This window comes from Hyaena hyaena, unplaced genomic scaffold, assembly GCF_003009895.1.
Source record: "Hyaena hyaena isolate Hyena2069 unplaced genomic scaffold, ASM300989v1 scaffold_546, whole genome shotgun sequence".
NCBI lineage: Eukaryota > Metazoa > Chordata > Mammalia > Carnivora > Hyaenidae > Hyaena > Hyaena hyaena.
Window position 1 is genome coordinate 267,269 of NW_024081179.1, and position 137,820 is coordinate 405,088.

The window sequence follows — 137,820 nt, forward strand, 5'->3', positions numbered from 1 at the left end:
GCGGCTTGTACTGCCTGGAAGTCCTGGGCCCCCTGGCCGCCCTGTCAAGGGGTGATTGGAGGTTTCCACTTGTCTTCCGGAACTGCTGGTAGTTAAGGGAGTGCCCCACTCTACATTTCTTTTTTTAAATGAATGTGTTTATTTCTGAGAGAGAGACAGCGTGTGAGCAGGGGAGGGTCAGAGGAAGACACAGAATCTGAAGTAGGCTCGAGGCTCTGAGCCCGACACGGGGCTTGAACCCACGAACTGTGAGATCATGACCTGAGCCGTAGTCGGATGCTTAACTGACTGAGCCCCAGGCGCCCCAGGGAGTGCGCTACTCTAACGGTCCACACGGCGTGGAGACTGTCAGGAAGCGACGTGCCTGTCTGTACGCACTTCAGGGTGGAGTGGGGGACAGGGCCATCCCTGAGCCTGTGCCGGCACGAGGGTCTTCTCCCAGAGGGAGCGTGGCCAAGGGCCCTTCGGCATGGCAGCCCGAGGCCCTTCCAGAGGACGCACTTCCTGTGCCCCTCACGGCCCAAATTACCAGACTCCACAGTCTACACGTACCGTCCGTCCCGGCCCGAGGACACCGAGGGAAAGAGGTGAGCCCTTCCTGACGTGTGCCGCAGGCGGGGTCAGCCGAGGAGGGGGCCAGTGCCAGCCCCGGACCTGGAGGGTGGCTTCAGAGACGCTCTCCCGCTCTCCTTGTGTCCCGGGGGACCTGCCCCCTACTCTGCCCGCTCCGGCTCTGCGCCCGTGCGCCTTCCCGCGGCAGAGGCTCCCGGAAGCCCTCCGGGCCTGCCATGGCCAGGGTGGGCCGCTCACGCAGATGGAGCTGCTTCTCCACTGCCGTCCACGCAGCCTGCTTGTCCTGGGCTCCAGGGTCTGGGCTGGCCGGCTGCCCCGGCGCCTGGAGCCGGAGAGCCCGGTCCTCAGTAAGACTGCCCAGCCCAGGACGCAGCGCGCAGAGGCCACGTCCAGCTCCTCTCCCGGCTGCGGGGGCGGGGGGCCTGCTGGCGCAAAGCGCGAGGAGCTGGGGTGCCTCCGATCCTGAGGGGGGTGCGGGTGGGGGGCCAGGACAGAGGCCCTGGCCAGCAGGTGGCAGCACAGACTGCCCACAGGGCTGTGGGGCCGGCTCTCAGGTGCCACCCCCACTCCCCCCGCCCTGGAGCAGCCTCCAGCCCGCCCACCGTGCTGGGAGACCCGTCAGGGGCTGCAGCCCGCCCTCCCGCCCAGGGCCAAGGGCTGGGCCACCTGCGGGGCCTGGAGGGGAGGGGCTCCAAAGGGGCCCCAGGGCTTTCTGAAAGGGACTGGAGGACCTGGCCGGGCTGGAAAGGGCTGGAAATAGCGAGAGGAGGGTACTGTGTGCCCTGCCCGAGGCTGTGGGGAAGGGAAGCTGAGGAGAGAGGTTATTTAGGAGACCGCGTAGGTGCTGAGGCGGCGGGGGAGAGGTGGCCGGGACCCTGACCAGAATAGGAACGGGGCAGGACGGGGAGGCACTTTCTGAGCTCTGCCCACCCTCCCTTCACAGCATCCACACCTCCCCCACACTGCAGGCAGGCGAGCAAAGCGCCAGGCTGCACCTCCCCCCTGGCCCCCCCAAATGCCCTGAGATGCTCGGCTGGGGCTCTGCCACCCTAGCTCCTCCCCCTCCTCGTCCCTCCCCCACCGGCCCATCCCCGGGCTGCAGGGAAGCCAAGCAGACAGGGTGGCCAGGAGGGGTTCATGAACTGGGCACAGCACGGGGACTGCCTCCTGACCTTGTCCCTTCTTAGAGAAAGTGAAGCAGAAAGGGAAGGTGCAAGATTGAGGCCCTCAGATCCTGGCTCCTGGGTCCCAGAACAGCCACGGGAAGGGGGAGCCACTACTCGGGAGACTCGTGGCAGGCCGAAACCCTACTTTATTCCAGCATCAGCAACATCTTAGCCATCACAAAAATAAACTCTACCAAGGGCGACGGAAGTCTCTACAGCGAGGCTAAGGGCTCAGCCGCCAAGTGGCGGACATCAGGGTGCGTGGTGGGCACTGCCCGGGCAATAAGTTAGGAAGCAGCGGGGCTGGTGGTGGCGGCAGGCGCAGGCCGGGGCTTCACTTCTGGGCAGGTACGAGGTCATCAATGGCCTGGCCCTGCTCCAGCCGCTGCTCCATCTCGATGAGCAGCTTCACGCCGTCCACCACCATCTGTACCAGCTCCACCTCGGAGAAGCCCAGGCGGTCTGCGTTGGACACATCGAAGACCCCACCCACAGCAGCCGTGTCCACACCACCTGGGGAGACCAGCAGGTCAGCAGGAGTAGGGTGGGGGGCTGCCCCAGGGGGAGGAGACCACTTGCAGCCCCTGCCCCACTCACCTGTGCCCCGTTTCTGAAGCCGCAGCCGCTTGAGCACCTCTGGGAACTTCTCGTGCTTGCCCAGGTGGGGCAGCTTGATGTGCACACCTGCCCGCAGCCCTGTGCCCAGATTGGACGGGCAGGTGAGGATGTAGCCCAGGTGAGGGTTCCACATGAATTCGTAATTCTTAGACTTGAAGAGCGTTTCAATCTAGAGGTGAAGAAGGTGAGAGAGGGTTGGCCTGGCGGAGAGACACCCCCAAGGCACCCGCTGGGGGACCCTTGGACCCGAGAGTCGCCCGGGGCTCCCAGGGGGACTGACAGGGCACCCATATCCTGGCCTGAGCTCTGGGGCTTGGCCCTATGCCCTCCCTGGCCCCAAACCCCACTCATGCCAGCCCGGTATGGGGGTGGTCAGGCCTGACCTGGGTGAGGCCATTGCAGAAGCGAGTGAACACCTCCTTCATGTTGCCCCCCTTCTGCATGGAGATGACCCGAAGGTGGTCTTCCTCGTTGATCCACACCAGGAAGGTCTTATTGTCATTGTGCCTGGGGGAGGGGCACAGTCAAGCCTCCTCCTTGGACTACAGTCTCAGACCACATCCAGAAAAAACTCTTAAGGGGTCCCCAGACCCCAGGAACTTTCCAAGTCCCTGAGGTGCTTGATCCGGCTGGACCCAGAAGCTTGGGCTTCTGCCAGGACCACAGTCAGGGGGTAGCCAGGGAGGCCAAGACACCTCAGAGAGAGTACAAAAAGCCTGGAGCTGTGCCCCAGCCTCCAGCCAGTCCTGTGCGGCTGGCCCCCCTCCCCAGGAGGTAGGGGGCAAGAGGATCCCCGTATCTGGGCGCTGAAGCCTCCCTACGAACATAGTGGAGGCAGGAGCCGTGAGCCTTCCCCCACCCTCCCCCCGACTCCCACTCGGAAGTGTCTGCGTCACCCAGCACCTGGCAGAGTCCCCGCGGGGAAGGGGGTGAGAAAGGAGAAAACAAGAAGCTCCAGCTCCCAAGAGGAGGGTGGAGGACAGGAGTCAAAGCGACCCATCGCCCACCTTTAAGATCCCGCGAGGCCTTGGCCTCTACCAGCTGGAGTCCCCTGATGTACCTGCGCGGTCAAGGTCACCTGCGAGGAGGCCCAGGAAGCACCAAACCTGTTCCAGGAGCTCGGCCCCTCCCTCTTCCTTCCTCCTCGGGCTGGCCTTGGCTCGGGAAGGGCCGAGGGGAGGAGGGGACGGGGCGTGGGGGGGCCCGCGGGAGGAGTCAGGGGCACGCACCAGATGCCGCGGGCGTCGGGCCAGTCGCGGGCCATGCCGGAGGCCAGCAGCAGGGGCGACACGGGCTTGTCGAAGAGGAAGTGGTCGTCGATGAGTTGTTGCTGCTCCGCCTCGGTCATGCTCTTGAGCGCGTAGTACCGGCCGGCCAGGTCGCCGTCCAGGCTCGACAGGGCTGCGGAGGGGCGCGCTCAGGACACACGGGGGCCGCTGTGTGGGAGCCCCGGCCGGGCAGGCCCCCTCGGGGCCCCAGGCCGCCGTAGGAGCTGGGCCTCCGCCCCCCGCCCCCCCCCCCCGAGAAACTGGACCTGGCACGCAGATAGGAGGGCGGCAGCGGCGGCTCGGGTGACTGGGGTGACTGGTAAACAAGCCGCACGCGGACGGAGGCGCGACCCCCTACCTTCCACGGCGAGCTTCTCGATGGCGCGGCGCTCCCCGCGGCTGCAGTGCGGGGGGAGGCAGAAGCCGCGGATGCTGCGACCCGTGCGCACCCGCGAGCTCAGCACGTAGTTGGGGTCCAGGTCGTCGCCTCCCTGCGGGCGGAGCAGGGGTGAGCGCCGCGGGACGCCGCCCTAGCCCGCCCCGCCACCCGGGGCCGCCTCGCACCTGCAGGTTGTCAGGATTGAGGTCGGTCTTGTGCTCGTCGCCGGGCTTGTAGCCTCCGTGCCGGTCCTCGATGATGGGGTCGAAGAGCTCCTTGAACACGTCGTAGGATTCCTCGTCGCCTGCCACGCAGCCCACGGTCATGATATAGGGGTGGCCTGGGGGGGGGGGCGCGGAATGGGGACAGTGACGTCACTGCCAGGCCTGACCGAGCGGCTCAGGACCCTGCGGCTACGCTCGGGAAGGGGGGCGCCCGAACCCAGGCCCGAGAGGGGATCGGGGAGGGGCGCTGGGACCGAGCCCCGCGGGCCTGTCTTGCAGATAAGGCGCCGGCACCCTGACCCCGGGACCGAGGTGCGCGTACCCGGGTTATCCACGCCGGTCTGGATGACGTCGTCCAGTGTGAAGCCGCTCGGCGTGCACTTAGCGCGCAGCTCCGCGTACAGCTCGGGGGTCAGCACCTTGGCCATGTGGTTGTTGTGGCCGCTGAGGTCGGGGAACTCGTCCTCGGCCGGGAAGCGCAGCTTCAGCGCGTTGTGGCTGTTGGAGAAGGGCATGGCGGCGGCGGGCGGCAGGCTGCGGGGAGACTCGGGGGTCAGCGGGGGCCCGGCGCACCGGGCCCCCCAGGGACCTGCAGACCCCTCAGGGCCTCGTGGCCGCTGCTCCTGGTCATCCTAGGATGCGCCGCCAAGGTCAGAGGGCTCCTCAGCGCGCGGCGGGGGTGCGGGGGGGGAGGGGGACTCCCTCCCGGCCTAGGACCCCAGGCCCGGCGGCGCGCGCTCCAAGCGGCGGACCCCGGCGTGCATGACTTTGCTGCCCACGAGCTCTGTCCGCGCGCAGCGCCCCCACCCCGGCGCCCGGGCGGCCGCCCCCGGCCCTCGGGCCCACTCACCGGGCAGCCGGGCGGGGCAGGGGCACTCGGTCCGACAGCGGCTCCGGGCGCGGCGCAGAAGAACGGCGGCGGCTCCGCGCTCCCGCGGCTCTTAAGGGGCGCGACGCGGGCCGCCCATTGGCCGCTATTTATAGCCCATTCATTCCATTGGCCCGCGCCGCGGGGTGGTGCCGTCGCTTTGTCCGCCACTCTCGGCCCCCGACAACCCCCCCCCCCGCGCCAGGCCGCCCACCCCCGCTATCCCTTTGCTGGGACCCCGCGCAGCCCGCCCATCTGGCCCGGCTCCCGCCCAAGACCCCGCCGCCGAAACCTCAGGCCCCTGNGCGGCGGACCCCGGCGTGCATGACTTTGCTGCCCACCCCCGCTATCCCTTTGCTGGGACCCCGCGCAGCCCGCCCATCTGGCCCGGCTCCCGCCCAAGACCCCGCCGCCGAAACCTCAGGCCCCTGGACGTTCTGGTGTTCTCTCCCGCGCTGCCTCGGGGCGGGAAACTGAGGCAGCAGGGCCACTGGGCCCTTGACGCTTGGGCTCATCTGCAGCCCTGCTCCTACTCTCCCTGGTCCCGACAGTCACCGAGGTCACGATGAGGGTACGGGCGTGACCGGCCCAGGCTCCCGCAGCAGGCACTGACCCCTCCACCCACCCCGCCCCGCCCCACCCCCGCCGTCCGAGCGGGCCCGGAGCCACCGACCTTCCTCAAGGTGCCCGCAGGCATCTCCCAGGCGATCTCGGTGCAGAGCTGAGGCGCGCGGGAGGCGCAGTCTGGCTGCGGCCCAGGGGGGTGGCACCCGCGGTGCCTTGACCTTCGAAAGTCCCCCGGCGCCAGGGGACCCAAGCCGGAGACCCCCGAGCCCAGCCCTTCCTGGTAGATGAGAGAACAATGTGGCCCTGGGAGGCTGCTGGGGAGTGCGCAGGCCCAGAGCCTCCAGACCCCGGCCTGGGCCCTTTCCACAGGGGACAAGTTCCTCTCACCGCCCCACCCCCAAAGGCAGTCCCCAGAGACTCTCAGCAAAGATGGGAGGAAACACTAACAAACAATAAGCATGTGTGAGATTTAAAAAACACCGACTCACTAAAAATCAGAATCAGAATCGTGCAAATTAAAACAAGGACTCTCCCTTCCACTGCCCCCAAAACACCCAGATGGCAAAATTGTAAAAGACTGACACCAGCCAGTGTTGGCCATGGTTGGAACGTGAAGACGTCACTCACTGCCTGCAACTGTGAGCTACCACATCCTTTCTGAAAAGTAATTTGGCAGTTATCTATTAAAATTAAAAATGTTTATACTCCATGACCCAGCAATCCCACTTCTAGGAATCCAGCCTTTGGAAAGGACGGCCTCATCTCTCTGCAGACATACGCAGTCGGGGAAACAAACACACAAATGAACTCGAGCCCATCACCTGGGGACTGGCCAGGGGTAGGAAGGCACATCCCAGCATGGAGTGTTACCCAGCTATTTTAAAAAAACGACTTAGACCCCTAGTCACTGAGCCACCAGCAAGGACTCAGCAGCCTCCCCCTCAGCCCCTGCACCTCTTGAAGAGCCACCTGCCTTCTCCCATGAGAGCCTTCCACAGGCCATTTTCATCGAGGAAAAGAGATCCTATCCCATGTCCGATATGCAGAACCTCCACTCTTCTGAACCCTTCCGATGTGACTTAAGAGTGATGATTTTGGGGCGCCTGGGTGGCTCAGTCAGTTAAGCATCGACTTCGGCTCAGGTCATCATCTCATGGTTCGTGGGTTTGAGCCCCGCGTCGGGCTCTGTGCTGACAGCTCAGAACCTGGAGCCTGCTTCAGATTCTGTATCTCCCTCTCCCTCTGACCCTCCCCTGCTCATGCTGTCTCTCTCTCTCTCTCTCTCTCAGAAATAAATAAAAAACATTAAAAACTTTAAAAAAAAGAGTGATGATCTTCCTGCTGACACTGAGGATCTTACCCATATATGAACATAACAGAGAAACGTCAGGAAGACCCTTACTACTATCCAAGGGGTCACTGATGAGTACAATAAAAAGAAACTAATAAGACGTTTAAGAAGAAACCTGCCTGCAATGGTGATGTAATTGAGGACCCAGAATATGGAGAAGTAATTCAGCCGCAGGGTGACCATGGCGAGAACATACACTAGTTCCCCATAGAGACAGAGGCGAAGAAGGACGAGCTGGAGTTGCGCAGTTGGTTTTCTTTTTATTATTATCTCCACTTTTTTTCTTAAGTAATCTCTTCCCACAACTTGAGGTTCGAACTCAGGATCCGATCCCGAGATCAAGAGCCGCGTCCTCCACCGACTAAGCCAGCCAGGCGCCCCAGTTTCATGGGTTTTAAGTGCTTTTGATTCACTGAAGCTTAAGTGAGGATTTCCTTGCAAGGAGTAGAATTTCCCTTCTGTCTCTTGCCACAAATTTAAAAACCCCACAGCTTGTATAATGTAAGCGTTTGGGGTCTGCTTATAATTTGAATAGTGCAATTCCTTCATGCGATAAAATGAAAAGAGAGAAAACAAAGGTAATCGGAGCTTGTGTGTTAAGGGACGCAGTGCATCGTTTTGTGGATAAAGCAAGAGAGCAGGGAAAACCCTTATCTGTGTGTATTTAACAAAAGCCCTCCAGGACCGCACAGTGAGCTCTGGGGACCGCAAGGTGAACATCACGCTGCTGCTGGCAGGCTGGCCGCGAGTGACCGGCCGCGTGAACGAAATCACATCAGGGGAGGGGAGGGGATGGGGGCTGCTGGCGGTGGGGGCAGGGCAGCGGCGGAGCAAGGAATTCCAGGGGATTCGGTCCCTCTGAGGAATGGGCGCCGGAGCAAAGAGGCAAAGGGTGAGGAGTCCCTTCACCTCCGCCTGTTTGTGCAGCAAAGGGTGTACGGGAGCGTCTCTAGCTGTCCCTGCGGTTACCACACACGGGACTTCAGTCTCTTCCCTCGCTCACCTTGGCGTGCTTTGACCTGTTCCCAGTCAGCATTTTCTCAGACCCATAAAACAAGGTAAAAACGCAAATGGGCAGGACCGGCCAGGCAGCAGGTGTCCCTTAAGCCTGGGATTCCTGCACCCTGTGCCCCTGAAGCCCCTTCCTCCAAGTTCAGAAATAATCTGCAGTTGCTTTTTCCACCTCCCCCCTCCCCCTCCCCCCCCCCCAAAAAGCCTGATGGGCTCAAGTTTCTGTTTCTGGAAACCTGAAGGCAGACTTGGCTTTCAGACACGGGGTGAGGGGCGCTCAGAACTTCCTCTTTGTCTTCAGCCTCTGCAGCTTCTCAAAAGATACTCCCCCCATCCCCCCACCCTCAGGCCACCAAGAGCCAGGCCTGCTGGGTAGGAGAGAAGGGTCCTGCTCCTCTCTCCCTCCAAAAGCAAGGCCCAAACTGGAGAAGTGAGGTCCAGAGGTTTGGGGCCGCTTTGCTCAAGGTCAGGCCCTGGTGATACTCCAGCTCGAGGCTCCAGAAATCCCCAGCCTCTGAGATGGGTGTTTTATCCATTATGCAGATAAGCAAAGGAAGATGAGAAGGCGGATGGCAGAAGAGACAGGTCAGAGGTCCAGCAACCCCTCGATGGTTCTGGAGTGCCCGGCCCTGAGCTGACTTAACCTGGGGCCCATCTTGGGGACCCCCCAGGGCAGGCCAAGCCCAGGCTGCACTAGACTGACAACATGGGTGGTCGACAGCTGCGACGGGGGAAAGGGGGGGGGGCCTTCAAGGCCTTTAGACACAAATGTCAGGGGATGCCTCCTACCAGGGGCTGCTTGGGAGCCTGTGTGGTCCCAGAGCAGAGGAGCAAGGGGTGGGGAGACCTGGAGGGTGCCAGTCTCACCTCACCAAGAATAACATTGCCCCAGTGGCCTGGCCATTGTCTGTGAACCCTCCGTTTCCCCCAGGGCCCAAGAAGCCGGTTTGGCAGCGTCTGGGCAAGAAGCTGGGTGACATCACCCAATGAGTTTATGGTCCAGGTTCCTCAGAAATCACACCTGGTTGCACATTAACTAGCGCCTCTAGAGGGGGAGGGGCGCTTTCAATGGAGTCCCCAGCTTTTCATCCAGGAACTCAGCCTGCCCAGTGGGGGTGCAGCATCAGGCCCGCAGAGGCAGGCCAAGTGGGAGGGCCTTGCAGGGGACCAGAGGTCATTCTCAGAGTCTGTGCTCAAAACGCAGTCAGGGTGGGCATTGCTTCCTCCCGGCACCCTGTCCCTGAGCCCCTGGGTCGGGAGAGGGCTAGGGGCCGCTTTGCGGTCACAGAGCCCTGGACTCTGGGGTAGGAGCCTGGGCTAGTCCGAGAGAGGGGGACGCAGGGCATCTGACCCAGGTGCAGCCTTCCCCGGTGCGCATCTTCAGCTTCTCTCTTCCCGCCAGGGGGCCTGGGACCCTTCTCTCCAGGATCTTTTTCCTGCCCGTTCCCACCGTTCTTCAAATCTGCCTTTGGTTCTCTGAAGTCAGGATTTCTGGCTCTAAATCCCAGGCCCACTTTGGCCGCACTGGCTACGTGACCTCAGGCAATTATCCCGCCTCTCCGAGTGGGAGCTTCCCCATCCATTAAGGGGTCCCCACCCTGAGAGGACTGTGGAGAGAGTTGAACACGAGGACACTTACCTGAGCTTCTACAGAGCCAGTTCTTGGTAAGGGGTTCTCAATACACAAACTCTGCGCTGGGCAAGGTGCCCACCTGACCTGACCTGAGTAATCAGCTGGAGCTTGGGGGAGGCAGTGCTTAAGGAAGCGGGCAGAGGGCTGGGGCAGCCCTGGACGGAGCAGACGGGCGACTCTGGGCAGGCTTCCTGGAGGAGAGTGCACTGGAGGAGCCAGCCAGCCAGTCACAGACAGAGACGCAAGTGGGAAGTTGGGACCACAGGAAACCACTGCCCAGTCACCGAGTCCTAATTTAGGCTCTTAGTAGACGCCCAGCGTCAGCTCCATATTGCAGCTGAGAGGCTGGGGAAGAGGAGCCCTCAGCAGTGGAAAGTTGAATCTCCCAGTGGAGCAATTAGGGGGTGATTCAGGCAGGAGCAGCACGAGAGCGAAGCAGAGTGACCCGGAAGGCAGGCTGTCAAGCTGTAGATGGGGCCCGCTTGTCTCTGCATTAGGGGAAGAGGCAGCAAGGCCATGAGGAGCCAGCCCCGGAGCTGGTGGCCAGAGTGATGGCCCAAGAGGAGCAACAGCCCACAGAGAATGGCTGGCCACCTAAGTCCCCTGACCTGCTTACCCCTGAGCGGTTCCCGGACCCAGGCCCAGCCAGGGCAGAGGCATGGTGAGGGGAGCTGAGGCTAGGCACGGGGTTTCCATCCTGGACTCTGCGGGGCCCATGGCAAGGGCCACAGACCCCTGGCAGTCCTGGCCCCAGAAAAGGGAGAGTTCAGGGTGCCCCACAGGCCGGCTGGGCTGTGGCCTGGGGTCACTGCTGGCGGGCCTCGGTTTAGGGCCCAGGCTAAGCCGAAGGTGGGCGGGAGGGTCCCTATCAGGACAAGCCCAGGGTGCTGAGAGCTGAGTGCTGGAGGGAGGCGTTCCTTACCCTTTGTCCCTGCCCCGCCCCCACACTCTCCCTACAGAGAAACTGGCTCTGAATCAGTCCTGCTGCGACAGAACAGGGCTGCCGCTTCCCTTTTTTTGCCCGTGTTCCTGCTGCCCTTCCCCCAGTGCGCCTGCTCAGGCTGCTCACCTGGTCCTCAGCACCCCCAGCGTTAGCCCGGTTCACGCAGCTCTCATTCTGCCCTGGGTCCCGGGAGGGGACCGCCCCGCCTGCCTCCCCGAGGTGGAGAATGTGCCCCCGCAAGGGACGCAAGGCCTGGCCTAAGACCACTTCTGCAGACCCTTGGGGCCAGAGCCTTCCGGGACGACCCTGCGATCTGCAATTCCATTTTCTGGAATTCATCCTGGGGCCCGCTGGGAGGTGTTCCCAGAGTGGTTTGCTGGGACCACACGGCCCACGGAGAGTGTCCCCGTCGGGCGTGGGCAGCTAGCAAAGGGCCAGCCTTTCCGGGGACTCCAGGGCTGTCCAAAAGAGTGCGTTACGAGGCCCTGCCCTGGTCCCCGCCCACAGCAGCCCGACCCAGGGGACACTGGAACTTCTCGTTTGTCCTTTGCATGAGCTTGCATAAACAGCGAAGTCGCAGCGGCTAGAAACCGCCCCGGAGGCGCGCTCCGCAGGCGGGAGGGGCTGCCCGCGGGTCCCGGCATCCCGCGCGCGAGGGGCGGGGCGCCGTGACGCCATCCGCGGGCGCCGCGCCGGAGCCGGAAGTGCGGGGGCAGCCGTCGCGGAGCCACGTGCAGAGCGTCCTGTGGCGGCAGCCCGCCAAGCCTGGCGGGTGAGACTCGGTGCGGACCCCCCCCCGCCCTGTGCCGGCCCGTCCTGCCGCACCCCAACCTCTCCTGGGGGGCCCTTACCTCTTCTGCATCCCCCTTGCCGCCCGTCCGCCTGGAAGCCCGCTTTGGGGGAAAGTGGGGGGGGAGGGGTTCCGCGGAATGAAGCGTGGCCTGGAGGTGATAGCTCAGACCACTGACCGCCGCCCCGCTGGCGGCCGGTCCCTCCTCTCACACCTGGAGAATGAGAGCTGTGTCCCGGGGAAGGGTGATGAGAGGGTTTGGGCCCTAGTGGGAAATCGGGGGCCCGTCGTTTTCCATTGCCCCGCTTCAGTTTCTCCATCTGTGATTTGGGCTGATGACTTCTGATCATGACCTAGACCAAGAAAGGCTTAACGTGTCAGGCCAGGGTGGTCGCCCTGTTGGACAGAGCTAAGGACTGAGCCAGCTCCCCCCCCCCCCCAACCTCACCGTTAGGGATCTGGGCCTCACCGTCCTCCCCTCAGGTCCCAGGTGCACCCTCTTGGCACCTATGCGTGCTCATGCCCACACACGTTCTCCCAGGTCTCAGGCACCTGCCAGATAGCAACACCATGAGCTTCGTGGCCTATGAGGAGCTGATCAAAGAGGGTGACACGGCCATCCTGTCGCTGGGCCATGGTGCCATGGTGGCAGTGCGTGTGCAGCGGGGGGCACAGACCCAGACCCGGCATGGAGTCCTGCGGCACTCAGTAGACCTCATCGGCCGCCCCTTCGGCTCCAAGGTGACCTGTGGCCGAGGCGGCTGGGTGTATGTGCTCCACCCGACGCCTGAGCTCTGGACACTGAACCTGCCACACCGCACCCAGATCCTCTACTCCACCGACATTGCTCTGCTCACGATGATGCTGGAGCTTCGGCCTGGCTCTGTGGTCTGTGAATCCGGTGAGTTCTTTGGGCCGCCTCAATCCTAATTCTGAAAGATTGACTGGAAGGTGGAAGTCAGACCCAGCATCCGGACAGCCTCCAGCCTGCCCTGCCTGGAAGACAGGCATGGGTGCTCAGCTTCAGTTTGACCAAGATGGTTTTGGGGGGCTGACTGCAGGGAGTGAGGGCAGAAGCGGGGGCACTGGCTAGGAGGCTGGTGCTGTAATCTGAATGAGAGCTGCTGGCACTGGACCAGCGATTCCCCCCAGAGGAGCTGGTGTTCAGGGAGAGTCCTGACGGCCAGTCGCTGCCCCGGTGCTGCCAGGAGGGCAGAGAGTGGCTGGCCCGCAGTCCCTGACCACCTGGTCCCCGGGGCCGAGAGTTTCCCCTTCCTGTAGGGAGGGCTGGGCTACTCTGAGGTGCTCGTTTTAGGTGGGGAGTCTGTCTCAAGCTCATCTTCGGCCCGCACCACTGTCACTGAGCCCAGGGCCTCAGGCCGTTCCCGGCGCTTACACACACATGCACATGCACGCATACAGGTGCTGGGGCCACCTGGGGTAGAGATTGAAGCATACAGCCTGGCCAAACACAGCCCAGGCCCGACGCACCTAGATTTCCAGCATGTTCCTCACGGGCTGCGCAGCTGGGCTCCGAAGTCACGAGGAGTTCCCAGCACCACTGTTCCCAAGCCTGAGGCCGCCTTCTCCCTCTCGTGCCTCTTTCTCCATGTGGACAGTTGGCCAGCCAGATACTCTGAAAAGGGGAGAGTCAGGTGCGGAACCTGGGCTGTGGGCCAGAGGGTTAGTGGGGGCAGGCAGAGGCCAGCTGCTCGGCCACAGGGCACGTGGGGGCCCTCCAGCCCGCTTTGTCCCCTGCTGCTCTCCCTGCAGTGGGCATGCTTTGGGCTCTGACAGGCCAGCTGCCCTCCGGGACCTGCGTGTACAGCCGTGGACAAGACAGGCCGGGTTGCCCCTTCCCCGAGGTGACAGTAAGCCCAGTGGTACTGTTTCAACCCTGTGGTCACTGTGAGGCTAGTAAAACAGGGCTGTGTGTTTTGAGGGTGACTCCAGGGGGGCCTCTACCTCGGTGGGCCCGGGAAGGCCTCTGGCACGGGGACATTCAGCTGGAGATGAGGAGGAGGAGGTCACGCCAAGGGTGAGCCATGCAGAGGCCCGGAGTGAGGGCCCAGCAAGGAGACCAGGGTGGCGGGAGCAGGAAACGAGGTCGGGAGGAAACAGGGCGCAGCTCGGAGGGCGCTCGGCTCTCACTGTGCCCGCGTGGAGGGCAGAAAGCAGGGGCTGACTGAGCTGAAGAGAATCCCATCTGGTGGTAGTTACACGGAGCCAGGAGGGAGGGCCCAGGCGGTGCAGTGGGGGGGGGGGGGGGGGGGGCAGGAGCTACTGGTGGAGAGAGGGGCGTCCGGGCACCCCTGCGACGTGTGGTCGCGCTGTGGGTGTTGCTGGCCGGGCAGGAGCTTGGAGCGGGTCCAGCGTTGTCCGTGTTAACACCGAGCGCCGGACGGGTATTGAGGGGAGGTGGCGCTGGGGAACGTGCATGGAGACTGGCGCCTGAAACCGTGGGGCAGGGAGGTTGCGGAGGGGACGTGGCCCCGGCTGGGCTCGGCCAGGCCGAGGGGCAGCGCTGAAGGGGGCTGGGGAGTGGCCAGTGCGGGCGGAAGAGAACGGGTGGGCAGCGACGTGGAGGGAAGACTGGGGCCCTGTGGCAAGTTGGCTGCGGTGTCTTGGTGCCGCGAGGCCAGGCAAAGGGGGGGCGGAAGCTACCGGACTCGGCTCCGCATGGGGGTCGTGGGTGAGGCGCACCCTGTGGGGGGTGTGGGGCGGGGACAGGGTTTGCTCCAGTGCTGGGATTGGACAGGGCTGCCGCCCTGCCACTCAGACCCACTGCAGACCCCAGAATACACCCCAGCCCCTCGCGTCCCCAGCCAGCCCCAGTGCAGACTCTGTGACGAAACCCGGGCAGCTGGGACATCAGGGGCAGTTCGGAGTGGTGCCCACCGCCCACTAGTGATGCTCACCAGCATCGTCTGACCCGTGGGCCCCGTGTGGGTCTTTCCAGAGTAAGGGTGGGCTTGTTTCTTAAGCGTCCCTGGCAGTCCTGCCTGACATCCGTCCCATCCTGCCAGGCACTGGCAGCGGCTCCGTGTCCCACGCCATCATCCGTACCATCGCGCCCACGGGCCACCTGCACACGGTGGAGTTCCACCAGCAGCGGGCAGAGAAGGCTCGCGAGGAGTTCCGGGAGCATCGAGTGGGCCGCTGGGTGACCGTGCGCAACCAGGACGTGTGCCGCAGCGGCTTCGGCGTGAGCCACGTGGCTGATGCCGTCTTCCTGGACATCCCGTCTCCCTGGGAGGCGGTGGGCCATGCCTGGGACGCCCTCAAGGTTGAAGGTACGTGGGGGGTTCTGGTGTGGGCCTGGGGCCTGAGCTCCGGGGCCTGGCCTTGGGTGTGGGTCATCTGAAGCCCAGGGAGGCCAGGGCCCCTTTTGACCTGAAGGTGGGGTGGGTCGGGCTGGCTGAAGACGCGGGAGGTGGGGAGGACTGGGCTCCAGCCGAGCCCGGCCTTGTCCCGCGGCAGCTCCATCTTTGAGAGAGGTGGCACCTATGCCACAGGGCACTTCAGAGGTCAGCTTCTGACCCCAGCTCTTGCCTGAAGAGTCTCCTCGCCTCCCCCCCCTCCCGCCCCCACTCTCCCAGCCACAAGCCAGCGAACCGGCCCCTTTTAGGGAAGATGCTAGATGTGGAGGCGGGAAGGAGGCGGGAAGGTTGGCTCTGAGCCAGGGAGGCGCTGGTGAGGCCCTGGGTTTTTCCCTTTTCTGGAGAAGGAGCCAGCCCAGGCGGCCATGGCCCTTTCCCTCCCTGCTGAGCAGAGCAAGGACGGAGGGGGGGTAGCGAGCCCAGGGGCCCCCAGGGGAAGGGCTGTTCCTCCGAAAGACAGGTGCCAAGGCACGCCTCAAACAGCAAGGCGGCAGTGGGTCCCAGTGGGTCCCCTGCAGTGTCCCTTGTCTGCCAAGGTGGCCTGGGGCTCGGGAGGAGCTGAGCCAGCTTCCCGCCTTCCACCCCTTCAGCTTGCCCCCAGACCCTGCAGTCTCAGAGAGGTCAGAGCCAGCTGCCCAGTCTTGGCCAGGTCCACGTGGTCACACTCCTGGGCCTTCCCCCTGGCGCTGGGGCTCCTCCTGGTGCCTAGCCGGGGGGAGCTGCACCGTCCAGGGACCCCACTCCCTGTGCCCCTCCAAGCCCCTCCCTTGGGCTCCCCCTGTGTCTGCTCGCTTTGGTCCCAGAGGGTCCCGGCTTACTCGTGGGCCTTGCATTTTCCGGTGGCTTGTCTGCCTGCTCTGTAAGCCCGACCCCGGGCAAGTGCGGCCCCCAGGCTCCCTGGGACTCAGGCCGCCCGGAAGGCTCTGGCCCCCGTTCCAGCGGGCCCTGTCCCCTCAGCTTAGGGGCCAGGCCACTTCTTGGGGATGACGCTGTGTCCTCTAGGTTGGCATCAAACTGCTCGTGCTACCTCCAAACCCACACCTTCCAGAAGACCCACGTGAGGGTTCCTGGGTGTGGCCCGGTGACCAGGCCTCAGGGATATTCGAGGACTTGCCTGGCCACATCCCTTCCCCCGCCTTGCATTCCCCGCACCCTCCTTGCTAGGACCGGGACGTGGGCTGGACGCAGGCCAGGCAGAGGGACGCTGAGGGTGGGCCCCGGTGGGGGGGTGGCAGGAAGGGGCTGTCAGCTCCCGCCTGCACTGTCATCCTTGGCCGCCAGGCTCTGCTCAGAGTAGGCGCCTGCTGTTCCCCAGAGCGGGTGACAGCCTCTAATTTCCTGTGACAGCAGCAGCCCCCGCCCTCCGGCGAGCCCCTTCCCCCACTGCAACCACCGTGCTGTGTGGTGAGTGCCGTTCTGGGCAAGGCACTCGGTGGCCATGCCCAGGCTCTGCCCCGACCCTCAGCTTCCCTGGAGAAGGCCTGCCACAGGCCACACAAAATAAGGGTGGCGGGCTTGGCCTAAGTGGCCCCTTCCACGTGGCTCCAGGAGAGCCCCTCCTCCGCCCTGCCCCTCAGCTCTGCTTGGCGGAGGGCCTGGCAGCCTCAGACCCCAGGATGGTGGCTGGGTACCCACAGGCCGGGCCCTCGGGCCGCTGGCTCCTGTGCCCTCCTGCCCCCTGACTGCACGTCTGGCTTCCCGCAGGTGGGCGCTTCTGCTCCTTCTCGCCGTGCATCGAGCAAGTGCAGCGCACGTGCCAGGCGCTGGCGGCCCGCGGCTTCTCGGAGCTGAGCACCATGGAGGTGCTGCCCCAGGTGTACACGGTCCGCACCGTGAGCCTGCCTGCGCCTGACCTGGGGGCCGACCCGGGCCCCGATGCTGGCCCCTTCCGCAGTGGCACGCCCATGAAGGAGGCTGTGGGCCACACCGGCTACCTGACCTTTGCCACCAAGGCCCCGGGCTAGTGGGCCGCCTTGGAGCCCAGGCAGAGCAGTGCAGCTCAGCCAGAGGCCACCTTATATGGTCAGCGGGTTCTGCTGGGCCTGTGTTTACAAACGCGGTGGGGCGGGGCCGGGCCCCCGGGGGGCCGGCTGCGGCGGGGGCAGGCCGGCTCCAGGCCAGCGGGTCCTCTGGGGAGGAAGGCCGCCGGCCCGGGTCACCGCTGGGCTCCGCTCCCCCATGCTGCCGCTGCTCTTTGTTGCCGCAGGAAGTCTCCACCGTCGCGGGCTCTTCTGGGTGTTGAGGCCAAGTGGTGACCCCTTGCCAGGCGGCCCCGAGCTGGCAGGGAGGCGGGGGAGCAAGGACCCCGAGAAGAAGGCCCAGGGGCCTGCTGCTCCCTCGGTGCGCGGCCTGGCCCGGCCTGTTGGGCGCTACACAGGCCAAGTGGCGGTGTCCCACATCCCCTCCTGTTGGAGACACGGGGGAGGGGAGCAGGGGGCAAGGGCAGCCCCGCCTCCCTGCCTCGATTCTCCCACCGCCCGGAAGTGCCTCCTGTGGCCCCCGTCCAGCCAAAGCCCCTGGTGTGTCAAGAAGTGCGAACACAGCATCCCAGCCGGGAGCCTGGGGCGGACGAAGTGGCTTCCGGTGGTCCGGCCAGGCCCCCTCAGCCGTCTGCACCCTGGCTTCCATCCCTGGAGCTACTTGTGGGTGCCCAGCCCTCATGGGAGCCAGAGGTCCTGGGGGCGCATCCAGGGTGGGGGGCAGCCCTCCAGGGCGGGTCTGCCCTCCGCCTCTGCTGTTGTCAGGAGCCTCAGTTTCCCCACTTTGGACCCAGGGTGCTGTGCTGGCAGGGGGCAGGAGGCCGGCTCCTGACCTCGCTGGCAGAGAAATAAACATCGTTGCCCCTGCCCTGCACCCGGTCTGATTGGTGCTGCTCGAGCCAGACCCTCGTTCCCAACACCAGCCTCTAGGCTGGACCTCCCCACACACAGTGCTGCTCCTTCCTCTCCCTGTCCCAGGGCGGGCGTCTGGACAGGGCCTCTGGACTCCAGGACAACGGCCTGGGACATGATGGACAAAGGGGCGAGAGTGTGTGTGTGTGTGTCCGTCCGTCCGTCCGTCCGTGCCTGTCCATCCATCCCAGAGCACTGGACCCTCCCTTCCCAGCCCGGCCGGCCCTTGCATTCATAGCATGGACTATCTCTTCTCCTTCCTGAAGGGTCTGGAGCTCAAGAAAGAACCCCCCAGGCCTGTGAGTCCATGGGAAGGTGCCAGGGGACGTGGGCCTATTGGGGGGCTGGTCTCTGGGGGAAGCATCGCCGGGCGGGGCTCCCTTTCCCTCCCAACCTCCTGGCAGGGCCTGAGCCCCATCAGATTTCCTCAGCGGCCCTGGGACCACCATCCTGGCCTTCTGCCTCCCAGGACCTGGCCTGACCTCTGAGCGGATGCTTAGCCTTGGGGACAGAGGAGGACCAGTGCCTTCAGGAGGCCTGCGGGGTGTCCGCGGCATGGCAGGGCCCGCCGGTCGTGCTGCACTTCCAGACGGGGCTGAGGATGGCTGTCCAGACCACGGCCCCGGTTTGTCCCTGGGCCTGGGGCTGCCAGAGGATCGGGGTCAGGAGACTTGCACCGCCCCCCCCCCCCCAAAGATGCGCCTGGCACAGGGCAGCTCTTGGGTCTGGGTGGCCCTCCGGCCTCTCATCTGTGCCTCCAGTTACCAGCCTCGCCCCAGGTAGCCCTCTGGGCCCAATGCAGCCTCAGCCTGGAGGCCTGTGTGGCCCTGAGCCCCCGGCGGACTCCAGCGCACCCTCTAAGACCCCACTCAAATGTGTCTCTGTGCCATCCACCCCTGGTTTCATCATTCTCTGTCCTGTCTCCCAGCCTCGGGTCCCCTGCAGGCAAGGGAGCCAAAGGCAAGTGGTGCCCCGATTCTGCAGAAGGGGAGCCCGAAGTCCAGAGGCAGGGCTAGGGCCCATGGTGAGTGACTGGTCAGCAGGTTGGTGACAGTCATCTCTGCGAGTCAGCAGCATGGGGCTGGTCACAGGGCAAGGATTCATGGGGACACTTCCCGCCCAGTCCCAGACACTCACTCTGATCCTCAGTTTTTCCTGGAAATTACTGTGCCCGCCCTGCCCCCACCCAAGGCACCAAGATGTCACTGGTCTAGCGCCTCCCCTGCTGCCCTCCCCCCACCCCGTCCGAGTCCCCGAACACCTGGAGAGCCTGGCCTACTTGCCCGGAGTGTGACAGTCCAGGACCCTCCCCTTCCCCCCAGGAAGCCCCCTGGGCCTTGCCCTCCTCAGCCCTGGTGTGCTGCCCACGCCTGGCTAAGCTTCACCCTCGCCTGCCTCTGAGGGGCGCCCCCCCTCCACCAGGAGCCCCCCGCTGGTGCGGGCTGGGGGCCCAGGGTGGGATTTTGGATGGGCAGTGGGTGGCATGATGGATGCCATGCTGCTGCGGTCCACACCTGCCCCACTCACCCCTGCTGTGCAGATCTGCTGCCCACCCCCCCAGCCCTGTCAGCCTCCATTACCTGTCTTCCTGGGGACACAGGCCCCCTGTCTCTCCCCACCTAGCTCGCTGCACAGGTAGAGAAACTGAGGCCCAGAGGAAATAAGACCCACTGGGGTCCAGGCCTCCGCTTTGCCTGCCAGCTGGGGACTCCTAGACACTCTCCGGCTCAGTGTGGTTCCCTGGGTTGTAACCACAGAGGCCAAAGCGGAGAGAGATTTCCACTGGAATCCTGGAAGGCCCCTCAGAAGAGGTGACCGCTGCGCAAGGTCAGGAAGGGCTGGTACAGGGGCGCCTGGGTGGCTCAGTCGGTTAAGCATCCGACGTCAGCTCAGGTCATGATCTCACGGTTTGTGGGTTCGAGCCCCGCATTGAGCTCTGTGCTGACGGCTCAGAGCCTGGAGCCTGCTTCAGATTCTGTGTCTCCCTCTCTCTCTCTCTGACCCTCCCCTGCTCATGCTGTCTCTCTCTCTCTCTCAAAATTAAATAAAATATTTTAAAAAAAGAAAAAAGGAAGAGCTGGTAGAAACGGGAAGAGTTCCTTCCAGGTGGGGGTGTACAGGCCTCCGAGGGTAGAGGGGCCCGTGGGCAGCCTCACGAGCTGGAGAGGGCAGGGTCCCTACCTCCCCCGAGACTGGTAGCCGCCTGCCCTGTTTGCAAGCCGCCGTGAGCACTGGCTGGCCGCCCGGACACAGCACCCCCTTCTGCCCAGAGGCTGTGGGCTCACAGGCCAGCCTGGGGGCGTCCTTGCCTCTGGGTGGGGCCTCAGGTAAGAGGCCTGCTGGGGGGTCTTGGCCCCTGATGCCCCAGGAGGTTGATCGTGCCCAATCCTCAGAGCTCTGCCCTGGCCAGCCTCACGGGGTGCTGGGGCCTGCAAGTGCCAGCCAAGCCCTTGCTGTGCGCCACGCCCTTTTGGCGCCAGGGACCCAGACATTCAGGGCGGCCCAGCCCCCGAGGGGCCCCTGGGAGCCACGCACAGGCGGTGTGGGTGAGAGCCCCGTGGTGGAAGCAAAGCATGGGAAGGGGGTTAAACCCTGGGCGGCGCGGGGGCAGGGCCGGCGGTCGGGGTGGTCGGGGAGGTGGCCCCTGCAGTCGCGGAGACCAGGAATTTGGACTTGATTCTTAGGGAGGCCCAGACTCCAGTGCGCCCTGCAGCGGGAGGCCCAGGGGTGCCCTCTGCCCCACCTGCTTCACATCCTCCGTCTGGGCCCCGTGGTGACAAGTCCCTTCCCTCCTGGCAGAGAGGAGGACACTGTGCCTGCGTGGGGGTGGGGGTGGGGAGGAGCTGCATTGAGATTAAAATACCAAGTTGGCGTTTGCCCAGTCGGTGATCATACAACTTTTTGGATTTAAGTTAGAGGGGTTTCTTGGGGTTTGTTTAATAATCTTTACACCCATCGTGGGGCTCAAACCCCTGACCCCAAGATCAAGAGTCACACGTTCTTCCGGCTGAGCCCTCCAGGCACCCGGAGTATCTGTGACTGTCCTCACTGGTGGGAGCCGCTGCCGCCACCACCTCCAGGAAGCCGTCGCTCTGTGTCTCAGATCCCAATGCCAGAATCTTGGGGCCACTTCTGGGCCCATCTGAGAATGTCCTCTGGTGTTTGAGGTCCTTGAAGAGCTTTTCGCTTCAGGGGCACTTGACTAGTATCTCTGGATAACGGGAGAGAAGATGTGACACAGAGACTTCTCTGGAACACAGCACTTCCTCCCACTGTGCTCAGCGTTGTCTAATGACGGCAGGCCGGGGGCAGAGGGCACTTTGGGTGACCTCCATGGCTTTTGAGGTGTGTGCACAGGTCGGTCGGCTGACACGCAGTCATGCTAACAACTCCCCCCCCCCGCCCCTTCCCCCCAATAACCTCCGAGGCTGCCAGCAGCAGCCCCATCTGCAGCTGCTCTTGGCCTCTCCCGGGGCCAGGCCTGTGCACGCGCGAGGCCAGCTCGGGCGCGGGCCTGCCCTCGTGCAGGGGGGCCCTGCGGTTTGGGTGGAGGGGCCGCGGGGCCGGGCGGGGCTGGGACTGCGGCCTCGCCTGCCCTCCCGCTCGCGCCCCTCGGAGGGAGGAGGGCGTTTCAAAGTCAGGCTGCCTCGGGAGCAGCGGCGTCGGCGGAAGGGAATAGCTCGGCTCCCACCAGGCTGAGAATAGCTCAGAATTGGGTCATGCTCACCGAGAGCTCCGGTCGCAGCCTCCAGCCTTTGACAGTAATCAGCTTTCTCCCTGACATCTGTCCCTTCAAAGGGGGTCGGCCGGGTGCGGGCACATTTTTAGAAGAAGCAGAGGGCCCGGGCGTGGAGGAGAGTCTTTTAATGGGTTGGCCCTACATCCCCTCCCTCTGCCTGCACTCACCCCGCCAGGCGGCCCACCTCCATCCTCCACCCCACCCCCACCTCCGCTGTCCCCACCTCTCCGCCCACCAGCTGCCCTCCTGCCGGCGCTCTGGCCAACCTTGCGACCTCACCCCTTACCTCCTGAATCCCCTTCTGACTCCCTCTGGGGCCCTCCTTCCTGCTGTGGACAAGAAAGGCAGGGGTGGGGAGGACCCTGGGGGCTCATCCCTCTCCAAGCCCTCACGCCCTGGGGTCCCTCTCCTCAGCAGCCCCCTACCCGCCCCACTTGAGCCCAACATGGTACACAGCCCTTTCACCCCTGAGTCCTCCCCACACGCCCACGAATCCTCCGTGCGCCGGCCGCCGAGCACTTAGCACAGGGGGACCCTCTGGCCTCAGCCCTCCAGTCCCTCACGGCCGAGCGAGTGAGCGTGGACCCGAGGTCCAGCACCCCAGTGGGAGACAGAAATCACTGTGTCCTGGGACAGGAGGTGGACGGGCCGCCTGGACTCCAGCATTTCGGGAGATGCTTGAGTGGGCTTTACTTTGACGTGACCCAAAGGTCAGCAGCCCCTCCTGACTTCCTGTCTCTCTAGCAAACTCAGGACGTATCCTCCCTAGAATGAGTTCTGCCACGCCGCCCTCCCCCAGAAGGCAGAAGTGACCCTCCACGGCCAGGCTTCGGTCCTTTCTGCTGGCCTGGCTGTCTTTACAAACCCGGGAGGCAGATCCCTGAGGCAAAACATTCCTAAGCTTGGGCCGCAGGTGTGTCCCTGAAAATATCCCCGGAGCTGAGGCCCTGGGGCCGGCCCCTGGCCCAGCTGTGTCAGCATCGCCTGGGGGCGCAGTGGAAATGCAAGGTCCTGGCTCCACCCGGGCCTGCGGAATTTGGAATCTGGGGGTGCCGGGCTCCCTGATCACTGCCAGAGGAGCCGGCATCTCTCCAACGGTTTCTTCCTTTTATTTCTTAAAACAAGTGAACAAACACATCTCGATGTCTTCAGCAGCACAGTCAAGTCCGCAGAGGCTTCCAGCACCTAGACCTCACTCTTCCAGGCCTCGCCGGTGTCAGTTAGAGCTTAATTTTGCCTCCGCCTGCTCGGAATGTTTGTGCCGAGTCCCGGATCGCCCTGTGGGATCGCTGCGTCTCCAGAGGCTCCGTCTGGCAGGCGCCCTGGGCTCCCCGAGCGCCGCCGCACGAGCTGGGGGAGGCGGTGCACACGGACCCCTTCAAGCCCTGACCTGAACAAGCCAGAGGCTTTATTTTACAAAATGAGACATTTGGGAAATGTGGAGCCTGAGTATGTATTTTGTGGGTTTAAGGAATGACACCTCGCTTAGGTGTGCTGCTGGTACTGGGAGATGGCAGGGCGGCTGGAACGCGCCTCGGGCGCCCTGGGTGGCAGGGTGGGGGCCGGTGGAGGGGAAGCCCCATACTCCTTGGACATGGAAGGCTTTGCATTTTCTTATATTTATTTTTGAGGGAGAGACAGAGCACGAACGGGGGAGGGGCAGAGCGAGGGAGACAGAATCTGAAGCAGCCCCAGGCTCTGAGCTGTCAGCACCTACTGTGAGATCATGACCTGAGCTGGAGCCGAGGTCAGATGTTTAACTGACTGCGCCACCCAAGCTCCCCCCCTTTTTTTTTTTAAGTTTGTGTTTGTTTGTTTGTTTGTTTAGAGAGAGAGAGAGAGAGAACCTACTGTGAGATCATGACCTGAGCTGGAGCCGAGGTCAGATGTTTAACTGACTGCGCCACCCAAGCTCCCCCCCTTTTTTTTTTTAAGTTTGTGTTTGTTTGTTTGTTTGTTTAGAGAGAGAGAGAGAGAGAGAGAGAGAGAGGGAATCCCAAGCAGGCTCCATGCTTTCAGCCCTGAGCCCTGTGTAGGGCTCCCATCTCACCCTGGGATCATGACCTGAGCCAAAAAGAAGAGTTGGATGCTCAACCGACTGAGACACCCAGGTGCCCTTGACATTTTTCATAATACATATTTTAAAAGGAAAAAGTGCCCCAGGTTGTGTCCACCATTTCATTGCTCTAGACTCTCTGGGCAGCAGGAAGGAGTCCCTGGTGCCCCAGACGTACTCCCCTCCCAGGGCCACCAGGCTCCTCTTACGTCAGGCCCTGGTGTTTCTCTAGGGTTTCCAGCATTGGGGCTGGGGGCAGTGGGTCGCGTGCGGTGGGGCAGGTGGCCCGTCCCTCGCAGGGCGACCGTGAGCCATCCAGTCTGCTCCTCGCTCGCAGCATGGATCCAAGGGCCACAGACCCAGGAGCGGGCTTGCTGTGGTGGAGGGTGGGCCTCCGGAGTGGCCCCAGCACAGAGGGTGGGAGGGGGGCCCCTTCCTGCCCCGGAGGAGGAGGAGGCCCTGCCGCACCGCCCCCAACTCCAGCCCCCAACTCCAGACGACCACCCTGGTCCCTCAGCCCCGCCCCCACTCCACTGCTGCCAACACGCCTTGTCCCACAGAAAATATTTTCTTATACCACGGAAAACAGTGTAGAAACCCATTTTTATTGAAGTGTAATTGACATGCAGTGGATGATGCCTACTAATTGTCCCGAACCAGGAATCCTGTGTGGCCCCGTGCCCTTTCCCGCCATCTCCCCTGCACGGCCCCAGGCAGCCGTGTTTTCGAGAAAGAGGCGCTAAGTGGGACGGAACCGGGAACGAGGTGAGGAATGAACGTGATTTCGTGATTTCAGAGGCACCAGCACGTGGGGGTCGGTGGCGCCCAGCCGCCCGCGCCAGCAGCCTCAGCCCCACAGGATGCTAGGAGCATGGCATGGCCCGAGGGCTCTGCGCTGCACAGAAGAGGCCTGCGGAGAGGAGACCTGGGCGCCAAGGAATGCAGACTGCAGGCTGGGGGGCGGGGGCGGCAGGGGTGACCCGGCGTGTTGCTAAGCTACGGGCACAATGGACATTCCGGGCACTAGGCAACAGGGCAGGAGCCGTTTCCCAGGGAAGGGTGGGCACTGGAGGCCCAGGCCACCCCATCCCCCAGCTCTGTGCCCCCCCACCTCAGGACTTGAAGGTGCGCTGGCTGTCCGGGCCCTCGGGGTAAAGGGCCTGCCCTGTGCTGGCCCCAGGCGCCCGCCGTGACCCAGGCCCACTGGCTCAGTTTCTACAACTTGGGTTGAGCCACCTTCCCTGCCTGCCACCCCCTCCTGGCCTCTGCCTCCCGGGTCCTGCTTCCTGGCTGGTCCCCCGTAGTCCTGAGGCAGGGATTTCGGGGGTCCTGGGCAGATCTTAAAGGTTTTGGTAGGACCTCGGTCCTCTGCCATCTGCTCTCTGTCCCCAGCCCTCGGGCTTGGCACCCCCACCTTGAGCCCAGCCTGGCCAGGGCTGGCTCTGCCTGCAGCCACTTCTGGCAGGCCCCGGCGGCCATCCCCAGCCTCCAGCCTGGCCTCTGTTTGTCTGGGACAAGTCGAGGGCTTTTGTGTTGCCCTTCAGGCTCCACTTCCTCCCGACGCGGAGAGACTGCTAAGGAGCTCTGGGCCCAAGTGCCACCAGCTGGTCCTGGGGGATGGGGAGGGGACGGGCTCAGCAGGCTGGGGACGGAAGTCCACGTGTCTGGCCCCCACCCCACCGCTCTCACTGAGCTCCTAGGTCAGGCCCCCAGGCCTTGCTCACACAACTCCCCCATCCGGTGCCTTCTGCCCCGTGGGCCGCCCCCTTCTCAGCCTGGAGAGCGTGACTCCCCAGGCCCTCTAGCCCCGCCCTCCCCCCCGCCCCCCCGCACTCTGGGTGTGCACACACAGCAGATACACACACGCACAGGCCAGGCATCACGAGATCCAGGGAGAAGCTGGGTTGGGTTGCTAAGTGCAAGGAGCATTGCCCTGAGCCTCTCCCCGTGACTATGCACCCCCTGGCCAGGGACCGGCTGCCTACCCCCTCCAGGCTGCCTCCTAACACCTCCCTCTCACCTTCCTGCAACCCCTACCCCGAAGGGAGTTTGCCTACCTGCCTGCCTGGGTAGACAGGCTAGACAGAACCCCCCTACTAAGCGGAGACCCCTACAGCTACCCTGGGTCCAGTGATAACTGCTACTGTCACTCATCGGGAGCGAAGAAGGGAAGGGGCCTGCTCTGGGCCCCTCCCCCACTCTGTCAACTTTCCGAGGAAGCCCAGGCCCCGCCTATGCTGAACAGGAGGCAGGGTGGGAGGGGGGCTGGGGTCTCTTCTAGGCTGAGAGCTGGGGACAAAGAGGCAGCTGCCAGCAGGGGGTGGGGGGGGCCTGGCCTGGCCTTTGTGCGCGTCTAGCCCCTCCTGGTGACCTCACTGCCGGCCAGAAAAGGGCCCTTTCTTCCCAAAGGCGGCTGTTGGGAATCCGCCTGGGGACAAAGCCACTGCCAGGCGGGGAACAAGTAAGCGGGTGGCCCCCCTCGCCGCATAAATTAGGGGGCCTGAGGTGGGGGAGGGGATGGCGGCTGCAGCTGGCGCCCAGGGTGGGGGGCTACCCGCTCGCGGTGCAAACACACAGCCGAGCCCAGCCTCCCCCCCACACGGGGTACACGGGGCTGCCCCCTCCAAGGCTCATTCATTCATTCCTCACGTGGTCGCTAGCGCTGGCCTTGGGGACACAGACCACCTGCTGGATGAAAGGACTGGCTGGACGTGTGTGGACAGGGGCTCTGGTCTTGTCCCCAGGGCAGGCGGGGGCTCAGGGTCCAGCAGCTGCCGGGCCCTGAGGGCACAGGCACATGGCGGGCCCCTCGGCCTGGCCAGCTCACCAGGTGGGGTCAGGAAAACATCTGGTTTTAGATGAGTGTCTTATGACACCCACCCCTTGTGGGGCCACGGGCTTCCTGTCCCCAGGGCCCCTGCCGCTCCACAAAGTGTCCTCACAGCCTCATTGCCCTTAGCCCTCAGGGCACTGCCCCAGAGGTGACTCCGGGGAGGTCTGGGTAGCCCAGGGCAGCCAATGGCAGGAGGGACGTGTGGACGGACGTCAAAGACCGGGCTCAGCCAGGGGGTCCCTCAGGCTGCCCCACGAATGCACCAGGAGGCTCCCTGCTTAGCCGCACTGGGCATTGGACCCATAGCTCTGAGGCCACCTGGGCTCCAGGCCAGACGGGCTTCCTGGAGGCAGAGACCATGGGCACGGGTGTGGGGCTGGCCCTTGAAGGTCAGGTTGAGCCAGGAGTCAGGCACAGGTGAACTTAATGTCAGGCCCAGGGGGTCTTCCTCCCCACCTTCCCGCCTGCTGTGAGTGGGGTCTGGGTCACCGCCCTGCTCTGGACAGAGGCTGAGGTGGCTGAGCGAGCGAGGGGCACCTGAGCGAGCGAGGGGCACCGGCGCTCCTGTGGGTCCTGTTCCGTGAGGGGCGTATGGGCGGCTCGGGCTCCGTCCCCAGTGCTCTCAGCTGCCCCCTCCCGCTGAGACACTGCCCTGACTTGGGGAGGCCTTGACCCGAGGTCTTTGGTTGGGGTACAGAGAACCTCGTGGCTGCTGGCAGCACAGAGAGCCCCGAGATTTCGGCAGGGGGGGCTCCAAGGTCTGTCGTAGCCACCGACCCCACAGCCCAGCAGGGAGGCAGGGAGGGCACTTGTGGGGCTGAGCGCCTACTGGGTGCCGGGCATTTCTGCCCCGCCCCCGCCACACTCGTTCAAGGGACAGGAAACGATCCCCAGGGCCTGGCCCAGCATCCATGGTTGGGCGGGATGCCAGGAGGAGGCCACGGCCTCTAAGGCACTGAGACCCAAAGGCCAGGGAGTGTGGCCCCAGGAGGCCTGAGAGCCCCGCACCCTCTCCTGGAACGGAGAGCCCGCGCGGCGGGGCGGGGGCGGGGTGTAAGTAGGACACCGCTTTGTGCGGCGTTGCCATGGTGCTGCGGCGGGCCTCCTGGGACATTCCCAGGACACCTCGGGCCGCCTCCAGGGCTCCCTCTCCAGCCCAGCCCAGGCCCTGTCCCCCTGGAGGGGCTGCTCCAGTCCCCAGCCCTCTCTGCCCCCAGGCCCCTCGCCCCCCGCTGGCAGCTGGGGGGTCTGTGGCACAGTGTCTCTGTCCCCCCTTGTCACTCACACAGCACACACATGCACTCTCACACACAGCGTGCAGCACACGTGCACACACACAGGCACAGTGTACAGCACACGTGCACACCCGTGGCACACGTGCCCACATGCATACACACGTGCCCACACGCATACACACGTGCATACACGTGCATGCATGGCCTACACAGGTGTGCACACATGTACACAACGCAAACGTGGCATGCACGGATCGTGTGCACACGCATTCACACTCGCACAGCCACACCAAACGCTCACTGGAGCTGCAGGAGCCATGGCCCTGGAGTCCCCAGGAGCACGGCGCTCAGCCCCAGGCAAAGTGGGAGTGGATGTCCATGCAGAACCTCGGCTCCAAGCCCCGCGTGGGCTCCAGGGGCCACGAAGCCCAGAGCTGGCAAGGGGCCTGCCTCACTTCATCCCCTTGATAATGGAGAGGAGAGGAGGGGCTCTGCTGGTCTAGGATTTAGGGGACACACCGTCTAAAGGGAGGACGTGAGCGGCACTGGGTTCCGATGAGGCTGTCGTCCCTGCCCCCCAGGGCTCCCTGCACTTCACAGACAGTGGCCCAGGGACACACTGGTGGACAGCTGCCTTGGCCAAGGCCTCGGGCTATCTCGGGCCCAGTGAGTGCAGAGAGGCCCTGGGGCCCTAGGCAGCCCAGCCTGGCTCCTGTGGTCACCTGATGTCAAAGAGTGGAGTGTGGGCATCAGGGGAGAGAATGGGAGGGGCTTCTGAAACTCTGGGGAGCCCCCCCCCCCCGCTGAGGGGGCAGGGAGCAGGGAAGCTTCCCTGGGGAGGAACCTTGGGCAGCGGCCAGGCGGGAGGGGCTGGTCCCTTTGCTGGAGGAGAGCACCTGGGCCCCCTCTGAGGGTCACGGCTGGGCCCCTGGATCTCCTGCCTCAGTCTCTCCATCTGACAGCACAGGGCTGGCGAGGGGTCCCCAAGCCCCCTGGAGTTTGAGCACATGCTGGCTCCTGGGAAAGGGGACAGCCCCCTTACAACAGGCCCCACTCGATGTTGCCCACACCTCTGCGGTGGCTGTGACCTCCGTGAGCGCTGGTGTCCTTTAGGGGAAGTGTTATTGTCTCTTAGAATCTCAAGGCCTTTGGGAAAGGCTCTGAGCTCTTAGAGAAGTGAGCTCTTCAGTGTCACTGCCCTGCGGTGCCAAGGCGTCAGCCTCTCTGTGCCATAACGCCGTGTGAGGTGTGCTCATGAAAGGCAGGGCTGGGTGCAGGGCCGGGGGTGGCTGCTGAGAGGCCCAGAAAGCCTCCCTGGGCAGGGGCACGAGAGGCGAGGCAGAGGGGGCTTCGTGGAGGGGCTGGGACCAGGGCGCCGGGGCGGGCAGCAGGCCGCGGACATCAGAGTGGAGGCCGGAAGACGGCCCTGTTCCTGGGGCTGGACTGATGGCAAAGAGGCTTCCCTTGGGCTGAGGCCACTGCCACCGTGAGGCTGGCCAGGCTCGAGACTGGGAGTTAAGGCCCCCCACACCCCAGCTGTACCCTGGGGCACCCACCAGGCTCCAGGGGAGCAAATGAGGCTGCCCGGGTGGGTACCATCACCCCACACCCTGCCCCACCAGCTGCCCCTCCAGCTGCTTCCTCGGTGACAGTGACCCTTGCCTGGCACACCATCACCTGTGCTGTCCTCATTGCCGCTGACCCCACAATGCAGTGTGGGGACCCCATCAGCCTGGGCTGGGCCTCGGGGAGCTGCTGGGGGGGAGCCCGGGCCTGGAGAGGGGCGGGGGACAGGGTTCCTTGAGCACTAAGAGCACCCGGTGGGGGGGGCCAGGGTGGCTGAGGACCGGCCTTCCCTTCCCACAGCGGCCTTTCCTGACCCTAAGGCTCCCGACTGCAGCCCAGGCACACCTGTGCGCTGTGGGTCTTCGGGCTCCTTCCGTCTTTCCAGCTTTCCTTGACTTTCTCTACCCCAAAACACAGGCACTGAAGCGGGGCTTGAGGACAGAGGATGGGGTGGGGGTTACCCAGCTCCAGGGAGTGTCTGTCCAAGACCAGGGTGTCATGGAGCCCCAAGGGGCAGGCAGGTCAGCGGGAATTACCCAGGACGGGGGACCAGCCTGCGCGGAGAACCGGACAGACAGTGTGGGCTCCCCTGGCTGCCAGGCGGTGGGGGCTCCACCCTGATGGTGGGGGGCAATGTGAGCTGTCGGTGGGTGGGCCAGTCAGGTATGCCTCAGGATCTGCTCCACGCGGACCCTCCATCGTGGTGCATGGTTGTGGCATGACGGGTCACAGAGCCCCCACAGGCACCAAGTGGGGGCAGAAGCGGCGGCCAGGCCGCGCCGCTGCCACCTGTCTCCCATTGCGAGGGCAGGTGCGCCCGGCGGGGGGCCCAGGAGCGACAGCTGGGCCCCTTGCTCTTGCTGCTCCCTCCACCCTGCAGGGCCCTGCGCCCACGGGGCTGGGTCACGGGTGCCGCCTGGCGGCCGCTGTTATAACAACACACAACCGGCTTCTCAGACCTCCAAGGTCAAGGGGCTGAGTGTTAAGCTCGTGCACGGTGCTGCAGGCCCGGCTCTGGGGAGGGCCAGGGGCGGGGAGGGGGCTGGGAGGGTCTCGTCGGGCCCTCCTTGGCCCCCGGCTTGGCAGGCCCCACACGCAGCGGGGCTCAGGCCTCGAGAGACCCTTGGTGCAGCTGTGGTGGGCTGGGTCTGGGGGAAAGTGCCCGGTCCCGGGGGCCACCTGTACCTGGCCCTCTGTGCCGGGGACCCCCTGATCCAGCAGGCAGTCCTGTCCCCCAAGGCGCCCATAGCGCCCCCCCACAGCCACAGGGTGCCGTGGGTCCCAGCCCTGCAGACTGGCACCTGACCTTCTCCCAGGGGCCGCTACACCTCAAGGCCTGCACACTCTTCCCCAGATCTTGCATGGCCCCTGCCCACGGGGCCACGTTGGTCCTGGGACACCTTCCTTTCCTTCGAGTGGCTGGGTGGGGGGTGAGAGCGGGAAGAGGGGATCTGAATGTCCGGAGAAAGTAGCGCCTGCCCTGCGGGAGCAGCCTGCAGAGAAGGGAGCACGCGGAGGCCTGCAGGGGGTGCCGACACGGGACCTCGGCTGAGAGCCGGCTGCCCAGGCCTCGCGGCCCCAGGCCCCAGGGACGGGCCGACTGTCTCCATCCATCCATTTACCCAACACATGTTTACTGGTTGAGCCTGGTGCTGTTCTAGGTACTGAGGGTGCAGCCAGGAAGAAAACAGTTTCATGTCCTCGGGGTCTGGATGGAGACAGGAGCGACCGGCCACGTGCTGTGGCATCGGGCTGTGTGATTCTCCACTGGGCCAGCGGAGCGGGGCCGTGGCCAGTCTTCTGTTGGCTGTTGGCTCCTGCCTCCCCGGGGGGTTCACCGGGCTGTCTGAGGCGTGGGGTGGCTGCTGAGACGTGCCGAGGACCAGGGAGAGCAGCCCTGAAGCCGATCCCTTCTGCAGTGACGGCCATCAGGGGGTCGCCGATCTGCCTGTGACGGGCACCAGACAGGAGCAATTCCGTTCTCCATCCTCCCCAGGGAAACAGAGGGAGAGAGAGGCAGGTGCCCTGCACCCAGACCGCGCGGATCCTGGTGGGACCCTCCACACCCGTTTCCACCCCCGTGAGCCGTGACGCGGTGGCCCTCTGAGCAGAAGGCTCCGGCCTCTGCCTGACACACTGGGCCTTGGGCACCTTGCTGTCCAGCCCCGGGCCTGGCCGGGAGGAGGACGTGGCCAAGGAGGCCCCGGTGTTCGGGGGGCTTCCTCGTGTGGGCGCCGCCTGCGTCCCTTCGGCTCCTCGCCCAGCCGGGCACCCAGCCAGGGCCCGTCGGTGTGAGGCGGCCCTCTCTCCGCAGGGGCCCTCGTCAGAGGTGCTCCTGACCGTGTCCGAGGAGCGAGGAGGGTGCACGGCGAGCTCCTGACAGAGACACCGGGTCCCGGCTGAGGGGCAGGAGGACCAAGTTCTCGGAATCCTGATGAGCAAAAAGGCAGCTGAGTGTTTTCTTTAAGATTTTATTATTTAAAAAAATTTTAAGTAGGCTCCACACCCAGCATGGGGCTTGAACTGACGACCCTGAACATGAGTCTCGTGCTCTACCGACTGAACCAGACGGGGGCCCAGGCAGCTGATTTTAAAACGTCATGAAGCTTCTTGAGAGCTGAGATTCTCTACTCATTCATGTCTTAGGCGCCAGGAGCTGAGGCCACCACTTCTAGAGGAGTCCCTCCGAAGGACACTTGAGCGCCCGTCACCGCCAGGGCCTGAGGCCGCAAGCGCGGGGAGGCGGCTCGTCGGAAAGGCAGCGTGGGCGGCCCGGCCTGCTGTGGGGGTGACAGGTAAGGCAGAGGCCAGACAGCTGTGGGAGGAAGGGGACAGAAAGAAGCCCCCCAGCTCTGTGGCCCAGGAGGACAAGGCGGGCTGGCGATGGTCACGGGGGAACGGGTGCAGGGAGGGGGCGCAGAGTTCGGAGGATTATTGTGCAAATGGAACCCGCCTGTGCCGTGACCGTGGCGTGAAGACACGACGTGGAGGCGTGGAGGGCTTCTCAGGCTGGAGCCACGGCCGCCCAGCAGCCCAGAAAGGTCTGTGGGTCCGAGGAGGAGTGCTAACTTCACGGAGACAAGTCGGGCGTGTCTTCCCAGTTATCATTCAGTGAAGACACATTAGGACAGAATAAGCCGCAGTTCGGCTCAGATCACGATCTCAAGTTTCGTGGGATGGAGCCCCGAGTCGGGCTCTGCGCTGACAGCATGGACCCTGGTTGGGATTCTCTCTCTCTCTCCCCTTCCCCTCTCAAAATAAACATTTTTTTTTAAATAAATTTTTTTAATAAAAAAATTTTTTCAAAGTTTATTCATTTCTGAGAAAGACAGCACGAGTGGGGGAGGGTCAGAGAGAGACGAGGGAGACACAGAATGGGAAACAGGCTCCAGACTCTGAGCTGTCAGCACAGAGCCCGACGTGGGGCTCAAACCGACAAACCGTGGGATCGTGACCTGAGCCGAGGTCAGACACTTAACTGACCGAGCCACCTGGGTGCCCCTGGAGCACGCAACTCTTGATCTCACAGTTCTGAGTTTGAGCCCCACTGGGTGTAGAAATTAACTTCAAATCTTTTTCCTAAACAAAGGACGCAGGGTTTATCGACATTTGGCACCCAATGCCTGTGCGCTGGCCAGGAGTCAAGGCCTGGTGCCAAGGACCCGTGCTGAGGCTGGGCAGGCGGGCAGAGGTCCTGGGCGCAGGCCTGCGCTCCCAGTGGCCCCACCAGTGGGCCAAGAGCTCCCAGGCTGCGCGCGCAGACACACACACACACACACCCAGACACACACACACACACACACACACACACCCAGACACACACACTCCCAGGCTGCATGCGCAGACACACACACACACACCCAGACACACACACACCCAGGCCACATGCGCAGACACACACACACACACACACACTCCCAGGCCACATGCGCAGACACACACACACACACACACACACGCCGTCCGAAGCCCATGGGTAGGACCCTCCAGACGAACCACCTGCAGCGGGAACCCCGGGTGCCCGCCTCCCGTCAGCCCTGTGACCGGAGGCGGTTCCCTGGGCAGGTGACACGGGACTGTCTGAATCATCTACGAAACAGGAAACCCCGCTTTGCACCAGTTCCAAGGGCTAAACGCGCGCGTAAACGGTCCACACGGGGCGGCGCGCAGAGAAAGGTCCGGTCAGCGATGTTCAGAAATGAAGCGCTTAAATTATAGCAGAAGCAACGATGCCACCATCAGACATCCCGACAGGCTTGTTCCTTCGGGGCCCCTCCCCCCGCCCCCCTGCCGGGCCCACGGTGCCCCCTCAGCACCGCTCTGCTCCTGACGTTCAGGCGTCTACGCCAGAGATGGTCCGACTGGGGAGCCCGGTCCGTCATGGCCTCCGTCCCCTTAGCCACGCTGGGTCCTTTGGGGCAGCGCAGCGTGACAGGTGCGTTCCCACCGTCTGCACAGCATTCAGCGCGTGGTACCAGCTGGACCATGCTCGTCCCGATGTGGTTTACTCCACGCGAGTGTCTGTGTGGCAGAGGATTTACTAAAAATTTCAGATTTCCCCCCAAATGTTTTAACTTGTACAACTTGTTTTGTTTCACTCCTGGGCGCATGACACATCTGTGTGGCTGAGCCGCCGCCTGTGGCGCCGGGACCCCCTGGAAGACACAAGCGGGGAGACAGGAGACGGGAGGCGGGGAAGCTGCCCGGGCCCAGAGCGGGGCGGCAGCCCAGGGGCCACAAGGGCTCACCGGTCACAAGTAGGAGCTCTTGGCTCATGAGGAGGCGGTGAGGCGGGCCTGTCCTACGGGGGTTGGGGGGTGGGCGTCTCCTCACACTTGCCCCCTTTTCTCCAGGTCAGGTCCAGGGCTGGGCGCGTGGGCCCGTGCGGGGGGGGGGGGCATCTCCCCAGGGGGCCGCTCTCCGGTTCCTGCTGGTTACCCAGCAAGTTACCCCTTCGCCTGCCACAGGACCCTGGTCTGTGCTCAGTGCTGGCCACCTTCTTAGGCCACTGCCACCAGACAGGCCCACGGGGCCCGCCCCCCGCCCCATGCCTGGCCTGCGCTGGCGAGACCTTATTCCTTCCCCAAGTCAGGCAGTCAGTGAAGGTGAACACGTCAGAACAGAACTCACACCTCAGACTCACATCCTTTCTCCACCGCAAAGATAAGCTAAGAGATTTTTATTTCATTAATAATTAAGGGTATACTAATATCTCAAAATACTGCATTATTTCAGACGTACGGTTACAATAGTCATACAATGAGAACAGAGGGACGGGGGCCCACATGCTGGAGGAACACATCTGTATCGTACATCAAAACCAATGGCAAATAGTTCGCCAATTATTCTTAGAAAAATACTAGACACTTAAAAGCTGAAAAGCTTTGCTTAAAAATAACCTGTATGTACAGGATGAGCTTAGACCTTCAGAAACCAGATGAAAGCTGGCGAAGTCAAACAAATGCGAAAAAGCGGCCGAGGGCCTCGGCCACGCGGACTCGCGTCCGAAGCGCTGCACACCGAGCCGCTGCAGAAGCGAGCACCCCACTGTCCTGCGTAGACTCACTGCGTTTATTTTCACAACGACTTCATTACAGGTCGGTTGGCTTTAATCTAATCGGGGAAAAGGCCACCCGAAAGCAAAGCGGCCTGCACGGGAGGTAAAGAAAGCAAACATTCCCAGCCAGTTTTTGCATGAACATGGATTAGACCGTTTAATGCAGACCCGAGGCCAAACATTCTTAAAGGGCAGGATTTACTTCCAGTACAGGTTCTCTTCGTGAAGGTCATGAAAATACAATACAGGGTGAGGAGCCCAGTTTACGGTGACATGCGGCAGGCCCGTTAACACACCTCCAGCGAGGACAGAAGAGCTGGACCCCGTGTCACCAGGGTGCCCCGTGGGAAGCGGACGGGCTGGGAGACGGGAACGTCGCGCCTGAACACTCACTCGAGGCCGACCCGGTCGCCCCGGTGCCCACCATGGCCCTCGTGACACATCCGCAAGGCTCCGCGCCAGCCGCCGCCGCCTCTCAGGGCAGTGCCCCCGGCTCAGCGGCCGGCCGGCGCCAAGGCCACGGCAAACCTCGTTTGAAAAGAACAGCACCGGGAGGTCCCCTTCCAAACAACAATGGATACTTCCAAAGGAAATGCTGACGCCGAACTTCCAAATCTGACATTGAAAATGAAGGAGAGCCTGGCACGGGATATGCCTGAAGGGACGGAGCGCCGCCCTCGATCTCCCAGGGGGGTGACTGAGACGGCCCCGGATTTAAAAACTCCGAGATTTTAAGCGCACCCTAAAATTAGGGTGCACAATAGCAATCCTAAAAGGACTTTAATGAACTACCACCAGTGACCCGCACCGGGAACCGCAGTTGCCAGGGGCTGGGTGTGCGGGGGGGGGAGGGGGGGGCTCGAGGCCACAGCCCCGGAAGCCCCTGCGCACGTGCCGTGACCCCACTGTCCACTGCATCTGGAACACTTCTAGCAGGAAAGACACATCAAGGGCTTTTCATTATTGGACAAAGTGAAAATCTGTTTTAGGGCCACACTTTTATCATCTTTAGGTATTTAGGGCTACTCCCTTATCTCTTATTTTTAGCTGCTTACACAGTTAGCAAATTAGTATCTCTGAAAGAAAATCACAGACCACTGTAGGGTCCAAAAGATGCGCTAACAGGATTCTTCTGTGAAAAGCGAGAACAAAAAAGAGTCGTCTGTTTGTTACAGCGCGGGGGCCACACGGTGTCCAGGCCCCTCAGAACTCGGGGAAACCCTTGTGTTCCCACAGACCGGCAGCCCTGAGACCGGATCCTCAGCATTTACAGAAACACGCACGCCCTTCGGCAGGAGGAAAGCTGCTGCCCGCGCGGACGGACCTGACCGGCTCCCCCAGGCCCGAGACAGACCCCCGTGCGCCCGTGACTCAAGCTGAGCAGCACGGCAGGTGCTCTGTCCGGAGCCGCGTCCCAGAGCGCGGGGTCGGAGGACGCTGGGGGCAGCGGGCTTCCCTGGACAGGCCGGAAACGTCTGGTCCCGTGGAGCTCCCGGCGGGTTCTGCTCTCAGACGCTGTATAACAGCATGGGGGGGGAGGGGGAGGGGTTCAAGGAGTCTGTCCCTCACCCGGCCTCGAACACCAGAGGCGGCACGTTCAGACGTGCTCGCTTAGTGTTAGCAGCCGGACGCTGGTCACCCATCTCCGGTTGTCATAACCCCGCTACAGGTAAGGGTGTTTCCTTTTTTTTCTTTCTTCCTTTTCAAAGGTCTCCTACCTTGACTTAAATGTTCCCATCCTTACTACTACAGAAAACTGTGAATTCAGATTGTACGAACAAGGAGAACTTGAAGGGAATTTGGTGCTTGATCCCTTCTCCGATGCAGTCTCAAAGGCTTTTTTTGCTACTAGTTTTCATAATTGTCTTATATTGCACATAAAAATAAGATTTTCCCCTCTAAAGGCGGAGTATGGGGAAAATACAGACGCCGTTTTTCAAACAAAAAATGTTTATGAGAAACCAGAAAACCCGAAAAGAAATGAAAACCCCCCACCCTATTAACTTGGGTTGGACCAATCAGGCCTCAGAAATAAAGGGGGAAAAAAAAAGCCCCTCCTGCCTTATTTAGCATAATAAAACATCCACTGTACTGCTGTTACTTCTACTTAACCAAAAATCTCCCCCCTTCTCATAATTGTTCTAGTACCAGACGAGGCCACGCCTCTGTGTGGGGTCCTGCACAGCCCACTCACGGATCACAAGAGCTGCCCGGTCCACTTTCTGATTTAAACGCCCCCAGAAAACCACACCACAACATACAGATGACGATCCAAATGGAAAAGTTAATGTGCTGTAATGATATTTGTTTTGCAACACCAAAAGCATCAGAGATACCGAATAGAATTTGCTTAAATCACAAATAGTGAGATTGAAATACGCACGCGTCAATCCCATTTCGGCTCCCTGAGCCGAAAGCTCCCTCTGAACACACGGAAGCAGAGAGAAAGCGCGGAGCGGGCCGCGAGCCCTGCGGTTCAGTACTCCCATTCGTCGGACTTCAGGTCGAGGTAGCTGAGGATGTTCTGGGCCAGCTTCACCGCCTGCTTCCTGGCCGCTTTGCACTTCTCTTCTCCCTGCGGGTCCACGGCGTCCAGCGCTAGCAGCTGCTTGGTGAGCAGCTCTTCCAGCCGGATATAGTTCTTGTCGGCTCGGTTGCCGTCGAATGAAAGGACCTCTCCCTGGATCTCGGCCAGGTTCCCCAGGATGCTCCAGACCGCTCTGTGGGGCGGGTGCTCCTCAGCCTCAGACGCCAGCGACGCCCTCTTCTCCAGGGCCTCCTTCAGGTCGATGTGGGTGATGAGGGTCTGCACCTCGATGACCGCCCTTCTCCGCGCCTCCCGGATGCAAGGGTTCTTCTCCAGGCTCACCTCGTCCAGCTGTCCGATGAGGCCCTGCAGTTCCGTTTTGGAGCTCAGGTACAGTTCGGGAGGGCTCTGTGCTTGAAGGAACTCGTTCTTTATTTCTCTCATTCTCTTGAGGGCCTTTTCGATCTTCAGGATGGAATGGTTCTGTCCCAGGTCAAATGCGTACGTGGTGTCCGCTTCCTCTTCCAGATCCAAGTATTTCAGTAACTGGTTGATGTCTTCCACGACCTCGCGGCGGTAGTTCCGGATCTCCGTCCGCCCGCACACGTCCAGGGCGTCCAGGTCCGCGAGCAGCCCCGAGAGCACGCAGGACAGGTGCCTGCACGTCTCGTTACTGCTCACTCCCATCAGAAGCGCAATCAGAGTGCCCCGGGCCTTGTTCACCTCACACATCACAGAGTTAATTTTGGCAACGGAAGGGTGCGCGTCCTCGGAGAGCGGCAGGGAGGGCTGCTTCCTCGTGCAGTCTTCGATGATCTCCTGCACCGCGCAGATTTTGGTTAACGTGTGATACCTTGCTTTGCGCAGGGAGACCTTGCCCCCGGTTTTGACGTGCGTCAGCCTCAGAATGATATCCTGGATGCCTTCCTCGAACTCCTCGGTCACGCAGTTGCCCCCACTGTAAAAGGGCACAATCTTCTCTTTCACCAGGGACTGGGCTTCTTGGAAGATGTTCTGTATTTCGATGCGGTGCGGGTGGTTGGCATTCTGCTCTAACTCCTTGAGAAGACGCTCCGTCTCTTGGGCCGCCCTCTTCCTCGCTTGCTGAATATCTCCTTTTCCTTCAGTATCCACAGAGTCTATTTCAAAAAGTTGTTTTGTTAGAATCCTCTCCAGTTTCTTGTAATTCTTGTCATCTGACAGACCACTGAAGCTGATTACTTGCTGTTCTATGCTTCTGACTTCCTTTTGGATCTCCTGAAGCCTGGTAATAGAGGGGTGTTGATTTCCCATATCCATACTTTTGCTGTGTTCAGTTTTACAAGCACTAAAAAGTGACAAGAATAACACGTCACACAAAGCCTCTACACAATGGTGTCTGTATGTTTATTCTGAGATTCGCACTGAAAAAATATTTTCAAGAAAAAGGGACCGGGGCGCCTGGGCGGCTCAGTCGGTTGAGTGTCCGACTTGGGCTCCGGCCGTGATCTCACGGTTCATGGGTTCAAGCCCTGCGTTGGGCTGTGTGCTGACAGCTCAGAGCCTGGAGCCTCTGTGTCTCCCTCTCTCTGCCCCTCCCTGCTCTTGTGCGCGCGCACTCTCTCTCAAAAATAAAAGAGCATCGATAAAAAGGGCCGTCGCTGCTGTGATCCAAACAGCAGTCATACTCAAGTGCAGAAAGAGTGACTAATCCACCTTCCTGAAAATCACCTACACACAGCAGGGATTAAGACGGGTTACTGCAGTGTGGACTGAGCCGGAGCTCCGGGCCTGTGAATTGTGAGTGTCCTCCACTGTAAGAAGTCTACGTCTTTATACCAACGTAATCAAGTCAAGGGTCAGCTCAGAAACAGCACATATCTCAGGTATTATCGTTGGCAACAGCAGGGCACCTTTGTGGAATGTAAACCACTGGCCTCCTATCTTTTTACCTTCAAACGGTAACAGTGCTATCGAAGCACCCGCCTGGCCAAAGAGCTATGCCTAGTTTCCAGAAAAGGTACTAAGTGAAACAAACACCACTGGATCCCAATCACCACCCACAGTCCCCGCATCTACTGTTCCTGGCCACCCTTCACACACCTGGACCAAGCTACCCTGACTCTCCCTGCACCCTTCCAGCACATCTGGAATCTTCCCTGAAGACGTATAAAATTCCCTGGGGAGGGACAGGCGCCTGGTACCGTGTTCAAAGCACCATCACGTTCCTTCCCCTCCCCCAAACACGTGACAGCCGGGAGAAATTCGAAATTCGTTCATTCGCCTCCCACCAGGGGTCCAGAATGGCTTAACGCATTTCCCCCTGGGCTCCTGGGTCCCCACCGTACGGCTCACTGGGAGACTGGGTCGTCAATTGAAACCGATCCCCTGCGGGTGTCCCGGCCAGGAACACGCCTCCAGAGGCCCAGGAAGGGCGGGCTCCCCGGCTTCTCCCCTCCCGCCCGCGGCCCCCGCTCGCTCTTCCCTGCCAGCACTTTACCCAGAAGAGGTCTGAGCTGGTTTGGTCTTGGCTTCCCGAGAGTGAGGTGGCGAGGTGGAAGGTCAGCCCTTTACGGGGTGCGGCACCGGAGCTGGGCCCCTAGCTGCATCCCTCTCACCCGTGCCGGTTAGGTCTGAACCGGGCGGCCGATGAAGGGGCCGGCGGTGGCGCGGCAGCTACTGGCCGCAGCGGCCGCTCCCGGCGTCTCGCCCAGGCCCCCGACGCGCCCGCCGACCCTGACCTCACAATGGGCCGCGGGGCGAGGGGGCGGCCGCGCTGGGTCGGAGCCGCGCCGCTCCCCCCCCCGCCCCCTCCGGGCGGGAGGCGAGCTGGCCGGCCCGCGCCGGACGCGCGGAGGGCGCGGCGCCGAGGCCCGGCAGGCCGGGCCGGAGCGGGGGTCGCGCCGGCGCAGGGGTCGCCCACGGGCCCGTCAGCCGCCGCGCCGCGCTCACCTGTGCGGTCCGCGCCATCGCGCGTTCAGCCGCCGACGCCCAACGACTCCGCCACTCCCGCTGTCGCCGGTCCACGGCCCCGCCCCGGGCCGATCAGCCCCCGCCCTGGGAAAACGTCCTCCGGGGCCGCGCCGCGCCCGCGACTATCGCCTCGCACGGCAGCCCGCAACTGCCCGCGGCCCGAGAGCGACCGCCGGCCCCCTGCGCCCCTGCAGGGTCCACCCCGCGGCCGGTCCCCCGCGGCCCGTCCACCGCTGGGAAAGCGCACAGTCGGCCGCGCCGCTCCCTTCCGCCGGCTGTGCGACCGTGTCGTAAGGCAGCCCGTGCGCCGGCGCGACTCTGCCGTGCGCCGCGGCAGCCGGGGGACGCGGGCCATGGCCGCCTTGCGGCCCTCCAGGAGCGCCCTGCTCCCTCCGCTCTGCCGCGCCTTCGCTGGCCCCGGCTGTCAGCTGGCTCGCGAGCGAGCTGGGGAGCGCAGGGATGCGGCGCCGAGCCGGGTAAGCGGGATTCCTGCGGAGGGTGGGCCTGGAGGGGCGGCCGCGAGTGGCGACACACCCAGGCCGCGCCCCTCAGGGACACCTGTGGGCCCCGCACTCCTTCGTGCCCGGCCGCGGCGTTGGCCCGGCTCTCCGGGAGCGGGGTCCCCGAGCCCGCCCGGGCCTGGCGCGGAGCAGCGCCGGCGGCCCGGGGGGGGACACGGGCGTGGAGAGTGGGGAGTCTCCTCCCGGCCTCGGGGCCCCACGTGCCCTGCGTCGGCTCCCCCGGGCTCGCTGCCGCGCCGGCGACCGTGGGCAGCCAGAACTTGGGCTAGGTCGCACCGCTGGTTAGCGACGGCGAGTTTGTCACGTACCGGGTTTCTTCTCGAAGACTCTTCCCCGAACAGCTCTGGATGGGCACAGCATGCGTTTGTTTTTGTTTTCGGTCTGTGTTTTGGCTTCGTCAAGATCAGTAGTCGTTTTCTTCAGGCGATGGCACAGGTTATCATCTGTGTGGCACTTTACGATGAACAGGTTTTATTGTTTGGAAGCTGTTTGCATCCGTGCCTGATACCGGTTGAAGGTCCACAGAGGTTGGTACCTGTAGCCACAGCAAAATTACAGTTTTTATCGATTGCACTTCTTTGGGAAAGGATGGTTTTTGGTCAGTGGAGTTCTAGGCCTTGAGTCAACCTGTCACGTGAAAATGTCCCCGAAGCGTGGAATGCTTATAAAATATTTATTTATTTATTATGTCTTATTTATTTCTAGGAGAGAGAGAGAGAGAGAGAGAGAGAGCGTGAGCAGGGGAGGGTCAGAGAGAGAGGGAGTCACAGACTGAAACAGGCTCCAGGCTCTGAGCTGGCAGTCAGCACAGAGCCCGACGCGGGGCTCGAACCAGGAACCGCGAGATCATGACCCGAGCGAAAGTCGGACGCTCAATTGGCTTAGTCGGTTAGGCGTCCGACTTTCGCTTGGGTCATGATCTCGCGGTTCGTGGGGCTCAAGCCCCACGTCGGGCTCTGTGCTGACTGCCAGCTCAGAGCCTGGAGCCTCTTTCGGTCTGTGACTCCCTCTCTCTCTGACCCTCCCCTGCTCACGCTGTCTCTCTCTCTCTCTCCTAGAAATAAAAAAAAAAAAATTCCAAAATGTGCCTGCCTGTAAATTTTCGCTTATTTTAGCCTGCTGCTCGTCAGCCTGCTTTCATGAGTGCAGCGTGGCAGTTCTGCCAAGTTTATAGCTTAAGAGAAGAGGTTAGCAGGCGCTCTGGTTGCCCAGACCCCCGGCCTCCGGCCCAGTTCCTGTCACGGTGGCCACAGCTGGGACTTTCTTTCCTACAAACCCGCTCAGTCTTTGGGCAGCAAGATATTCAACAGGTATCTGGGGGGGCAAACTTAACATCAGCCAGCTGTCCCTGGGATGAGGGCCTACCCTGGCTTATTTGTGAGCTAGGGATGGAGAAAACACCCAAGGGGCACCTGGCTGGCTCAGTCCGTAGAGCATGCGCCCTTTGAATTTGGGGTGGTGAACCCCACATTGAATGAAGAGATTACTTAAAAATAAAATCTCAGGGGCGCCTGGGGGGCTCAGTCGGTTAAGCGTCCGACCAGCTCAGGTCATGATCTCACGTTTGGTGGGTTCGAGCCCCATGTCGGGCTCTGTGCTGACAGCTCCCTCAGAGCCGGAGCCTGTTTCAGATTCTGTGTCTCCCTCTCTCTCTGACCCTCCCCTGCTCATGCTGTCTCTCTCTCTCTCTCTCTCTCAAAAATCAATTTAAAAAAATTAAAATAAATAAATAAAAATAAAATCTTAAAAAAAAAAACACCCAAAAAAGGTTTTCTTTATTGTCACCTAGCCTTTTGTGGAAATCAGTCTAACCTCAGGATGAGACCTTTCTTCCTTTTGTGGCACAAGTGGGGGAGGGGGGTGCAGAGGGGCTGCTCACCTGCTGGGCCGGCTGAACTTGTGAAGGTGTGGATTGCACTGCTGAAAAGTGGAGCAGCTGCTAGGGTCAGGCCTGACCCCAGGCCCCCCCACTCCCCCACAGGGCGGTGCTGCGTTTCTTTAGGATGCGTGCACCCCATTGTGCTCGGTCCTTAAAGGAGCAGTTCTTCCTTCAGGGCGATTTGTGTTTCTCGGGTGTTTGGGCTTCTGTCCCGGTGCTCTGCTTGCTGAGTAAGTGCCTTTCTCTCTCCAGGTTCTTCAATTCCTACTGCACAGAGAGATTGTTGTCTTTCAGACTTTGATTTTAAGTATTAGGTCTTCTTAAAAGTAACAGGTCGTGAACCTTCTGTTTTCTTTATTTACATAGATATGTTTTAGTCCTACATGTCCAGTTCACACGACATATTTTTTATTAAGTTTTAAATTTCAGGGGCGCCTGGGTGGCTTAGTCGGTTAAGCGTCCGACTTTCGCTTAGGTCACGATCTCGCGGTTCGTGGGTTCAAGCCCCGTGTCGGGCTCTGTGCTGACTGCCAGCTCAGAGCCTGGAACATGTTTCAGTCTGTGACTCCCTCTCTCTCTGACCCTCCCCTGCTCGCGCTGTCTCTCTCTCTCTCTCTCTCCTAGAAATAAATAAAACATTAAAAAAAAAAAAAGTCAGCTCTGAATTTAAGTGTTCTCTAGCCACTCTACAGCTGTTTATTCCTTGTCTATGTCGTTTACATTATCAGCTCCTAAACGTCTTTGCACATTTGGAATCACCTGGAAGACTTTATTTTTTTATTTTTATTTAAATTTATTTTAATGTTTTATTCATTGCTGAGAGAAAGAGAGGGAGACAGTGTGAGCAGGGGAGGGTCAGAGAGAGAGAGGGAGACACAGAATCCGAAACAGGTTCCAGGCTCTGAGCTGTCAGCACAGAACCCTATGCGGGGCTCGAACCCACGAACCGTGAGATCATGACCTGAGCCGAAGTCGGACTGGAAGACTTTAAAAACTACTCTCCCCCTCCACCCCCACCCCAGAGATTCTGATGTGATAGGTCTGGGACGTGTCCCAGGTATCTGGATCTTTGATTATTGGTTTGTCTAGTTCCCCCCGCCCAGGTTTATTGGAGTATAACATCAGGATTTTATGGGGAGGGGGGTCTAAAAATGAGCTCCCGCTGGCTACGTCATCTGTCACCTGCATTACTGTTTGCTTGTGGTCCTGAATTTCATCAACACAACACTAGCTCGCATTAGCCAAGCGTTTGCATGTGCTGGTCTGTGGGCTTTGCCTGTTTTCTTTCCTCTTCACGGTTCCGTGAAGTAGGTGCTTATTTTATGGTTGAGAAAACTTAAGCACAAAAAGATGGAAAAACTGCCTGAAGAGCACAGTGCTTGCGCATAACGAATGTCTGCATTATAGTTCCTGTAGCTGCTGGATAGCGACTTACCCGTTTTCTTCTCATAACTTCTGGATCACAAAAACCAAACGGGCCCTCAGCATGAGCGGTAATATTGACAGCTAAACAGTGGAAGCACTGATCCCATATTTTGTTTAGATTTTTATTAAAGAGAATAATTTTCAACAGCCCCTCCCCTCAGATGTAGATTCAGAGTAAACATAAGGAGGAATTTAAATACCGGCTAAATGAGAAACTGGTGAGAGGTCTCATCAGAGGATTTTATTTATTTATTTTTAAGGAACTTTTTTAAAAATTTAGTTTTTAGAGAGAGAGAGAGCACATGCACATGAGCAGGGGAGAGGGGCAGAGAGAGAGAATCTTAAGCAGTCTCCACACTCAGCCCAGAGCCTGATGCAGAGCCCAGCACAGGGCTTGATCCCTGGGATCATGACCTGAGCCAAAATCAAGAATTAGACGCTCAGCTGACTGAGCCACCCAGGCAGCCCTCGTCACAGGGTTTTAAAATAAACATGGATATTTCTAGTATTTAAAAGGCCTTCAATAGGGACGCCTGGGTGGCTCAGTCGGTTAAGCGTCTGACTTCGGCTCAGGTCATGATCTCACGGCTCATGGGTTCGAGCCCCACATTGGGTTCTCTGCTGACAGTTCAGAGCCTGGAGCCTGTTTGAGATTCTGTGTCCCTTTCTCTCTGCCCCTCTCCCACTCATGCTCTGTCTCTCTCTGTCTCAAAAAAAAAAAAAAAAAAAAAACTATTAAAAAAATTTTTAAAGGCTTTCAGTAAATTAGTTGGAAAAAATTAAAACTGGGGCAGAGGACTTGAAAACCACAGCCCAGGGCCCAGAGAGGTAGAGTGACTGGTCTGGTGTTACCCAGCAGAGTCAGGGCTGAAAGGGGCCTTTTTCTCACTCTTAGCCTAGTGTTCTCCTGTCCCCCCACACAGTGTCTTCATGGTGTGAACAGTTACAGCATCTCCCCTTGTTGTGTTCCTGTGGAGAAATACATTCCTTTGTTTTCTGTTTTTGTTATGGGAAATTTTAAAATGCAAAGATGGAAGAGTATAAAGAATTACTGTGTATTCAGTACCCTGCTTCTACAGTTATGCACTTGGGGGTGCTTATTTCATCTTTACCCATCCATTCCCTCCTCCCAGATTATTTTGTGACAAATATCAGATTTCATATTTCATTTGTAGGGCACCTGGGTGGCTCTATCAATTGAGTGTCCGACTTCAGCTCAGGTCATGATCTCATGGTTCGTGGTTTTGGGCCCCGCGTTGGGCTCTGTGCTGACAGCTTGGACCCTGGAGCCTGATTCAGATTCTGTGTCTCCCTCTCTCATTGCCCCTCTCCTGCTCATGCTCTGTCTCTCAAAAATTAAAAAAAAAAAAAAAAAAAAGCAACACATATTTCATTTGTAAATATTTCTGTATGAATTTAAAAAAAAATGTTTTTTTTATGGGGCGCCTGGGTGGCTTAGTCGGTTAAGCGTCCGACTTTCCGACTTTCGCTTAGGTCATGATCTCGCGGTTCGTGGGTTCGAGCCCCGCATCGGGCTCTGTGCTGACTGCCAGCTCAGAGCCTGGAGCCTGTTTCAGTCTGTGACTCCCTCTCTCTCAGACCCTCCCCTGCTCACGCTGTCTCTCTCTCTCTCTCTCCTAGAAATAAATAAAAAAAACATTAAATAAATAAATAAATAAATTTAAAAAAATGTTTTTTGAGAGGGGAGGAGGGGCAGAGAGAGAGAGGGAGAGAGAGAGTCCCAAGCAGGCCCCATGCCCAGCATGGATCCTGACGCAGGGCTCGGTTTCACAACTGTGAGATCATGACCTGAGCCGAAATCGAGAGTTGGACACAGCCAACTAAGCTACCCAGGCTCCCCAAAATTCATACCTTTAAAAAAATTTTTTTAATGTTTATTATATTTTTTGAGAGTTCAAAAATTCCTCTCTTTTAAAATTACGTATGAGGGTGCCTTGGTGGCTCAGTCCATTAAGCGTCCAACTCTTGATTTCAGCTCAGGTCATGATCTCACGGTTCATGGGTTCGAGTGCCACATTGGGCTCTGTGCTGACAGTGATGAGCCTGCTTGGGAGTCTCTGTCCCTCCTCTGCTCATTCCCTCTCTCTCTTTCTCTTCCCCTCTTAAAATAAACTTGAAAAAAAAAAGAAATAAAAGATATGAGCTTTAAAAATATATATAAACAATAAAATATAATTCTAGCAAATGTTCAGTGTTCAGTTTTTTCTTTTTTAGATTTAGTCATCATAGAAACATCATATTTTTTGGGTTTTCTTTTTGCTTTTTTGGTTTTTACAGTTTTCTTGTATCAGGAGGCACATAAGGGCAACAAATTGTGATTTATTGATATTCTTTTAGTTCTTTTTTAATCTATAGGTTTTGACTCCATCTCCTTCCTTTTTTCAAAGTAGTTTATTTGGGAGGAGGGGAAGGGTGTGTCCTTTTCAATTTTCCACAAGCTACATTTTGCTGTTGCTCTCCCAGAGCGTAATTTACAGTTACAGTTCCTCTGATACTGTGTCTCCTGTGAATTGACAGCTGCAGCGTAGAGCCTTGACCACGTTCAGATTTGCCTTTTTTTTTGAGAAGACTACTTTGTTGGGAGACTCTTCCGTCACGATTGGCTGACTTTCTGATTTTAAGCTGACATTTCACTCCCAGCATAAACCTTGTTTAGTCACAATGTGCTGGTCTTTTTACATATTGCTGAACACGGTATGCTGACCTGTCTACATCCGTCTAGAATGGGAGGCTGGGATTCCAACCTGAGGAAGGTAAGACTTTTCAGTTTCCATTTCGGAAGTGTCAGGACTGTAGACCAGGAAACACCCCGCAGAAATGCTGCGTTTTGCCAGCATCTGTTCCTCTCGTCATTGCCCGCCAGTTTCCCCAGTGGCGGGTGTGACACCTTCACTCGGGAGCTTTGTGTCCTGTGCAGGCACTTCCGGGAAGGAGGGGCTAGGGGAAAGTCTTCCATTCTGATTCCTGGCTTCTGGGGTGGGTCCGGGGCAGGAGTGTGAGCCCAGGAGCCTGCTGTACGGGGGGAGGGATGGAGAATGACTCTAGGCCTACGCAGCTGGACGAGGAGAAGCCCACCATGGGGCTGCCTGGCTGTGGCTGCTGGTGTCGAAAGAGAAAAAATGGGAGGGGTGGTTCCCTACCAGCCACAGTGATGAGGAAAGCTCAGTGTGACAAGTGTGACAAGTATGTGCACGCACGGACCTCCCTGTGCCCAGGCTGCTCACCGGCAGCTGGGATGTTCTAGCATGTGCGGGCCGCCCTGTCCTGCACGGAGACAGCCACCCGCTGTGAGGAAGCCATGCCTTACATGCTGATGCTGTGAGAACCATAAATTACGGTAATTATTCTAACCTCAAAGGGAGTCTTCCTTTTACAGAAGGACTTTTTCCTCCCCCAGGCCCCTTCTCCTCCCTTTTAAATAGCAGTTCTTGGATGAACAAAGACAGAACATGTATTTACTGGGGAGCGCAGAAGAGCTAACTCTGCTGCAATTAAGATAGAATCTCTCAAATTATTATGGAAAACTGAGGATGGTGGAAAGAGTTGGTTGACAGAGTTCAGCTGTAAAGCAGGTGATTTAGGTAATAGCGAGGTGATAAACGAGGAAGGGTTACTGCACACTCTTGGTGCCTCTTTTTTTTTTTTTAATGTTTATTTATTTTTGAGAGAGGAAGAGGGGCAGAGCATGAGCAGGGGAGGGGCAGAGAGAGAGGGAGACACAGAATCAAAGCAGCTCCAGGCTGTCAGCACAGAGCTCAGCGCGGGGGCTCAAACTCATGAACCATGAAATCATGGCCTGAGCTGAAGTCAGACGCTCAGCCGACTGAGCCACCCAGGCACTGCTTCCTGGCGCTTCTTTAAGTTTGTTTGGTCATGTGTGGGTAGCTGGGAAAAGCCATGAGTTGTTGGGATGGCTCCTTTATTTTTTTTAACTTTTTAAAAACTTTATTATTTTTTTAATATAGTTAATTGTCTAGTTGGTTTCCATACAACACCCAGTGCTCATCCCAACAAGTGTCCCCCTCCATGCCCATCACCCATTTGCCCCTCTCCCCCCACACCTACCCTCAGTTTGTTCCCTGTATTTAAGAGTCTCTTATGGTTTGCCTCCCTCCCTCTCCTTAACTATTTTTCCCCTCCTTCTCCTCCATGGTCCTCTGTTAAGTTTCTCTTGTTCCACGTATGAGTGAAAACGTATGGTATCTGTCTTTTTTTTTTTTTTTAATATTTTTATTTCTAGGAGAGAGAGACAGCGTGAGCAGGGGAGGGTCAGAGAGAGAGGGAGATACAGACTCTGAAACAGGCTCCAGGCTCTAAGCTGGCAGTCAGCACAGAGCCCGACGCGGGGCTCAAACCCACAAACTGTGAGATCATGACCCGAGCTGAAGCTGGACGCTTAACCGACTGAGCCCCCCAGGCGCCCCATTATCTGTCTTTTTCTGCCTGACTTACTTCACTTAACATAATACCTGACTTACATAATATCCTCGAGTTCCATCCATGTTGCTACACGTGGCCAGATGTCATTCTTTCTCATCGCCATGTAGGATTCCATCGTATAGATAAACCACATCTTCTTGATCCATTCATCAGCTGATGGACACTTAGGCTCTTTCCATGATTTGGCTATTGTGGAGAGTGCTGCTGTGAACATTGGGGTGCATGTGCTCCTTGGGATGTGGCTCCTTTAAAAGCTTCCCGATAAGGCACCTGCAAGAGGAGACTGGGGTGTAGTTCTGGAGCGTGGTGACCTGGTGGGACACGTGGGGATGAAACCTGCCCTTTTGTCCCCTTGTTACTATTCTTCAGCGTCCTCAGTCGGCTTGGGGGAGGGGAAGAGCCCCCATCTTGGGCTGGAGGCCTGTGGGGTGAGCCTGGGCGGGCTGGCTGTTTCCATTCGCTGGGTCCCTGTGTGTGAATCACCTTTAGTTTCTAAGACTAAAGGCTTTGGGGCAGAAATCCAGAAATACTTGTGGAAAAGTGGGTTTTTTTTTTAAGAAGCCTTTTTTGAGAGGAAAAAAAAAAGGAAAATGTAGAGATCATATATTGTTAGAATGATGCATGAAAGGGGCACCTGGGTGGCTCATTTGGTTAAGCTCCGGTCATGATCTCACAGTTCATGAGTTCGTGCCCTGTGTTGGGCTCTGCGCTGTCAGTGAGGGATTCTCTGCCTCTCCCCTGCTCGCTCTCTCCATCTCTCTCAAAATAAATAGATAAATAAGTAAATAGAATGATGGATGCAATATTAAAGATGGACATATTGCAGTCCTCTTTCTGAAAACGATCGTTCAGTCTAGTATCAAGTCAGTATTTGATGACAAGTAGCAGTTTCAGGTCTCAGATAAGCAGCTCAGGTGTCTGTGCCGGCTGGGCCCTGTCGCTGTCACACAGGAAGGAACAATTCAGTCCCCTTTGTGGACTTGCTGGCCCTTCGTCTGGAACTTTCCACCTTGGCTCTGCTTCTTCTGGTCCAGCTTTGCGGGAGAGACACTTCAGAAGTGCCGGACAGAAGCGACATCGAGTCCAAGGACATCTGAGTCTGAGAGGAAGCGGGTGCGGATGGAAGTGGTAGTGAGCACATCGGTGGATGCAGCAGGACACACCGACGTGACCTATGTGCCTGGACTTGTCCCCTGTCCCTTCGGGTCCGCCGGCCAGGAGCTCGGCCCTCCGCCCGCCCACGCGCGCGCCTCCCCGGTCTTCCTCAGGGCACCGCGCAGCCGGGGAACCTGGAAACTGGTCGGGAGCTCGCAGTTACGGACCCTCAAGAACACAGAATGAAGAACACTCTGGACAGCGATGGTGTTTGGCGCGCTCGCAGCTTCTGAGCGTTCTGGCGCCACCTCTGCCGTAATTGCCGTGACTAGCGTGTTAGGTGTCCGTCCACCAAGCAGTGCCTGTAACTTGGGCTTTTTGAAGTTGAAGTGGATTTCTTGCATACACAGAGTGCACAGGAAAGATTAGGACTGGGAAGAACATTCCTCCAGCACGTGCGGTCCTGCCGCCCCAGGCTCGAAGGCTCCTGGGAGATGCAGACCTGTGCGGGTGCCCTGAGGAGCCTCGGGGGCACGTGGAGATGTGCCCTTGAACCCGAGTCTGTGAGGGTGCGGGGGGAGCGTGAGGGTGCGGGGGGAGCGCAGGCAGGCTGAGGAAGGACAGAGGCCTGTCGTTAAAGGAGCCTCCTGTGGGTGGAGGAAAAGGAGAGATTGGGGTGGCGGCGGCCCGGGCTGCCACAGCGCAGGACAGGGATCGAGTGTCACTTGAGGGTGATGAGTAATTGCCCAGGAAGATGCTAAGGGAAGGGGTAGCGCGTTAGGTCAGGGCTGTGGAGAGATTGCTTCTAGAAGGGGTGGGTGTGAGTAGGCAGGGAGGGAGCAGGCCTGAGGCGGTGGCTGCCCTGACTAGCCCATCAGAGACCGGTGGTGGGGACCGAGCCGGGCTGGGGGGAGAGGGGACGGGTTGCTGCAGCCGCCTGAGTCCTTCAGGCCCTGGAGTGGGGGCGCCCGAATTCTGCGAAGCTTATTCCTCCAACTACGGAGAAGGCTTCTCAAAGGACAGTGTGTGACGCTTTAATTTTGATCACTGTGGGTCCTCGCCTCTGCTGCTGTGAGAGTAAGGGATGGAAATGAAAGTGTTGGCAGTGACCGTGAGATAAATTAACTTGAAACAGGTGGAGCGTTTTAATTCCAGCGCCTTCCTGCAGAAGCCTGAAGGGGATAAAAAAGGTCAAGTGTTGCAGGAAGCAGCAGCACCCGCTGACAGACGCTGCCCGGAAAAGGAGGCGGATCGGACGGAGCTCTTAGGGCAAAAACTGCTTACGGAGACCTTTAGAAATGTTTTCTTTAAAAACATTCTCGCTACTTTTCTAACATACCTACACTGTGTTTGCTTGCTTCTAGAAGGCATTATAGGAAACAAACTTTTTCATTATGTTGATAAGTTTGGAAGTTCTTTTTGGTTTCATCTGTTTTCTCATTAATATTTGTAGAAAAACAAAACCATTTTAGGTGCTTAAACCATCGAAGCTGTAGGTCTCTTGAGAGTGGCGCCGGGTAGAGAGTGGCGCGCTCGGCCACTGGTGTGAGGGTGATCGGAGCTGAAGGCACTGGGGAAACAGGCAGACGGGGTGGTCCTCTCCCTTCCCTGCCCAGAGGCCGGAGAGGAAGCTCCTGGAGAAAAGAACCATTCTCACTACCAGGAATAGAAAGAAATGTATAGGAACGAACCTTGATTGGAGTAATTCCTGCCCCCCTCTGGTCTCCCCATATGTTTCCGTTGTTTTCCACAGTTGATGCCCCTCGTCCGGCGTGGTATGTAAGCTCTGGGCTGCCCTGTGGGTCTCCGTTTCCCGGTGGGGCCGTGCCTGCGTGACACCTGGCCTTTCCTCTGTGGCTTAGTCTGCGGTCAGTTCCCTCCCAGTCCAGCTGTAAACCCCAGGGGCTGGGGGTGGGGGGAAGCTTTGCCTTGCCTCTGGTTCAAAACTATAAATGTTTAAACTACTTTTTGACCGCCATTTCCACAAAACATCCCTAATAACTTGGGTAAAGTGGTGTGGAATGTGTTAGGAACCCTTTGAAAAGCAGTAGGGAATTGAGGTGACAGGGTCAGTGCATTTGTGATGGGGTCCAGAGTGGGGAGTGTGTCCTGGTGTGTCCCAGCCAGCACTGACAGCCTGCAGTGAAGAGAGCCGCTTGCTACATTGGTTTCTTAAGTTTTTATTTTATTTATTTTTGAGAGGGAGCGTATGCAGAGAATCCCAAGCAGGCTCACTGCTGGGCTCGGTCTCATGAACCCGTGAGATCATGACCTGAGACAAAATCAAGAATTGGACACCTAACCGACCAAGCCACCCAGGTGCCCCACTGCATTTTCAACAAGTTTGCTAATAAACAGCTGTTACGAAAAATTATATACTGAAATAAATTATATTAACAACAAAGATAATACATATTTAGACTGTTTCACTTCTGTTTATTTTACTATATTTTACAGCTATCTCTGCTTTCAAGGTTATTTACGACTATTATACCTACCTGGTGGGAAAACCATATAATGGGATACCACTTGAAATTGTCCGCAGTGGACTTAATTGCACCATGGAAATTTGCAAATGTGCTGAATGGGGGTTGATTTATTATTTTGTTGATTGCCTTGCCTTAGGGAGGCGAAGGAGAAGATGTTAGTAATACAGGTTAAGTCAACACCTAAGGAGAGGATGTTAGTAATACAGGTTAAGTCAACACCGTTACATGGTGAATAGCCCTAGATTGAGGAAATACTCTTCTTGTATTCGAACGCAGCAAAGAAATCACTCCTGTCATTGACAAATAGGGCTTGTTCATGTTTATTCTGTCCTTAATACCAAGTAGCCTTTGTGTCTGAAGGACACTCACCAGTCACTTGCAGCCAGGGGCTGGCTAGCAATGCCAGGCCGTGGCAGAAGTCTGAGAAAGAGCCACAAAGAGACACCACTTCGTGCCCACAAGAGTGGCCGCGGCGCGGACAGGAAGCCGCAGTGAGAACACTCAGCAGGACACGGACAGCACTTGCTACTGTCAGATGGCTTTGTGGGCTAGTTTAGCCGTTTGAAAAGGTGTGAGGCGGTATCTCATTGAGGGTTTGTATTTCCCAGTGACTTAGGATGGCCAGCAGCTTTTATGTGCTTACTTGACATGCATATGTCTTCTTTGGAGAAAGTTTTCTTTTTTTTTTTTAAACGTTTATTTATTTCTGAGACAGACAGAGAGAGCATGAGCTGGGGAGGGGCAGAGAGAGAGAGAGAGAGGGAGACACAGAATCTGAAACAGGATCCAGGCTCTAAGCTGTCAGCACAGAGCCTGACATGGGGCTCGAACCCACAGACCGTGAGATCATGACCTGAGCCGAAGTCTGATGCTTAACCGACTGAGCCACCCAGGTGCCCCTGGAGAAAGTTTTCTTTGGCTACTTTGCCCATTTTTAAAATGGATCGTCTGTTTTCTTATTATTGAGTTTTGAGAGGTTTTTTTATATATTCTGGGAACAAGTCCTTTTTTGGATTTGCATATATTTTCTCCCAGTCTGTGGTTTATCTTTTTTATTTAATGTATTGTACTTTTGGTGTTGTATCTAAATAATCTTTGCCTAGTCTAAAATTGTGCAAATTTTCTGCTGTCTTACAAGTTTTATAGTTTTAGATTTTATATTCAGGTTTTCGATTCATTTTGAGTTACTTTTGCATACAGCCCAAAGGACAGGTTGAAATGCTGGTTTTGCATTAGGATGTTGAATTATTCCAGTGCTGTTGTTGAACATGGTCCCTATAGTGTTCCCGTTAATATTTATTATAGTTCTTTTAATTTGGATGTTCTTTGTCACATGGCCTTAAAAAGAGGAAGCTTTGAGGGACTTTAATGAATCTACTGTGCATTTTACAGTACGAGGGGTTGCCTAGTTTATGCTCACCCTGTGCATTTTGTTGAAGGTCTCAGGATTCCAGCCTCCAAGAAAATCTTGCCATGATTGGATAGGACCCCCAGACAAACATTCAAACCTTCGACCTGTTCACTTTTATGTCCCCGAAAATGAATCACCATTGGAACAAAAGCTACGAAAATTAAGACAAGAAACGCAAGAATGGAACCAGCAGTTTTGGGCAAACCAGAATTTGACATTTTGTCGGGTAAGCTTAGATTTGAGGTGTGAATGAGAAAGAAGTACCACAAATGGCCACTTGGGGGTGCTAAATCCTCAGTATTTGCCTTTCTTCTACTCAGTCCAGACTTGGTCTCTCCCTCTCCCTCCCTCCCTTCTCTCTCTCATATGTGAATTTATGTATGCATACAGTTTTTATTTAAGTTTATTTATTTTGAGAGAGAGAGAGAAACCAAAACCAGCGGGGGAGGGGACAGAAGACCCAAACAGGACCATGTGCTGACAGTGCAGAGCCCTATTCAGGGCTCAAACTCATGAACCGTGAGATCACAACCTGAGCCGAAGTCAGATACTCAGTCGATTGTGTCACTCAGGCGCCCCCTGCATATAATTTTTAAATCTACTTGTAACGGTATGTAAATATTGATCATTCATAAAATCATAGGTATTGAGACTTTAAAGTAGTTTTAACTTAAAAGGAGTAGCGGAGCCAGAACTAAACATTGTATGTTTATGTTTATGAAAATATGAGTTTTTGTGATGTGGTTTCATTCTGAGAATTCAGAATTCTTAACAGCATATTCAGAAATAAACTATATGAGAACGAAGTAGAAAGACTCTAATCTAGAAGAAAAGCATTTAAGCTTTATATGTCTATCCACTTGAGCCGGCTATGTAAAATGGACTGTATTTATCTTTTTTTTTAAATTTTTTTTTATTTATTTTTTTAAAATATTTTAATTTATTTTTAGGAGAGAGAGAGAGGCAGCGTGAGTAGGGGAGGGTCAGAGAGAGAGGGAGTCACAGACTGAAACAGGCTCCAGGCTCTGAGCTGGCAGTCAGCACAGAGCCCGACGCGGGGCTTGAACCCACGGACCGAGAGATCATGACCTAAGCGAAAGTCGGACGCCCAACCGACTAAGCCACCCAGGCGCCCCTTTTAATTTTATTTTTAACTTTTATTTATTTTTGAGAGTCAGAGAGAGACAGAGCATGAATGGGGGAGGGGCAGAGAGAGGGAGACACAGAATCTGAAGCAGGCTTCAGGCTCTGAGCTGTCAGCACGGAGCCTGACGCAGGGTTCAAGCCCGGGGACCGTGAGATCATGACCTGAGCCGAAGTCGGACGCTTAACCAACTGGGCCACCCAGGTGCCCCTGGACTGTATTTATCTTATTCTATGGATTTATAAGCAAGGTTTAGGAAACATCTTGTTTTCAAGTCCGTACTTCAAGCATGGGACTTTTAACCAAATTCACATGGCCTGCGCCAGGTTAGAGATGGGCCCTTACTCAGCAGTCTCCATGCAGACTTCTCCAGACCACTGTGAGCAGTGTCCTCTCCAAGGAAAGATGGAAAGATGAAGACAGAGTGTTCTGATAGTTGTCTTCTTTTAGGAGAAAGAAGAATTTATTCACTCACGACTGAAAGCTAAAGGCCTGGAACTGAGAACCAGATCAGGTAAGTTCATGTGTCCGTTTTCTCCTGACATCGTGTTTAACTGCGTGAGAAAGTAAGAAAGGGTGTCAGATGAAGGAGGAAAAGCTGGGGGACGAGTCTGACCTCCTTGGGGATGGGTGCTCTGAGTGGCCCTCGCACTCACGTGTGACGCATGTCCGCCTTCCTCCCGGTCTCTCTCCTCTCTTTGGGTGAGATCATCCCTCTGACCTTTGGACTTCTATCCTGTAGCCTCCGGCTTCTGCACCCTCTGTCCTGCACCAGCTGGACTTCCTGGATTCCTGACCGCAGGCCACGCCCCAGCAGGCCCCGGGGTCTGCTCCAAAGCCCCGCCCCTACCCATCTCTCTGTCTGCATCACCTTAAACATTATTCAGTGCTTTTGCCACTCCCTGTCTCTAGGCCCTTATTAATTCTGTGCCTATAGTAAATTTCTAATTGGTTCCTTGGCTTCCAATCTTTAAATCAGGGACGGGCAAGCTTTCTGTCAAGGCTAGATAGTAAATAGACTGGTCCTTCTGGGCCAGATGGGTCTGTTTCAGCTGTTCAGCTCTGCTATTGAAGTGTGAAAGCAGACATAGAAAATGCATTGACAGGCACCTGGGTCGCTCAGTGGGTTAGTCAGGCGCCATGTTGTGTGTGGAGCCTTCTTAAGAGTCTCTCTTTCCCTCTCCCTCTGCTCTTCACCCTCGCTCTCTCTCAAAGAAAGGAAGGAAGGAAAGAAAAAAAAGAAAAGTACATAGATTAATGGGCATGAATGTGTTCCAATAAAACTTTATTTACAAAAGCAGGGACGATTGGCCTGCAAGCTGTCATTTATCAGCTCCTGCCTCAAACTCATTCTTTGCAGTGTAGCCAGACTGTCCTGCCCCAAATGCACATTTGACATTTGTTGCTCAGCTTAGGTTTCTAGACTTTTGTGACTACGGAGTGACAGCTGTGCTCTCTGGATGGAAGGCCTCCTGGCCCCTGCCTGTCCCTCTCTCATCTCGTGTCCCGTACGCCGTGTGCTTCACCTGCCAGGGGTGCTGGGCTGCACTCCGTTCTCTCTGCCTCCTGCGCTGCCTTTCCTGTTTTGGATAGAAGGTCTAGGGCTCAAAATGACCTTTCATCACTTTCCCTTGCTATTGATGTTAGGTCCGAATAACATGTTGTAGTGTTTGTTAAACAGACGTCTGCTGTCAAAACGTTATTCTGATGGAAAATCCGAACCTGTTGCCCCCAGAAGTGACATCTGTCGTTGGGCTAAAGCGCCGCCCCCTCCCTGCTAATCCTTAGCCGTGCTTGGCTCCCTTTGGGGTAAAGAGCTGGGAGGGTGGAAGCCTCGGTGACGGGCTCTGCTGTTTGCTGACAGCTGCGGGGTCTCCGTCAGGGCGCCTGCGTGGGGCGGAGCCAGCAGGGAAGGGTGCCGAGTCCTAACAGGAGGCACCACATAATTGCTCCCAATTTCAGATGCTGGCTGTTTGCAGGGTACTGTGCCAAGTCCTTTGCTCGTGTCATCTGTTTTATTTCCCACAACGAATCAGTGAAATAGGCCCCGCTCCTTTTACCATTTTGGAGATGAGGAACCTGAGGGCAGGTTATAACCAGTACCTGGAGGGGCCTAGGTTCTGGCCTGGTGACTAGGGTCCCCTGGGCCTGTCTGATGTCGCCTTGCCACAGTGGCTCTCAGCTCACCCTGTGCTGTCCTGGCGCTGCTGATGAGTGAGCGGGGCCTCGGCTGTGGTCACAGATGCCGCAGCCCTAAGGGAGGGACGCGCCAGCCCCATGAGTCAGTCACCAAGATCGGGCAGGGTCAAGGAGGCTGTGGACGTGCTTTGGAGATAGCCACTCTTTTAACACGTGGGAAAGGTGGCTTTGAGTCCTGTTATAATATCAAAGTTTCTCTGGCTGGCATTTCTAGGAACTGAAAGGCTGGCCTTCAATCAGATTTTTAAATGAATTTGGTAATAAAACAGGAAGGAATGTATTGAGCAAAGGACACGTGAAGGGAGGGGCCCTCTCTGTCAGCTATTTAAACAGGTTCTAGGCTGCAGTGACAGAAATGTGGGGGTACCAGGCACGACACCTCAGTGGGCCAGAGAGCGTGCTTAACCCATGAGCGGAGGGATCCTGCAAGACTGAGGGAAGAGGAGTTTGTTTAGTAAATGTTAACGGAGAAACTATTTTTGACCCAAAAGAGTACATTTAGTTTCATGACCCCTATAATACAAATATATTCCAAACGGATCAAAAAGCTAATTCTTAAACGTCAATTAATTAAAAAAAGTACCAGGGTGGCTCAGATGGTTAAAGTGTCAGACTCTTGATTTCGACTCAGGTTATGATCTCATGGTTCGTGGGTTCGAGTCCCATGTCAGGCTCTGTGCTGACAGCTTGGAGTCTGTCTCTCTCCGTCTCTGCCCCTCCTCCTGCTCTCAAAATAAATAAATAAACATTTTTTAAAAAATCAAGTATCTGTGGATTAAGAGTTAAATACATGGCTCCCTGTTGTAGAAGGTCTGGTAGAACACAACGGCCTCTCTGTTGTCTGGAGGAATGATGGTCCCTTAAGCCTGACGGTAAAGGCAGAAGGACAGGAGGACCTACAAACTGACTTCTGTATAAGTGAGGACTTCTTTAAGTGGCCTATCCCCTCAGTCAACGTGGGGTTCGAACTCACAACGCAAAGATCATGAGTTGCGTGATCAACTGCAAGGACAGTGTCTGGTATGTGTCCGGCAGAGGGCTGGACAAAGGGTCAGCATCCAGGAAACAGGGTAAACATGAACATAAACGTGAACATGAGGTGACAGGCACAGGTGAAGAGCGTTAGCAGGTTTGTAGAAACAACCAGATACCCATAGGCGAGTCATGTGACCGCAGATTACGATGTGTAGTAGAACAGCACCGGCCATCATTTCTTGCTTCCTGAACTCGCGGGGTGTCCTCAGTAATCGCCCTCCGTGCTGGTGCATTATGGTCCAGTCCAGTGCTCACGAGTGGCCAGTGGCAGGAGAACATTTCCCGCTGTCTTTCCGGAAGGATGCCCCTGTCGGCAGCACACGTGCCAAGAAGCAGGGAAATTGTGACCACCAAACGTCTAAGCGTTCAGAAGAGGTGCCTGGAGGCTCCACGGACAGGTAAGGCTAGGGTGGCCCACTTGGTGGGTGTTCACTGGAATATTCCGCAGCAGCGTAGAGAAACTGCTGAATTTCCAGTGCAAAAAGCAGAATACCATGATTTCTGCTCTACTTGTCCCCAGATTTAGTCTCATTTGCAGGGCAGCAGTGCGGTTGGAAGATTCTTGCCCCTAATTTCCGTGGTTGCTAAAGTCCGTGCTCATGTGGTGGGAGAAAGTATGCCCCGGAGGTGGGGCTGGTCTAGGTAAACGTGTAATGAATCCAGGTATCCTGCCACCTTCTCAGCCTGGCTTTTCCGAAGCGCCGCTGCGGTGTCGCCGCAGGCAGGCCTCCGAGTTACTCAGCACACACGTACAGTGACATCGGCTTTCCGCTGAGCTGCCCATGGGGTGTTTGGACAAGACACCAAACCAGACCAGCAGCAGAAGACGGCACGTGGCCATCCTCGGGGCCTGGACCACTCATTCTGCCTCCACACAGCCTCGCGACATGTGCTGCTGTGACCCACGCTCTAGATGAGAGGACCCGCAGCTGTGGGCGGGCAGCCAGTGAGGGGGCCGCGAGCCGCAGCCGCGGGGGGCACCCCATCAGGCCCCCACGTGGGGGCGCAGACAGGTGTGCTGGTAGCTGACTTGACATGCACACATGCTGTTCCCCCGAGACACATCAGAAGACACTAGTCCCTGGGCGGCCTGGCCGCCCCCCCGCCCCCCGCCTGAAGCCGGGGCCCCTCCCTGGTCCCCCACCACGCTCACCCCCCGCGCACCCTCGCCCTCGCTCGCTCTGGTCAGCTACATCTGTGCCTCTCTGTGCTGACCTCGGCTTGTGGCCCATTTCCTCCCTTCTCTGCCTTGTGGGCCCCCTCTGCTCCTTTAAGGCCCAGCCTACGTGTCACCTCCTCTGGGAGCCGCCGGCCTCCCTCCCTCCTTGGGCAGCTCAGCTCGCTGTCTCCTTGCCCCACTTAGCGTCTGTCCGTTTGTGGTTGTCAGACACCCTCCATGTGCCGGACTAGGCCCTGGGACCTCGGACTGCATGAGACAGAGCTGTGGCCTTGCCCTTGGGCAGCGGACGTGCCAGTGTGGGGTGGGGGTGGGACCCAGAGCCAGGCAGGCCCGTGAAGACCAGGTCTGAGGTGTGTCGTCGGAATCGAGGCAGAGGGGGCCTTTCAACAGGGCCTCACAGAAGGCCTGTCTGAGGAGATGGCAGCTACGGGAGATTTGAGAGAGAATCTTCTAGATCAGGGAAGGACCCCCAGATGGAGGATTTGAGGAGCCGCAGGAGGCTGGGTCACGTGGAAAAGACTGCTGTTTCCTCAGCCAGGTCCCCTGTGCGCGGACAAACACACGCTTGGACCGTGGCGCCCGAGTGTTTGCTTCCGCGCCGTACGTGTCAAAGGTCAGCACCTTCCCTCCTGTTTCTGTGGAAACATGCCCTTGGGTTACCTTCCCCCCGCCCCTGTCTCCCCCAAACCCCAGTGGGGTTGGAGCATCGACCTCAGCCGTGCGGCCGGCCGCCTGGGGACAGCACCTGCCAGGGGCAAGCATGCAAAACCCGAGGTAGGGGCTCGGATGCGGGCCTCTGTGTGTGTAAGAGCCCTGGGGGCAGAGATCCGAGTGGCTGTTTGGGACTCGGGGCTTCAGCGTTTTTTAATTTTGTTTTGTTTTTTATTTCTGAGAGAGAGAGAGAGAGACAGAGTGTGAGCAGGGGAGGGGCAGAGAGAGAGGGAGACACAGAATCCGAAGCAGCTCCAGGCTCTGAGCTGTCAGCACAGAGCCCGACGCGGGGCTCAAACCCATGAACCGCGAGATCATGACCTGGGCCAAAGCCAGATGCTTAACCGACTGAGCCACCCAGGCGCCCTGTGGGACGTGGGGATTCAAAGCCGGAGCGCCTTCACCTCTGAGCCATCACTGGGTGTCCTGAGACTGGCCTGTGGGCCGCGCTCTGGCCGCGTTTCTCTCGCCAGGCTGGTTCCTGCCCTGGGAGGTCTGGGGAGCCCTGAGGGCGGGCGCTGTGAGTGGCATCTCCCACCACACGAGGGGGACCGTGGAGGTGGCCGCGTTAGTCCCTGTGTGTCACCGGTCCCCACCAGCACTGGGTGTGTTACCTGGTTGAGTGTGTGCTCGCTGACTCAGGGATGGACTGGTCAGGCCAGTATCTACCCAGGCCAGGCGGCGTGGGTGGGTGGGCTGCTGAGCCAGGATGCATCGAGTTAGGAAGCAGTCCATTCCCTCACAGGGGCCGCGCACATTTCTTGTTAGATGCTTCGGAAGGCATTTGAGTGGACGTGACGAAGCGTATCGCGGGATGGGTATTGGGGGACACACACCAAGCTTGCCTTAGGCGTCAAGAAAATGAGCATGGGGACTGTCCGGGTGTGATGTTACAGGGGGGTCATTTTCTCCCTCAGCCTGTTTTCTTTTCTGGGAGAGAATTCAGATACCAAAAATTCACATTGAAAACATTCTTTCAGTGTTTATTTATTTTTGATAGAGAAGGAGAGAGACGGAGCACAAGCAGGGGAGGGGCAGAGAGAGAGGGAGACACAGAATGGGAAGACAGGCTCCAGGCTCTGAGCTGTCAGCACAGAGCCCGACGCGGGGCTCAAACCCACGAACCGTGAGATCACGATCTAAGCCAAAGTTGGACGCTTAACTGAATAATCCACCCAGGCGCCCCTCCTATGCCCGTTTTTGAAATGGGTTATTCTCTTTTTCTTGTTGTGTTTTAAGCATTTTCTGCATATTCTGGATGTGAGGCCTATATTAGGTGGGTGATTTGCAAATATTTTTTTCCCAGTCTATAGGTTGCCCCTTCACTTTCTCAGTGGTGCCCTTTGAAGCACAAAAGTGTTTAATTTTGATGAAGTCCAACTCATCTATTTTCTCTTTGTGTGTTAGGTGTCATACATAAATTGCATGACCTAGTTCAAGGACATGAAGATTTGCTTCTGTATTCTTCTAAGAGTTTTTTAATTTAGTTCTCACATTTAGGTCTTTGGCCATTTTTGAGGTTGTATTTGTGCTGGTGTGAGGTAGGGATTCAACTTTATACTTTTGCACGTGGGTCTCCAGCTGTCTAGCACCATTTGTTGAAAAGGCTATTCTTCCCCCATTGAATTTTCTTGTCACCTTCATTGAAGATCATTTGCTCATAAATGTTTGGGTTCATTTCTGGACTCTTGAGTTCTTTTTTTTTTTAAATAATATGTATTTTTAAATTTTTATTTATTTATTTTGAGGGAGGGAGGGAGTGAAAGAATCCCAAGCATCTAACAGTGCAGAGCCTGACGCAAAGCTTGATGTCACGAACCTGAGCCAAAATCAAGTCGGACACTTAACCCATGAGTTAAGTGGGTGTTACCACACCATCCTAATTACTGTAACTTTGTAGTAAGTTTAGAAATTGAGAAGTGAGTCCTCCAACTGTGTTCTTCTTGTTTTGTTTTTTAAATATTTATTAGAGAGTGCAAGTGAGGCAGGGGCAGGAGAGGGGGCCAGGGGATCACAAGCAGGCCCCATGCGCTGACAGCACAGAGCCCGATGTAGGGCTTGAACTCATCAACTGTGAGATCATGACTTGAGCTGAAGTTGGGTGTTTAACCGACTGAGCCACCCAGGTGCCACTTTTCTTTTTTCTTTTTTTTTAAATTAAAAACATTTTTAAAAAAACGTTTATTTTTGAGAGAGAGAGAGAGCGAGAATGTAAACATGCACACACACGGGGGGCCAGAGAGAGGGGGACAGAGAATCCCAAGCAGACTCCACACTGTCAGCACAGAGCCCGATGTGGGGCTGGAACTCCTGAACCACGAGATCACGACCTGAGCCGAAGTCGGACACCTACCCGATTGAACCACCCAGCCGCTCCTGTTCTTTTTCAAGATTGTGTTCGCTGCTGTGTTTCCTTGCATTTTCACATGAATTTTAGGATCTGCTTTTCAGTTTCTGCCAAAAAGCCAGCTGGGGTTTTGCTGGGGACTGTACTGAGTCTGTGTGCCAGCTTGGGGTGTAGTCTCGGCGGTCTCCAGCCTTTAACACCATGAATGTGGAGTGTTTTTCCATCTATTCGGGCTTTCTTTTATTCCTTTCATCTGCGCTTTGTAGTTTTCAGTGTGTAAGTCTTACACTTCTTCTCAAATTTATTCCTGTTTTTTATTTTTGATAACATTGTAAATGGAATTATTATTTTTTAATATACGTATATTTTTATTAAGTAAACTCTGTGTGCAGCGAGGGGCTTGAACTCATGACCCCTAGATAAAGAGTTGTATGCTCTACTGACTGAGCCATGCAGACGCCTCAGAAATTGTTTTCTTAATTTCATTTTTGGATTGTTTATTGCTAGTGTTTAGAAAGATACAGTTGATGTTTGTATTTTGATCTTGCTGACCTCCTTTATTAGATCAGTAGTGGTTTGTGGATCTCTTCCTCTTACATCTTAATGTTTAACTTGCGTTAATTTTCAGGTCAAAAAGCAACATTAGACGCAGAAGAAATGGCTGACTTTTACAAGGAATTTTTAAGTAAAAATTTTCAGAAACACATGTATTATAACAGGTAAGTGCTTACTTTTTTTCCTACATTTTTGAATATCGTATCCATACTGGGTAGGATTATTTTCTTATCAGAATTCAGTGACATTGATGTTTATGTTAAAGGCAGATGTTGTTAAAACTTAGTTTTTATACTTTTAAATAAAATTGACAGCTTACAGCAATTTGCGTGGCCACCCCATAACAGTTTGCACCCTAGTGCTCAGACAGCGCGTTCTTCTTTAAAAATTTATTTTATATTTTTTTTTATTTAATTTGTTTGTTTATGTGTTTGTTTATTGAGAATGTGAGCTGGGGAGAGTGGCAGTGGGGGAAGAGAGAGAATCTTAAGCAGGCTCCATGCCCAGCAGGGAGCCCAACGCAGGACTGGATCCCACGACCCTGGGATCATGACCTGAGCGGAAATCAAAAGTTGGGACACTTCACCGCCTGAGCCACCCAGGTGCCCCCTGGACAGTGGGTTCTAAGCACCACTTCCCACTGAAGGGAACCTGGGCTCCTTAGAGAAGCAGGTCTGCGGTAGGAACAGCACACGATGGGGTAAGACACCTGGAGTCACAGAGGAGGCTCAGAGACCAGCGGGGTCACGGGAGAACAGCACAGGAGCCTCCTTGGGGGGCTCCCACAGGCTAAGGATGAGGTCGTTTCTGCCACACAAAGGAAATGAGTGCAGTGGATTAACAGTGTATCAGGTCTGCAGAGACCTTTGCCGTCATAACGGTGCCGAGAAGTGCAGTCCCCTCTGCAGCCTGCGAGGCAAGTGACTCGTCCTGCACGTTGATATATAAAAGAGCCCAGAGAGTTCAGCCCTTTCCTGCATCGACTGTATTTCAGGGGAACCACACGAAGGAGCATTTGTCTTCGTAGAAGGACGGCAGCTAAAGCAGCAGGGGTGGGAGTTGGAGAAGTAACGTTTCCTCGGTGAAACAGTGGGTGTGGGCAGCAGTCACCCACGGCGCTGAAACCAGCGGGCAGGGGAGCGGGCGGCGTGATGCCCCTGTACCGGGGTCGCCTTGCCGCACACGCTGGGCCAGCTGCCCCCGTGGGATGTGGGAGGAGGTCCCAGGGCCACCTGTGAGGCATGGGGTCTAGTCATGCCTCCATGGGGTCTCCGTTGCAATACCAGGTCGCAGGAAGTATGGAAAGGGTATATGGAGTGGGGGCGCCTGGGTGGCTCAGTCGTTAAGCCTCCTTGAGCCTTCGTTTTGGCTCAGAGCATGATCTTACCATTGGTGAGTTTGAGCCCCACATCTGGTCTGTGCTGACAGCGCAGAGCCTGCTTGGGATTCCTCTCTCTCCCTTGCTCTGCGCTCCTCCCCCACTTACTCTCTCTCAAAATAAATAAAAATAAACTTAATAAAATAGAAGGTGACAGTGCCAGTGTCCGTCAGCAGGACAGGTAAGATCTAGAGGATGGTGGGTGAGGGTGGGCAAGCTCAAGAGGAGTCCCACAGCACAAGTCGGCTAGGAGATTCCGTCAGGCCAGTGTGAGGTGTGATGTGGGCCCAGAGCCCATGTGCCGTGCGGAGCTCAGAGGAGAGGGGCCAGTCCCACCCAAGGTCGGGTGTCGAGGAGCTCAGTGCCCCTTCCGTACCCATGCCGCCTCCTGCCCCCGTGGAAACAGGGAGAGTTTCGTTTCCCTACGTTTTGTCAGAGTGTCGGTGGGTTGGAATCTAGCTTCTCCTTAGTAACCAGAGAACTTTAATCTCGATGGAGCACTGGTTTTCTTTTCCTGGAAGCCTTGTTTATTTAGGGCACACTTCCCATTTATAGCATCATGTGAGTGGACAGAAGCATAAGATGGTTCTCACGAGGGGGGTGGTCGTCTGCTCAGCCAACCCAGAGACTCCAGAGAACCAGTATCTTTACCTCTTGCTCTCGTTCCTTTTGAGCCCGTGGTCATTTTGCTTCCTTTTGTACTGGACCCGGTAAGTCATAGGAGTCCGGTCAGGAAGAGAAGTTCCATGTTCACTCGTTAGTTCGTTTGGCTGAAAAGCATTGGTACTTATCGACATTTCAGCTTCCAAGGGCTTAGCACTTAGAGCCTGGAATGTGTGCGTTCTGTCGTGGAAACTTCCCAAGCTTTGCCCATTCAGCAGTGGGGTGAATTTGCAAGCTTTGTACAGTAACTCATGGACGAGTGAGCCCACGTTGGTGCAGTCCATCCCAGTATTCAGGGGAAGTCCTGGAATTATCCACTTCGAGGCACAGAAGCCCTGATCAGCTACAGAAAGAGGATCTGGAGCTTTCTGTCATCGGCACTTGTGATAGAGTAACTTCTCTGGATGGAGTATGTTGCCATGCGCTTCTCACGCGAACAAGGCCCCAAACCAGGACTGTCCCCACGGGGTCCTGCCTGTGTTCGCCCAGCGGTTGGGCCCCCATCACTCAGCAGCTGTGTCTCCGCCGGAACAGTCCTGGACTCCTGAGGCCCCAGACTCCTCTTCTGGAGTCTTGTAGCGAAAACAGGAGAAGGGCTGTAGCGGCGTGGGCAAGGTGGGGGTTGGGCTGCACTGGCCGTGCGCTTCCTGGGCCTTATTCTCGCCCTGATGAACATCCAGGCGGAAGGAGCGGAGGCTTTTAGGGACAGTGTAGATTTAATGAGGGCAGAAAAAGGAAGAGGTGGTGAGGAAAGGTGGGGGATAGTCAGGAGGACTTGCCTCTCAGCTGGGAGCTCCCCTCGGAAGCCGGGGTGCTGGTCCTCAGTCCCTGGGGCGTCACACATGCTTGGCCTGCTTCTCCGCAGAGACTGGTACAGGCGCAATTTTGCCATCACCTTCTTCATGGGAAAAGTGGCCCTGGAGAGGCTTTGGAACAAGCTGAGGCCACAGCAAGGGAAGAGCAGCGCTTAGGAGCCCACCTTGACCTACGCGCTGGTGTCCCGGTTCCCGCGGGAAGCAGCTGCTTTGCGAGTTCATTTTCCAAGGGCCCTAAACCTGTAAGTGACCTGATTCCGCACCTTCCTCCTGGGGGCCCCTGACTTATGTCGGGACAGGGTGCCCTGGGAGAACGGGGTCCTGGTGGGCTGCAGGCCCCGGGCCTCTCCCGGCTGTGGATCCCAAGCCGGCCCTGGCTCACGGACATGATACTAAATAAAACCCAGGCACTGTGCACCTGTGTTCTGTGTTTTGAATTCTACCAATTTGAAATGGAATAACATAAAAAAATATTAGTGTACTTGGTCTGCAAATTTGAGTCCGCGGGCGGGAGTGATTTGGAAGCCACGCCCTGCCCTCCCGTGACCAGCGCCGGGTGCCCCCGTCAGCACTGGTGACCCGAGCGGTCCTGGGACACTCGTGCCTGCGGACCTGACAGCAGGTGCAGCTTCTGGCCCAGGGAGACGGCAGGTGACGGCAAAGGCACCTTCGGAGAATATTCCTCCGTTTCCTGCAAGAGGTGGAGCTTTGTTTTCAAACTTTTCCTGAACGTCCTGCTTGCTGGACCACATCTCTGTTTTTCAGATCATTTTTAATTGGCATTATTTTAAAAAAATAAAATAAAAATAAAATCGGCATTATTTAAAATAGGACCGCTCTACAGACACCCAGTGGGCTCAGTCTGTAGAGCATGTGACTCTTGTTATTGGGGTTGTGAGTTTGAGCCCCACGCTGAGGGCAGAGTTTACTAGGAAGTAAGGGTACATTTTATAAAGTGCCAAGGCTCTCTTTGTCTTCTATCCTGGAGCCCTGTGCGTCGGGGAGCCACGGCCTGCAGGGGCCTGGAGCCCTGTCGGGGGTGGGGGGGGAGCCACGGCCTGCAGGGGCCTGGAGCCCTGTGGGGGGAAGCCACGGCCTGCAGGGGCCTGGAGCCCTGTCGGAGGGGGGGGAAGCCACGGCCTGCAGGGGCCTGGAGCCCTGTGGGGGGGAGTCACGGCCTGCACGGGGGCACCTGCCGTGGCAACCGGGAAGTGGCCTTCAGAGCAGGGCTGCATTAGGGCACATGTGCACCAGGGCCAGATGGGGTTCCGGAATTAACCAAAGCCACTTGGCAGACAGCCTGTGGTGCAGACTGAGGCAGGGAACACAGTCTGAAGCCTCGGTGTCCTCTGTGGTTCTAAACTGCTGCCAGCAAAGACGGTTTGCATGGAGAAAATGCAGAAAGCAGAGGAAGCATGTCCCACCCCCAGGCCCCCTGCCGGGGAGGCCTTATGGGCCCCGTGGAGAGTGGGGGTGCATGTGAGAGCCTTGTCGGCCTCCTGTATGCCCAGGAGAGCTGGCGCTGCCCATGCCATGCCTCCCAGGGAGCGCTGCCCGGCACTCAGGCTCCCTGCCCTGTTCTCCAGCTTTCTGTTGACAGAGGTCCCCGTGGGGTGGAGTGCACGCACCAAACAGCAAGGATGGAACCCGGAACCTGGGGTTTCACGGAACCACCCCCAGTCGTTTCCTCACCCCACCCCTCTGCTCCGCTGGGATTGTCAGCCTGTTGCCGGCAGGATCAGGGTCCCCGTGAGCTCTTCCTTTCAAGTTATTTGAAGATCACCTTTGTCCTAAATATGGGACACTGGAATAAACAGCAACTTGTAGTGGTAATGTTATGAATTCTTTTTGCACATTTTTTTTAAAATATTTTTATTTCTAGGAGAGAGAGAGAGAGAGAGGGTGAGCAGGGGAGGGTCAGAGAGAGAGGGAGTCACAGACTCTGAAACAGGCTCCAGGCTCTGAGCTGGCAGTCAGCACAGAGCCCGACGCGGGGCTCGAACCCACGAACCGCGAGATCATGACCTAAGCGAAAGTCGGACGCTTAACCGACTAAGCCACCCAGGAGCCACTGCACATTAGTTTTTTTAATGTTTTAAATTATTTTTTAATTTTTTTTAATGTTTATTTTATTTTTGAGACCCAGAGAGTGAGAAAGAGAGAATGAACAGGGGAGGGGCAAAGAGAAAAGGAGACGCAGAGTTGGAAGCAGACTCCAGGCTCTGAGCTGTCAGCACAGAGCCCGACGTGGGGCTCGAACTCATGAGTGGTGAGATCATGACCAGAGCTGAAGTCAGATGCTCAACTCACTGAGCCACCCAGGCACCCCTATACATCAATTCTTAAAGATTCCAAGGGTAACTTTCCATAGTAACAGCAAAAAACAAGTGGGTCATCTGAAAGGTTTTTCAGGAAAGTGAGTCCCAGTGGGTAGTGAAGGTACAACAGACCGTTAAAGCATGTTGTTGTAGGTTATTCTGCGCGAAGGCGGAGGGAGAGTTTGAAAACCCCTCGTATTTTGTAACCCGTGGGACCGTCGAACAGCCAGACGCGTGTGCTGTTGGTAAGAGGCCTCTTCAAATACAGGTGTTTCCTGACTCAGACTCCGAGACGTGGGGATGTGTTGTCTCAGGGTTTAGTTGCCCTCGTGTTCCAGAAAGCTTGTTTCCTGGTCCCCCGCTGTCCAGCTGGCGGCTGGTGACCCGGCGCAAGTATTTATGTGGTATTTACACCATGTAAGAGCTCTCACCAGCGGCGGCTCTTCTTGGCATGCTCGTGGCTCCTAAAGGTAAGTGTCTGGAGGTTTCGAGGAGCAGAAACTTATTCACATGAGCTCTGGGCACAGGCAGTGGGGAGGCAGCGATCAGAAGCCAGAGGCCATCAGGGCCTGGGGGGCTCAGTTAGTTAGGCGCCGACTCTTGATTTCTGCTCAGGTCATGATCTCGTGGTTCATGAGTTCAAGCCTCACATCGGGCTCTGTACGGAGTCTGCTTGAGATCCTCTCTCTCCCTCTCTCTGTCATTTCCCTGTTTGCAGTCTCTCTCAAGTAAGCTTAAAAAAAAATGATTTTCTGTCATAACCATATTCAAATAAAGTATATTTTGTGGACTTTAAATATTTATAGAATGAAGATTAGCTCAGAGACATATACAACTTTTCCCTGAAAATGTCTCTGATATATTTAATGTTTCTGTTTTCTGAGTTAAAACGTAAAATAAAATTGAGTCTTTTTCCCCCCTGTGTGTTAGGTACTGTTTATAGGCATTGGTGTTTTGTGTTCTTGTTTGTTGATGTGTTTTAATTTTTTTTAATGTTTTTATTTTTTTCTGAGAGAGAAAGACACACACACACAGCGTGAGCAGGGGAGGGTCAGAGAGAGAAGGAGACACAGAATCCGAAACAGGCTCCAGGCTCTGAGCTGTCAGCACAGAGCCCGACGTGGGGCTCGAACCCACGAACCGTGAGATCATGACCTTAGCCGAAGTCAGACGCTCAACCAACTGAGCCACCCAGGCACCCCAATAATTTTTTTTAATGTTTATTTATTTTTGAGTGACTGAGGGGAAGGAGCAGAGAGAGAGAGAACGACAGGGTGTGAGCAGGGGAGCGGCAGAGAGAGAGGGAGACACAGAATACAAAGCAGCTCCAGGCTCCCAGCTGTCGGCACACAGCTGGAACTGACAACCCCAACATCAAGAGTTGCAGGCTGGGGCGCCTGGGGGCTCAGTCAGTTGAGCATCTGACTCTTGGTTTCAGCTCAGGTCATGATCTCATGGTTCATGAGTTCAAGCCCCAAGTTGGGCTCCACACTGATAGCACAGAGCTTACTTGGGATTCTCTCTCTCCGTCTCTCTGCCCCTCCCCTGCTCACTCATGCACACATTCTTTCTCAAAATAAATTAAAAATAAAAAAAAAAGAGTTGCATGCTCCACTGACTGACCTAGCCAGGCATCCCTGCTTTTTCTGTTGTTTTTTTAAATTTTAAAAATATTTATTTATTGGGGCGCCTGGGTGGCTTAGTCGGTTGGGCGTCCGACTTTCGCTTGGGTCATGATCTCGCGGTTCGTGGGTTCGGGCCCCGTGTCGGCCTCTGTGCTGACTGCCAGCTCAGAGCCTGGAGCCTGTTTCAGTCTGTGACTCCTTCTCTCTCTGACCCTCCCCTGCTCACACTGTCTCTCTCTCTCTCTCTCTCCCTCTCTCCTAGAAATAAATAAAAAAAAAAAAAATTAAAAAAAAATTATTTATTTATGTCTTTTATTTTTGAGAGACAGAATCCAAGTTAGGGAGGGACAAAGAGAAAGGGAGAGAGAATTGTTTTTAAGTTTTTTCAAATGTTTATTTTACTTTTGAGAGAGCACGTGAGCAGGGGAGGGGAGGTGGGGTGGGGAGAGAGAGAATCCCAAGCCAACTCCTTGCTGTCGTCACAGAGCCTGATGCAGGGCTCGATCCCACAAACTGTGAGATCGTGACCTGAGTCAAAATCAAGAGTCGGATGCTTAACCAGCGGAGCCCCCAGGGGCCCTTTTTTTCTGTTTTTAATAACGAAGGTAAAGCACAGGGTCTCTGGTTAGCAGATGAGAACAGTGCAGGGAGTGTACACTTCTACTCTTTCTGGTGGGTCAGTTTCCCCAAAGGGGAGGCTGGGGGTTCTTGCTCACGAAGCCCATGTGGCAGGGGCCCCGGTGGGGGCTGGGGGGTCATGTCATGGCCACATTTCCCCCTCTGCACAGCCGAGCCACGGGGGCGCTGACGCCCTGTGAGGTGCCCCCCTGAGCGGCATCAAGCATATTCACACTGTCATGCCCCGGTCCCCACCCCCGTCCCTGGAACACTTTCGTCTCCCAGCCTGAAACTGTCCCCATCAAACACTAACCCTCACCACCCCCCAGCCTCTGACACCCACTCTTCTTTCCGTCTCTGTGAATTTGAATATACTAGGGACAGCATGTGAATGGAATCTTACAGTATTTGTTCTTTTATTTATTTTTATTTTTTATTTATTTATTTATTTTTTTATTTCTAGGAGAGAGAGAGAGACAGCGTGAGCAGGGGAGGGTCAGAGAGAGAGGGAGTCACAGACTGAAACAGGCTCCAGGCTCTGAGCTGGCAGTCAGCACAGGGCCCGACGCAGGGCTCGAACCCACGAACCGCGAGATCATGACTTGGGCGAAAGTCGGACGCTTAACTGACTAAGCCGCCCAGGCGCCCCTTTATTTTTATTTTTTTAAGTAGGCTCCATGCCCAACGTGGGGCTTGAACTCATGACCCCGAGATCAAGAGTTACATGTTCTACTGACTGAGCCAGCCAGGTGCCCCTGGAGTTGGGAGTCCTCAGAGTCCGTGCGTGCCGCAGCCCCAGGCATGGCTATGGGGCACGGATGGTGAACCCCGGGGCCCGGGACACACGCTGGCCTTCCCTTTGGGTTCTGTGAGGGCAGCAGGATCTTTGCTTCCCGTTGATCCAAGCTCCCGCGTGCCAGGCCCTGCTCCCGGCGCTGGGCATGGAGCGGTGGATGAGACAGCCCTCGCGGGCGACGCGGCGTCCCGTGCCCATGGAGGGGACCGCCATCCTCCTTGCCGGACATACCGCTCCTCGGACGTCCTGCTCAGCCCACAGGTCTCCCAGGAAATCTCTTCCCATTCACGCCACTGAAAACGACTTGATCAATCTTCCAGAAATGCGCAGGCTGTTCCAAGCTGCCTTTGCAGCTACTTGGCTATCGATGTGCAGTGATGATTGTCCATTTTGTCCTCAGTCAGGCCTTGGGTGGAAAAGTACGGGAGGAGCCGCGGGAGGAGGGGGTGAGGTGCACAGACGCGGTCGAGGATTTCCAGGGGCGGTTTCTGTCCAGGTATCTGGGGGCTGTAAGTGCTCCCCCAGCCCCAGCGCACACACCCAAAGATGCGTTTGCCGTGAGAACGTCCGCGGCTCGTGCGGAGTGGAGAGGGGCGCACAGAGCCAGGGCCGCGGCGGCGGGCGCTGCTCTGAAAGGCCAGGGAGGCCTCTTGCCAGAGGAACCAGTGGGCAGGCGAGACTTTTATAGAAAGCAGCAGCCCGGCCCGTGCTCGGCGCCTCCCCGGGCCTGGCCATGGCGGCCGGGACGCCTCTCAGAGCCGCCCCTGGTCGGTCCCCTAGCTCCTCCTCATGGGGCGCTTGGGGCGCTCAGTGGGTGCAGCGTCTGACTCTCCATCCCGGCTCAGGTTGTGACCTCACGGTTCGTGGGATCGAGCCCCGTGTCGGGCTCTTGGCAGGTGGGACAGAGTCTGCGTGAGATCCTCTCTCCCTCTCCCTCTGCCCCCCCCCCACCTGTGCTCTCTCTCAAAATAAACAAACATTTAAAAAAGAAAATAAGTGGGACCTTCTGTCAGCACAAGGTCCTGCCTCGTCATCTGCCTGCAAAACCCAGAATCTTGCCCTCGGTGCTTGGAGGCGCCCAGCCCGGAGGACGCGGCCTCTGTAGGGGCAGAGTTGTGTCGGCCTCCCCTCCGCCTTCCCTGCCCCCACCCCTGCCTCACCACAGTGGACCTGGGCCAGTAGATGTGCTGAGTGAGTGCGGCTGGGGGCCCTGGCCCTTCTACCAAATAGCGCTGACAGTCAGCGAGTGTTGCTGTCTGCCAGACACGGCGCCCAGATCCTCACATGGATTCGGGGCGCGCTCACAATGCCTGCAGGGGTCCTGGGGGCTCTCTCCACAGCGCAGGGCCTCTGGCCAGGCCCCTCCCTCACTCTCACAGGCCCGGGATGCGTCCGCACTGAGAACAGAGCGGAGGTCCACCTTTCCACACTTCACTTGCCTCATCTGTAAAATGGGGCATCAGCAGTCTGCTTCCAGAGACAGGCCAACCGTAGTGAGTGCGCTCAGAAGACGTGTCCCTTGTACCCAGGACTGTGCCCCTGTTTGGAAACAGGGACTTTGCAGATGTAATTAAGGTTATCGGGGTGACGTCACCCTGGGTTTAGGAGGGGGCCCTACATCCAATGACAAGTGTCCTTACAAAGGGGAGGGAGATTTGTGACAGGCACAGACAGAAAAGGGAAGGCCATGTGACCACGAGAGAGGCTGGGCTGGTGTGTCGTCAAGTCCAGGGGCTCAAGCCACCATCTGGCCAGGGGCCTGCACACGCCTCCCTCGGAGCCCCAGGGGGCCGGCCCTGCCCACACCTCGGCGTCTGACTTCTGGCCTCCAGAACTGTAAGAGAAGCTACTTCTTTTGTTTTGTCCCCCCCGCCCCCACCCCGTTTGCGGTCATTTGTCACAGCAGCCCCAGCAAACATACTCTGGCGGGCTCCAGACTTAGCGCTAATGACAGTGGCAGGGGGAATGTAGCGCTTTGGAATGAGGTTGAGTGGATGTGCAGTCCTGGGAAAGCGGAGCGAGACTCATGTCTGATGGATCAGCAACTTCTCGAATCAATCGATCGTTGAAACTTCCAGAGGCCCTGCTACGTCTCTTCCCGAGTGTCGTCTCTGGAGCCGAGAACCCGGTATGAGCTTTAGTCTTACTGAAGCATAGAGATGGGCACTCGACTTTGGTGCAGTGACTGGATGTGAGTCGAGACTTGCCACCAGTCTCCCCTCTCCTAGCCTCAGTTTCTCCATCTGTAAAGTGGGATGCCACTGCCTGCCCTGGCTGGTGCTCACGGAACGTGGGTGTGAACACGTGGGACAGGGTTTGTGCTGAGTTTCTGTGTAGACAGGATCGCGGGTGCTGGGTGTGGACCGGGGCCCAGAACGCAGGGCAGACAGACACACCCGGCACAGCCAAGGCAGGCTCACCCCAGACTCTCCAGAGGCTGGGAGTTTTTCCACTTTCACCCGTTGTGATGATATATGCATCTGTGCGTTTCCTTACTCAGCGCCTGCCTCGTCCTCCCGTCTACTCCGCAGAGCTGGGCAGAGCCTGGCACGCCTCATCCCAGGGCACCGAACATGTGCAGGGCTGAGAGCCTCCCTGCGGGTGGGCGGCCTGGGTCTGCCCCACTTGCGGGTCCCTTCAGGCCTGGACTTTGCCTCCGCACGGAGATGGGCGCAGTGGTGTCTAGGCGGGCTGGGGCCCAACTGCTCCGAGGGTGACACTCTAAGCCCTTCGCCGGCTTCCCACCTCCAGGTCCCCTTTCTCCTGAGCATTTCTGGAGTCATGTGGCCCGGGCTGCACTGACGTGGAGGCAGTTCTGGTGGGGGTGAGCCTCCTCCCAAACAGGACTGTGCATCCAGCAGATCATACAGGGACCAGGACATCTACAAGAAACCAGTGCAAACAGTGTTCATAATCGCACTTCCTGTGTAGACAGGCGTGAAAGGCAGCCGGGAACTGGGGAGAGGAAAGAAGGAAGCTGGCTCAGAGGGTGGCGGACACAGGCCCCGGGGAGGTTTGACGACCTGATTGGGTGAGCCAGACCGGTGTTGGTGTGGACAGTCTGAGCTTGCAGGGGGCCCCCTGTACCAGCCCCCGGGGGTGCTGCCCAAGCAAGTGGGGCTGTGTGAGCTTGGAGAGCCAGAGCCACCTGTACGTGGCTGCCCCCCCAGCCCCACCACCCAGCCCCAATCCTGCAGCAGCACCTTCCCGGCTGGGGGGGGGGGGCGGGCATCAGCTAAGCCAAGCAGTGCAAGGTGTTCTGGCCTGGGGGCCCGGTGGGCTTGTGGCCTGGGGCATTTATTGATGGGTGGGAGGTGAGGCTCTCTCCTTCTGGATGGTGAGGTGCCAAGACGTGATGTCTGGACTGCAGCAGCAAATTCAGCTCCTACAAGGTGGGCCGGGCTGAGACTCGATCATATACTAGCTAGAGGCAGAGGTAAGGAAGCCCCGGGACACAGAGCCTCCCACCCCCATGGCAGCATCCAGAAGTTCAAGGCCACCCACAGGTGGCACAGGGGAGGGGTGAGGCAGATGAAGACCGGGATTTCCACCCGGGATGTGTGAAATCCAGCACCTGGGATGTTGAATGTTTTCTTGTTCATTTGTTTGCTTGTTCTTTCATTTATTCATTCAGTTTAGCTCCATTTATGAAGAGCCTGTACTAGGCCCTGGGGAGGGCAGCAGGAGCCTCCAAGGGCATTGAGGAGGGGTCTGCACCCAGAGCGCTCAGCCGCTGGGAGGCGAGTCCAGTCCCTGGATGGGCCTGAGGACCAGGAAGAGCCGGCCGGAGGCTGCCCTCCGTAGCGGGAGCACCTCGGAGCCGGCGGCCAGCTGCTGTCAGGCATCCAGGGGCTAAAGCCCCCCAACAATGTTCTGCTCTTAGAGGGGACTGTCACTGGGCAGGAGCAGCCTGTGCTGATTTGGAGTCAGGCTTGGCACCTGCGTGGCTATTTTTATCCAAGATAGAAGGAGCTCTCCATCTGCCCATCTGAGGAGCCCCGTATCTGTGTCCTTGAGCAAGTACACCCCCTTCTAGAATCACAGCCATCTGTGGTAGAAAGGGGGTGGCTAACATATTGTGGGTCCCTGGGGTCCAGAGTTCTGCAGAAGCAGGGCCTGTGGAGAGCTGATAACCAAGAGAACCACCCCAGGAAAGGCTTGGTGATCCCCTCTCTGGGGTGCCCTTCTGTGGGGAGTACAGAGCTGAGGCTGGCAGGGTCCCAGGGAGAGAGAGTACTGGGGGGCTTCCTAGAGGAGGCAGGTAGGTGCAGGGAGGGGAAGGGACACCACACTGTCCATGTGACCCCACCTGTGACCTTGGGCGCGAGGGGTGTGGGGCAGGTGGGGCAGCAGCCCAGGCCCTGGAACCTTCTGGAGTCCTTCGGCTCTGGGCCCTCTAGTAGATGTGCCCTAGAAAAAGAAGAGTGGCCCCAGGCTGCCCAGTGGCATGGTGGCCCTAGGAGACCCCAGCTTCCAGCTGGGCCCCTTTCCCTAGAAGGCTCCCCCAAGTCTCGGCCATTGGCTCAGGTGCCCCCCCAGGGATTGGGGTGGAACACAGGACCGGCTCCCACCCATCATCTCCTCATGATGTTCCTGGGAGGCAGACCGACAGGGCAATTACCCCCATTTTACGGGGAAAAGGCTGAGATTACATTGTGGAGGAGCCTGGGGCTGGGGCCTGGTCTCCTGATTCCAGCCGAGTGTGGCTCCTCCCACGGGCCCTAGTTCGGTCCCTTCCTCTTTCGCCCCTGCCTCCTGTCACACTGCCTGTGTGTCCTGCTGGGAACCACAAAGACCAGCCTCGCCTCAGCTGTTGGGGGGCCCGTGCTGCTTACTTTGGCCACAGTGAGAGGTGGAGGGTCTAATGCAGTGAGGCAGGGCCGAGCACATTCCTAACCGATGCCCCTGCACCCCCAGGTGCCAGCTCACGAAGGCCCATGAGTGCTCAGAGGAACGGATTGTGCTCGGGGACCCAAGAGAACGTGCCAGTCACTCATGCTGTGTAACAAACGACCCCAAACCTCCGTGACAGGTCTCAGCCCTTCTGTGAGGCTCACAGACTGTGTGGTCAGGGGTTTGGACTGGCACATCAAGGATGGCTGATCTCACAGGAGACATTTTCACTCACGTGTGTGACAGTGACACTGGCTGTCAGCTGGGACGTCTGCACAAGTGCGCCCTGTGTGGCCTCCCCGCGTGGCTGCTTGGGCTTCCTCCAGCAGCATGGTGGCTGGGCCCCAAGAGTGAGCTTCCCAAGAGAACCGGGGGGAGCCAGTAGCGCCTTTCAAGGCCTGTCCTCTGAAGTCACATCGTGTCACTTCCACTGTGTCACAGGCTAACACAGCTTCAAAGGAAGGGGACAGAGACCACAGCTCTGCCTGGGAGGAGTGTCAGAGCCACACTGTAAGAAGAACGTGTGGTTAGTGTGGCTACTATGGAAAATGTAACCTGCCATGGGAGTGTCAGATTTGAGCTGTGCCTGCTGGGGGGCCCGTCCCCAGGCCGCTCACCAGCTATGTGTCTTCTCTCCAAAGATGGCGGCTGCGCGTCCTCCCCTGTCACCACCACATCTCTTGCTGCGTATTTGGAGCACATAGTCCAACATTTTAAATCATTTTTTAACAGCAGAATCATTGGTTTAGGATGTCTTATGAAGGGACTTTGTGCCCGGGGGCTGGGCTGTCACTGAGGAACTATGTCCCTCGCCGCCTCCCAGGGCCCCTCTGTAATCCAGGTGCGGAGCCCATACGGGTGCAGCTGTGGCTGCGAGTCACCGCTCCATGTCTCCCCCACTCCTGCTGGCCTGGGAGCCTAATGCGCGGAGGCACTGACCGTCCCTTGTGGCCGGCCGCCTCCTCAAGGGTGTTTGTACAGCACACTGCCATGTGTGGGAGCTTCTACATCGCTGCTGGGCCAGAAAGTGGTCAGTTGCTTAGGGAAAAGGCCTACAAGGTTCTGATAAAACTAGACAGACACCTACCCTAGAGCCTAGCAGTTCCATTCCTGGGTCTTCGCCCAGGAGAAAAGACAGTCCGTGTTTCCCAGGAACATGTGCAAGAGAGCTCAGGTCGGCTTTAGTTCTACTAACCAGAGTGGAGGCAGCCCAGGGCGTCATCCACAGGGGGCAGCAATCAGCTTGGGTGAGCGTAAAACTGCCACTTGGGTGGAAGGGGCCAGACGCAAAAGGCAGACACTGTCCGCTTCTATCTACATAACACGCCAGAGCAGCCAAACTAAACTACAGTAAACAAAACAACAGAACACTGTTTGGGGGACTTGAGAAGGGGCATGAGGGAATTTTGTGGGGTCAACATTCCATTTCTAGATAGGGGTTCCTTCACACATGTAAACAGTGATCAGAGCACCTTGAAGGTCTCTTTCAGACGTGTGCATTTCACATTGTTTTTTGATGTTTATTCATTTTTGAGAGACAGAGACAGAGTACGAGCAGAAGTGGAGCAGAGAGAGAGGGAGACACAGAATCTGAAGCAGCTCCAGGCTCTGAGCTGTCAGCACAGAGCCCGATTTGGGGCTTGAACTCAGGAACAGGGAGATCATGTCCCAGGCCGAAGTCAGCTGCTTAACCGACTGAGTCCCCCAGGCGCCCCCAGACATGTGCATTTCACGTTGTGTCAATTCCCCCTGAAAACACAAATACTGAACACCATTAATGATATGCATGCCAGTGTCTAGAGGGGTGGAGAGAGGTTTGGAGAAATGGAGAGACAAGAGATAAAACAGATAGAGCAAAATGTGAATTGTACAATCTTGGCGGTGTGTATATTTTTCCCTGCACGTTTGAATATTTTCATAATGAAATAGGCAGATGCCCAGTGAGAATTTCAGTTTTCCATGACATGTGCCTAATTCCAGGCCCCCAGTTTCTTCTCTTCTCTTTTCTTCCTCTCTCTCTTTCTAAGATTGTGGTTTTTGTTTTTGTTTTTTGTGTGTGTGCGTTTATTTTGAGAGAGAGAGGGAGAGGGAAAATCCCAAGCAGTCTCTGTGCTCTCAGTGCAGAGTCTGTCATGGGGCTTGATCCTACAAACCTCGAGATCATGACCTGAGCCCAAATCAAGAGTCAGACACTTAACCAACTGAGCCACCCAGGCGTCCCAAGATTTTATTTTATTTTTAAGCAATCTCAAGCAATGTGGGGCTTGAACTCACAACCCTGAGATCAAGAGTCGTGTGCTCCACCGACCTAGTTAGCCAGTAGCCCTCCTCCCCTGGCGCCCCCGCCAGTGCTTATCTCTATCTTCGTGTCCATCACACTGGATTGTGATTGTCGGTGGCAGCTGCCCTCACCTCTCCGGGTTTTTGGCATTGCCCTTTTTAGATAATCACATAGAACAGGCCAGGCCTCCAGGCCACGTATTGTGGGAAGCCCAGCACATTTTCTCTTATGCCTGACGGCTCATCTGGCTCCGGGCACTGGGGATGCTGTGGCTCAACAGTGGGTGGTAAGTGTAGGAACCCACATCCCCGGCAGCAATGCATTTTCTCCAGTAGAGACTCACTTGCTCTTCCTACCTGTTTGTGCATCATGTCTGCGCCTCCTGGGCCCCGCCCGTGGCCCTGGAAGGGCCTGCACCGGGGCAGTGGAGGGTCCCCAAAGCACAGAAGTGCAGTCACCCCGCTTCCTGGGGGCTTAGGCCTGGAACTGGGCAGCCTCGCTTCAGCGGTGCTCCAGAAATAGGGGGGCCCAGCGCGCACGTGGGAGGGGGCTAGTCAGGAATGCTGGGGGCCGGGGTCAGGCCCAGGCCCAACCTTCCCGGCATTCGGAGAAAGCTGGGAGAGAGAGGCTGACGGAGCTGCGCCCCCCCCCGGCCTCCTCCTTCCGCCCGGAGTGCGGCAGCGCTGCTCGGATGGAGGGAGCGGTCCCGCAGCCTACGGTCCGCGGCTCCTTCGGGAAGACACCCCTGCACATCTGTTCACGGTGGTTTTCAGAACCGAAGCCGCAGACCAGAGACGGCGTGACCTGGGCAGAGCGCGAGGCAGCCGAGCCCCAGCAGCCCCGACCCCGGGCTCGGGTCCAGATGCCAGGCGGCAGTCCCCGAGCCTCTGCAAGACTGGACTCTCACTGGAGGGGACGTGGGGGGCGGCGCCCAGTCCGGAGGGGGCGTGGGGCGCGGTGCCCAGGTGAGGGGTGTGTCGGGGCGGTGCCCAGGTGGGAGGGGGACAGGCAGCGGCATCCACACCGGACGGGGCGTGGGGGGCGGCACTTAGGGTGGAGGGGGCGTGGGGGCGGCACCCAGGCTGAGGGGGGCGGCGCCCGGGCCGGGGTGGGGCGGAGGACAGGCGGGGACTGGGTTGGGGGGATTGGGGCGGCAGCGGAGCGAGGCTGGCGCGAAGGTGGGGGTACTGGCCGCACAGCCTGTGCTCACCTTCCTCCCTGCCCGTCCCTCCGGAGGTGTGTGGGCCCGGGCAGGTGGCCCCCTCCGGACCTGAGGACGCACGGCCCAGAACCGCTTCCCAGCGCCCCACGCAGCCAAAGGCAGGCTTCCGGTGCCTCCCCACTTCTTTCTGCGCGCTCCCCTCCCCCCTCCCTGCTTTAGACACTAAGGGACTGGGGCTGCCCCTGGACCGCACACCCCTCGGGAAATCTCCCGCAAAGGGCAGCTGCGGGGCGGAGACATCGACAGACACTTACAGTGGAAAGATGAATGCTTTTGAAAAAAGATAGGAGCCCCTCCATTCTCCAATCGCTGTGTGTGTGCGTGTGTGCATGTGTGCGTGTGCGTGCGTGTGCTCGTCTGTGCGTGTGTGCGGCTGGTTCTGTGCTGGGCACTGTTTGTTCTCCCTACAGTCGCACCACTTGGACTCAGCTGCTGGATCCTTGCCACCTGCCACGTGAATGTCCCCCGTCCAGGGAGCCCCCGATCCTTGAGGGACTAGAGCGTCCCCCTCAGCACCTGACCCGGGCCTTCGGGCTCGGCTCCACAGGCTGTCCTCCCTCGCCCACCTCACCCCGACACCGTAGTTCTCAGTATCAGGAAGGAGGGGAGCGCCAGGCTGTCCGCCCCTGATGTGTCTCTGACTCCCAGGTGCTGGCTGTCCGCAGGAGGTGGGCATTATATGTTTTCACTCATACTTTTTTTCTTTTCTTTTTCATGTTTATTTATTTATTTTGAGAGAGAGAGAGAGACAGAGCACAAAAAAGGGGGGGGTGCAGGGAGAGAGGGAGAGAGAATCCCAGGCAGGCTTTGTGCTTCCAGCACAGACCCAGATGTGGGTCTCCATCTCAAACACCGTGAGATCATGAAGCTTAGCGGACTGAGCCACCCAGGCACCCTGTTCTCACGTTCTCACTCTTCCTTGACCAGGGACCTTCCGTCTTGGCTTCATCCGGGTCCTATCGGTTGCCTCCCAGTCTTTACATCGGCCCCGGCCTCTGTTTTGACCTGCAGGCTGCCTGCTGATCTCTCAGGTTTCAGAGCAGGGAAGCGAATGGTTGGAGAAGGAGGGGAAGGAGACAGAAACAGAGGAGGGCAGAGGACAAGGCGTCTAGCTTTGGGGAAAGCAGGAGACAGGCCGAGGGGAGGAGGAGGTGGCTCACCCACGCAGGCTGCCTGTTTTCAGAATGGAAGAGCATGAGAGGGAACAAGGAGAGCCAGCTCCACAGGTCCCTGGTGAACACAGCCTCACCCCCCAGGACCCTGGCTAATGCTCTGGGACCCTGGCTGGCCCAGCAAGCTGTTGGCCATAGGGACGTGTGCAGATAGGTGTGTGCTTCCCAGGCCCTGGCCCTCTAGGTTTGTGAGTGAGGACAGACCATGGATTCGGGGTCCCTGAGTAGCCTTGCTGAAGCTTTTCCACTACAAAGGCTCTCCTTAGGTCTGCTAGAGCCCACACAGGAAGCACAGCACTGCTCCCTTCTGATTCCTAAAGCTCAGTTGATCCTTGTCCAGGAATCAGTGAGCAGGCCAGGAAGCCTGAAGGGCCTGAGCTGCAGTAAAGGGGGGTAACAGTGCCTCTCTTGGAGCGGCTGTGAGGATCAGAGAATTGAAAGCCACGGAGAATGGGGGCGCCTGGGTGGCTCAGTGGGTTCAGCGTCCGACTTCTGCTCAGGTCATGATCTCACGGTTCATGAGTTTGAGCCCCGAATCCAGCTCTCTGCTGTCAGTGCTGAGCCGGCTTTGGATTCTCTGACCCTCCTCAGCTTGTTCTTTGTTCCTTGCTTTCTCTAAAAAAATAAATAAACTCTCTTTTTTTTTTAAAAAATATTTTTATTTATTTCTAGGAGAGAGAGAGAGAGAGACCGCGTGAGCAGGGGAGGGTCAGAGAGAGAGGGAGTCACAGACTGAAGCAGGCTCCAGGCTCTGAGCTGGCAGTCAGCACAGAGCCCGACGCAGGGCTCGAACCCAGGAACCGTGAGATCATGACCTAAGTGAAAGTCGGACGCTCAACCGACTAAGCCACACAGGCGCCCCGTCTTTTTTTTTTTTTTTTTTTTAAAGCAAGGATTTGAAAGCTACTGAGAATGGCCAGGGCTGCTCAGTGAGGGTGGGTGATTATAAGTCTTAGTGTGAGACTCTGAGTGAAGATGGCCCCCAACGCCTGTGCTCCAGCCCCTCGCCCTGAGCGATGGGTGCACTTTCCAGGAAGGAAGTGGCAGGAGCAGATTCAGGCATCTACGAATGTGGTGGACGAATTGGCCTTTTCTCTCTTTCCCCAACACTCCAGACTCATTCTCGCCTCAGGATCTTTGCCTTTTGCTCACTTGGCTTCTTCCTGTTAGTCAGGTCTTAGCTCACTTGCCTGTGTCAGAGTTCACTCCACCACCGTGCCATTACCTCATTTTTCTCCACATAGCATTGTGTGAGCAAGAGCAGGTATCTTACCATCTATCCTGTTTACCAGCGCACCTTGGCTCTTATGGTGGAGATCACAGCAGCTCAACAAACATTTGTTGAGAGAATGAAAGAACAAGATACTAAAGCCTAAACAGAGTGACAAGAGTGGGGATGGAGAGGGGAGGGACTAAAGCAATATTAAGGAGGTAGGATCTTGGCCACTCAGTAGAAGAGGACATTAAGCATCTGGGTGAGTGGAGCGAACAGTCACTAAGCCCAGATTTACAGAGAAAGGAGCCTCACTCAGCCTGTTCCTCTCTTTTCTAGAGCACTTTGGTTACAGGAGTGTGGCTAACTCACTAAGGGAGTGTGGAAAGGCTTGACTCACTGCCTCTCCCTTGTCCCTTTTAAGCTGATCTTTGCATTTATACGATAGTAAAGTAATTGGACCTCCCTGTGAGAATCTAGGAGCACTTACCTGCCTAGTGACTGTGTGATTCCAGGGTTAGAAGGGGTGCTGGTGCTGGGTTGATACAGCTGAAGAGCACAGCAGTTCATAAGTGTGGGGTGGAGGAACGCCTCCTGGTGAATACTGCCACGGGGCCTCACTTGGGACATCCGCAGGCACCTGGTGGGGGGGGGGGGGCGGTGGTTTCTCCCCAGCTGGTGGCAGGCAAAGAAAGCTGAGCCTTGCCCACTGAATCAGCATGTGTCCTCCGGGCCGGCTGCTGAGTCAGGCCTGCATAGCTGGCGATGCAGCAGGATGAGGCTCAGGAGCGCTCTCTGACCTGGAAGTACTGCCCTTCAGGCGGGGGCTGGAGGTCGTGGCACTGTGGCCGGGGGTGTGGACTCTTGGGGGGTTGGCCGTGCAGCAGCAGGGGGAGCACGGCTGCCCTTGCAGGCACTAGCGGTGCAATTTGTGCGAGGCCTTTGGGGCTGCGGGAAGCGCCTGGAAACTCCTCTCGAGCTCTGATTCTTGAGGATCCGACGACCCCGGGGCGAAGGGAAAATGAGATGGGGACTCCGGCCAGGGCGTTGACCGAAGACTAGGTTTCCCTGGAGAAGGGAGCGAGGCATCCTGGCTTCGCCTAGCCCCTTAGGATCCCTTCCTTTGGAGGTTCCAGAGCGACTGAAACGCGCGCACATAAAACGCGTCAAGGGGGGGGGCATGGCACCCTGCGAACATCATTCCCGATACGGGAAAGCAGGAGGGCAGGGCCGGGGCGCAGTCGGAAGCGGCCGTCCGCCTGAACTTGTGCAGCGCCGGGTCCTCAGTTTCCCAGGCGGCGCCCCGCCCCGCCCCCCCGGCGGCGGGCGAGTGACGTCACGGGCTGCGCGCGGCATTGTGGGGCGGGAGCGCCGAGTCGGGGGAGGGACGCCGAGACGCCATTTTCGGCGGCGGGAGCGGCGGAGCCAGAGCAGAGCTGGAGCCGGAGAGCGCTGGGCGGCGGCTACGGGGAGGAGCCGCGGGGGACAGCGCTCGCGGGCGGCCGAGGATGCTGCGGGGCGGCCGCGCCAGCGCCCCTCGCTCGTGACCGCGGCGCCGCTCCTGAGGCAGCCGAGGCGGAGGGCCCCGCGCGTTCCTGCCCCGCGCACGCGCCCCGCGACCTCCGGGTGCTGACAGCGCGAGCGCGCGGCCCCGCGGGAGCAGCACGGTGAGTCTGCGGTCCCCTCCCCGGGCCCGGCCCTCGTCCGTGTGCCGTTTGGTCCTCACCCACGTCCCCTCCCCGGGCCGCGGTCCTCAGCCCCCCGCCCTCAGCCACATCCCCTTCAGCTCGTCTTCCCGGCCCCGGCCCCGCCCGGCCCCTCATCCCCGTCCACTGTCGTCCCCTCGCTGGTCCCTGCTCGGCGCCGCGGCCCGGGGTCCTCAGCCGCGTTCCGCGCCCGCCGGGACTTCGGCCCCGGCCACAGCCCCTTCCGCGTCTCGGTCTCCGGGGCAGGTCCCGGCCCCGCCCCGTGTGCGCATCCCCGGGGCCGGGCTCGGCCGGGCTGCGGGCGGGGGCGGCGGCTGCCGGCAGCAGCTGCGGACCCCCGGAGCCGCCCCCGGGAACGCGGCGCGCGGGGAGGGGCGGCCGGCCCGGCTCGCTTTGTCCGAGTCCTCCCTCTTCCTTCCGGCCCCCGCCCTCCCCGGCGGCACCGCCCTGGGCGGGCGCGCCTGTCACGCTCTCGGGCGACGGGCTGCCGGGCGGGTCGGGAGCGTGCGGGGTCCGTGTCCTGCACAGTGTCCCCTGGGCTGGCGTTGCTCTCCGTGCGAAACTTAGCAGCTCTGGGCCTGGAATACTTACGCCGTTGTCAAAATCTGGTGCACTTCTTTCCTTAAAAAAAAAAATTAAAAAAATAAAAACAAAGTGCCTGGTGGGCTGGGTGATCTTATAAGGTAAGATTTGTAGATCCAGGTAATTTTGTGATGGAACTATTGCTGCACATTCTTTTATTATTTAAACAACACATTAGGATTTTACATGTTACGCGTTTGATAAGGAGTACTTGCAAAAATGTTCTTAAAAAGTGTGAGAACAGAACATTTGAAATAAGCTATTAAAACTAGCATATAGAAGGGCAGTTCCCGATTCTTTGCATTAGTGAGATTCTAAAGGCTTTTTTTTTTTTTTTGGTACAGCATGACTAAGCCGTTGTTCAGAATCATTAGCTCAGAGTACATTGTAATAGTTCAGTGAAAAACCCATCAGGAATTTGGGAGACCTTCTTCAGTGTCATGATCTTATTACAGTCCTGGATTTACTTCTTTCAGGGGTTGTCAGTAAGCCTCAGTTAGGTTGCAAAATTTGATTCATTGTTCTGTTTCTTAAGAACATGTAAGAATACAATGATAATATTAAAAATGTCAGATTACGGGGAATTACCTGGGAAGCTAGGAAGCTAGGCGCCCTTAAGAGCCAGTTTCTCCAGGTCATCCAAGAATGCAACATCATGTTGCGGTGTTGCATGGCAGCCGGGTCATGCTCCAGGGTGTGGAGGACCCAGGCTGGTGGCTTCACCGTGACCTGCGGAAGTGCCTTGTAAAAACACTGGACAACACATGCTGAAGGTAGAAAGACAAACATGGGAATCAAGACGGTACCTCCAGGAAGGAGAATGGAGAAGATGCCACTGGGGAGGGGCACATAGTATCTTAAGTATTTTTAAATAAATAAAAGCTTAACTGTAGTTATTTAAAATTATACAGTAAAAAAATTAGACATTCTGAAGCATGCTTCACAACACTGAAAGGTAGGTAAGGCAATGTGTAACTTTCCGTATGGGACTGTAAAAGTTGATTAATTTGTAGGATTCATATTAACAGGGAAGCATGAGTGGAATATGATTAAGAAGCCAGGACTTTATGAAACACAGAAGTCATCAGTAATGTCTTAAACAGAAGTAGAGGCACATTTTAAGTGTCAAATTTCAGGACATAGAATAAAAATGATTAGCCTGTTAAATAACAAAAGCTTGGTCTTTTTTTTTTTTTTCCATTAAATCAATGAAACCAAGAGTTGGTTCTTTTTTCTTTTTAAAATTTTTTATGGGGCGCCTGGGTGGCTTAGTCGGCTAAGCGGCCGACCGGTTCAGGTCATGATCTAACGGTTTGTGGGTTCGAGCCCCGTGTCAGGCTCTGTGCTGACAGCTAGCTCAGAGCCTGGAGTCTGTTTCAGATGCTGTGTCTCCCTCTCTCTCTGACCCTCCCCTGCTCACACTGTCTCTCTGTCTCCAGAAAAAAAAATTTTTTTAATTTTTAAATGTTTATTTTTCAGAGAGAGACAGAACATGAGCAGGGGAGGGGCAGAGAGAAAGAGACACAGAATCGGAAGCAGGCTCCAGGCTCCGAGCTGCCAGCACAGAGCCTGACAACGGGGCTCGAACTCATGGACCATGAGGTCATGAGCCAAAGTTTGATGGTTAACCGTCTGAGCCACCCAGGCACCCCAAAAGCTTGTTCTTAAATGTCTGTCAAGAACCTGCTGGACACCTGGGTGGTTTAGTTGGTTAAACTTCTGACTTTGGCTCAGGTCATGATATTGCGGTTGGTGAGTTTGAGCCCCACATCTGTGCTGTCAGCCCAGAACCCGCTTTGGATCCTCTGTCCCCCCCCCCCCCCTTTCTGGCACTCTTTCTCTCAAAAATAAATAAACTTAAAGAAACAAACAACTGGATGACAGGTGCTGTGCTACGTATTGGGGAAATAGAGATAAAAGACAGTAAATGCTGTGCTGAGTGTCTTGCGAAGGTGACTCTGGGTAGGAGACTCAAAGAAAAGTACCCAATGCCAGGGCTGGGTTGGGTGGTGGCGGGCCTAGAGGCCAGAGGCCCTGAGGCGGTGTTGCTGTAGAGGGGACTAAAGTTGGGGCGGGCAGGGGTGGAAAGAGAAGGTCAGGGAAGGAGAGCAGGGAGGAGGATTGGGGGATTCTTAAGAGTGAGGTGACCCTTTCGGAAGCATAGGTAGTGTGGCGGGTGATTTGAACCAAGGTGAGCCTCTGTGGCTCCAGAGGGAGAGCTCCTGAACTAGGGCAGCGACAGTGGGAACAGTGACACAAATGGACTAGCGCTGGCTTCAAGGGTTCGAGTGGCCCTGACGTGGGAGTGACCAGACCAGAGTTAGGAGTCGGGCTGCAGTGGAAGAAGCAGAGCGGCTGTGCTCGCGGCCAGAGCGGGCTGCTGAGGCAGAGTTGGATGGTGTCAGTCCTCTGCCAAGTTTTGGCCAGTGTCCTGAAAGCACTCTGCCCCCGCGTCTTTCCTCTGTACTCCAGCTCTGGCCCTCACCTAAGCACCCCCAGGCTCCTGCCGAGCCTGCTCTTCAGCGTGTCCCTGTGGCCCCACTTCCCCGTGTCGCTTAGCACTTCTATTGTCCTTACAGTACGCTTTCATTTTATTTACCTTCTTTGTTTATTGTCTGTCCCTTTCGCTTCACATCCGCGATCTCCATAAAGGCAGGGGTTTTTTATAAGCACTTAATAGGGTTTATTGAAGGAATGCATCTAGAATTACTCCCCTGTCACTCACAGGAGGCTCACTGGCTGTGACACCCACCAAGATGGGGAAGATGAGAGGCGGACGAGATGGTGAGCTTGGTTTTGGATAGGTTACATCTGAAATGTTTGTGGGGTGCCCAAGTGGATAGTGGGCAGTTGGAGATTCAGGTTTGGAGTTCAAGACAAATATTTAGGCTGCAGTCAAAGATTTGGGGGCTTCTAGGAGGTTATCAGCGACCTTTTACATTTTTCCTGAGACTATTACCTCCCAGGGCAGGTGTGCTAATTCAGAAACGACCCGTGTGCTTTCTCCCAGGGCATCCTTGTTTCTTTCTGCCCTGAAGCCTCCCAATTAATATATTCTTCTGTCAAAATGAATTCAAGATTTTATTTTTGTCTTACTATTAAAAATTTTTTAAAAATATTTATATTTGAGGGGTGCCTGGGTGGCTTAGTCGGTTAAGCGTCCGACTTTCCGCTTAGGTCATGATCTCGCGGTTCATGGGTTCGAGCCCCGCGTCGGGCTCTGTGCTGACTGCTAGCTCAGAGCCTGGAGCCTGTTTCAGAGTCTGTGACTCCCTCTCTCTCTGACCCTCCCCTGCTCACGCTGTCTCTCTCTCTCTCCTAGAAAAAAAAAAATAAATAAAATATTTATATTTGAGAGAGAGTAAATGGGGGAGGGGCAGAGAGGGAGGGAGACAGAATCCCAAGCAGGTTCCAAGCTGTCAGCACAGAGCCCTATACGAACTCACAAACCACAAGATCATAACATGAGCTGAAATCAAGAATCAGACGCTTAGGCTTAAGCTGACTGAGCCACCCAAGTGTCCCCACCCCAATTTCTTTTTTTAATGTTTGTTTGTTTATGAGAGAGACAGCATGAGCGGGGGAGGGGCCGAGAGAGAGAGAGAGAGAGAGAGAGAGAGACAGACAGAATCCAAAGCAGCCTCCAGGCTCTGAGCTGTTAGCACAGCCTGATATGGAGCTTGAACCTATGAACCACGAGATCATGACCTGAGCCAAAGTCAGATATTCACTGACTGAGCCAACCCAGGCGCCCTAGTCTTAGCTAATTTTTAAAAATGCACTTATTTTTTTAAGTTTACTTATTTATTTATTTTGAGAGAGAGAGAATCTCAAGCAGGCTCCGCACCATCAGCACAGAGCCTCACAAACTGAGATCATGACCTGAGCCACAAGCAAGAGCCAGACATTTAACTGACTAAGCCACCCAGGCACCCCGTAAATCCACTCATTTTAATTAAAGTATAGCTGACGTACAGTATTAGTTTCAGGTGTACAATATAGTGATTCGATGGTTATAGACGTTACAAAATGCTCACCCTGATAAATGTAGTTACCGTCTGTCAACTTAAGAAGTTATGACACTATTATGTTTTGACTAAACTTTGAAGGGAGGTGAAAGCAGTTTGGATCTGTGCTTTTAAATATGCTTGGTGGTTGTCCATACTTAAAAAATAAAGCAGGCAGGTTAATATCAATAGAACAAGCATTTTAAGCCAAGTTAAGTGCATATGTAAAGTATAAGTTGTTTTCTTGGTTCTAAAATATTCCGGTTACCTCAGTTTAAACCTTGGATTGTTCCCTGATTGCATAAGGTGTAAATTTATGTCCCAGCCTCTCTGGAGTCCCTGTACCACTGCTAATAAAGCTGATGGCGGTGAGGCTAACCTAAAGCAGATAAAATGGGTGCGGTGGCACTCACCTCCATTGTACTGCGGAGGAAACAGGGTCACAGACGTGCGCAGCTGTGAGGTCAGGCTTCTCGTGCCAGTAATTTTGCTTGCGCACTTCACGCTCAGAGCCACTTTGCTGTCAGTAATCACAGTAATGCTGGGCTCCAGTTGCCTTCACCCGGAAGTCCTTGGCCAGTTGCATTTCAGAGGCCCAAGTGATGGAGTGTGTCCGTGGTGACCCCTTGGGGTTGCTGTCTAATGTGTGCTGTGTCAGCCACCACGTTGGCGTTGTAGTGCGTGTTCTTCAGTCGGGCCTGGAGGAAGGGATAGTGGAAGCTGACTGAGCCTTCATTTTTATGGTGAATCCAGGTGGGGGGTTTTTTCTTAAATTCCCTCATTCTGCCTGCCTGAAAGGATTTGTAGCATTGACCAAATGGGGAAAGTGTTCATTTCTATTCTTTTACAGATGTGGTAAAAAATTCAGTATATTTACATTGTTGTACAACTGATGTCTAGAACATTTTCATCTTACAAAACAAAAACTCGATGGCCATTAAATAATAACTTTCCATCCCTGACCTCCCCAACTCCAAACACAGTTCTACCTCAGTGTGAATTTGACTATTTTTTAATTTTTTTTTAATTTGTTTATTTTGAGAGAGCGAGTGGGGGGGGGCAGAGGGAATGAGGGAGAACCCCTAAGCAGGCTCCAGGCCATCAGTGTGCAGAGCCTGACGCCAGGTTCGAACCCACAAAACTGAGATCGTGGTGTGAGCCAAAGTCAGGATCTGACGCTAAGCTAAACACCCAGGTGTCCCACTGGTCTGATTTTTATATCCCGGTCCATTGTTCCTATTCTAGAATGTAATGTACATGAGATTATACAATGTATATGTTTTGCATCAGCTTCTTTCAGCATCTGTGGCGGTGGTGTTGGATGTGTCAGTGGGTGGTCCCGCTCTGTTCCTGAGTGATGTGCTGTTGGGGGGAGCCGCCACACATAGTGTAGCCATTTTCCTCCAGATGCACATCTGGGGGGCCACCTGTTCTTGTGTGAGACCGTGTGGACGTACATTTTCCTCTCTTTTGGTTAAATAGGGAGTGGGATTGCTCCTAGGGTAGATGTGTGATTAACAGACCCAAAGTGCTTGTACATTTTATGCGTGGGCCCGCAGTGTGTGAGTGTTCTTCTGGTTGCTCCGTGCCCTCTCTGGCATTTGGTATCGCCTCTCTCCGTTTTCACAATCTAGTGGGTGTGTAGTGGCATCTTGTTAGGGGCTCAGTGCGCGTTTCCCTGATGACTAATGGTGATGAGCACACTTATTCACATGCACCTGCTTCTGTGAAGTGTCTGTTAAGGCTACCCGTGTAAAGTCGGGTCATTTTATTGATATAGGAATTCCTTGCCTATTTGAGTATGAGTCTTTTACCAGATGCGTATGTTGCAAATACTTTTTCCCAGTCTAGGGCTTAATTGTATGTTATTTGGCTGTGCCTTTTTCATAACCAGTAATTTTAAGTTTTAATGAATTCCACTTTATTAATTTTTTTCTTTTATGGTTCCTGCTTTCTGTTGTCTTACCTTTTTTTTTTTTGTCTTATCTATTTTTAAGCCATTAAAAAATATATGCTTTTTTGGGAAAATGAAAGATGTAAGATATAAGTGAATTGTCCTTTTTCCCATTTCCTTTCTCCCAAGGAAACTGATTTTAAAAAATATATATTTATTTTTACTAAAAATTGTTATAATTTTATTTTAAAAAAGGTTTTTTTTTTTTAACGTTTTATTTATTTCTGAAAGAGACAGCATGAGCAGGGGAGGGTCAGAGAGAGAGGGAGACGCAGAATCTGAAACAGGCTCCAGGCTCTGAGCTGTCAGCACAGAGCCCGACACGGGGCTCAAACCCACGAACTGCGAAATCATGACCTGAGCCGAAGTTGGACGCCCAACTAACTGAGCCACCCAGGCGCAAGTTTATTTATTTATCTTAGTGAGAGAAGGAGAGAGAGAGAGAGAGAGGGAGAGAGAGAATCCTAAGCAGGCTCTGCATTGTCAGTGCAGAGCCTGATGGCGGGGCTCAGACTCACTAACCATGAGATCGTGACCTCAGCTGAAGTTGAGTTGGATACTTAACCAACTGAGCCACCCAGGTGCCCCAAATATATATATATATATTAAGATATTTTATTTTTATTATTAAGTAATCTCTACACCCAACGTGGGCTCGAACTCATAACCCCGAGATCAGGGTCTCATGCTTCACAGACTGAGCCAGCCAGATGCTTCTTAAAACTGTTTTAATAGTGGGGGCACCTGGGGGGCTCGAGTCAGTTAAGTGTCTGACTCTTGATTTCTTTCAGCTCAGGTCATGATCTCATGGATCGTGGGTCCAAGCCCCATGTTGGAGTCCCTGCAGACAGTGTGGAGCCTGCTTGGGATTCTCTCTCCCTCTCTGCCGTTCTCTTGCTCACATGCACTCTCTCTCTCTTTTTTTTTTTTAATGTTTTTATTTCTAGGAGAGAGAGAGACAGCGTGAGCAGGGGAGGGTCAGAGAGAGAGGGAGTCACAGACTGAAACAGGCTCCAGGCTCTGAGCTGGCAGTCAGCACAGAGCCCGATGCAGGGCTCGAACCCATGAACCGCTAGATCATGACCTAAGCGAAAGTCGGACGCTTAACCGACTAAGCCACCCAGGCGCCCCTCACATGCACTCTCTTGAAATAAATTTAAAAAAATTTTTAAATTATTTTAGAAAGAAAGTATGTGTGCACGAGTATGAGCAGAGGAGGGAGAGAGGAAGAATCCCAAGCAGGCTCCTTGCTGTCAGCACAGAGCCCTACACTGGGCTTGAACTTAGGTACAGTGAGATCATGACCTGAGCCAAAATCAAGAGTTGGACACAACTGACTGCCACCTGCATGCCCCTGTCATGTTTCATTTTGAAATAAAAATGCTGTTTTTTAGCTACATAATGAATGCTCTCTCTATTTTTTTTCTCCAGGCTCCCATAACACCCTGTGTTTTGTACTTTCTTAGTCACACTGTCCGATGAAACTGTTTTTCCTTTTTGTTTGCTCAAAGACTTGTAATAGAGACGTCTGCGTCATTTGGTCTTACTCATTCTTGATTTAGGAAAAAGCATGTTCTCCTGTATTTTCATGTAGTACACTTTTCTGTGGTTTGTCATGCTTAAAATTTGCATCTGAAGAGCTGGGTCTATATTCCCATGGCAAACTGAATGACCTAATGCACTGCCCATCTGTGGCCAGGAGCCCTGCCTGACAGTGGGGTGGGCACCTGACCAGCTGATGGGGGACACGGCCCTCTTGTGAAACTCTTTCCTTAGGTGCTGTGTGGTCATTGACCAGCAAAGTCGGTATGCACATGGGTGTATGTGCGCTTCACGTGGTAGTGTGGCTGGGGTGTTGTGGGGTTAGAAGAACTGCACACTGAGCAGTGGGCTGATTTTAGAACAGAACCACACTTGGCTTTCTGAGCATGGCTGTGGGGAAAGAACTCAGGGAGTTCTGACTGCCTTCATTTCTCGAATTCTGTAAGGGCATCCACAATAGAGTCCAGGCGTGCAGATGCACGCCTCTTGTTTCATCCAGTGGTTTATAGTTTTGAGATGGAAACAAATTCCTAGACCTTGTTAATTATGGCGTCTTTTTTTTTTTTTTAATGTTTTATTTATTTCTAGGAGAGAGAGAGAGAGACAGCGTGAGCAGGGGAGGGTCAGAGAGAGAGGGAGTCACAGACTCTGAAACAGGTTCCAGGCTCTGAGCTGGCAGTCCGCACAGAGCCCGACGCGGGGCTCGAACCCACGAACCGCGAGATCATGACCCGAGCGAAAGTCGGACGCTTAACCAACTACGCCACCCGGGCGCCCAGTACAATTTCTGATACAGGGCTCAAACTCACTAACTGTGAGTTCATGACCTGAGCCCAATTGGGATGCTTAACCTACTGCACCACCCAGGCACCTCTAGCTTAATTTTTAAAACAGATNGGCGCTCGAACCCACGAACCGCGAGATCATGACCTAAGCGAAAGTCGGACGCTTAACCGACTAAGCCACCCAGGCGCCCCTATGGCGTCTTTAATATTAAAACATTCACTCATAGATTTTTGTGATCTTTAGGCCAGCACGATTCATTCATTCAACTTATTCTTGTGATTTCAGTTTAGAAGAGGAGATGAAAGGGTTAGATTAAGTTAGATTAGGTTTGAGGAAGATCAGATTGGAGGAGATACAGTGGTACAAGAAGAAAATGATGAGTCCATAAAATTTCCATTCTGTAATGGGTTTGTGGCAGGCTCTGGGTTTGTCTCTCTCAGCTGTCTCTCCCAGCTATCTCTGTCAACTCAGAGACAGCCCAGAGATGAAGTTTCTTATCAGGATGTGCCTGATGGAGAATATCTTCCCTTGAGTAGAACTTAGTGATTCTTTTTTTTTTTTTAAATGTTTATTTATTTTTGAGAAAGAGAGTAGGGGAGGGGCAGAGAGAGATAGGGAGAAAGGATCCAATGTGGGCTAATGCTGTCAGCACAGAGCCCTTTGTGGGGCTTGAACCCATGAACCACAAGATCATGACCTGAGCCAAAGTCAGATGCTCAACTGACTGAGCCACCCAGTCAGTTAATTAATGATACATACCAAAGAAAACAAAACCGAAAACCCCATTTTGGGACTAATCTGTTTTAGCTTCGTCAAGAAATCACAGAAAACTTAATTTCCCAATATTTTTATCCCATGTTCCCCTTTTGATAAACGAAAAAATCTCAAGTCCTCTTCAGTTTATTTAGGAACTTCCAAAAAACAGAACACATTATTTGTTATGACAAAAAAGAAAAGTGACCAATGGTAGTATTCGAGGTAAAAATGTACTTAGTTTTTGGTTCTGAAGTTGCAGAACAAAAATTATATAGTGCAGAATCAAGGGGGGAATATTACTTGCTTAAAAAGAGGTGAAAGTGTGGGGCGTCTGGGTGGCTCAGTCGGTTAAGCATCCGACTTCAGCTCAGGTCATGATCTCATGGTTCGTAGGTTCGAGCCTCGCGTTGGGCTCTGTGCTGACAGATAGCTCAGAGCTTGGAGCCTGCTTCAGATTCTGCATTTCTCTCTCTCTCTCTCTCTCTCTTTCTCTCTCTCACTCACTCACCCTCTCACCTTCCCCTGCTCATGCTGTCTCTCTTTCTCTCTCAGAAATAAATAAAAAACATTAAAAAAAAAAAAAGAGGTGGAAGTGGGGTGCTTGGAAGAGCATGTGACGCTTGGGGTTGTAAGTTCAAGCCCCACGTTGGGCATATGGATTACTTTAAAAAAAAAAAGATGTGAAAACAAACAGTGGTTCTTGAGTTATTTATTATTATGAGAGAGAAGGAGAGAGAGAGCGAGGAGAACCATGAGAGAGGGAAGGAGAAAGCCATCCCCAGCAGTCTGCTTGCTGTCAGCGCAGAGCCTGATGCACGGCTTCAACCCATGAACCGTGAGATCATGACCTGAACCAGAACCAAGAATCGGATGCTTATCTGACTGAGCCACTTAGGCACTCCTGATTCCTGAATTTTCTGATTTTTCGGTGAAGGCAGGAGAGGTTAAACAGTGGGGAGGAGGAGTGTTACTCCCCTAGCTTAGATAACAAAGTTAAGGTTCACATTTTAAGCCAAATCCAAAAAGGCCTCCTAGAGGGTATCAATTGTCTTCCAACCATGACATCTTTGAATAGAAAGACTAATGTTACACCCCTTTGTAGGCTTGCAGTGGTGAGTTATTTTGTTTTCTAAATATAACATTGTATTGTAGTAATAGATATATTTTAGCCAGCTATATATTGCCTACTCTTTTCCAAACAAGAATCACTAAATTTGGGGTGCTTCGAATTCTGTGTTTCCCTCTCTTTCTGGCCCTCCCCTGCACATGCTCAGTGTTTCTCTCAAAAATGAATAAACAGTAAAAACTTTTTAAAATTCTGGGTATGTTGTACTGAAATTTTCCTATTATGAAAAAATTCACAGAGTCATACAAACTTCTGATTCTAGAATTTTTTAAAATGTTTATTCATTTTTGAGAGAGAAAGGGAGAAACAGAGTGTGAGAGGGGAAAGGGTAGAGAGAGAGACACACACACAGAATCTGAAGCAGCTCCAGGCCCTAAGCTGTCAGCATAGAGCCCGACGCGGGGCTCGAACCCATGAACCGTGAGATCATGACCTGAGCCGAGGTTGGATGCTTAACTGACTGAGTCCCCCAGGCGACCCTGATTCTAGAATATTTTATAACCCCAGAAAGAAACCCTGAACTCATTAGCAGTCACTCACCACCCTTCTCTCCCTCTAGCCCTTGGCAACCATGAATCTACCTCTGTCTCTGTAGACAGTTCATATAAATGGAATTGTGCGATACGTGGCCTTTTGTGTCTGGCATGGTTCACTTAAGTACATTTTTGTGAGGTCCAACCACGCTGTAGCATGGATCAGTATTTTGTTCCTTTTTATAGCCAAGTAATATTTCATTGTGTGGATAGACAACATTTTGGCTGTTATGAATAATGCCAGGCTATTGGTGTAAAAGTTCTACATTTGTCCAGCATTGGTTTTGGACCATTTGTGTGCAAGTTTTTACATAACCCTGTTTTCAGTTTTCTTGGGTAATTACCCAGTGGTGGAACTGATTGGTCCTTCACTTGATTTTTTAATTTTTAGAGAGAAAGCGTGTGTGTGTATGAATTGGGGAGGAACAGCAAGGGGTGGGGGGGAGCCCAGGCAGGCTCCACGCTAGAAGTGCAGGGCTCAATCTCATGAACCATGAAATGATGGCCTGAGCCGAAATCATTGAAAGTTTTGACACTTGTATTACTTAATGCAGAACACACTCTGTAATCTTGAGTTCCATGATACTGAACGTCTTGGTCTCTTTGGGTGGCTGTAACAAAATACCATAAACGGGGAGGGCGGCGGCTTATGAACACCAGGAATTTATTTCTCATAGTCCTGGAGGCTGGGAATTCCAAGATCATGATGCTGGTAGATACAGGGTCTGGTGTGGTTCTGTTTTTGCTTCGTACATGGCTGACCTCTCTGTGTCCTCACTTGGCAGAGCTGGCGAGGGAGCTCTGTGGAGTCTCTTTGAGAAGGGCACTGATCTCATTCATTAGGGCTCCACCCGCAGGACCTAAGCACCTACTAAGGGCCCCACCTCAAAATAGCATCACCGCAGGGGTTAGGTTTCAGCATATGAATTTGGGAGGGACACAGACATTCAGATCATAGGACTGAATATTTCCTTGAGCGCAGCTTCAGTTGTGTGCTGTAGTCACTAGAGGTTCTCTGCTGCTTCTCAGTTCTCTCTCCGTTCCTGATGCTCGTCAGGCGAATGCTTGTGTGTAGAGATGGACCGCTGCCTGTGTTTCGCAACCGGTTTAGCTCATGTATCTCTTGGGAAAACATCTCAGCTGTGATGTCCTGCCATCAGTATTGGCAAAGTAAAGACTTACCTGTTCTTCTATCTTATTTTTCTTCTGTGCTAGCTTTTGCTGTTTCTAGGAACTTCATTTTGTAGTCAAGAACTGTCAGAATAATTCATGTTTCTTTCTTGGCTGTCCTTCACTATGTGCATCCAGACCTGTCGTTTTTTTTAGTCACATTCTTTAAAAAAAATTGAAATGTCAGTCATATAAAATAAAAATCATCATTTTCAAGTATACAGTTCGTTGAGTTTTTTGTATGTTGGGCAATCGCCACCACTGATCTAGTTCCACACCTTTTAAATATATATATTTTAAACTTCATTTACCACATTAGCTCTTTCTTTGTTTCCTTCCTTTCTTCTTTCTTTCTTTCTTTCTTTCTTTCTTTCTTTCTTTCTTTCTTTCTCTCTCTCTCTCTCTCTCTCTCTCTTTCTTTCTTTCTTTCTTTCTCTTTCCTTCCTTCCTTCCTTCCTTCCTTCCTTCTTTCCCTCCCTCCCTCCCTCCCTCCCTTCCTTCCTTCCTTCCTTCCTTCCTTCCTTCCTTTCACGTGAGTTGGGGAGAGGGGCAGAGGGGGAGAGAGAGAGAATCTTAGGCAGGCTCCATGCTCAGTGCAGAGCCCAGTGTGGGGCTCTATCCCACGAACCGGGAGATCATGGCCTGATCCAGAATCAAGAGTCGGATGCTTAACTGACTGAGCCACCACCCAGGTGACTTCAAATCATTTTAGAGTAACAAAAGTTATCAAGATAGTACAGCTATTTATTGTGACTCCCTTTTTTGTTAATTTTTGAGAGAGGAGGATGGTTTGGTAAAATTTGTCATACTATTGAAAATTGTATCGCCTGTGTGTAGAATGTGTGTGTATAATCTCATTGTCAATATAGATCTCATGTGAGTATAAAGGGGAGTATAAATGTATGAAAAGATCAGGTGATAGATATGGGAAATATGAGCATTACATGAAAATTGATAATTTGGTATGACAAAAATTCAGTATATATGACCTAGTATAATCTTTAAAAAGTGCTTTTAGCATCCAGCCTGTTCTGGTTTAATTTCTCTGCCTTATAAAATATTCAGTATATTCAGCGTTTCCCTTCTTGTCTCACTGTTAGGTTGGTCTATTTTTATTGTGGCAGAAATTTCAAATCCTTTATATACTTGAGGGTTTGAGAAGGTCCTTTGGCTGCAGCTCCGGTCAGGTACTCGTCTGTCTCCTTGCTGGGCTAGCAGGGCGCAGGGTCGTGTGTGCGGCGTGCGTGCAGTCACTAAATCAGAGGTGCGCCTGAACGTGGTGGAAAGAGCTTGGATTCTGTTCCTGTTCCAGGTAGTGTGGGCTTACGTGTCTACAACCGTCTGCTCATTTGTAAATGGGAATGATACGGATCATTGATTAAACTATTTATAGACTTTGTATTTTGTTCTTATGAAATAGTGTGCACAGGGCCCCTGGGGGCCTCAGTCGGTTGAACATCAGACTCTTGATCTCAGTCCTGGTCTTGATCTCAGGATTGGGAGTTCAAGCCCCACGCCGGGCTCCACGCTGGGGATGAAGCCTTCTTAAAAAAGTACAAACCACACGCATACGGAAATGCTTCACAAATTAAGATCCTGCACAGATTGCGTTCTTACCACGCACAGTGTGTGTATGCTTTCCTGGTTTTGTTTTTGTCAAAGTTACATACTTACTTTTTGTATTCTTTGTAGGTAGATTTTTTTTTTAAATTTTTATTTATTTCTAGGAGAGAGAGGGAGAGAGAGACAGCGTGAGCAGGGGAGGGTCAGAGAGAGGGAGACACAGACTCTGAAATAGGCTCCAGGCTCTGAGCTGGCAGTCAGCACAGAGTCCGATGCGGGGCTCGAACCCACGATCCGTGAGATCATGACCTAAGTGAAAGTCGGATGCTTAACCGACTAAGCCACCCAGGCGCCTCTGTAGGTAGATTTTTTTTTTTTAATTTTTTTACATTTATTTATTTTTGAGAGACAGAGTACCAGTGGAAGAGAGGCTGAGAGAGAAGGAGACACAGAATCCGAAGCAGACTCCAGGCTCTGAGCAACGTTCAGCACAGAGCCCGATGCGGGGCTCGAACCCACGAACCGTGAGATCATGACCTGAGCCAAAGTCGGACGCTCAACCGACTGAGCCACCCAGGCGCCCCTCTGTAGGTAGATTTTTAAGGAATAAACTGTTCAGGATAGTTTCACGTTTACAGAAACGTTGCAGAGACAGGATCCCTGCACACCTGCAGTCGGTTTCTCCTAATGTTAATGTCCTGCATGATGATGGCACATTTATGACAGCTAAGGAACTAGCATTGGTACATAATTGTAACCAAACTCAACATTTTATTTGGATCTGAGTAGTTTTCCCCTAATATCCTTGTTCTATTCCAGAACCCTGTCCAGGACAGGGTTCACATGTCCAGGACCATATCACATGTCGCCATCATTTTTCCTGGCCTGTGAAGTACTGGTCAGTATTTTGTAGAATAGGCCTCAATTTGGGTTTGTCTGACATTTTTCTCACGGTTAGATGGGGTTGCAGGTTTTGAGAAGAAGCTCACTGGGCCCAGTTTTGGTTCCTGAAACCATTTTACCATCAAACAAAGTGAGGCTCCTTCAGGTGATGGCTGATTCTAGGGCTGGGGCAGGGAGAGTGCCAGGCGACCCTGGGACGTCCTGTGGTGCCAGAAAGGACAGGAGCCCTCAAAAAGCAAAGGGCCGGAGCGCGTCAGATGACACGAGAGCCTGACTGAAAGAACTCTGGCTGCCCCTAGCTGGGATGGTTGGAGCCCCCAAATAAATAACATGGTATGCTTAATAATTAGTATTCTTTAGATATAACCTGAAGTAGAAAACAAATATCCCCTGTGCATGTTGACCTTAGTGAGTAAGGGAGCCAATGAGGAATGAGGCAGAGAAGAGGCCCTGCCCTATACAGAGCTCCAGGCACTTTATAATCCCTCTTCTCACTCGCTCTCCCCACCCCTCTGAGTGTGGGCTGCCCCTGGTGACCTGCTTCCCAAAGATGGAGTGTGGAGAGCAAAGGTGGAGTGGGGGGTGTGTGGTGGAGGTAATCCTGCGCAGGGGAGGCCTGCACAGACTGCCTCAGCCAGGCTGTCAGGACTGGCACCGCTAGTTGTCAAGTCAGGGGGAGCACGTGGACCCTGGCGGTGATGCAGTGAGAACGGTACTCGTAGTTTTCAGAGTCAGATAGTTTCCTAAGTGTTGGTTTTTGCCACTGGCTTGCTCCCCCTTTCCTTCTCCCTACTGTTTTTCTTGTTTTTTTCTTTTTTGTTTTTAAATCTTAAACTTAATTTCTTTCTTTCTCTTTCCTCTTTCTCTCACTCTCTCCACCTCTCCACCTCTCTACCTCTCCCCCTTCCCTCCCTCCCTCCTTTCTTTATAATGTTTATGCTTTTTTTGAGAGACAGAAGGACAGAGCCTAGCGGGGGGCAAGGGGGATGAGGGGGAGACACAGAATCTGAAGCAGCCTCCAGGCTCTGACTCTTCAGTACAGAGCCCAATGCAGGGCTCAGACCCACAAGCCACAAAATCATGACCTGAACTGAAGTCAGGCACTTAACTGACTGAGCCACCCAGCCTCCCATAAATATTTTTTTTAAGTTTTAAAATTTATTGGGGGAGGTGAATGGGGGAGAGGCAGAAAGAGAAAGGAGAGAGAGGATCCCAAGCAGGCTCTGTGCTGTCAACGCAGACCCAACCTGGGGCTCAGTCTCACAAACCCTGAGATTATGACCTGAGCCTAAATCAAGAGTTGGATGCTTAACTGACTGAGCCACCCAGGCACCCGTTTCACTTTTTTTTTTTTAAATTATTTAAAAAATATTGTATTTATTTTATTTTATTTATTTATTTAAAAAAAATTTTTTTTTAATGTTTTATTTATTTCCAGGAGAGAGAGACAGCGTGAGCAGGGGAGGGTCAGAGAGAGAGGGAGTCACAGACTGAAACAGGCTCCAGGCTCCGAGCTGGCAGTCAGCACAGAGCCCGATGCGGGGCCCGAACCCACGAACCGCGAGATCATGACCTAAGCGAAAGTCGGACGCTTAACCGACTAAGCCACCCAGGCGCCCCCAAAAATATTGTATTTTTGAGACAGTGCAAATGCATGAGCTGGGGGATGGGTAGAGAGAGGGAAACAGGGTCTGAGGTTAGCTCCACGCTGACAGCAGAGAGCCCGACAGAGGGCTCGAACTCATTGAACCACAAACCAGGAGGTCATGACCTGAGCCAAAGCTGGAGGCTTAACTAACAGCCACCCAGGCACTCCTGTTTTCACTTCCTTTAAGTTAAATATAATTTTTCCATAATTGCTGTGTCTAAATAACAGGCTTATGTTGCTGCCTGATGACTTTTTTTTTTAAGATTTTACTTTTAAGTAATCGCTGCACCCAATTTGGGCCTCGGATTTACAACCATGAGATCAAGAGTCATGTGCTCTGCTGACTTGAGCCAGCCAGGCACCCTTGATGGTTTTTCAGTTTTTGACTTCCGGTTCTAGGTAATTGGGACTAACCTCTTTCTTTGCTTCTCTTCACCACATAGGTGCCCCCCTTTGCATCTGCAGATGCTCCCATAGAATGTAAATTTTGTTTCTGTCTTTATGACCGTATAGATGCCAGAGGTGAATTATGTAATAAACTGTGATTGCTTTTCCCGTTTGACCTTTTGTTTCCTTAGGAGTTAATTATCTTGTTTTCATTTCCTTTTTAAGTTGGTGCTGATTCACCCACCATGTCCAGCACCCGTCCAGTGTTGGGTGCAGAGCCCTGTCTTCTCCCGGGGGGACCCTGTACCCATGTTCCATGTTTTCTTCTTCTCATTTTGCTTGGGCGCATCTTCCTGTAGCCTGAGAAACGGTGCACGAGAGGTAAAAGTGTGTGAGACCTTGCATGTCTGAAAATGTTATTATTCTGCCCCCACGGTTGATGGAGAGTTTGGCTGGCTTTGGAAATGGAAATTGGAAATAATTTTCCTGCAGAGCTTTGGAGGCATTTAATTGCCTTTTGCTTCCAGTTTTGCTCTTGAGAAGTCTGAAGCCATTCTGATTGTTTTAATTCTGTCTATACAACCCCTACCCCTGAGCCCCAGGAACGTGTAGGATATAGTGTGTGTGTGTGTGTGTGTGTGTGTGTGTGTGTGTGTGTGTAAGTTTATTTATTTTGAGAGAGAGAGAGAGAGAGAGAATGCAAGTTGGGGAGGGGCATAGAGAGAGAATCCGCACTGTCAGCACAGAGCCTAGTGCGGGGCTCCAACCCATGAAACCATGAGATCATGACCTGAGCTGAAATTAAGAGTCAGACGCTTAACCGACTTGAAGCACCCAGGTGCTCCAGGATATTTTTTTGTCACCACAATATTTTTATTTTCTTTAAAAAGTATTTTTTTCATATAGTCCACGTCCTGTACTTAGGACAGCATCTGGCATAGGTAGAGTTGGTGCCCATTAAATAAACCGAGTGGGTGACTGTTTCTGTCACTGACACCTCCCCCTCCCCCTCCGGAGGCCAGGGCCTGACTGGTGCTGGTCTGCAGGCCAAGGGTCCTTCGGCCTCTCTCGTGTGTCGCCTCACCTGAGTCCCTGCAGCCCCCTGCCGTGCCTCTGCCGACACAGCAGTCCTGCTTCTCAGTTTAAAGCATCAGCCTCGCATTGTACACAGTTGTCCACTTTATTTTTTTGAGGTTTATTTATTTTGAGAGAGAGAGTGAGCATGAGTGGGGGAGCGGCAGAGAGAGGGGGAGGAAGAGAGAGAATCCCAAGCAGGCTCCATGCTTTCAGCACAGAGCTCGACACAGGGCTCCATCTTATGAGTGAGATCATGACCTGAGCCAGGATCAAAAGATGGATGCTCAACCGACTGAGCCCCCAAGCGCCCTCAGAATTGTCCACTGTAAATTTGTCAGTTTCCATCATCCTTTACAGGAGTTGATTGTAACACTGAAGATTTCTCTTAATCACTGGTGTGTTAGAGTAAGTAAGCTCAGTCTTGGGGCACCTAGCTGGCTCAGTTGGTAGAGCATGTGACTGTTGATCTCAGGGTCATGAGTTTGAGCCTCACGTTAGGTATAGAGATTACCTAAAATAAATAAATAAAATTAAAAAAGCACTCAGTCTTGGCCTAAAGGACAGGTTATGTTAAAGGACAAATTAAAAGGATAATTTTAGTATTAGAGGAGCTATTTTCAATTTTGCATATTACCTCTGCTTGGAGTATTTCTAAGCTGAAGTAAAGCAATAGAATGTGCAAATTAATATTGCTGTCTGGTATTTTTGTCATACTTGAGTAATGGAGCATTAGCGATATGCCTGCATGTTAGTTACTGCTGGTCGTATCTTCAGTTACTGTCAAGGTCTAGATCCTCTCCTTACTTGTATCACTAGATACACTGATACAGAGTTGGTTCAGTTGCCTCGTTCATCTTGTTTCAGGTTTGAACATGTAGGGATTTAGTTAATTTTTATTTTTAATTAAACATTTTTTAATTTTAGAAGGGGAGAGAGCATGCAGGAGGGGGAGAGGGGCAGAGAGAGAGAGAGTACCAAGCAGGCCCCACGCTCAGCATAGAGCCCCATGCAGGACTTAATCCCATGACCTGAGCCAATATCAAGAGTGACCTGAGCAGAAACCTGAGACCTGAGCTCAACTGACTGAGCCACCCAGGTGCCCCTAATTTTTTTGACTGGGGGGGGGTGGGGGGGGTCGGGTAGGGAGGGACAGAGGGAGATGGAGGGAGAGAATCTGAAGCAGGCTCCCTGTCCAGTGTGGAACCCTGTGCGGGGCTTGATTTCATGACCCTGGGATTATGACCTGAGCTGAAATCAAGTCAGACGCTTAACTGAGCCACCCAGGTGCCCCTAATTTCTTTCTTAATCAAGAAACCTGTTTTTTGGTTTCCTGTGTTTCCAAAGGGAAGTTAGACCTTTGAAAGAACAACATTATATAATTGACTCTTGAATAACACAAAGGTTCTAGGCCTTGACACCCAACACCTGACAGCCCTGCACAGTCACAGATCTGCATGTAACTGTGGACTCTTCAAACACTTAACTAGTAATAGCCTACTGTTGACTGGAAGCCATGCTGATGATATAACAATTGATTAACATGTATTTTGTATGTCACATATATTATTTGCTATATTTTTACAATAAAGTAAGGCAGAGGAAAAAAAATATTAAGAAAACCATGGAGAAGATGTATTTATAGTACAGTACTGTAAACTACCCACGTGGAAGTGAGCCTGCCCAGTTCACACGCGTGTTGTTCAAGGGTCAGCTGGACTCCCTCGCTTCTGCCAGCCTGTAGTTTGTAGGAGAGCATGTCTGTTTTTATTATTTTTCACTGGCATCTTAGAAATAAATATTGCCATATTTTTGGGTTACAAAGTGCTACACGCAGGATTTAACTGGGGATCTGAATGTCGGGATAGACTAGGTTTCTTGGGTGTTGTGTCATGAGTTAATGACTGATGTGAATCCTTGGAAGTGAGAGTTGTATTTAAAATACACATCAAAACCATCGTAGTACCCAATAAAAACAGCAAAGATCGAACCACAATTTAAAGTAATGGAGACAAAAGTAGTTAAAATGAAAGAAAAATGAAGATCAAGCTTTAGGATTATTTTTGTCTTCGTTATTTTAGGTAGTGACTTTGTAATCTGTAGACTCAGTACCGACTTTGTTGGGGATTTGAATGTGACATGAGCAGCGTAATAGACTGAAATAGCTTTGCTTGTTGAACAATGGATTTGAGCGGTTTGACCATAAGCTCGTGTTTAAGGAGCTTAATTCAGATGTGAGATTTGTCAAGTGCTGTGTTGGAGATTATGCACTGAGTATTGAATTCTTTTGCTTTCACAGAGCAGATAATGGGACTTCAAAGAGTGCTCCCTCCCCCCCTTTTTTTTTTGAAATAAAAACATAATACATCATTTGCCATAGAATAAGAATAACCTGGGGCCAGATACTGGGTGTATTACTCAGAGGGGAGGGGAGGGGAGGGAGTATTTGAGGCTTCAGGAAGTTCCATAGCAGGTGAGGGGGTAGTAGGGAGTTGGAATCAGATGCGCTGGCTTCAGGGCTATTTTATTCATTCATTTTGAAGTTTTTATTAGGTTGTTTATTTTTAAGTAATCTCTGCACCCAACATGGGGCTTGAACTCACGACTCTGAGATCAAGAGTCACATGCTCTCCCAGCTGAGCCAGCCAGGCACCCCATGTTGCATGGATTTATTGAGCACATACTTAACATGCCTGTGGAGTGGCAGGCATTGTTCTGGCCGACTCATTGTTCCAGAATCACTGGGAAGCATACACAGCCCAAGCATTGTAAGAAAGTCTTAGGGATGCTGCGATCACTTGGCTGATAACGTGTGATGTTTGAGCAGACCTAGATTCCCAGCATTTTTCCTCTTTAGAAATCAGTGTACCTGTTAGAAGAACTCTTTCAGCTAGACGTTTTTATAGCAAACTTGAGAAGTTTCTTATTTAAGTGAACTCTTATCCATCTTTTCTTTTAGTTTTCTACCATTTTATTCAAGGATTGCTCTTTACCTTCACCCATATGCATATATACCTTTGTCAGAGTTTTCTTCTAGCTTCTTATGTTTTTTATCTTCAACATTTAATTTTTTTAATCAAAATGGAATTTAGTGAATAGTAAGGGTAGGAATACGACACAGTTTTTTTCCTAAATGGCCAGTTCCTTCAGCACTATTTCTTATATAACCCATCTTTGGTTATGAAGACTTAGCCTAGAACTTGAGAGAGATACGGAGCAGTATAAACCTGTATGCTGGTGTGGGTCTCCCTCTGCAGGAGTGGCGTATGGAAGTATATTTATATGATGGTGGATTGGATGAGGGGTTTGGATTGAGGGGTGCCTGAGGGTGGCAGGAGGTATGAGCTTGGGAAATGGAAGATTTGGAGAATCCTCTGATTGAACTACAATATTTGAAATGTCTTGTGGATAAGATAGTATATTTTGTGTTTATATTAGAGGGAAGAAGTTGGCTCAATGGATAGAAGTTTAGGGAGAGAGATTCAACTCAGCAAAAGGAGTAACTCCCTAACTACATATCAGAGCAGTCTAACAAGGAATCAACTGCCTTGCAAAGCACTGAGGCCCGTGTTAGAAGAGATGTTTGTGCAGATGGTGATCGGCACTTGTCAGGGGTGTTCCTGAGAGCCTGGCTCCCAGGTGGGAAAGCGCACTGATTACCGTCAGCCACTGTGCTTAGTGACTCACCTGCGTTCTCCTGTGCCTGTAGCTTCCCGGAGAGGGAGGCCCCCTTGAACCTCCGGACCGAGGGAGGCTTGGGGACTTAGCCTGTGCTGTGGTGGCAGAGCCAGGTTTTGTGCCTGCTTGCTCTGGATTCCGAGGCCTGTGCTCTCCATAGCGCCTGTCCCTCAGTGCCTTTTTTGTTTGTTTGTTTGTTTAAGTTTATTTATTTTGAGAGATTGAGAGAGGAAGTGCAAGTTGGGGAGTGGCAGAGAGAGACTCCCAAGCAGGCTGCACACTGCCAGTGCGGAGCCCGGTGTGGGGCTCTAACTCAGAAACTTTGAGATCATGACCTGAGCTAGTCGGGCGCTTAACCAGTTAAGCCACGCAGGCGTCCCTGTCATCTCCGTTCTTAAGAGAGCTCAGTGCCTCCCAAGAGCATTTGGATTCTTACCAGTTTTCTGTTAAGAGTAAGTTAAAAAAGAAATCTGCCTTAATTGCCCCCCCCTTTTATTTATGTGCGTCCAGATGACATTTGTATTTGTTACTCTTATCTGTGGTTAAAGCCTCTATGAGAGTGTGAGCATACATATGGTGTCACCAGTTCTGTTACATATTCCTCGAGGAACTAAATTTGGATTTCTTGTTTTTAATAATCTCTACACCCAACGTGAGGCTCAAATTCATGACCCTGGCACGCTCTACAGACTGAGCCAGCCAGGTGACCCAAATTTGGATTTCTTCAAAATGTGTTTACTTATTCTTTTTTTTTTTTAATGTTTTTTATGTATTTCTAGGAGAGAGAGAGAGACAGCGTGAGCAGGGGAGGGTCAGAGAGAGAGGGAGTCGCAGACTGAAACAGGCTCCAGGCTCTGAGCTGGCAGTCAGCACAGAGCCCGACGCGGGGCTCGAACCCACGAACCGCGAGATCACGACCTAAGCGAAAGTTGGATGCTTAACCGACTAAGCCACCCAGGCGCCCCTACTTATTCTTTAAATGTATTTATTTACTTGACACATCCCCTTAGTTAAAACGATTAAATTTTCCCATTTTGTTTTGATTTTTTTCCTGTATATGAATCCTACCTGATAGGATTTTGCTATTCCTGTTTAAACCCTTTGTCCTGCCCCATTTTTTCTTTTTCTTTCGTAAACAGAACTGCCCTCTCTTCCCCTTTGATCAGCCTCCACTCTAACCTGTAGAGATAGGACACTGACCATCATTATGATTGGTTGGAGTTTAATGTGTTGTTTTTTTTTTTAAGTTTTATCTTTTTAAAAATTTTTAAATGTTTTATTTATTTCTGAGAGAGACAGCGTGAGCAGGGGAGGGTCAGAGAGAGAGAGAGAGAGAGAGAAGGAGACACAGAATCTGAAACAGGCTTCAGGATCTGAGCTGGCTGTCAGCACAGAGCCTGACGCAGGGCTTGAACCCGTGAACTGTGAGATCATGACCTGAGCCAAAGTCGGACGCCTAACCGACTGAGCCACCCAGGTGCCCCTATTTAAAGTTTTAAATGTTAATTCTGGTATAGTTAACATGCAGCGTGATATTAGTTTGAGGTGTACAGAATAGTGATTCAGCAATTGCAGAGGTCACCCAGTGGTCATCACAAGTGCAGTCCTTAATCCCTATCACTTATTTTCCCCATCCGCCCACCCACCTCCCCACTGGTGACCATCAGTGTGTTCTCTGTAGTTAAGAGTCTGTTTCTTGTTTTGCCTCTCTCTCTCCTTTCTTGTTTCTTAAATTCCACATATGAGTGAAATCATATGGGATTTGTCTTTCTCTGACTTATTTCACTTAGTGTTATGCCCTCTAGGTCCATAGATGTTTCAAATGGCAAGATTTCCTTCTTTTTTCATGGCTGAGTAATACTCCATTTTAATCCATTCATCAGTCAGTGGGCATTTGGGCACTCCATAATCTGGCTATTGTTGATAATGCTGATGTAAACATTGGGTTGCATGCATCCCTTCAGATTAGTGTTTTTATATTTTTTGGATAAATACCCAGTAGTGCAGTTACTGGATTGTAGGGTAGTTCTGATTTTAACTTTTTGAGGAACAGGATTCATTGACAGTATCATAGTTTACTTCCCATTCGTGCCCAAACAGGTGGTTTGAGTAATGAAGTTGCTCTCATTTCTCATTAGAGTCTACAGACTCTCCTTTGCACCCTCAAGTTTAATATTATTTGAAAAGACCATAAGAAAGTACTGGCTGGGTGTTTGGCTTCCCGCGGAGAGGCACTAACCTTATTCTGGCAGAGGGCTGGGGAAGTAAGGGCAGCGTGTCTGCTGGGCTGGGCTCAGGCCGTCACCCCCGAGTTGTCTTCCCTGTCCTGGGCGTGCCCAGCGCACTCGCTCCCTGCAGCCCTTGCCCTCTGGCCTTGTCACCTTGAGCCTCGGTCACAAGGACCTGCAGCCAGATGAGGCTGCTCTAGGCAGTGGGTGCTTTCATACCTCTGCCCTGAGCTCTGTTGCTCGCCTGGCTGGGAGTGCGCTCCGCACTCCCTCTGGAGGAGATGTGCTCATTTGGTAAGACTGGCTCAGCAAGGAGTTGTTTCTTCCGTGCGTCTGGCCTCCCTTCTTCAGTGGAGGGCTCCCAGCCCGCAGGTCCTGACAGTGCCGTTAGCTCTCGCTGCACGTGTCTGCTTCCTTAGCTTAGTGTCTGGTCACCTGTACGTCCTAGCTGTGCCTTTTAGCCCCTAGCCTGGAGTTTCAGTAAGACACTTGGATCTTCTACTTTGGGAACGAAAAGACTAAAATGTTGCATCATTTGGAAATTGCTGCCATAGGTGGAGTGGCTTGATTTTCGTCCTTTCTCTAGGGACATCCATTCTGGACATCCTTCCCTTCACCTGTAGGAACTAGGTAACGGCCAGGCTGGCACTTTAATGTAGTGATGTTGAGACATGCTCATTGGAAGCTGCTCCTAAAATGTTCTGTTAATTCATTCAGCAAATATGTAGTTAGCATTTACTGCGGGACAGCCTGGGACTGAGGTGCCAAATGCTTAGTGAGGTGCCTGCTCTCCTGGATTTTGCAGCAGCATTGGAGAGACATACACTAAATACATGACAGATCTGATGATAATCGACTGTCAGGTAGAGGAGTTACCTCTGTTCTTTGACTGTTTTCTGAGCTTTTTGTGGTACAGAGGTGGATTTCTCTGAATAGTCCTACAGAGATAGCCTCTAAATTTCAAGAGGAATTGACTCTTTGTAGTTACGCAAAAATAAATGATCAGTTTTCCACTGTAAAACCGTGTGCACAATTACTAACATGACGCCTGTTACTAACTACTTGGAGCCTTTACTCCCAAGTCCGGAACAAGTGGCCTGTGTTTGGTGCTTTGACACTGCTTCCCTCACCCAGTGGCTGTCGGTCAGTGGATTCACCAGGTGGTCTGCCAGGCTCAGGAGCTGTCCTAGGTCCTGTGATTTACTAGGGCACCAGATACAGCCCTTTGCCTTTTTGTTTTTAATGTTTTTATTTATTTGAGAGAGAGAGAGAGAGTGAGCGTGAGTTGGGTAGGGGCAGAAAGAGGGGGACAGTGGATCTGAAGCAGGCTCCGCACTGACAGCAGGGAGCCCAAAGTGGGGCTCAAACTCATGAGCCACAAGACCATGACATGAGCTCAAGTTGGACTTCTAACTGACTGAGCCACCCAGGTGCTCCAAGTTCTTGCTTTTTATTTCTTTTGTATTTTTTAAGAGCTTATATATTTATTTTGAGGGAGAGAGCAGAAGAGAGTGCAGAGAGAGAAGGGCAGAGAGAGAGAGAGAGGGAGAGAGGATCCCAAGCAGGCTCCATATGGTCAGCACAGAGCCCGGCGAAGGGCTCCATCCCATGAGATCGTGACCTGAGCTGAAATCAAGAGCCAGGTGCTCAGGGCGCCCGGGTGGCTCAGTTGGTGAAGCGTTCGACTTTGACTCAGGTCATGATCTCGCAGTTCGTAGTTTGAGCCCTGTGTTGGGCTCTGTGCTGACAGTTTAGCGTCTGCTTCCTATCCTCTATCCCTCTCTCTCTGCTTCCTTGTCCCCCCTCCCCTCTCTCTCAAAATAAACATAAAAAAAAAAAAAAGAATCAGATGCTTGACCTATTCAGCCATCCAGGTGCCCCCCCCCCCTTGCCTTTTAAGTAAAGTTTATGTTTAAGGATAGAAGACAATATGTGAAAACAAACAAGATCTCAGGTAGTGGTTATGCGCTCTGAAGGAAATCACTTTGACATGTAATCTGACTTCAATCCCAGTCAGTAAACAGCCTTCCTTTTAAAAAAAATGTTTATTATTATTGAGACAGAAACACAGCATGAGCGGGGGAGGGGCAGAGAGAGAGGGAGACACAGAATCCAAAACCAGCTCCAGGCTCTGAGCTGTCAGTACAGAGCCCAACGCGGGTCTTGAACCCACCGTGAGATCATGACCTGAGCCAAAATCAGACACTTACTTGACCGACTGAGCTACCCAGGCGCCCCTTTAAATGATTTTTTTTTTAATTTTTATTTTTTAAGATTAAAATAAAAAAAATTTTTTTTAAATGTTTATTTACTTTTGAGACAGAGAGACAGAGTGCGAGGGGGGGAGGGGAAGAGAGAGGGAGACACAGAATCCGAAGCAGGCTCCAGGCTCTGAGCTGTCAGCACAGAGCCTAACATAGGGCTTGAACTCAAGACCACGAGATCATGACCTGAGCTGAATTTGGACCCTTAACTGACTGAGCCACTCAGGCGCCCCATAAAATCTTTTTTATTTAAAAGAGAGAATGAGGGAGGGAGGGTCAGAGAGAGGGAGAAAAGGGGAGAGAGAATTCCAAGCAGGCTCTGCGCTGTTAGCATAGATGTGGGGCTCAAACTCACAAACTGAGATCATGACCTGAGCTGAAATCAAGGGTCGGACACTTTACCAACTAAGCCACCCAGGGACCCCCTGAACAACCTTCCTCAATACTCACAGGCCTTTCCTTCTTTTCTTTTTAATTTTTTTTCGTTTGTTTATTTTTAGAGAAAGAGAAAGCACAAGTGGGAGAGGGGCAGAGAGAGAGGGAGTCAGAATTTGAAGCAGGCTCCAGGCTTTTGACTGTCAGAGCCTGTGTGGGTCTCGAACCCATGAGCATTGAGATCATCACCAGAGCTGAAGTCGGATGCTCAACCGACTGAGCCACCCAGAACCACCCCCCCTTAGCTCCTTCCCACCTTTCTCTTTCTCTCTTTTTCTTTCTCTTTCTCTTTCTGTCTCTCTTTCTTTATCCTTCCCTCCCTTCCTTCCTCCCTAAAAGTGAATTATGGGATTTAAAAACATCCACAAACCTATAGGTTGGTAAAAGACTGTTGCTTTGTGTCAGCAGTCACCATGATCTTGCTGATGCTGTTTTATGCCCCTTTCATTTTTCTTTCTCATTGTGGTATTTTGCAGTCGGTTGCAGACACTGTATGATTTCATGAATTCTTGTGGGTCCCTCGGCCAGTCCCATCCCGTAGGCCTGCGTGGCTGTCATTCTCCTTGAGCCTGTCCAGTGCTGATGACCCTGCTCATGTCACTCTCTCACCGTGTTTCCGACAGACCTGGCCCTTCTCCTGCTGCTCTGATTGTTCCCATGTTCCTTTGCTGGTTTTCTTCCTTCTTCCAACTGTGACCACTTCTCAAGGCTTTGTCTGGTAAATATGTCACCAAGAATTTACTGTCCTTCTGCAATTCATTAAGGGGGAAAAAAGCTTGCAAACATTCAGAGAACTTTTGTTCACTGAGGCTTTGTGCTTTGCAAATGCCGTTTGGTTGTTTTGCTGCTTTTAATCTTTGGCATTAATTTCAGTTGCTTTCATTTGTTCCATTAAAAAGAATTCAGACCTAAGCCAGAAAAATAATTAAATTGCTCTGCAAAGGGAAAAGAGAAACAGTACGTATTCAACAAGTCACAAATACATGTTTATTAATTATTCACCTAAAACATGTTAATTTAAGAGTCTTCACACAGTGTCTTTTGTTAACGATGTAACATAAATCAAACCTGTAACACGATACCTAATTTGTTTTCCTTTTTCCATTCTAGAATGTATGACAACATGTCCACGATGGTGTATATAAAGGAAGACAAGTTGGAGAAGCTTACACAGGATGAAATTATTTCTAAGACCAAGCAAGTGATTCAGGGGCTGGAAGCTCTGAAGAATGAGCATAATTCCATTTTACAGAGTTTACTGGAAACACTGAAGTGCTTGAAGAAAGATGATGAAAGTAACCTGGTGGAGGAGAAATCAAACATGATCCGGAAGTCACTGGAAATGCTGGAGCTTGGCCTGAGCGAGGCACAGGTACGAGTGAGGTCGCCTCAGACAGGAACGTGCACTTTGTAGTCTGAGAGATGGAAGTTCCATCTGAAATATGCAGTTTAATTAAACTAGAGGGAAGGTACTTACAGAATAACGATCAGCTTGTATGTAACATAAATGATGATTGATTTGGGCACGTCTAAATTTTAAAAAGCAGAGGCAGTAAAATAGAGGTAACCCTGTTTGTCATTTAGAATTTGATGTGGCTGCATATATCAGAACTGAAAGCAGTGGCTTAAGCATCATGGACGTGTATAAAATAAATACCAAGGTAGGCCGCCCCAGGCAGGTTGTATAGCTGCACAGCCCTCAGGGTGACCCAGGCCTCTGAATTTCACTGCCTCTTTTGTGGACTAAGAGCTCCAGCTGCAGCCACATGACCCCATTCTAGGACAGGGAAGGGCCAGGAAGGGTGTACCTCCTCCCTTTACTGCCTCCAGCTGGTACACAACGTTGCTTACATTTCAGTGGCCACCTAGTTATGAGGGAGACCAGGGAATGTTGCCCTGCTCACTCACAGTTCCACCTTCTTAAGCCTAAGGAAGAAGGAGAATGGATATTGGCCAATAGCTTAGTCTATGCAGTACCCTAAGACAAGATTGCTAAACCTTTGTGGGTTTGTTTTTTTAAATATTTGTTTATTTTTGAGAGAAGATGGGGGAGGGGCAGAGAGAGGAGGATCGGGATCCCAGGTGGGGACGGGGTGCTCTGTGCTGACAGCAGAGAGCTTGATGTGGGGCTTGAACTCACAAAACATAAGATCATGACCTGAGCCAGTGCCAGACACTTAACCGACTGAGCCATCCAGGTGCCCCTAGATCTTTGTTTTTGATTAAACCTTTGTTTTTATCATGCTGGACATAGAGGTGAAAATTTAGGAGCATCTAGGTGGTAATTGTACTGCTGATAGCTGTTGGCTGTGCCAGCATACTTCAGATAAAATTGCATGAGCTAAAATTTGGCTTCTTTCTTTCTTAGCTTTTCTCTCGTGCAGCAAGTGAAGAGAGAGGTGGGGCTGCTAGGTTCCTGTTTCCCATGTCCATGTGGAGGACACTGTGTGTCCACAGCCCTGTCCATACCCCAGTTCTAGGGTTCCTCGTTCCCACTCCGTGAAAGACTGATTGTAGAACTTTAACTGTGTTTGGTTATTGTGAATCTGTTATATGCAAATTCTGTTGTTGAAAAGTGATATGAATATGTTAGTTTGACAGGTATTAGGGTTAAGAACAAAGGAGGAAAAAGCCCCACTTTCTAGAGTTTAGGTTTGAAGCTTAGGACAATAGAGGGAAGGGCAGTTGCATGGTGTACAGAGAGAACAGACTGGAGCCAGCTTTTCCCAGCTCCTCCTGCTCAGGTACTCCTAGGAGCTTGCTAACGCCTCAGGCAGGTCTGTCCCTGAAAGTGATCAGTGTACCACAGGCAGAGCAGAGCACTGGGCTGTCACCACATTTTGTAGCCTGGGCCTAAGCTTAAGAATGCAGAGGGCATTCTGACTGCCTGGCTGGCTACAAAGATTTCCTCCCTTTCCTTGGAACCTCAGAGATTTGCGTGCCCGCCCTTCCCTGGCTCCATCACCAGCCCCTCCCTGAGCGACAAGTATGCATATGCATGCTTGTGCACACACTCTCAGTGGGAAAGGGTCTCTGAGAAGTTATGTTGGAGCCACGTAGGTAGAAAGTAAAAAAATAGTTCTGTCAGAAGAGTTAACTGTGTGTCCATTGCCGGTCTGTTTGCCACGCTAAACAGCCGAGCACCGTAGAGTCCCCATTAGGTGTTCTGAGCACGTGCCCCCGGGCGCCTGGGACCGAGGGCGGGCAGGGAGGTGAGCGGCAGTTGCACACAGGTAGCACACACCTGCAAGTGTAAGGAGAGCTGCAAGCGTGGCACGTGCGTGGGGGGTGGGGGTGTGTGGCATGGGCCCTGCAGGGCTGTCATTGCTCCTGTCTGCCAGGTTATGATGGCTTTGTCCAATCACCTGAATGCCGTCGAGTCGGAGAAGCAGAAGCTGCGTGCACAGGTTCGGCGCCTGTGCCAGGAGAACCAGTGGCTGCGGGATGAACTGGCCAACACGCAGCAGAAATTACAGAAGAGCGAGCAGTCTGTGGCTCAGCTGGAGGAAGAAAAGAAGCATCTGGAATTCATGAATCAGTTAAAAAAATATGATGATGACATCTCTCCATCCGTAAGTGGCTCAGTAGGAATGCAGTATTGACAGTTAATCATGTTATAGTTAGTAGGTTGTTTTAGTAAAGCTGTCAGTGTTCTTCTCTCCCCGTTAGTGATTGTGTTTAGTAAGACCAAGGATTCTAATCTTGGGACTTAGGCCCTTGGCATATGAAGGTTCTCCTGGCCGTGTGCTTTTCATGTGTGTGCCTTAAAGTTCTTTTACTTTTTCTTTTTTTAAAGCTTATTTTTATATTTTTTTAAACATTTATTATTGAGAAACAGAGACAGAGCATGAGCAGAGGAGGGGCAGAGAGAAGGGGAGACACAGAATCCAAAGCAGGCTCCAGGCCCTGAGCTTTCAGCACAGAGCCTGATGTGGGGCTCGAACCCACAAACTGAGATCATGACCTGAGCTGAAGTTAGATGGATAACCGATTGAGCCACCAGGTGCCCCTTTTAAGTTTATTTTTGAGAGAGAGCTAGCACATGTACGCGAGCAGGGGAGGGGCAGAGACAGGAAAGAGAGAATCCCAATCAGGATTCGTGCTGTCAGCGCAGAGCTTGATGCAGGGCTTGACCTCAGGAACTCTGAGACCATGACCTGAGCCGAAATCAAGAGTTGGTCGCTCAACTGACTGAGCCTCCCAGGTGCCCTCATATGTGTGTTCTAGAAGAGTGGTCAGAAAATGTAAAAATACTTGTAAACGTGAGGCAGACGCACAGAGGCACCTGACAAGGTCTGTCCCAGCTTGAGATCCCTGGAACATTTTAACCCACAGAGTCTGGCTTCCATGCTCACGCGCTGTGGGAACTCTCTTAGGTCAGTGTGCGTCCCACCCAGTCGTCCGCAGTGCAGCGGGGGAGGGTCTGGAATCGGAGTCTGCAGCCTGTGGTGCTGTGGGCCTTTACACTCTCTTCTCCCTGCTCCCAGGACACTGCCTGGTCTCCTGTTTCTCACTCATGCTTCCTTCTTGCCTACTTACCTTGTTCTTGGAAAGTCAGAGTTCCCCATGGATTTTGGTTTTCTCCTTTTCTGTTGATTCTCTGTGGATGTTCTTTTTTTTTTTTTTTTTTTAATGTTTTATTTCTGAGAGAGAGAGAGAGAGAGACAGCATGAGCAGTGGAGGGTCAGAGAGAGAGGGAGATACAGAATCGGAAAACAGGCTCCAGGCTCTGAGCTAGCTGTCAGCAAAGAGCCCGATGCGGGGCTCGAACCCACGAACCGTGAGATCATGACCTGAGCTGAAGTCGGACGCTTAACCAACTGAGCCAGCCAGGTGCCCCAATTCTCTGTGGATGTTCATCCCAGCCTTGATTATTTTTTGTCCACCATTTATATCTGTTCAGTTAACTTAAAAACAATTTTAAAAGAAATTTTGGAGTAATTTCAGTATTAGTATTTATTATTATTTTTTAAAATATTTCTTTTGAGAGAGTACATGTGCACAAGCAGGGAGGGACAGAGAGATAGAAAAACAAAGCAGGCTCCAGGCTTTAAGCTGTCAGTGCAGACAGATCCCGATGTGGGGCTTGAACCCACAAACTGTGAGATCATGACCTGAACTAAAACCAGATACCTAACCGATTGCCACACAGGTGCCTGGTAGTAATTTTAGATTCATAGAAAAATTGAAAAATTCCCATGTATCTTTTATTCCGTTTCCCCTAATGTCACGCCTCCTGTTACCACAGTCACCATGGTGCCCGTCTTCATGCACTTGGGCCACTGTGATAGAATACCATAGGCCATGTGGCTCGTTTCTCCCAATTCCAAGATTGGGGTGTCAGCACAATTGGGCTCTTGGCAAGGGCCTTTTTCCTGGTTGTGTCCTCACATGGCCTGCTTTCGTGCATGGGTAGAGAGCGAGCGAGCGAGTGTCTTTTCCTCTTCCTATAAAGAGGGACATTAGTCCTGTCACGGGCCCCATTCTCATGACTTCATCTGACCCACATTACCTGTGAAAGGCCCCATCTCCACATGCTATCATATTGAAGGTTAGGGCTTCAGTATGTGATTGTGGGCGGGGGGGGGGGGGGGGGGGGGACATTAGTCCACAGCACCGTGTTTTATTAGGCTTACCGTATTTCTCCCTTGCAGAGTAACTAAATGTTTTGATTTATTTTGATTTGTTATTATTATATTTTTTAAAATATTTATTCATTTTTGAGAGAGAGAGTGTATAAACGGGGGATGGACAGAGAGAGGGAGACACAGAATCCAAAGCAGGCTCCAGGGACCGCGCTGTCAGCACAGAGCCTGACGTGGGGCTCGAACTCTCAGACCACGAGATCATGACCTGAGCCGAAGTCGGACACTTAACCAACTCAGCCATCCAGGCGCCCCCATGTTTTGATTTCAAAGACACTACTCTATGCTGTTGTGGGAATGAGAATAAATAGAGATACTGAAGCCAGCCAGTGATTCACCTAGAATACCGGATAATGTTGTAAACTTGTACAGAATCAGAGACTTTAAGAACTTTTTATTTTGGAAAAAGTAGCTTGGAGAAGAGAGCCAACAGTGAGCTAGCTCTGCCTCTTGTTCAGGGTCTACACGCATGACTGTTCTGACCCGTGTTAGAATAAGTGTCACATGTCATCCACACTCCCCTGCTGCTGGCCATGGCCCCCTAGCATGAGGACATACCCCTGTGGAGTCCAGAGCCAGGTCAAGTCCACATTTGAACATGGGCACAGTATTTGTCTACTCTGTACTCCATCATGATTGTCTCAGCAGAGCCCTTCATAGCATTATTTCACCGGGCGGGGGGGGGTCTGGTCCACTTAGCTGTCACGATTCCTTAGTCATCTTTCATCTGACATGGATCCTTTTTTTCTTTTTTTTTAAAGTGTTTATTTTAAGAGAGAGAGAATGCAGGTGTGTGTGAGTAGGGGAGGGGCAGAGACAGAGACAGAATCCCAAGCAGGCTCCCTGCTGTCAGTGCAGAACCTGGCGTGGGGCCCAATCCCAGGAATTCTGGGATCATGACCTGAGCTGAAATCTAGAGTTTGATGCTCAACCGACTAAGTTAACCAATCAGACTCCCCTGAAAGAGGTCCTCTTCAAAGAAAGAAAAAAAAATCTCTTTTCCTTTCGTAACATAGACATCTTTGAAGAGTACAGGCCAGTTACTTCGTAGATTGTTCTTAGTGTGGGTTTGTCTGATGTTTCTCTGTGAGTGTATTTAGATCACACATCCCAGATAGGAATATTCCCTAGGTGACTTCTGTGTACTTTTCATCAGATTAACCCTTCCAGATGCAAGTGATGTCATCTGCCCCAGGGTAGTGCTGATTTCTCACTTGGTCAGGCTATTGTCTGTTTTGTCCATTGTGTAGTTCTGGTTTTGACCCCTGCACTGATCTGTGGGGACACTTGAGTCATAGACTCAAAGCTGGCAGGTTTCAGACTGCTCTTAGGGGTCCTGTGGTGAGGTGGTGAGTAGGGAGGGGAGATGGAACCCTCTACGTCTGTGGCATTCAGAGATGGACCATTTTAGTCTGTTTTTACATATTTGGCTTCCAAATAAAATTTATTTCAAGTAAGAGTTAGCCTGCTTTATTTGAATTTCTTTAGAATTAGTGAATCATCTAAGGAAGTCTTTTGCCGCAGCTCCCCTCCCTGCCTTCATTTAGTGTTTGAATTCTAGTCCAGCAAGCTTTTTATTACTCTGTAATGGATAAGCCAAATTGTGGATAATCCTTTATTTTATTTTATTTTATTTTATTTTATTTTATTTTATTTTATTTTATTTTATTATTTTAGTTGAATCATGTGTTCTCAGAAATGTCTAGTGTTTAAAACATAACTTCGTAAGGTTATACAAGTGAAATCTCCATGATGACAGCACATTTTACACAACAAATATAAAATGTTTTTGAAACTTAAAATAATCTTGTGTTGTTTTTAGTCTTCAGGTTGATTTATTATTCACTATCTTGTCTAGGCTTTCCCAGTATGCACTATATTTTATTTTATTATTAAAAAAATTTATTTTAATGTTTTATTTATTTCTGAGAGAGAGACAGCATGAGCAAGGGAGGGTCAGAGAGAGAGGGAGACACAGAATCCAAAACAGGCTCCAGGCTCTGAGCTGTCAGCACAGAGCCCGACACGGGGCTTGAACCCACAGACTGTGAGATCATGACCTGAGCTGAAGTCGGACGCTTAACGAACTGAGCCACCCAGGCGCCCTGCACTATATTTGATTTTAAAAACTGATTATCTTTTTTAAGATTTTTTGTTAAAATGAAATTTATACTAACGATTTCTAGTACAGGGCTTATAGTACTTGCAAGACTAAAGTTGTTCTGGGTTAATTTTATAGGAGGACAAAGACACTGATTCCACCAAAGAACCTTTGGATGACCTTTTCCCAAATGACGACGATGAACCCGGTCAAGGAAGTAAGTTGGCGAAGGGGAATGGTTAAGTGGCAGCCTAGAACAGAAGGTGGTTTATCCTGTTGTGATGTCATTGCCACAGTTAGTGGCCTGCTTCACGGGAGCACGTGTGTGTTCGGATTGCATTGTATTTCCAGAAGAACTTCAGAGAGTTTCTTGGTGGGATACAGTAGTACGTTAGACCCACTCCACCCCCCACAGAATAGGGACGTGAAGTAGGGGCGTGCGGACTCGTACGGAGTTGGAAAGGTGGAACTGGCTTGCTGCCGAGGGCAGTCTGACTGCTCCCTTGGGGGCTTCACACGCCCCTCACAAGTTACTGCTGTTATGCAGCCTTCCTGGGGAGTGCTCCGCGGGTGTCCATAGCGGGGGTGGGGGGTGGGGGCCCAAGTGCTACCCTGGGCCAGAGCTAGACACGAAGGGTGTGTGTGGGGGGGTGTCGTCTGCGTAGTCGGTCCCAGCGCCTCTGAAGTGGAGCTCTGTCCGTGCAGTCCAGCAGCAGCACAGCAGCGCGGCGGCGGCGGCACAGCAGGGCGGCTACGAGATCCCGGCGCGCCTGCGCACTCTGCACAACCTGGTCATCCAGTACGCCTCCCAGGGACGCTACGAGGTTGCCGTACCGCTCTGCAAGCAGGCCCTGGAAGACCTGGAGAAGACGTCTGGCCACGACCACCCCGACGTGGCCACCATGCTCAACATCCTGGCCCTGGTGTACAGGCTAGTGCTCTCGCTTCATCCTCCCGTCTTACCTGGAGACCATGTTTCTAGTGAACTTGCCTTTAAAATGTTTCTGTTAACCTGAATAAGCTGCTTCGCCGGCTTTACCGTTCACTTCTCAAACAGCCAGGGGCTTAAATTCAAGATACTTAGCAAGCTCTACGGCCGTCACCCTGCGGAACAGATGCTGCCCGAAACAACCCGGGTCAGGCCGCCCCGTCTAGCGTAGCCCACACGCACCCTTCGCCCAGGCCAAACCCAGCTGTTGATTGTTTTGACAAGGCTCTGTACCAGATTTCTTTTGTCTAGAATAGACTTCCTGTCTCTCTGTCCGCTCTCTCTTCATTCTGAATCTCGGATTCCCCTTGCCCTTTGCCCCCGTTGTGGCCCCAGATCCCTTAATCCCTGCCTCCCTTCTGGTGCTTGTGTGCCATGCTCGGCGTCGGGGCTGTTCGCGCTTTGTTCTCTCTTCTCCCAGAGTAGTGTCCCTTAACGTTGGGGACCAGCCTGTGTCCGTGTCCCTGCCTCTCCCATCACTCCAGCACACTTCCTCCCTTAGGGGAGCCCGGGGCGAACGCATTGAAGGGAAGTGAGGAAGGAGTTAGCCTTTACAGCACAGGGCATGACATGTTGGAGCCCTTTGTGCGTGTCTCTGAGCTGAACTAAGCTGAAATAGAGCAGAGGCGGGTGAGTAGGGACCTGAGGAGGGAGAAGTGCTCACACAGCAGGAGTGCTGTGCTGCAGCCCTTCCAGTTCTGTGGGCTGCAGTGAAGGATCTGTGTTTCTTCATCGTCCTTATTCACCATTTTGGACCCACAAGTATACGTAGGATTTTAGGCTGGTTCCTGTGAGGCCCTAAAGAGGAGTATGTAATTCCTGTCCTCCGGGGAAACCAGAACGCCAGATTTAAGTCAGGAGAACTCAGCGTGTATCTCTGCTTAATGGCCGCAAGACCGAGGATGTTGTCCAGAGCTTTTAACTTTTCTGAGCCCCAGTTTTCTTGTGTCTGAATGGAGGCAGTTACAGTATCCACTCAGAGGTCCGAGGGAAGGGCTGTGGCGCATGTGACACTCGGTGTTGCCCAACAGTTGTGAAATACTCAAATAGCATTTCTCTAAAGGAGCTTATATTCTTGTGTAGAAAACAGGCTGTTTACATCCATGTGTAATTACGGAAGCAGGGAGACTGGGTTCTTGTTAATAAAATGACACAGAAGTATTCATGGGACACAAAGTCCGTCCAGTGGAGAGGATTAGGGAGGGATGAACGGAAGGGGGGGAGCCACTCTTTGTGGGCCCTGAAGGGGGGGTAGGGTTTTAGGGGGGGAGGTGGTGAGCGGTGTTGAGTGTGTTCGGACCTGACTCCTCAGTCTGGTGTGGCAAAGCTGGGTGGCGCCTGAAGAACGGTTGTGGGAGGTGGGCTGGTTGTGGGTGCCCTGTGGGCAGTGTAGAAGGGTGCCCGTGGGGACGGGGGCTCCCTCGTGGGTGTCACGAGAGACACTTTAGCATGGTGCATGCGACACAGTGGTGGCCAGAGCCTGGGGTCTTGTGTAGGATCTTAGGGATGTGGAGATGGGGACAGGGATCTGAGCAAGGACGGGGACAGTGTGGAAGGAGGGGGAGAGGGGCTCAGAGAAGAGAAATAAAATAATCCAGCCAGCCATAGAGACGAGCGGTTTCTTTAAAAAAAAACAACAACAACAAAACAAAACAGAACAAAACAACACTAAAAAGGAAGCCCTCTTTAACAGCTCAGCAGCTCTGCCCTCTGTTAGCCCCCTAATCTTCATGAGGCCAGCACAACAGTCTGCCTTCTGGACGTTCCAGACGCTTTTTTGACAGTTTTCCTATTGATGGACATTTAGGTTCATTGGAGATTTTAACGGTTTCATATTGTAGGGATTCCTTAGCCATAGGTATTTACATTTAAAATCTTGAGAGATGATGTTGAGTTTCATTCCACCACTTTTTTTGCACTAACAACTTGAATATTTCTGGCCATTGCTTGCTGTTATTATTATAAATGTGGTAAATAGGAGACACACAGAGCCCAACTGGGTCTTTGTTGTGGCACATGGGTGTGTGTGGTCACACCCTCGTCACTGTGTGGCATGCTGGGGCCTCCGCGGCCTCTCCGCAAGCTTGTGTTTCCCTTAATGCTGTGGCTGAGAGTTTACTCGTATCGGACGAAAGTTAAAAAAGAAAATTAGTAGTGCCCTATCTATTCACATTATATTCAAAATTGGCAGCTGTTGCTGGGCTGTACCTCATTTCACCTTTCTTGTATTAAAAGACATTTCATTTTAATTTTAAGCTTTTTGGGAAGAGCATAATATACTGATAAATATCTTTAGAAGTTTTGTCTAAGATTCTGGATTTTTATTAGGATCAGTTCCTAAAATGGGTTAGAGCCTAAACAGTTGATATGTGGTACATATTGTGAAACCGCTTATCGGGAAGGTGGCATCCAGTCTATGTGTCGGCCGCGCTGTCCCCAGCCTAGGGCAGCGCTGGGGGCCTCCATTGCCTTAGTGGAGAGCTTCTGCAGCAGCTCTTTGATGTTACATTTTTAGTCACTTGTGTCTTTCTGTGGATGTTCTGTTGTCTTGCCTGTTTTTCTGTTAGGATTTTCGTGTGTGCGGTGGTGTACTTTTGTTTCATTTTGAGTTTGCATTTCCTGGTGGGCTCGTTCAGGGAGGCTGGCTGGGAGTCAGCATTCCAGCCGAGGTCCCTTGACCTTGGTTTGGGGCCAGGCTTGAGAACTGGTGTGATTCTTCATGTGACCTCACTTTGGCCAGGTTTATAGTCCCTGACTGGTTACGGCATTTAGAAGGGTGCTCAGTACACCTTGTTGTGGTTGTTACTCATTATAACTGTTCCTAGTAGGTTTTGAAACTGTCATGCTTGCCGATTTTTACAAGAAGTTTGAGCCAGTTTATAATGTGTAGTACGATGACTGGAGAAAAAAAAAATCTCAGTATACTTGCCCAGAATTAGTGTGCTTCAGAGGCTCCATGGGCCTCCTTAACCCCTCCCACGTGTGTGGGGCAGACGGGCTTCTGTAGGGCCACGCCTTGCTGGGCAGCTCTTATGCAGCTCTTATAGTTAAGAAACATGAAACATTAAGTCCCAAAACCAAATAGCTTTTATAATCACTTTGTTACGTAAACCAAGGTGGGCAGAGGCTGGGTCTGGTGGCATATCTGTCTTACCACAGTCAAAAAATGTCCTCATTCCTCTTACTACAACCAAACAGTGGCAGGCTGTGTACCTGATTAAGACACTATCATGTACTGTATTTATTTTTCACTAGCTTTTTCATTATGCACATAGCATATCCTTAGCTTCCTAGAGCAACTCTGTGAGTTACATAATACACTTCCTTCCTAGATGGGCTGATGGGGATGGTGGGAGGCAGCTTCATGTCCCAAAGCCTTGTAGCCGCTAACCGGCAGAGTCCCGGCTCAGATGCTGGCATCAGTTCTGAAAGCAGGTGAAGCTATGCCCACTTTCTGGACTGGCTCACTTGTTCTGTGTGGAGTAGCTAGTTGTGTGGGGCTGGCGTTGTCCGGGTGATCTGCAGTGGAGGGCCAGCTTCAGAAGGTGATCAGGCCTGGATTCCAAGTTCACATTTGTTGGTGGAATCTTTTTCGTATACACTAGAGGTGTTTTTATTAGTTGACTTTTTAGTTTTTAAATAGTTGAAACTTTTATTTCTGTAGTTTCAAAATTACATTTTAAAAGGATGTAATAAGCTACATCCAAAATACTTAACGTATGTCTTTTAATTTAGAGACCAGAATAAATACAAAGATGCCGCAAATCTACTGAACGATGCCTTGGCCATCCGTGAGAAAACTTTGGGCAAAGATCATCCAGCGGTTTGTATATCTGGTTCTTTCATTCTTTTTATATTTTACTTTCCCTAATATTTTTTTTACCCAACTCATTTTAATATTAAACTCAACAGGGAAGGTTTAAGAGCTGCCTTTTCACTTGATGGAACAGGTAGGCATCTTCACTTATGTGACACCAGGGACCAGCTTCAGTCCCGGGGACTCTGATACTTATTTACATGCGCTTGCGCACACTGTTCAGCATCGCCATCTCAAATGGATCACGTGCTGTTTTTTTATCTTCAATCAAATTGCATGTACTTTGATAATTTTTTTTCTGAAGAATTTATATTGTCTTTTTCTTAAAATCTGGTCAGATTTGCACACCTCTGTGTTTGGGTTGGTTGGGTTGGCCTTGTGGCTTCCAGTGAAATTTAAAAAAAGACAAATCAGGACCACGCTGATGATGTTGATTGTTGAATTTTTACATTCCGCACTCACTTTGCAGAATCTGTATCTAGTGAATTGCTGCCATTCCTTTCTTCACCGAAGAGCACTTCACTGTGCCCCCTGGGCATCGGTGGACAGTGAGATCGGAAGTCCTGTCCGTGGGTCCTCTACCACTCCTTCATGTTCCTTCTGTGTTGGTAGGTGGCGGCCACTCTGAATAACCTTGCAGTGCTGTACGGCAAGAGAGGGAAGTACAAAGAGGCCGAGCCGCTGTGTAAAAGAGCCCTGGAGATCAGAGAAAAGGTGCGGACCAAGGAACAGTGCTCCTTGTGTTGAGATGTGGTGTTCTGTGCCTTTGAAGCATTTCAGGTTTTAAGTTTTGAGAGATGATCCCTGTGGTATGTGGTGACTAACCATTTCCTGAATATAACTCCTTGGATAAGGGATGAGGTGGACAGCCTGCAAAGCACAGCCGCTTGGCCCATTCAGACCCATGTTTACGAGGAGTGGGTGATCATGTATGCCCGCCCTGCCTGATGGGCCTGGAGTGCGTGCAGAAGGAACAGCTTCTAAGGACTGGCCGTGGAAAGCCTGGGGGCATATCATTCCACAGTGGGGTGTGTACCTGTCGAGAAGAAACACATTGGAGTTTAAAAATAAAGTCGCCAGCTAGGCTTGCAAAGCTTAAGAAATGAAATTATTTTCAGAAGTAAAGTGTAACTCAGAACTGTAGATGATGTCAGCATCATGGATAGTAATTCTATCAGGAGCTACAGTTTATAATAATTAGGTATTGGAAAAAATGTAGTTTGTTAATTTCAGCAGTTAGGGAGGCTTGGGTGTCCGGTCCATGCCATGAATGACCAAGGGTGGTATTTTAATTTGGTATTTTTTGTGATTATTTACCAGCGATATTGCAAGGTCATTTAACTTTAGCCATATGACAAGAAATTGGGAAAGGGGAAATAAAAAGAGCTCATCATCAAATTATGCAGGACAACTTCTTTCCTGCTCCCGTCTGCATGATGTTTATGCAATAAATAGATTTTGAGTGGACTAGGGTTAAAGTCAAGGAGAGCACATAAGTATCAAATTAAGGATTATGAACTCTATACAGTGGTCTGCCAGATTCCTTCACTGATTTAGCAGTGTGTGTTGAGTTCTTGGGGGCCCTGCTTGGTTAGAGCTGGTGATTTACAAATGAGAGAAAGCTCTCCTTCCCGGGGGGCATAAGTGTGCTTGGCTTCCAGGATAGAGTTCTGGGAGTGTGCAGAGCAGGGGCCCCCCAAAGTCCCAGGAGGGTGGTGCACTGGGAATGGCTGCCCTCAAGTAGTCAGCATTTGTACTGAGTTTTAAACAAGGTTCACAGGCAGGGAGAGCAGGGGAGTGCAGAGACGGAGGGGTAGCATGCTTCCTTGGGGAGGCACAAGGTTCAGAGAATGAATCGCTTGTTCAAGGTCCCGAGGAAATAGTTTAATATTTATTTGCCTGTGTGTCAGCACCTTTCTGAATGCTGACGTTTACGCTGGTGAAGGAGACGTAGCATTGGCACTCCTGGTTATAATGGGCAGTGGACTTCATAGGTCAAGAAGATAGTTTTAGGTAGTGATTCTTGCAAAGAAAGAAACCAGGATGTTTGTGAGTTACCAGGGTGGGGCCGGGCCGGGGCTTCCTTCAGTCGGATGTAGGGAAGTGTCCTCTCAGAGGTTCTGCGGGGACCCGGGGTTGATCAGTTAGGGGGTGTGGTGGGGGAACTGGGAGAAGGACATGAGGCATCTGGGATGAGAATTTGGAAGGCTCTGCAGGGGGAGTTGAAGTGTGAGGGCAAGTGGCTCTGGTGACCACAGAGGCTTAGTGTGAGGGATATGTAGGCTGTGTGGAAGAGCTGGAAATTCCCTTTGAAGGCTGCTCGTACATGTCAGGATGCGTCTTGTGCAGCAGCTAGAGTCAGATAGGGCTCTTCCAGAACTTGGCGGCCATGCTAACGTAACCTTTACAACAGCGTCCTGATCTGAAGACTGTGCCTAGTCCACCATCGCCAGCTCCCGGGGGCTTAGTCCAAGAAGTGAAGAAGTTTAAAGCATGTACAGTTCCTTCCCACCCCCCAGGAATGAGAGTTCTGGTGAAGTTATTTTTATTATTACATGGCACGGGGAGGCCTGGTGTTAAGTCTGGAGGCTAGGCACAGTCCCATTTCTGTTTAGAAGGATCTTTCTCGTAGGTGGAGAATGGATTGGATGGTAGTGAAACAAACAAATCAGTGTTTCTAATACACTATATTTTGTTCCAGGTTTTGGGAAAGGATCACCCTGATGTTGCTAAACAGTTGAATAACTTGGCCTTACTGTGCCAGAATCAGGGCAAGTATGAAGAAGTGGAATATTATTATCAAAGAGCCCTCGAGATCTACCAAACAAAACTGGGGCCTGATGACCCCAATGTGGCCAAAACGAAAAATAACCTGGTATGTTGATAGAGGCACACTCTATAGATAAAGCCAGAATTCCTTTTTTTAAAATTTTGAAGTTTGTTTTGTAATTTAATCTGTAGGTATGAGTGTATGTTTCATTTATATATGAAGAAGTCTAAGTACTTTATTTTATTTTAAGGCCTCTTGCTATCTGAAGCAAGGAAAATTCAAGCAAGCAGAAACCCTGTACAAAGAGATTCTCACTCGCGCACATGAAAGGGAGTTCGGTTCTGTGGATGGTAAGAACTATACCAGTGCTTCTGTACAGACACGGTTGTAGGATGCAGGAAGAGTGATTTGCTGCAGCAGCTTGGTAATACCCAAATCATCATCACCTTTTCAATAGAGAATGTAATTTGACTTTTAGAAGTGATTTTGCAGGTAGCGCTGAGAGGAGAGGACGTGGCATGGTCTGAGTGGCTATAGGCTCATCCGTTCATCTACTGTCCAGTGGATGTGGGGGATGCCTGCATACTTGCCCTGGCGTCACCAGTTACTGCACCAGTTACTCCCAGTGGGGTCGTGCATCTTGTGGTGAGGGGTGATGAGCCCCCTGCTCCACGTCTTGCCTCGTTGCCCTCGCCAGAGTCCAGTCTTGCTTCACGCACAGTTCAGAGCATTAACCCAGCCAACCTCTCTGGCGGCATCAAGGGTTTTGGGATTGTCCTGTCATCCTGGTTCTCAGCGTGCCGGCAGGGACCAGTGGCCTCAGCACCGCCCGGGACCTGTCAGAAGCGCAGGCCGTCGACCCCACCCCAGGCCTGCTGGGTTATGAGGCTGTCTTAAAGAGCCAAGGCCTGTCTCCATATTGCTTAAAGTGTTCTAGGTATTTAATACACAGTTTTGGAACAAATATTTTGCAGGATTCAGTTGCTCAGTGAAATAGCATTTGTGTTCGGGTGTTACGTAAGCATTTCCCCAGCATCAGGTGTTGCATAAAGCATGTGGAATGAGGACAGTTGTTACTGGTGTGCAGGAAATCTCAGAACGTATAGGGAAAGGTTTTGCTTAACAAATGTTTTCTTTATCCTTTATTTTTTACTTATTTATTTATTTTGCGGGGGAGGAGCAGAAAGACGTGGTCAGAGGATCTGAAGCAGGCTCTGTGGGGACAGCAGAGACCAATGCACGCCTTAAACTCACGAACTGTGATTGTGACCTGAGCCATAGTTAGATGCTGAACTAACTGAGCCACCCAGGTGCCCCAGTAAATATTTTCTTTTATAGAGAGCTTCTAGAAACCACTCTTGAAACGTCTTTCAGGTGTATTAGTATTTTTCTCCTCCGTTAGTAACTGGAGCGGTTGAGAATCTAGGAACGCCCCAGACTCTCCATGTTGAGCACAGGTTCTGTTTGCAGTCGATACAGGACAGGATGGGACAGCACCCACCTCCCAGGAGTTGTTCCGTTCCCAGGGGCTTCCACATCCTCGCCTAACTGCACAGGCCGTTTGGACTGATCTCGGGTTATTTCCTTGATGCTGCTTTTGAAAAATTCCATTCTTGGGGAATATTTGTTTTCTTGCAATTAGCTGGCTTTTTGCTAAAAATAGTAGCACAAAGTCCAGTTAATTGGATTCTAGTTAAAAGTGGTTTTCCTGTATTTGGATTTGCCTTCTATGCAAATGTTAAAACGTAGGACAGAAGACATTTTTTTGAAGGTAAGATGCACGTGGTTCTTGTGGCCATCGATGTGTGACCTCCAGTCTCACAGGGCCTCCTGCTCATAGTGCACACGCTGACATGTGACCTGTTGTGTCGCCCGGGGGTCCTGCACTGTTAGCTGCTGTGTACCCACCCGGCTACTCTCGCACTAGAATTAGTGCAATTAGACATGGCTACGCAGTGCCAGCAGTGCTGCCTTCGCGGGCCCTTCACTCTTAAAGCCACAGTCTCCTGTGACATCCCAAGTAATAATCATAATTCTGTCAGGTGGTCTCAGTGTGTAATCTCGTTTAACTCCTGCGAAGTGGGTCAAACCTTAACCCACTTTAGGAGTGAGGATGCTATAGACTCAGTGACTTGGCCAAGGTTAGATGGTTAGTGAGCGGCCGACCTGGTGTGAGCATAGGTTTCTTTCTCTGGAGCCTGAAGCCGGTCCTTGAAAGTGTCCTGCGTACAGACACGGAAGGTGAAGGTCACCCATGATTTCCAGTGTTTTCCTTCTTTCCGTGTCAATCGATTTACACAGTTAAAACCATGCTTTACATATACTCACGTATACTACTTGTTTACCTTCAGACTTGTACCTTAAACATTTTTCATGTGAAAAGTATTTTCATAAGTGTCACTTTTGAGACTGCTTACCCTCCATGGTGTGGGCATGCTCATTGTCTAGAAGTGCTGGATGGAGCAGCATGGTTTAGGTTCTGAGAAGTTAAGACCGTAAGAGAATATTTTGCATCTTTTCCCAGTTTTGCCTTCAGCATCTTATTCCTTTTTCTTAGACTTCGGTTAACGCTAGCTTTCTCAGATTCTAAGTACTCACAGTGTTATGTCAAGATTCTAGCACTAGAGTCTCACTGTAGGAGCGTCAGCATTCGTCAGATTTCATTTGACAGCCGCCCGCCTGTGCGGGTGCATTTGCTTCTGCAGCTTCTGCGGTCACCACAACCTGGCCCTCCCCGCCCCGGCCTCAGTGTCATGGTGTGCTCTGTTTTCTCCCCTAGATGAAAATAAACCCATTTGGATGCACGCTGAAGAAAGAGAAGAATGCAAAGTAAGAATACACTGTTCTGAGAGAGTTTCCAAATTGAATATACTGCTTTAAAAAATAATTATTCATTTGTTATAATTTAGGGAAAGCAAAAGGACGGAACATCTTTTGGAGAATATGGCGGCTGGTACAAAGCCTGCAAAGTTGATAGGTAGGTCTTTTTACCTAAAAGAACAGAGTCGCCTTGGAAGGTGTTGGTGGTTAGGGCAGCTTGTAAGTGACCCAACACGAAATGTTCCGGAAGGTGGTGTGCTTGCAGTGTCCCCTACTGTTCCCAAACTCCAGCCCCAAAACCTGTAATTTTGTTTTTTAAATGTTCATTTATTTAGAGAGAGCGAGCGAGCATGTGCAGGAGGGAGGGGGCCAGAGAGAGAGAGAGAGAGAGAGAGAATCCCAAGGAGACTCCATGTTGTCATCACAGAGCCCGATGTGTGGCTCGAACTCAGTAACCGTGAGATCGTACCTGAGTTGCAATCAACTGTGGATGCTTAACCTCCTGAGGCCCCCGGGCGCTGTTCTTTGTTCGGTACCTTAAGTGCCTGTCATTAGTAAGAACAGTCTCTTGCAGTACCTGCATATGCTAAAAGGAACTAGGCTTATTTCTGGTTTCTTAGTAAGACTGGTCAGGAGTGCGTCTCTCCTGCCTTCACACACGCCGCACTCTGGCTCCGGTCCTGCATGTTCCTTCCGTCTCCCTCCGTGCGGAGAGCAGGGAGCCAGTGAACTGCAACGTTACAAGTACCATGTCCTCTTCACTGCCCGGCACAGAGCAGGCTCCACTTCCAGGGGAGGCACGGTGGTCACTAGACGTGGCACTAGACGTGTCTGTTGACAGGGGCAGGGGACTGCACCGGCGGCCGCAGCCTGGAAAGAGCCGGTGGGCCCAGTGCCGCCTCGGGGCTCAGCGCGGGGGTGTCCCGGCCCTGCAGAGAGTCTGCGGGGTGTCGGGGTTGGCCTAGCTGCGTCATGCGGCACTGGCAGGCCACGTGGACCGAAAAAGAACTGTTTTAGAATTTTGCAGCTTAAGAAAATACCGTAGAAATTTAAGCATTTCTCACAAACCTAAGTCTGTTAGTCCTTTAGATTATGTATTGTTGACAGTAGTTCTCAAACTTGTATTTAATATTCTGTGTATCCTGGGCTTTCTTACAGTCCAACCGTTACAACTACTTTGAAAAACCTCGGGGCACTTTACAGACGTCAAGGCAAATTCGAAGCTGCTGAGACATTGGAGGAAGCAGCCATGAGGTCCCGTAAACAGGTCCGTGCCCTTCCTTCCATTTTTAACTCACCTGTTAGAGCTTTAATTGAATGGGTTGAATGAGTCTTTTATTTAAAAAAACTTTTTTTTAAATTTTTTTTTTTAATGTTTATTTTTTAAAGAGAGAGAGAACAAGTTGGGGAGGGTCAGAGAGAAAGGGAGACACAGAATCCAAAGCAGGCTCCAGCCTCTTAGCTGTCAGCACAGAGCCCAGTGCGGGGCTCGAACCCACAAACTGTGAGATCATGACCTGAGTCGAAGTCAGTTGCTTAACCAACTGAGCCACCCAGGTGCCCCGAATGAGTCTTTTTTGATATGACTGACCAAAAGCTTGACTTAGAAATACAAAACATTAATATTTTAGTTTGTACAAATAAAACTGCGTTATTTAAAAGGTCATAACTATAGCGATGCCTGGGTAGCTCAGTTGGTTAGGTCTCTAAACTCCTGATCCTCAGTTCAGGTGTTAGTCTCAGGATCTGGAGTTGAAGCCTCGCATTGGGCTCCTTGCTGGGTGTGAAGCCTACCTTAAAAAAAAAAAAAGATCATAACTATGACACTAAAACCGCAAGCAGCAAAAGAAAAACTCGATTGGTTACATTTACTGGAATTAGAAATGTGTGTGCATTCGAGGTCACTCTCCGGATAGTGAAGACACCACGGGATGGGTGGAGCGTTTGAAGATCACATCTGATGATGCTCTAGTGTCTAGAATATAACGAGACAGAGGGATCTTCTAGTTAAAGAATGAGCAGAGGAGCTGAGCAGACAGTTCTGCTCACAGGTGCGGGCGAGCAAAAGTGCTCCCCTTCGGCAGCCGCCACCCCGCTTCACCCCCTGGGGATGGCTCGGGTGCAACACACAACAACAGGTGTTGAGGGAAAGATGTACAAGTTGGGGCCCCTGTGCATGGCTGGTGGGGACGTGAGGTGGGGCTGCAGTGGGCGGCAGCTTGGTGGCTCCTCAGGAAGGTGGACATCGGAACATAAGACTGTTTTCCTTCATCTTTTGAGGCGTTTAGTCATGTGAAACACGTGTGAGGAAATACGGGGAGGGGCGCCCTTGTTGCCCTGTAATGAGTGGCTGTCATAGTGATGAGTATGTTAACCTTGTGTGTGCGTGCGCTTTTGCGTTCCCCTGTGTGTGAGCATGTGTGTGTGTGTGAATATATAAAAACGTATGTAAAGATGGTAGGTTTGGTTTTGTCTTCTCCATTTAGGACTGGAGAGGCAGGTGTGAGTTTCCCCATCCTGAATGGAACGTGTGTAGGCAACTATGTGCTTGCTGGTTTATCGCCACTTTTGTCTGGGATTAAAATGACCCGTGTTTACCTTAGAATTCTTTTTCTGAACAAAGTCTGTGCGGAGTGAGAAGAGAAACCCAGGCAGAGTTGGTACCAATGATGTCTCCCAGCCGGTGCTCCTGGAGGAGCCCCTTTCTTACGTCCCACCATCCTTCCTGGGTCTTCTGACTCTGAAGGGCTGCTTGCGCGCCTGGTGTGGGCAGGGGAGAGCGCCTGGGGGTGTGGGGACCCCTTTGTGGGGGTCTGGCTGTGTGGGCTGCATGGCATTCAGGCACAGTGCCCGCGTCTACCACCCCTGGGGATGGATGGAAGGTGGCTTCCACGGCCTTGATGCTCGTCCCAGCTCTAGACTTCTGTGACCTGTCATCAAGGCTCATGCCAGTGATCCAGGCTTTGTTTTAAAGTTGCCAGGAGGATGTTTATTAGAGGAGCCGAGTCTGGGGACCAGCAGTTGTAGAAGCTTAAGGAAGAGGATTGTCAGTGCTTTACCCAGAAAGCTCTCCTCCTGCTGGGGAGGGGGCACAGTCCGCTTTACCGTGAAGTCACGTTAGTACCTCATCTGTTTGAGGTTTGTACCTTTTGAGGAAAACCTTGTGGGAGTCCGCACAAGCGCAGTTATTTGCACGAGCTGTTAGGGTTGAATCCCATTTGGAATACGGATTGTTAGAACCGAAACACACCCGGAGACAGTCTGCACCATGTTGAGTGAGCGAGGTCCCTGATGCAGCGAAGCGAAGTGACAGCTTGCTGCCGCCCTCTCACCCTGTCACCGAGGCCGTCTGGGCATCATTCCAGCTCCTTCCGACGAGACTTTGAAAGCAGAGAGGTTTAGAGGGTGTGCCTGCCCTCTGGGTTCTATGTTGAACGTGTCCTTGCTCTTGGGCACGTCTGTCCCAGCTGCCCACCCACAGGTCCTTTCTTGGGGAGGGCGTTTCAGGTTTGTATAGGTCAGTTTGTTTCCTTGTAAGTATCTCGAGTGTGCAGTTCACTTGCTGGAGCCCATCGTTTGTTGTCTTTTAAAATTCAAGGTAAAATTCAACGGGGGGAATGCGTGAGTCTAAGTGTACATTCCTGAGAATCCCTGCTCTGAGTTTTCCTTTCCAGTGTTTACGGGCTGTGTTTGTTTTTGTTTTCCTCAGTGAAACATAACTCTCTTAGAAATCCTTAATGAAACTTAAGTTCTAATGGGTCAAACCCTTTCCCCCTTGCCTGGCTCACAGGGTCTTGACAATGTTCACAAACAGAGAGTAGCCGAAGTGCTGAATGACCCTGAGAACATGGAGAAGCGGAGAAGCCGGGAGAGCCTGAATGTGGACGTGGTCAAGTACGAGAGCGGCCCTGACGGAGGGGAGGAAGTGAGTATGAGCGTAGAGTGGAACGGGGTAAGTACAGTACACAGCCGCCGGCGTGCTCAGCCAGGCACTCTGTCCCCGGGTCCCCTGGCTACGGCCTGGGCCAGTGTCCTCCAGGGATGCCTGCCAGCACTTTCCTCCTGTCTTACGTGCCAGATCCCCTCCTGGTCTCAAATTATGTACAAAATTAAGATTTTTGTAAGTTCTTATCTTCTGCTAATGATGAAGTCTGTTACTTGTTTGAAGTGGTAATTTTCTTCTCTGGAGGAACCCATGAAAGCTGTTTGGCTTAACTTTGAGCACTTAAATGCTGATTGAGTGTCCTGGTTATTTAAAGCATAATCCATAACCTGATTTTATTTTAATATTAGGATTAGTGTGGCAGATAACTAACTCGCTTTGTTAACTTAACCCATTTTCCTCGCTAACTCCAGCGCTCCTAATTTCACTGACCAGGCTGCTGTCGATTTTGTTAGAAGTGATTGAGATTCCTTAAAGGGAGGTGATGTTTCACACCAAACGTGTCTCTAGGAAAGAATAGGTGGGGGGGGCTCCCTCGTCAGAGTCATCTGCCAGAGGTTTTCGGATCCAGAACTTGTGCCTGTGTTTGGAACCCATCCCTCCAGGCTCTACCTCTGGCTTTCATGACTTTGCCTCTGTGGACATTCTTACCACTGCTGTTTACCCAGTGGTTGTCAAAGAGCGTGTGGCCTTCTGAACATTTTTTCCTAGTGTATTTTGGTCACACGTGGGTAATATTTTTGTATATTGAGCTGCTATTTGTGGGATTTTGCTTTTATCGGAGAGGATTGAATGCAGGATTTTATCGGAGAGGATTGAATGCAGGATTATCCAGGTGCACTATTGAATTTTTTTTTTTTTTTTTTTTTTGAAGTTGTAGTAGTGCAGTTTGACTAGTTGTAATGGTGCAAATGTTTTGCCAAATATAGTTTTAGGGTTTCCTACACTCCCATCTTTTTGCGTGTATTTATTTGGGATTTTCCTATAGCTGTAGAGGTTTGGTAAGGATTAGCATTCTAATAGACACTTCGTATGTAATGTTAGTGGTGCAGTTTCAGGGAGAACGTCTTTATGACCGTCTCTGTCTGGTGGCTGCCTTGCTTTGGTTTTTCTGTGCCAAGACAACCAATCAGCATCTGCTGTGACCATCCCCCCGTCAGGGTGTAGTCTGAACAAAAACCATGATGGCGCAGGCCCTCCTCTTGCTCACATCTGGCCACACTGTGTACTGTACTCTCCCCGTGGCTCGGGGCGTCCTGCATGCCTGTGTGGAGGGCCATGTCCCTTCTCTGCCCTTTAGAAGCCAGGGTGCAGTTGATACTCTTGAATGAAGTTGTAGAGGAGCTTTTTCTTGAGACAGTATTTCTAGGTCAATCTTCCTGTGAAGTCTTGTCATAAAATTAGACAATGTGGAGTTCTGTGACCTCTTCAAGGCTGAGACTCCGGGATAAGGGAGAGCCGCTTTCCACCCAGAGCAGAGGGCTGGTAGGCAGCTGCCCGTTGGGCCGGCTGCAGAGCCGCAGTGCAGTGGGCAGAGCAGTCACTCCTTTGAGTGCACGCTCGCCTCTCCTCCCATTTCCCGTTTCCCTGTCACTTTGGACGTGCTCTCACTTAGGCTGCTCACACATTGGACTGTGGACACCTTTTTACTTGACTTTTAGGCACCAGGAGCTCTGCATATTTGACAGGATCCATCACAGGGCTCATCGATTGGCTGTGGAGTCCGTTGGCTGAAAGAATCTAGATTCCATATCTTAAGTCAATCCTAAACTCGCTTTGAACAGCAGAAGGATCCCTTTCTTCAAGCAGAGTCTCCACTTAAGCAGTGGTGACTGATGAAGTACCCAGGTTAGCAGGCAGGGAGCCGCGTGGCTGGTGTGCCCAGCGCTGGGCCCCATGGCCCCTGCTCACACTCAGCCCACCCTCACCTTCAAGGGAAGGCCACGGCTCTCAGTTTCTGAGAAGGTGGTGCTGAGTTCTCCCGACATAGGGTTGTATTTTCATTTTCAAAGCATACTCTTAGGCTTTAAGAAGAGACATAGTAAAGGCAGTGTGCACATGTGCATTTTTTTTATTAAAAATTTTTTAATGTTATATTTATTTTTGAGAGGGAGATAGAGACAGCATGAGCAGGGGAGGGTCAGAGAGAGAGGGAGACACAGAATCCGAAGACAGGCTCCAGGCTCTGAGCTAGATGTCAGCACAGAGCCCAGCCCGGGGCTCAAACCCATGAACTGTGAGATCATAACCCGTGTCGAAGTCGGACGCTCAACTGACTGAGCCACCCAGGCTCCCCACATGTGCATTTTTTTTTTTTTTTTTTTGAGTCAACCTGATTGAGGTGTAGTTTTGTGCAGCCAGAGGAGCCTGTTTTAAGTGTCACCTTCAAGTGAGATGCTAATAGACTACAGCCCCCAAGTTAGTCTTTGTCCGGGTGTGACAGTTAAGTGTGTCGTGCCCTCTGTGAATGCAGAGTTCCCCGAGACGACGAGGCCCAGGTGTGAGAAGTGTGGCCCCTGCAGGCACGCAGCTGTGTGCAGCAGGTGTTTCCGGCGCTACGCAGCCCAGATGCACTAGAAACAAACTGGGAGTTGAGGTGGGCATCAGGGCTGGGCCTGCCTCTAATTTCATATCACAGATCGTGGCTTTCCGCCGGTGGCTTCAGTGTTTTCCTGGCTTATTTTATCAACCTAAGAACCTGTTTTACATTTATAATGAGAAAATGCCACCTAGATTTCATTTTGTATTGGCATTTGCATTAGAGGTTTTTTTTAAGTTTTTGAAAACGAGTTGTAGTGCTCTTTAAAAAATTTAAAAACTGCCACCTTAATAAAAAGCGCCACGTTGCTCTGTGGGGCAAGTGCTCGCCCAGCAGGGAGGGTGGCAGGCGTGGGCCCAGCTGTCCGGTGCCGTGACCAGAGCCGCTTACAGGAGGCTGGTCTCCTCGTCCTCCGCACTCAGGGTAACGTGTGATACAGAGGGCAGCGTGGGCAGAGGTTCGGCACACCCGGTCACGGTTGCTCCCTGCAGACACTGAGGGTCTGGCTCAGCACAGGACTCAATTCTATGCTATTAAAATACAAGAAAAAAGTAAGATTACTGGACACATTGTGACAATTTATATGAAATTTTTGGACCAAATTCTTAGTGAAGTCCCATTCTGTTCTGCTAGGTATGTACCAAAAAGATTGTGATTAAAGTGCTTGAAAAGTGTAACTTCCTCAAACTTATTTTTGTATAAAGTATACAGGTCTGAAAAGCATTGTCAGGATGGTGTCTGAGTTCTTTTATGGTCCTGCTAAAAATGCAGATGCTTTGTGCAGAGGAATCCTTCCTGATACGTTGATTCCCTGTACCCTCTGTCCACATGGCTGCGTGTTCACTGAGGGCTGCGTTCCCTCAGACACATGGGGGTCCCTGGGCTGCCCGGTGACTAAGGAACTGTCTGCAGCCGTCCCATGAGGGCCCCAGGAGACCTTGGCCGAGGTCCCGGGGTCCCCAAATCCGTCTTCTCCAATCTGTCCCGTTTCGGGCTGCCAGTGCCCTCCAGGCTCCTTCAGGAGGAGCCCGCCCCACCCCACGTGGTGGTGCTTGTGAGAGCTTTCAGCACCCCCGGGCTCCCCGAGATCACTGAGGAACGGGGCAGTCATGCTTTTAATTAGAAGGAGGTTTTTTATTTTTAAAAGTTACGTTAGGAACCCAACTGGAATGTAACAAAAAATAGCAAGTCACCTGAAATCTGTAGTTAATAACTACTGGTGTAGGTTTCTCAGCCCATACACTCCACGTTTCTGTTCAGAAACCCGCTTTTCTGATGTAAATACTCTTTCAGGGCAGTGATAAGTAGTAGACTGGTTCTGGAGGAGTTAGGGTGCAGGAGACCTCCCGACCCTCAGGCTCCCTGAATAGAAGCCTACTGGGGTGGGGGGTGGGAGGGGAGGGCAGCCTGCTCCAGTGCCCTGCCCCGGGGGTGGCGTGGGGGGGTGCTTACCATGACGCCCTGCCCCGGTGGCTGGTGCGGTGTCTGGTGCGGGAGCTGCAAACCACACCGCTGGGCTGTAGCTGTGGCGATGGATTTGGGGATGAACAGCAGCTGTACGGTTTGTGGAATTAACATTTTAATGTCCTTTTTCTGAAAGAGCAAGAACTTATGTTTTCTTGTCCTCCCAGCAGTCGCGGGGAGTTGGTAACAAATTTTATTTTTCCATTTTAAAGATGAGAAAAATGAAGCTCGGGCTGGTTAAATGACTTGCTCAGCGTCCCATGGTGAGTCAGAGCGGGCAGGGGCCCAGGTCCCCGCTGTCTGGGGCTTCGGTACGAGACTGTTGGGGTTCCAGTCTGCTGAGACCCAGGATGCATTGCTGCCTGTGGAATCCATTTTCTGTAGTTAATTTTATTTTGGATTACCGACTGCGCGTGTAACATGTGCTCAAGACTTAAAGTCCGTGGTTTCTTGAAGAGTTTCTGAAATGTCTAAACTGTTAGTGCTTTTAAGAGAAAGTCCTCCCTGATTTCAGAGAGAACTTAATAGTTTAGGGACGCGGAGGGTTTCTGATGAAGTTAAAGATAATGAACGTGCTCTTCCCGTGTGTAGCCTTTTTTCCGGTGACTGTTGATGTTTTTCATTGTGGGATCTCCTTTACGTACAGTTGCTGGAAAACCTCGTTACAGTAAGTATCACGGAGATTTCTAGCACAGTGCTAATCCGTGCTCTGAAACTGGAATTTTATTTTGATGGCAGGAGTAACTAGCCCGATAATGTAACCGATAACGTGCGGCCCGGTGTCCCTGTCCCGGGCTGATCGAGGCAGCAGAAGGTAATCCCAAATATTGAAGCGATTCAACGCACTGCTAAGATTCGTGACCTAGAAATACTGTGAGGCGCGCTGCGCTCGCGGGGGCTGGCTCTCTGCTCGCAGGGTTTCACTGGGCTCTCTCTCCGTTTCTGTCTGACAGGCCTAGCTGCCCTCTGTGACGCTCACACTGTCTCCTGCATGACGGGCGGCTCCTCCGGCTTTCCTCCCTCTCCAGTGCTGACTGCTGTGTGTAGCAACCCCTAGGACTCTTGTCAGAGCCCCACCTCTCTGTGACTGGCCGTTCCTCTCGGTGCTGCTGTCCTTTTGGGGGGTTCCTTACCTCTGTATACATGTAGCTTTGCCAGATATGTACTTAGTAATATAAACTGTGTTAATAAAACCATTTACCGTGTGATACGTGAGTTTAAAAATTAAGAGCGATTAGCTGTCACTTTGATAAAAGGTAGTTAGAAGTACCTGCAGGTGTTGGTGCAGTGGCATGACCGTGACCGTGGACACTAGCTAGGCTGTAAGAGTAGGGCATGTGCTGCTCCTGTCGCACTCCGAGACCTGGCAAGGCCCCCCGGGCCCCAGGCTCTCCCCTTAGGATCTCGCTCAAGTAGCATTTGCTGTGTAGTCTCTGTGAAATTTTGGCAAATTTGCTCTTCTCCACTAATCCTCAAGCGGTCAGTGATTTGTGTATTTGTGTCTTTCTAACTTCTAATAAACTCACTCCAACTGACCCGTGTCTTCGTGTCTGTCTGCTTAGTGGGACTTGTCACTCTTTCCGTGGAATGCGGCGCTGTGTGGCTTCCTGAAGGAGCGGGGCGGCTGCCGTTAATCTTACTAAGTCATTCGTTCTGAGAATAAAAGTTGCTACAGCACATTTCTTTACTCTCTGTTCTTGATTCTCATACCTGGATAACTGCCGAGTCTTTCACTTATTAATGTCTGAGTCGTGATGGAAGCTGGGAGTCTTCTACTTCCCACAGGGTGTTTTGAGGGCTTTTAGGTACTGTATGGAA

General features: G+C 53.2%; 5 protein-coding genes, 1 long non-coding RNA gene, 1 other non-coding gene and 1 pseudogene across 18 annotated transcripts in view; 6 read left to right on the forward strand and 2 right to left on the reverse strand.

Annotated features, from left to right (window-relative positions):
- Positions 1-1,865: 1,865 nt before the first annotated feature.
- On the reverse strand, positions 1,866-5,187 carry CKB (creatine kinase B). Its single transcript, XM_039255821.1, has 8 exons — positions 5,079-5,187; positions 4,551-4,762; positions 4,190-4,344; positions 3,984-4,116; positions 3,587-3,758; positions 2,741-2,864; positions 2,337-2,526; positions 1,866-2,252 (listed from the first exon to the last, which is right to left on the reverse strand). The coding sequence occupies exons 2-8, from the start codon at positions 4,741-4,743 to the stop codon at positions 2,074-2,076; spliced, it is 1,146 nt and encodes a 381-aa protein (XP_039111752.1). The 5' UTR covers positions 4,744-4,762; positions 5,079-5,187; the 3' UTR covers positions 1,866-2,073.
- Positions 5,188-5,516: 329 nt separating this feature from the next.
- LOC120247794 lies at positions 5,517-10,862 on the forward strand (annotated as a pseudogene).
- Positions 10,863-11,275: 413 nt separating this feature from the next.
- On the forward strand, positions 11,276-17,618 carry TRMT61A (tRNA methyltransferase 61A). 2 transcript variants are annotated; one of them, XM_039255826.1, is made up of 4 exons: positions 11,276-11,383; positions 11,933-12,292; positions 14,418-14,684; positions 16,476-17,618. In XM_039255826.1, exons 2-4 carry the CDS (start codon positions 11,962-11,964, stop codon positions 16,733-16,735), a joined length of 858 nt encoding a protein of 285 aa, XP_039111757.1. In that variant the 5' UTR covers positions 11,276-11,383; positions 11,933-11,961; the 3' UTR covers positions 16,736-17,618. The 2 variants fall into 2 exon arrangements, with proteins under 2 accessions (XP_039111757.1, XP_039111758.1); XM_039255827.1 differs by having other exon boundaries at positions 11,292-11,373.
- Positions 17,619-24,513: 6,895 nt separating this feature from the next.
- LOC120247783 lies at positions 24,514-33,657 on the forward strand. The gene is made up of 3 exons (XR_005532409.1): positions 24,514-24,582; positions 31,738-31,886; positions 33,157-33,657. It is a non-coding gene; the product is annotated as an uncharacterized LOC120247783 (long non-coding RNA).
- A 578-nt stretch (positions 33,658-34,235) lies between these two features.
- Positions 34,236-40,185, reverse strand: BAG5 (BAG cochaperone 5). 2 transcript variants are annotated; one of them, XM_039255824.1, is made up of 2 exons: positions 40,107-40,185; positions 34,236-38,502 (listed from the first exon to the last, which is right to left on the reverse strand). In XM_039255824.1, the coding sequence occupies exon 2, from the start codon at positions 38,472-38,474 to the stop codon at positions 37,125-37,127; it is 1,350 nt and encodes a 449-aa protein (XP_039111755.1). In that variant the 5' UTR covers positions 38,475-38,502; positions 40,107-40,185; the 3' UTR covers positions 34,236-37,124. The 2 variants fall into 2 exon arrangements, with proteins under 2 accessions (XP_039111755.1, XP_039111754.1); XM_039255823.1 differs by lacking the exon at positions 40,107-40,185 and adding an exon at positions 39,655-39,947.
- Positions 40,186-40,269: 84 nt separating this feature from the next.
- On the forward strand, positions 40,270-65,852 carry LOC120247780 (cytochrome c oxidase assembly factor 8). The gene is made up of 5 exons (XM_039255825.1): positions 40,270-40,603; positions 53,437-53,634; positions 55,003-55,066; positions 62,653-62,743; positions 65,486-65,852. Exons 1-5 carry the CDS (start codon positions 40,481-40,483, stop codon positions 65,589-65,591), a joined length of 582 nt encoding a protein of 193 aa, XP_039111756.1. The 5' UTR covers positions 40,270-40,480; the 3' UTR covers positions 65,592-65,852.
- Positions 65,853-82,962: 17,110 nt separating this feature from the next.
- The window catches only part of KLC1 (kinesin light chain 1), a 66,005-nt gene continuing 11,147 nt past the window's right edge, over positions 82,963-137,820 (forward strand). For 2 of the 10 annotated variants that reach the window (XM_039255796.1, XM_039255797.1), the window contains exons 1-13: positions 82,964-83,240; positions 111,026-111,287; positions 113,257-113,487; positions 117,800-117,878; positions 118,367-118,592; positions 122,385-122,472; positions 123,079-123,180; positions 125,168-125,341; positions 125,487-125,586; positions 128,016-128,065; positions 128,146-128,213; positions 129,215-129,323; positions 131,847-132,008. In XM_039255796.1, the coding sequence (XP_039111727.1) occupies positions 111,027-111,287; positions 113,257-113,487; positions 117,800-117,878; positions 118,367-118,592; positions 122,385-122,472; positions 123,079-123,180; positions 125,168-125,341; positions 125,487-125,586; positions 128,016-128,065; positions 128,146-128,213; positions 129,215-129,323; positions 131,847-132,008 (1,650 nt within the window). In that variant the 5' untranslated portion in view covers positions 82,964-83,240; position 111,026. Of the gene's footprint in view, positions 83,241-111,025; positions 111,288-113,256; positions 113,488-117,799; positions 117,879-118,366; positions 118,593-122,384; positions 122,473-123,078; positions 123,181-125,167; positions 125,342-125,486; positions 125,587-128,015; positions 128,066-128,145; positions 128,214-129,214; positions 129,324-131,846; positions 132,009-136,214; positions 136,266-136,955; positions 137,538-137,820 lie in introns of those variants that run through there. The other 8 variants (XM_039255801.1, XM_039255804.1, XM_039255802.1 and 5 more) reach the window with 8 other exon arrangements.
- Positions 101,742-101,814, forward strand: TRNAN-GUU. Its single transcript has one exon. It is a non-coding gene; the product is annotated as a tRNA-Asn (tRNA).

Bases quoted from the DNA above. Each gene is read 5' to 3' on its own strand.
- TRMT61A (XM_039255826.1), top strand. From the start codon at position 11,962: ATGAGCTTCGTGGCCTATGAGGAGCTGATCAAAGAGGGTGACACGGCC. The intron at 12,293-14,417 runs GTGAGTTCTTTG...CCATCCTGCCAG, and splicing joins CTCTGTGGTCTGTGAATCCG to GCACTGGCAGCGGCTCCGTG. The intron at 14,685-16,475 runs GTACGTGGGGGG...GGCTTCCCGCAG, and splicing joins GGACGCCCTCAAGGTTGAAG to GTGGGCGCTTCTGCTCCTTC.
- BAG5 (XM_039255824.1), bottom strand. From the start codon at position 38,474: ATGGATATGGGAAATCAACACCCCTCTATTACCAGGCTTCAGGAGATC.
- CKB (XM_039255821.1), bottom strand. From the start codon at position 4,743: ATGCCCTTCTCCAACAGCCACAACGCGCTGAAGCTGCGCTTCCCGGCC. The intron at 4,345-4,550 runs GTACGCGCACCT...CCCCCCCCCCAG, and splicing joins GACCGGCGTGGATAACCCGG to GCCACCCCTATATCATGACC. The intron at 2,527-2,740 runs GTCAGGCCTGAC...CTTCACCTCTAG, and splicing joins TCTGCAATGGCCTCACCCAG to ATTGAAACGCTCTTCAAGTC.
- LOC120247780 (XM_039255825.1), top strand. From the start codon at position 40,481: ATGGCCGCCTTGCGGCCCTCCAGGAGCGCCCTGCTCCCTCCGCTCTGC. The intron at 40,604-53,436 runs GTAAGCGGGATT...ATTTTGTTGAAG, and splicing joins GGGATGCGGCGCCGAGCCGG to GTCTCAGGATTCCAGCCTCC. The intron at 53,635-55,002 runs GTAAGCTTAGAT...GTCTTCTTTTAG, and splicing joins AGAATTTGACATTTTGTCGG to GAGAAAGAAGAATTTATTCA.